At 32.4% G+C, this 115,746-nt stretch overlaps 9 protein-coding genes and 1 long non-coding RNA gene across 17 annotated transcripts; 5 read left to right on the top strand and 5 right to left on the bottom strand.

Moving 5' to 3' along the window:
• Positions 1–17,887: 17,887 nt before the first annotated feature.
• LOC107940653 (protein HGH1 homolog) lies at positions 17,888–21,868 on the top strand. 2 transcript variants are annotated; one of them, XM_016874086.2, is made up of 9 exons: positions 17,888–18,056; positions 18,425–18,547; positions 18,710–18,907; positions 19,115–19,190; positions 19,307–19,452; positions 20,262–20,375; positions 20,541–20,672; positions 21,464–21,577; positions 21,680–21,868. In XM_016874086.2, the coding sequence occupies exons 1-9, from the start codon at positions 18,003–18,005 to the stop codon at positions 21,728–21,730; spliced, it is 1,008 nt and encodes a 335-aa protein (XP_016729575.1). In that variant the 5' UTR covers positions 17,888–18,002; the 3' UTR covers positions 21,731–21,868. The 2 variants fall into 2 exon arrangements, with proteins under 2 accessions (XP_016729575.1, XP_040962936.1); XM_041107002.1 differs by lacking the exon at positions 21,680–21,868 and having other exon boundaries at positions 17,901–18,056; positions 20,541–20,682; positions 21,464–21,538.
• Positions 21,869–22,198: 330 nt separating this feature from the next.
• LOC107940654 (sphinganine C4-monooxygenase 1) lies at positions 22,199–24,798 on the top strand. The gene is made up of 2 exons (XM_016874087.2): positions 22,199–22,961; positions 24,034–24,798. Exons 1-2 carry the CDS (start codon positions 22,740–22,742, stop codon positions 24,586–24,588), a joined length of 777 nt encoding a protein of 258 aa, XP_016729576.1. The 5' UTR covers positions 22,199–22,739; the 3' UTR covers positions 24,589–24,798.
• A 669-nt stretch (positions 24,799–25,467) lies between these two features.
• LOC107940656 (60S ribosomal protein L34) lies at positions 25,468–26,686 on the bottom strand. Its single transcript, XM_016874088.2, has 4 exons — positions 26,498–26,686; positions 26,281–26,360; positions 25,811–25,920; positions 25,468–25,717 (listed from the first exon to the last, which is right to left on the bottom strand). Exons 1-4 carry the CDS (start codon positions 26,574–26,576, stop codon positions 25,627–25,629), a joined length of 360 nt encoding a protein of 119 aa, XP_016729577.1. The 5' UTR covers positions 26,577–26,686; the 3' UTR covers positions 25,468–25,626.
• A 24,973-nt stretch (positions 26,687–51,659) lies between these two features.
• LOC107940658 (uncharacterized) lies at positions 51,660–54,759 on the bottom strand. 5 transcript variants are annotated; one of them, XM_041106999.1, is made up of 8 exons: positions 54,532–54,759; positions 54,087–54,424; positions 53,755–53,826; positions 53,249–53,313; positions 52,987–53,143; positions 52,628–52,708; positions 52,330–52,419; positions 51,660–52,177 (listed from the first exon to the last, which is right to left on the bottom strand). In XM_041106999.1, the coding sequence occupies exons 2-8, from the start codon at positions 54,336–54,338 to the stop codon at positions 52,061–52,063; spliced, it is 834 nt and encodes a 277-aa protein (XP_040962933.1). In that variant the 5' UTR covers positions 54,339–54,424; positions 54,532–54,759; the 3' UTR covers positions 51,660–52,060. The 5 variants fall into 5 exon arrangements, with proteins under 5 accessions (XP_040962933.1, XP_040962935.1, XP_040962934.1 ...); XM_041107001.1 differs by having other exon boundaries at positions 54,087–54,371; XM_041107000.1 differs by having other exon boundaries at positions 54,087–54,358.
• Positions 54,760–54,916: 157 nt separating this feature from the next.
• LOC107940657 (probable apyrase 6) lies at positions 54,917–59,898 on the bottom strand. Its single transcript, XM_016874089.2, has 8 exons — positions 58,950–59,898; positions 58,300–58,412; positions 57,624–57,731; positions 57,147–57,201; positions 56,537–56,722; positions 56,354–56,451; positions 55,966–56,162; positions 54,917–55,794 (listed from the first exon to the last, which is right to left on the bottom strand). The coding sequence occupies exons 1-8, from the start codon at positions 59,554–59,556 to the stop codon at positions 55,521–55,523; spliced, it is 1,638 nt and encodes a 545-aa protein (XP_016729578.1). The 5' UTR covers positions 59,557–59,898; the 3' UTR covers positions 54,917–55,520.
• A 9,947-nt stretch (positions 59,899–69,845) lies between these two features.
• Positions 69,846–72,685, bottom strand: LOC107940652 (uncharacterized). Its single transcript, XR_001695492.2, has 4 exons — positions 72,618–72,685; positions 72,057–72,142; positions 71,432–71,508; positions 69,846–70,016 (listed from the first exon to the last, which is right to left on the bottom strand). It is a non-coding gene; the product is annotated as an uncharacterized lncRNA (long non-coding RNA).
• Positions 72,686–77,766: 5,081 nt separating this feature from the next.
• LOC107940649 (ribonuclease 1) lies at positions 77,767–79,437 on the top strand. Its single transcript, XM_016874083.2, has 4 exons — positions 77,767–78,051; positions 78,146–78,304; positions 78,785–78,983; positions 79,074–79,437. Exons 1-4 carry the CDS (start codon positions 77,950–77,952, stop codon positions 79,298–79,300), a joined length of 687 nt encoding a protein of 228 aa, XP_016729572.1. The 5' UTR covers positions 77,767–77,949; the 3' UTR covers positions 79,301–79,437.
• A 2,522-nt stretch (positions 79,438–81,959) lies between these two features.
• On the top strand, positions 81,960–84,235 carry LOC107940648 (ribonuclease 3). The gene is made up of 4 exons (XM_016874082.2): positions 81,960–82,171; positions 82,290–82,445; positions 83,595–83,793; positions 83,874–84,235. Exons 1-4 carry the CDS (start codon positions 82,064–82,066, stop codon positions 84,095–84,097), a joined length of 687 nt encoding a protein of 228 aa, XP_016729571.2. The 5' UTR covers positions 81,960–82,063; the 3' UTR covers positions 84,098–84,235.
• An 8,010-nt stretch (positions 84,236–92,245) lies between these two features.
• On the top strand, positions 92,246–98,317 carry LOC107940659 (beta-1,3-galactosyltransferase GALT1). 2 transcript variants are annotated; one of them, XM_016874095.2, is made up of 9 exons: positions 92,246–92,487; positions 93,825–93,934; positions 94,113–94,873; positions 95,344–95,573; positions 95,660–95,941; positions 96,516–96,644; positions 96,717–96,896; positions 97,378–97,485; positions 97,659–98,317. In XM_016874095.2, the coding sequence occupies exons 2-9, from the start codon at positions 93,906–93,908 to the stop codon at positions 97,869–97,871; spliced, it is 1,932 nt and encodes a 643-aa protein (XP_016729584.2). In that variant the 5' UTR covers positions 92,246–92,487; positions 93,825–93,905; the 3' UTR covers positions 97,872–98,317. The 2 variants fall into 2 exon arrangements, with proteins under 2 accessions (XP_016729584.2, XP_016729585.2); XM_016874096.2 differs by having other exon boundaries at positions 92,274–92,487; positions 93,762–93,934.
• Positions 98,318–98,603: 286 nt separating this feature from the next.
• Positions 98,604–101,051, bottom strand: LOC107940660 (50S ribosomal protein L18). Of its 2 annotated transcripts, none has more exons than XM_016874098.2 (5): positions 100,888–101,051; positions 100,165–100,337; positions 99,922–100,010; positions 99,463–99,615; positions 98,604–98,893 (listed from the first exon to the last, which is right to left on the bottom strand). In XM_016874098.2, exons 2-5 carry the CDS (start codon positions 100,259–100,261, stop codon positions 98,738–98,740), a joined length of 495 nt encoding a protein of 164 aa, XP_016729587.1. In that variant the 5' UTR covers positions 100,262–100,337; positions 100,888–101,051; the 3' UTR covers positions 98,604–98,737. The 2 variants fall into 2 exon arrangements, with proteins under 2 accessions (XP_016729587.1, XP_016729586.1); XM_016874097.2 differs by having other exon boundaries at positions 100,626–101,050.
• Between the last annotated feature and the right edge of the window lie 14,695 nt (positions 101,052–115,746).

The following is a 115,746-nucleotide window of genomic DNA, read 5'->3' as shown; positions in this document are numbered from 1 at the left end:
ACTACAGATGTAGTCTTAGATATCAGATTAGAGCGTTGAATACTTTTGTCTTTCCCATAATACCCCGTAGAAGTGGTAAAATGGTCATGATTTTTCTTTGTTTTCCTCGAGGCTGACTGGTATGGTTTTCCCATAAATCTTTTACTAGAAGTTTGGGCTTCAATTTCAGCTTGTCTTTTTTCTTCACTCAACTCTTCGGCTTTGTGAGCTCGGTTAACCAGTACCACAAATTCTTTTAATTCCAAAATCTCAACTAACAGTTTTATGTCTTTATTTAGACCCTCTTCAAACTGCTTACACATTACGATTTCAGTCAGGATACATTCTCTAGCATACTTACTCAGTTGGATAAATTCTTGTTCATATTCAGATATGGCCATATTTCCCTATTTAAGCTCTAAAAATTCCTTCCGTTTTTTATCCAAGAATCTCTTACTGATATACTTCTTTTTGAATTCAGTTTGGAAAAATTCCCATGTGACCACCCCCTTCAGTACAACAGAAATCAGAGTACTCCACCATTGGTAAGTCGAATCTTTTAATAGTGATACAACACATTTCAAACATTTGGCCAGTGTGTAAGATACTTCATCTAAAACCCTGATAGTATTTTCTAACCAAAATTCAGCCTTTTCAAGATCATCTTTAGCAGTAGCTCTGAATTCTTCTACCCTATTGTAACAACCCGATTTTAACCCTAATCAGACATAGTGGTTTCGAAACCACAAATTTGAGTAAAAAAATATTTTAATATTATATTATGTGTTTATTATGTGTGACTTTGATTGTGTGAAATTTGTGTTTAAATTTTATCGTTTGCATGACCGATTAAAGAAAATGACTTAATCACGTAAAATGAAAATTTAGGGGTCCAATATAAAAGCACCTAATTGTTGTTGTCTTTTAAAAATAGGGGTTTTATATGTCAATTAGGTCATTTAGATGATAGTCGGTAGCAATGGTCAACATTGCCCTTGTATTATATGTTTTATAATTTATTTATTTAAGGTTAAATTAGTAAACTAAAACTTATGATAATATATGCTATATTAAAAATAAATAAATGTTTTATATTTGAATGTGCATGGTTCATGGATTAAATTCTATTAAATTAAATATGTTTTAGGTTGCTTGTAATTTTGATTAGTTTAAATCATGAATTTAAGTAGCCATACGAAAATAATCCATTTTCATGTTTGCGTTCAAGTTGTTAATAATGGCACATTCATACTAGTTATATATAAACCTTATGCTTTTGTTAAAAATTTGAATAATATGATTTTTGTAATTATACTTATACGGCTTTGTACTTGATTCATTTTGAATGGTATGATATATGATTTTATATGAAATAAAATTTATAAAGTTGTATGTTTTAGGCTGTAATTTATATGCTGAGTGGTGCCTTGTATATGTATAAAATATATAAGTATTTTATATGCTGTCAAACTTGGGTTGTTTAGTCTTAAAAATTGTTATTCAAGTTGTATATTTTTGATTAATTTATGCTTAGGTTAATTATGATATTGTAATAAGATAATTCGATAATTGGGAATATAGTAATTATTATGGAGTATATTTGAATATGATCGATTTGAAGATGTACGTGACTTTGAGATTTAGGTTGGAATTTATTTTGTATTAAGAAACATGCATAATGTCTTAATTGGTATAATGGTATAATCGGCAAAAGCTTGAAATTCTTAAGGATATATATATGTGTATATGTTTTCGGTGAATGTCATGAAGATACAACCATACTATGGTTTGAGAGTTTTATAATGTCTGTATATGCATTAATTAATTTGTAATGATTTTGCTATATGGATTTGCGAATTGATTAATGGTATATATATAGATATGTGCAAATTATATATGTTATGTTTGACCTTAGTTATATGATTTTAGGTTATAATTAGTTTTAAAATGTTAACAACAAGTTTATTTTTAATTATATAGGTTGATGGTAAATTATTATGCTAGGTAATACCTTGTAACCCCAATCCGACAATGGATACGAGTTAGAGGTGTTACATTTGATTGGTATCAGAGCTAACGTTGTAATGGCCCAAATTTAATGTTATCGGAATAGTGGTTTCGGGATCACAAATCCGATAAGGAAAATTTTATTTTTCTTATATTTTTATGGTCTACGATTTCACAAAATTATTTTGTAAAAATTTTGTTCGAAAATTTTGACGTTTGGGCACTCAATTTAGTCAAAAGGACTAAATTGTAAAAAGTGCAAAAGTTGAGTTCTACATGTTAGATGTGTCCAATTGTTATGAAACTTTAAATTGAAGGTCCTTATATGGTAATTAGACCATTGGTAACTTGGTAGACAAAAATGGACATGAGATAAGTGAAATAGAAATTTTTTAAATTAGGGGCAATTTGGTAATCTAGTAATAAAAGAATTAAAAAGGGAAAAAGATGGCAAAAATCATCATCTTCTTCATTAGGCTGAATTTATCAAGGGGAGAAGCCATAGTTAGGGTTTTCAAGCTTCCAAGCTCCATAGTAAGTGATTCCGAGCCCCGTTTTTAATGTTCTTTACGTTTTTGGAGTCCCGGTAGCTTAATTTAGCTTATTCTAGCAACAATTTAACCTAGGGTTTATATTTGGAAAAATACCCATAGGTGAAATGTGTTTATTTTGATGTTTTATGGTAGAATATGAAGCTAGAATTTATGTTAAACAACTTTTGCTAAGTGATTTTAAGTGAAAACGAGTAAAACGACATAATCGGTAAAAATACCTAATGTTCATAAGTAAGTGTTAGAGTGGGAATTTGATGTTTCCATAGAAGGGGAAAATGTTCAGCATGTTATAAAACATAAGAATAAGAGATGAAGTTTAATTTTCGAGCCTTAGGGCAAAAATGTAATTATGCAAAAGTTTAGGGGTAAAATTGTAATTTTGGAAAAATTAGAGTCGAGGGTTGTTTTGATGAATGTGAGTATTAAATAAGTTAAATTTGCTATTTTAGATCAAGAAGAACGAAACTCGAGGTTAGACAAAGGAAAGAGTAAAGTTGAAGACTAAGTTGGTGAATTTGACTATATTTGGTACCGAGGTAAGTTTACGGTAAATAAATACAATATTTCAATAAGTATTATTAATATTTTTATTTTCCAGCAATTATGCATTTATTTTATGAATTTATTTAATGTTGATCCAAGCATAAAATGATAGAGAATTAAAATTAAAAAGTCCCGTTGATACATAAGGATGGTACTGGATACGAATGTCATGACATTTGGGTAAAGAGATCCCATGTAAGACCATGTCTGGGACATGGCATTGGCATCCTTGAGATCATGAGAGGTCCCATGTAAGACCATGCCTGGGACATGGCATTGGCACCGAGACGAGAGGTCCCATGTAAGACCATGTCTGGGACATGGCGTTGGCACCGAGATGAGAGGTCCCCTATAAGATCATGTTTGGGACATGGCATGGGCACCAACATGAGAAAATCCTATGTAAGACCATGTCTGGGACATGGCTTTGGCATGTTATTATCAGAAGAGACCCGAGTATCCTTGTTATTCCAATGTAGCTCAACGGGCTTGTAAACGAACCATGTTCATGAAAGTTCAGTTTAAAGCATAAATGGCAAGCTCAGGTAAGTTATAGGAGTTAAGAACTTATTATACTATCAATTAATGTTCAACGATGCAGCAAGAGATGAGTAAGTCATGCACACAAGTATTCTAAGTAAATAAGCAAGAGAACTAAAATGAGATTAACTAAAGAGTAAACTAGAGATATAGACACTTGAGTTTAATTATTTGTGTTTAATGTTGTTATTTATTTGCTAGTAAACTTACTAAGCTTTATGCTTACTTCTTTTATTTCTCTTCCTTGTATAGTATTGCAAGCTACTTCAAGGATCCTAAAGAAGTCGGAGATCGTCCACACTATCAACCACAATTGCTCGGTATTTTGTGATGAAACACGTTTGAGTTATGGCATGTATAGGAATTTAGTTATTTTGCATGTTTGTAATTATGATTTTGCTAAAGAATGATGTGTAAGTATTTGATGATGAATGGTTGCTAAAATGGTTAAGTATGAAAGTGTTTGTTGTTATAAAAAGTCTAGGTGGTAAACTATGCACGAAAATAATAAAAGGGTAAAATTTTGCAAATAAACAGAATTCCGGCAGCAACAGTGACGTGAATTTGAAAAATCACCTAGGATAGTATAAAATGAATTAGAGGTTGAATGATATATGTAATTAAATCCTGTTGAGTCTATTTTCATGGAAAAATAACGGTTTAACAAAAGGAAATTTATATTTTAAGATATGTGAATTTTAGTGAGACAAGGTCAGAACTATTTCTGGAGTCCCCTATTCTGAGTTTATAAAATCATTAAAAATTGTATAAAAATGTTTATGAGATGCAGTTTATATGTCTAGATTACTTATTGAGTCTATTTTCTGTAGAAACAAGTAATAACTTCATATGAAAATCCTACAGTGATAAAATTTATTTTTAGTGACAAGAGGTCAGGGCAGTCGATTGGTGAAACAGGGGAGACTTTAACTAATAAACTGTACTAATTGGCTGAACCAAAAATTCTAAAAATTTTATGGCAAGTATATATATGAGTCTAGTTTCAATTAAAATTTATGGAGTTAAATTTCGAGTTCCGTAGCTCAAGTTATAATTAATTTAGTGACTGCTGCACAATTGGACAGCTTTGCTGTAAATAGTGAAATTAATTTGCAAAGTAAATTTTTATGCTCCGAATTAGTAAGATAAGTTAAGTAATGCCTCGTGCTCGACTCCGGCAACGGTCTCGGGTAAGGGGTGTTACAAACGTAGTGCGTGTGAGTCTAGCTATGCATGTCATATTTTATACTGTGATAGTGTGATGACTTCTGACATCTGAAAATATATTTTCATATAGTAATGGATCCCGATCGAGCCGTAGTAATGGAGTCGCGCAAGGGACAGTGCCAGTAGATTCTGGATCGATTTCGAGTAACAAAGAGGGAGAGACTGGAGAAGCCTTTTACCAAATGATGAACGACTGGTTTACTCAAATATATCTGGACTAATCTGGTTGCATAACAACCTCCACCCTTGACTAATCCAACTTCGATACATGTTATACCTCAAGTGAGTGATCTGTTGAGATTGTTTAAGCCTATTGTTGATAAAATCTGAAAATACAGGGCTGAAGAATTCAGAGCCACTAATGATGATGATACCTAGCGAGCTAAATTCTGGCTTGATAATACTATTTGAGTGGTTGATAAGTTATCTTGCACCCCTGATGAGTGCTTGAAGTGTGTTATATCTTTACTTTAGGACACTGCATATTACTGGTGGAATACACTAGTATCGGTGGTTCCTAAAGAACGTGTGACCTAGGAATTCTTTCAGATTGAATTCCGTAAGAAATACATCAGTTAGAGATTTATCGATCAAAAACGTAAAGAATTTCTTGAACTGAAATAAGGTCAGATGACAGTGACAGAGTATGAGCGAAAATTTGTGAAACTCAGTAGGTATGCCTGAGAGTGTGTTTCGACCGAAGCTATTATGTGTAAAAGATTTGAAGATGGGTTGAATGAAGACATTAAACTGTTAGTTGGCATACTCGAGATAAAAGAGTTCGTGGTACTTGTTGAGCGAGCTTGCAAAGTTGAAGAGCTCGGAAAAGAGAAAAGAAAAGTTGACTTCGAAGCTAGAGATTTATGTAAAAGATCATTTAGTAAGTCATTTCAGTCGACCTCAAAGAAGTTTCAAGATGATACTAGCCGTTCAAAGACTACTGCGGGGTATTCACAACGGGATCGGGATAGACCACTTGTGAGCTCGAGAGCTACTTTAGTAGTGAGTGTGGGTAATTTCAGATCAAATCAACCTGAGTGTGAACATTGTGGTAAACGACATCCTTGTAGTTGTAGATTACTTGATTTAGCCTGTTTTAAATGTGGATTAAGAGATCATTATATTCGTGAGTGCCCAGAGTTAGCAAATCAAAATTCGGTACAGAATACGAGATCGGGTAACACTGCAACTAGAGGTAGACCCCTCAGAAACACGGGTAATATGAGTGGCAGTTAGAGGGGTACTAAAGATACAGTTGTTAGATTCGAGGCTCGCGCACCTGCCAGAGCCTATGTCATATGCGCACGAGAGGAGGCCTCATCCCTAGACATTATTACTGGTACTTTCACTCTCTATGATCTTAATGTTATTGCATTGATTGATCCTGGTTCGACTCATTCTTATGTATGTGAAACTTTAGCATCCAATAAGACTTTGCCTGTTGAGTCTACTGAGTTTGTAATTAAAGTATCGAACCCCCTAGGTCGGTGTGTTTTAATTGACAAAGTGTGTAAGAATTGTCCATTGATTATTCGAGATTTGTGTTTTTCGACTGATTTGATGTTGTTTCCATTTGACAAGTTCGATATAATTCTGGGTATGGACTAGTTGACTTTCCACGATGTTGTGGTTAACTGCAAAAAGAAAGACTATTGATTTAATATGTCAAAATGATGAGATTATTCGGATTGAATCTAATGATCTGAATGGTTATCGGCAGTGATATCGTCGATGTTGGCTCAGAAGTATGTAAGAAAAGGTTGCGAAGCTTACTTTACATATGTTCTTGATAGTAAAGTGACTGAAAAGAAGATTGAATCCATACCAGTTGTGTGTGAGTATTCGGATGTGTTTCCCAAAGAATTACCGGGTTTGCCACCTATTCGAGATGTAGAGTTTGGTATTGAGTTAGTACTGGGGACGACTCTGATTTCGATGGCTCCGTACCGTATGAAACCGACTGAATTAAAAGAGTTGAAAGCACAACTGTAAGAGTTGACAGATAGATGTTTCGCATGACCGAGTTTCTCTCCTTGGGGTGTGCCAGTTCTATTTGTGAAAAAGAAAGATGAAACAATGAGAATGTGCATTGATTATCGGCAGCTCAATAAGGTGACTATAAATAATAAATATCTATTGCCACATATTGACGACCTGTTAGATCAGCTAAAAGGGGCTTCAGTGTTTTCGAAGATAGATTTGAGATCGGGTTACTATCAGTTGCGAGTTAAAGATTCTGACGTGCATAAGACAACTTTTTGAACGAGGTACGGACATTACGAGTTCCTAGTTATGCCTTTTGGACTTACTAATGCAGCTGCTATTTTCATGGATTTGATGAATCGGATCTTTAGATAGTATCTGAATCGGTTTGTGGTAGTATTCATAGATGACATTCTGATATACTCTCGTTATGAAACCGAGCATGCCAAACATCTGAGACTTGTGTTACAAACTTTGCGAGATAAACAGTTGTATGCAAAGTTCAGTAAATATGAGTTCTAATTACGCGAAGTCAGTTTTCTGGGCCATGTTGTATTAGCATCGGGTATTCGAGTTGATCCGAGTAAAATTTCAACTATACTTGATGAAAACCTCTGAGAAATGTCTCTGAAGTTCAGAGTTTTCTGGTACTCGCTAGTTACTATAGACGGTTTGTGAAAGGTTTTTCTATGATTGCAACCCCGATGACGAAGTTGTTACAGAAAGATGTTAAGTTTGAGTGGTCAGAAAAGTGCCAGAAAAGCATTGACCAGTTGAAAGCCCTTTTGACCGAAGCTCCAGTACTAGTTCAGCCATAAACGGGTAAAGAATTTGTTATTTCTAGCGATGCATTTTTGAACGGTTTGGGCTGTGTTTTGATGCAGGAAGGAAAAGTTGTAGCTTATGCCTCGAGACAGTAAAAGTCACATGAAAAGAACTATCCGACGCATGATCTCGAATTGGTCGCTATTGTGTTTGCTTTGAAAATATGGTGCCACTATTTATTTGGTGAAAAATGACATGTTTATTTTGATCACAAAAGCCTGAAATATTTGATGACTCAGAAGGATCTGAATTTGAGACAACGACGGTGGTTAGAGTTGCTAAAAGATTACGAGCTTGTGATTGATTATCATCCGAGAAAGGCTAATGTTGTTACTGATGCTCTAAGTCGAAAATCATTGTTTGCTTTGCATACAATGAACGTGCATATAGCTATGTCTGATGATGGTGCGATAATAGCTAAGTTAAAAGCAAAACTGTTATTTGTTCAACAGATTTGTGAAGCTCAGAAAGCCGATGATGATTTAATTGCAAAACGGACTCAATGTGACTTGAATGTTGATTCAGAGTTTCTAGTCGATGCTGAGGATTGTTTGAGATTCAGAAATCGATTATGTGTTCTGAAAAATTCAGAGTTAATTTAGATGATAGTGAATAAAACTCATAATAGTCGATTATCTATTCATCCGGGTAGCACGTAAATGTATAATGATCTGAAACAACACTATTGGTGGCACGGTATGAAACGAGACATTTCTGACTTTGTTTCGAAATGTTTAATATGTCAGCAAGTGAAAGCCGAGCATCATGTACCTTCTGGATTGCTTCAGCCGATCATGATACGTTAATGGAAATGAGACTGAGTCACGATGGATTTTGTATCCGGTTTACCGTTGACACTGAGCAAGAAAGATGCAATCTGGGTTATTGTTGATAGATTGACAAAATCAGCTCGCTTTGTTCTAATCCGTACTGATTATTCACTTGATAAACTTGCTGAATTATATATTTCTCAGATTGTGAGATTGCACGGGGTACCTATTTCTATTTTTTCGGATAGAGATCCGAGGTTTACATCACGATTTTGGAAGAAATTGCAAGATGCACTAGTACTAAACTGCATTTTAGCACTGTTTTTCATCCCCAGACAGATGGTCAGTCTGAACGAATCATTCAGATACTTGATGATATGTTGAGATGTTGCATTCTTGAGTTTGAAGGTACATGGGAACAATACTTGCCTTTGATTGAATTTGTGTATAATAATAGCTTTCAATCTAGTATCAAAATGGCACCTTACGAGGCTTTGTACGGTCGTAAATGTCGTACACCATTGTATTGGACCGAGCTTAGTGAAAATAAGATACATGGGGTCGATTTGATTAAAGAAACTGAGCAGAAACTGAAAGTGATTCGGGATAGTCTAAAAACAACATCGGATCGTCAGAAATCATATGCAGACTTGTAAAGAAAAGATATAGAGTTTCAGATTGGAGATAAAGTCTTTCTGAAAGTCTCATCGTGGAAGAAAATACTCAGATTGGGTCGTAAAGGCAAATTGAGTCCGAGATTTATTGGACCGTATGAGATTATAGAGCTTGTTGGACCGGTTGCTTATAGATTGCTGTTGCCACCTGAGCTAGAAAAGTTTCACAATGTATTTCATGTTTCGATGCTTCGTAGATACCGATCCGATCCTACACATCTGATTAGTCCGTCAGAAATTGAGATTAGATCTGATATGTCATATGAAGAAGAACCGATTTGCATTATAGCTCGTGAGGTTAAAGAGTTACGAAACAAGAAAATTCCGTTAGTTAAAGTACTGTGGCATAAACATGGAGTTGAAGAAGTAACTTGGGAACCAGAGGATGCAATGAAAGAACGTTACCCAAATCTATTCACCGGTAAGATTTTCAAGGATGAAAATCCCTAAAGGGGGGAGAGTTGTAACAGTCCGATTTCGACCCTAATCGGACATAGTGGTTTCGAAACCACAAATTCGAGTTAAAAAATATTTTAATATTATATTGTGTGTTTATTATGTGTGAATTTGATTGTGTGAAACTTTCATGTTTAAATTTTATCGTTTGAATGACCGATTAAAGAAAATGACTTAATCGCATAAAATAAAAATTTAGGGGTCCAATATAAAATCACCTACTTGTTGTTGTCTTTTAAAAATAGGGGTTTTATATGTCAATTCAGCCATTTAGATGATAGTGGGCAGCAATGGTCAACATTGCCCTTATATTATATGTTTTATAATTTATTTATTTAAGGTTAAATTAGTAAACTAAAATTTATGATAATATATGTTATATTAAAACAAAAAAATGGCCATTTTCCATCTTTCTTGGCCGAATATAGCAAATAAAGAAATCATCCATGCTTGTTAAGGTTTCGGCACAAAACTAGCTTGATTAAAGGTATGTTTTACTTCGGTTTTTGATAATTTTTATGTTTTTGAGATCGTTGCTAATTTATCTTCAAAGCCCATGTCTTAATTTTTTAATTTGATGATGATTTTGTGCTTTGACATTGATGATAGCTTGTGATTTTTGTTGTTTGATGATGAAATATTAAAGATATGTGAAAGATTAACATGTTTTATATTTGAAATTTTGGTGAATTTGAGTAATTAGGGCTAAATTGTGAAAATAAATTTTTGAGGGACTAAAATGTGAAATAAATGAAATATATGGATTTTTATGGACTAGGGTGATATTCGGCCGAAGCATAGTATGTAAATTTTCTATATTTTGTGTTTTATGCAACAGGGACTAAATTGCAAAACTGTAAAATGTTAGGGGCAAAATAGTAATTTGCCTATTTATGTGTTTTTGGATTAAATTAAATGGTTTATTGAATAAAAGAGTTAATTTTTAATATGTTTAAATCGAGAAATGAAGAAAATAGAATTAGATCGGGGGAAGTCGAAAGTAGTCGAGTAGTCGACTGTGTCAACGATATCCGAGGTAAGTCTGTAAGCATATAAATGTTGTTAAATTTGATTATATACATAGGTTACATAATAAATGAAATTTTTTATGAATTTTATTCGATGATGGCCGAATATGATTAAGCTAGAAAGATGTATTTTTTAGTTTGATTTGATTAGGTTCAGTATCCGGAAGCCCCGTACGAGCCCTAGGAATAGATAGGATTTTTGATATGTGATTTCATGTAAGACCACGTCTGGGACGTTGGCATCGACTTGTGTTTACGTGTAAGACCCTGTCTGGGATAGTGGCATCAATTTGTAAATACATGTAATACCACGTCTGGGACGTTGGCATTGTACGAGCTTTCCGACTATTTGCATATCCTTTTCAATTCCGAACAGCTCAACAAGCAACGTTAATTTAAGAACGAATATGAAAACAAATTTAAAAGTTCAGGTATGTATTTATACCATGTTAAGAAATTAAGGTAAGTTTTATATTAAATTGATGATTCAAGATTATTTAGTAAATGTATAATGTGTAAATATGTTTGAAAATTATGAGTGATTTTGGCCTATTATCATAATTGTAAGATGTTATATGATGAATATACTTGTATTCTAGTAGTTAAATATTTGACTTACATATGCTATATGTATAAATTTATTTATTTGGTTTAGTTAGCTTGGTAAATTGGTTGTATTAATGATAGTGAGAAAAATATATATATATGCTTTTCACTTACTAAGCTTTAAATAGCTTACTGTGTGATTGTATTTGTTTACCTTTGTTTTATAGATTTTGAAGTCGTTACGAGCTCGGAGATTCGTCAGTAAAGGACACTATCGACTAATTATGGTATATTATAGTTGAATTCTTTTTTTTTTTTTGGAACTATGGCATGTAAAGGTTAGCCTTGGTTTTAACTTAAAATTTGAAAATGTATATATTAAAGCTATGCAAAAATGGCTTAAGATATTATCTATGTTAGGTTTTTGGTTGAATTATGGTTTGAGGATGTTTTGATCATCATTCAAATTTTAAATGGATAGTACTTATAAGGTAAAGTACATATATGCATTTGGTAAGGTTTTATTTATGAGTTTTCGACATTAAAGTAAATGGTGTAAGTATATTTGGTAAATGTATAAAGATAAGTAATGGTAAGTAGGGTGATGATTATAACTTAGATATATGTATATATTGTATTCGGTTAAATGTTTAGAATAAGTATCATTGTATGCATGGAGTGATGAGTTATTTTAGTTATGGAATGAATTAATGGTCGAATGCAAATTATAATGTATGTGAGGTTAGGTAATAATAAGTATGATATACATGTATGATGTGAATTGGCTTTGGTATTAAACAGGTTTGGTTGGGATAGATAGAAAATAATTTATATTCAGTACTTAAGCTTTGATTAAAATAATTTAAATTGATATTGTAGGCCATGTGTATTCGGCTATGGTAGGAGCTTGTGATAGATAATACAATGTGATACAAATGGATTTGGTTTAATGTTTTGGCTAATAAATAAATAAATAAATGTTATATATTCGAATGTGCATGGTTCATGGATTAAATGATATTAAATTAAATGTGTTTTAGGTTGCTTGTAATTTTGATTAGTTTAAATCATGAATTTAAGTAGCCATACGAAAATAATCCATTTTCATGTTTGCGTTCAAGTTGTTAATAATGGCACATTCATACTAGTTATATATAATCTTTATGCTTTTGTTAACAATTTGAATAATATGATTTTTGTAATTATACTTATACGGCTTTGTACTTGATTCATTTTGAATGGTATGATATATGATTTTATATGAAATAAAATTTATAAAGTTGTATGTTTTAGGCTGTAATTTATATGCTGAGTGGTGCCTTGTATATGTAAAATATATAAGTATTTTATATGCTGTCAAACTTGGGCTGTTTAGTCTTAAAAATTGTTATTCAAGTTGTATATGTTTGATTAATTTATGCTTAGGTTAATTATGATATTGTAATAAGATAATTCGGTAATTGGGAATATAGTAATTATTATGGAGTATATTTGAATATGATCGATTTGAAGATGTACGTGAATTTGAGATTTAGGTTGAAATTTATTTTGTATTAAGAAGCATGCATAATGTCTTAATTGGTATAATGGTATAATCGACAAAAGCTTGAAATTGTTAAGGATATATATATGTATATATTTTTGGTGAATGTCATGAAGATACAACCATACTATGGCTTAAGAGTTTTATAATGTCCGCATATACATTAATTAATTTGTAATGATTTTGATATATGGATTTGCGAATTGATTAATGGTATATATATAGATATGTGCAAATTGTATATGTTATGTTTGACCTTAGTTATATGATTTTAGGTTATAATTAGTTTTAAAATGTTAACAACAAGTTTATTTTTAATTATATAGGTTGATGGTAAATTATTATGTTAGGTAATACCTTGTAACCTCAATCCGGCAATGGATAAGTGTTAGGAGTGTTACACCTATATTTACGAATTTTACCAACAGGAGGCTTACCAGTTCTAACAAGTTCTCTACCTTGTGGCATATCAAGAACCGGTTGAGAAACAGAAGGGGGTGGAGGTTGTTGTACAGCCGAGTTTTTTCTTACAAACTCTGTAAACCACTCGTTCATCATTTGGAATAAGGCTTCTTTAGCCTCTTCTCCTTGGTCCTCAGATACGGGCCTTCTATTACTTGAGGCTGCTCTTTGTACTAAAGCTTGAGCATTGCTCTCAGCTTCTTCAGATTCAACTTAGTTGGATGACATTACTATATGAAAAACATGTTTAACATGGTCAGGAGATATTATACTTTCACAGATTATATAATGGCATGTATAGCTAGACTCGTACATGCTACGTTAGTCCTAGAATCGGATAAACTGTAGCTCTGATACCAATAAATATAACACCCTAACCTATATCCATTGTCGGAACAATGTTACGGAGTATTACTGGAATATACATATCAAATACAGACATTTCAGATTATTTAACAATCATGTAAAAAATTATTCAATAAGTCCCTTAAATGAACCCTCGAGGCCCAAAACATACATTAGAAACAAGTTGGGACTAAACTGGGTACTCAGAGAATTTTTTGCAAAATTTCAAAATTTTTCCTCGGCGTAGGGGACACACACCCGTGTGGTCAGGCTGTGTGAGCACACCCGTGTCTCAGGCCGTGTGCCCATTCAAAATAGGGCACATGGCTGTGTCTATACTTGTGTAACTCTTCAACTTGGGTCACACAGCTAAGTCACACGCCCGTATGCTAGGTTGTGTGTAGGTGCAGGGGTCACACGACCAAGCCATACGCCTGTGTGCCAGGTCTTGTGGAAAATCCTAAGCATTTTGTTTTGAAATTTTAAGATACAGGGGACACACGGCCAAGACACACACCCATGTGCTAGGCCGTGTGTCACACACGGCTGAGACACACGCCTGTGTGGATGAAAATAGGCTTTTTCCAAGGCCACATTTCTCACCCAATTTGTCTTCCACCTACATCAACACTTTAATACATTCACCAACCAATTCAAGACATTAAAACCAGGCCAAAACTAAGTCTTATGCATGACATATTATCACATATGTTCAAGTGTTCAAACTTACCAAATACACATATGTGCATATAGGCATATTTTACCAATTATGCTATCTCAAACCAATCATCAATAGGTCTATAAACTTTCCACCATTTAACCATTTCAAACACACACATCAAACATGTTTAGGCCATATATTTACATATCAAAATATACCAAACACAAGCCATACCAATGGCTAGTTTCAACTAAATATTTATATGCCATCATTTGGCCAATTTAACCTATACGTGTCATTATATCCAAAAAAAAAATTGTTATTTATACCAAAACGAGCTGAAGGATAGTGTGATGTTGCTCCGACCCGCGTCCAACCTTTACGAGCTTCCGAATACTATAAAACATAGGAAATAAACAAGGTAAGTATTTAATGCTTAGCAAGTTCGTATAATAGGAAATTAACTTACCTTTCATTTTCATTAAAATAAACATATAATATGCATTCAAGCAATTTGGCTAATATCCTAAAACACACAACTTCATCAAACATGTTAGTCATTTACTTCACATGGATTTCAAGAATCGTGTATGAGCTCATCAATACCAAATTTCCATGTAATTCATGTATATACAAGTAACAATTCACTTTGAATTCATTTATTTTCTCATAGGGTTTTACCCGTTGAGTCATTTAAAATATCGATGGATACCCGAGTAGTACACATAAAGTGTACAAGTCTATACTTCGTCAATTCATATTTGGGAATACTCATACGAGCACATAAACAAGAAGCCTTCTCTCGAGCCATATAACAGGAAGCTCATATGAGCCATGTAACGGGAAGCTTATCCGGGCTGTATTACGGGAAGCTCATAAGAGCCATAATCAGGAAGCTCATAAGAGCCAATAACGGGTAGCTCCGAAAAGTCATTAACGGGAAGCTCTGGATAGCCATATATCGGGAAGTTCAAGCAAGTCATATCGGGAAGCTCACAAAGAGCCTTTAATTGGGAAGCTCACGAAGTGCCATATAACAGGATGCTCATAAAAGTTGCGGTGTGCCCACAACACATGCAGAATCACAACTGATCGGGATTCTCCGAAGAGCTATTAACGGGAAGCTCGCAAGAACTATATAACGGGAAGCTTGAGAGGGCTAATATCGGGATTCTCTTTTGAGCTATGGTGTGTCCACAACATATGCAGGACCACAACCAATTTGGGAACCTTGTATCCATTGGATCTCATTTATTTTAAACGGGACTTAATATTTTCCAAACATTGTCGGATCTGTGATCAATTTCATATACATGACATTGACACAATTCACATATATAACATTCAATTTAAACATATAAATATACAATTTAGTTACACGAACTTATCTTGACAAGTGTTCGTTGATTTGTTGTCTACTAATCCGACACTTTCTCTTTTCCTCGATCTAATTCCGTATTTTGTCTATCCAGATCTATACGAGTAAATTTAACTCAATTTAATACAATTCATAGTCAATTCAATTCAATTCACATCCTAGAAAGAATTACCATTTTTCTCCTATACTTTTAATTAATGATGATTTCGTCCCTAGGCTCAGAAAATGAAATTCATGCAATTTAATCCTTATTCCAAGCCTAACCGATTTTTACATGTAACATTTGCAGCCCAAGTAATTCATAAAATTCAGAATTTTCCCATGAATTTTACATATTTATAATTTAGTCCTTAAATCACAATTTTATCAAAATTCACTTTACAAAAGTTGTTTATCTATCAACAACCTTTCATTTTCTACCATAAATTTCATAATTCATGCATATTCATCCATGGAAAAACCCTATTACTTTGAAAACTTTACAAATTAATCCCCGAGATAGCTAGATTAAGTTATTATGATCTCGGAAATATAAAAATTACTAAAAACGGGACTTGAATACTCACCTAATTAGGCCAAATAAGTTTTCTCTTTCTTCAATTCTCCATGGCTAGGGTTTCCATATTTTATTTGGGAAATATGATGATAAAGTGATGATATTTTCTTTATTTTATTATTTATCATCTTTATTTTTCATCTTTCCAATTTTATCCTTTTATTTTTCTAATTTTCCATGGATGAATCATCAAACTTATCTATTAACTCCTCTTAATGGTCTACTTGCCATATAAGGACCTCCAATTTTGAATTCCATAGCTATTTGATCCTTTTAGCTACTAGAATTCAACTTTTGTATTTTATGCAATTTGGTCCTTTTATCAATTAATCATGTAATTGGTAAAATTTTCTTAACAAAATTTTTATACAATATTCCTATTATATGGTAGACCATAAAATAAATTTAAAATAATTTTTCTTACGGACTCAGATTTGTGGTCCCGAAACCAATGTTCCGATTTCACTAAAAAAAGGTTGTTACAACAATTGTAGTTGTTAATGAGTTGTTTAATTATGAAAATTGTTGTCACCTCAAAGGGTGCTTCACCTTTACTCCACTCCACCGTCACAGCTGCTCCCCCATGAGAGCCTTAGTGCCTCGAATCAGTCTTGGAGGTAGAAGACACAGTGTCTTTGGTGAAGATGGGAAAAATGAATAAGCTTATTATACCAGGAAACCTCTCAATTTTTCCCTATGATTAAGCCCTTATACTTATGTATGGTATTTATAAGACATATCTTAGGGTATCCGAAGAGCTTGAACTCGTGACTGCATAACGATCGTCTACTGGCCCCCAGTTATACTCCAATTCGTGACCGCATAATGGTCGTCAATTGAGACTTCTGCTTAGACTAAATCACCGTCGCCTTGGAACCCGACTTCCATAAGATAAGTTTCTAAGGTAATGGTCCCATCTCGACTTCCATGGAATTGTTTTCCTATTATTGAAAAAGAGCACAGTTTTTCAAAAGTAAAAACAAAAACACAATGATTCACCAAAAAAGAGCTTGTTTGAATGTAAGTTTTGGCTTTAATAAATTTGGGTTTGATTTTGTCTTAATGAAAATTTGACTTTGATTTCTTAAGAAAAAAAAGATAACAAAAAATAAAATCGATAGTGGATTTTTTAAAAATAGTTTTAATACTTTTTAAAAATATTTTGACTATAAATTTTAAGATTTTTTAAATTTTTGGTAGAATTATGGTTAATTTTTTTAAAAGTATCAAAATAAAAATTTACCAATAGTTTAAGGGCTAAATTAGTAATTAACTATTTAAATTAACGTGTCATGTCATCCTTTTAAGGTAGTTAACGAACAAATGACCAAAATGTAACAATTCGATATCATTAGTGATTATTATGTAACTTTTGAAAGTTGGGTGACCCAAATGTAATTTTAAACAGAGCTTAGGGACAATTGGTATAGTTTACCCTAAATTTTTTTTATGTTTTATCCCAATTCTTTTGCAAGTTACTTTTGACAACAAATGAATGTTAGTTTAGAAAATAATGTCAATACAAACTCCACTCCATCCTTAAGTAATTAAATTGATGGCACCTACCCGGTGTAAGGGCGAGGATTAATGGTGAAAGAGAAATTTCATGAAAAAAAAAGCAGCTTAATAAAATGAGGAAGGGTAGAGGATTTTTTTTCCATGTCAATAAATATAAATAAAAGAACATGTCAAAAAACATTAGCAGCTAGACTAAAATTTTAACAAACCAAAAAGTAGAGGACCATTTTGATCAAATAAAAGTAGAAGACTAAAATTATACAAAACGTGAAATGCAGGGATGACCTGTAAAATTTAACCTAAGATATTAAAATCTGGAACGAAGTCGTTTTGAATCATATTTGGAGAACACTTATTTACGAATTGTTCGCTGCTTCGCCGTCGCGAGCATCAACAGAAGAACGATAATGGCGACTGAACTGGAAGAGCTAATAGGCTTCCTCTCTGCCCCCTCTCCTCCTGTAAGTTTCCCTGTATTCATTGTGACCATCTATTTTGCTTCTTATAATTCGCCACAAATTGATGTAAAATTCTCGAAACTGGTTTTTATCTTTTTAAAAATTGTTTTAACAAGTTTTCAACTTCTACTCTATATTTAGTTACTTATCAGCACTCGAACTAAGCTAAACAGTTTATTTTTGGGTCATTTCATCTTCATACAAAAAAACCCCATTTAATTCCCAGCTTTAGTTCTTCCTTTTACAACTTGTAGAATTCAAGTCGTTGAACCTTAAATATACTTGTATAGAAGTTTCTCCATTCAGGGTTGTTGCTGTTTCAAGCTCAGTTGAATTACTTGTATTGGTATTTATGGATGTTACATGTGTAGGTGAAGAAGGCTGCTGTTGATATTGTGCGTGATTTAACAGGCTCTGAGGACGGCTTGCACTCTCTTTCAAACTATGCCAACACCGTGCTTCCATCGTTATCTAGGCTTTTGAGTGATGATAAGGTGTTTATGTTTTTACAGAGAAACTTTCTTTTGCTAATCCTTACTGCTTTTCATTAACTGATTTTAGTGAAAATGTTTGAATCAATTAACACAAGCACCTATCTTTCGATTTCAAGCACATTTCATTTGATGGGGTGGTTCTCTCATATATAAATGTTGCAGGAAGTTTCAGAACCAGCTGCCGAAGCTCTTGTAAATCTGTCCCAAAATGCGGGACTGGCTGCTAAGATGGTTGAAATGGGGTTGATTAAAATAGCCATGGATATGTTGTATAAGCTAGGCTCTAGTATTACTCAATTGCTGGTTATGCTCCTGGTTAATCTAACACAGTTGGATGATGGTATTTCTTCCTTGCTTCAGGTGCTTTCTTTTTATTCCCTATGACTATTACTACTCTTTTTTGAAATCCATACAAATATTGGGAAAAAGGTCATTTTTTCATTTTAACTATTGCAAGATTTATATTGAATGTTGTATGTCTATATCTAGCTTCTTATTATGGCTCTTTTTCTGCCTTATCTTTGGGAAACTTCATTTACTTATCGTGCAACCTTTTGTGCTTTTTAGATTGGAGATGATAAGATGCAAGGACTTTATGTAATGAAGCTTGTAAGATCATTCTGTAGATCCAGTGAAACCAGTGGTGTGTTTTACATCTTTTTTTTTTTTTACTTCAATTCATTTATAGCCTTGTACACTTGTATTATATGTTTATCCTTCAAATGTCAGCCTCACATTCTTTTGTTACACCTTTACAAGATGACCCTTTTGATCATGTTGGTTCCATACTTGTAAACATCTCAAAGAAAGAGGAGGGGAGGAAAATGTTATTGGATCCCAAGCGTGGCTTGTTAAAGCAGATTATTAGACAGTTTGATTCTTCTAGTCTATTGAGAAAAAAAGGGGTATGTAAAATTGATTAATGAAGCAGTAAGTTTCTTCAGTATTACTCATTTTATGGAATATTCTTCTTCTTTTAGTTTTCTTCTTCTTGTCCTTTATGGCAATAACGCTTGACCCAGAAATCTTGGAAACTCTTTCTAACCTTGTGGAAAGTCTTTGAAGTTGCATTGAAATATTTATAGCCTTTTCTAGGATCCAGTGATTCGATCATTTTGCTTCATTGCATTATTGCTATAAACATGTAAGGTCCTTTAGAGAATTTGCTGCTGTTGCCAAGTTAGGACTGTCTCAGAAAAAGCTGGTTCATTAACGGCCTATTACATGTTAATGAGACAGCATCTGCTTGGTCACAGTTTTCCTTGTTGGCCAAAGCTCACCCGTGGTTGTTTATCAGCCCCAGAATGATTACTGCATTTTTTCTCGCAGATGTCTTTGATAAGAATAACCGTTTTAGGGGAGCTAACGGAAGGCTTTCCATAAGATAGCCTGCCCATAATATAACCCAAGATTAATTTGAGATTTGCATTAGAAGAGCTTAATGAGCTAGAAATTTGTTGTAAGAAGAAACTGAAAGAGCTGATACTTCATAACTGACGGATCAATATTCAATAGTAGACTTGTTCAGAGTATGGTGGGTAGATAAATTGACTAATTTGAGAGTTTGATTAAGCTTGTGAATAGTTTCTTTTCAACCATGTTTTGTAAGTAAAAGCTTACTCTAATCAAGCTTAGGGGCGAAGCTTATACAAATAAAACCAATTTGTACTTGACTAGACCTATTAAGATCAGCGGGTTGTTTTCATGGTTACAGGTTTCTGGAACTATTAGGAACTGCTGCTTTGAAGCAGAGAATCAACTACAGAATTTGCTCTTGATATCAGAGTTTATTTGGCCAGCTCTGCTTCTCCCGGCTGCTGGAACCAAGGTAACTTTGGTCAGCTCTGAAGAGAGATTTCTTAGTTTGATTTGAATGTCTTGTGGCAGCATTGCTTGGTGTGTCACATTTGTTTCATCAGTTTCTTGTTTATATATCCAGCAAAAGCTCATGGCTTGAATTTTTTTCCTCATTTATCTCTTGGCCTCTGCCCAGATATATGGTGAACAAGACACATCAAAAATGCCACTTGAGCTTGGAAGTGCACTCTCCATTGACCGTGAACCTGTTAAGGATCCTGAGATTCGTGTTCAAGCATTGGAGGCTATTTACCTGATTGCTTTACAGGTCAAAATTGGTGATATTTCTTTTGTTCCTATCTAAGTGTAGCACACTGTTAAACCCATTAAACATATTCTACTTCCTTTAAGAAATTGCAGAGCTTTCTTGTGCACCCACAAAACTATTAGCTGAAATTTTGGAAGAGGACTCTGGAAAGTTCTTAGTTTTTCTTCTAAGATTTTCTGGGGATTGTTCTTCAGTTCCCAGCTATGAAAGTTGTGACATGAGTTATTGTTTTTCATTGTGTCTATTAATGACAAGGAATGTTATTAAAGTCCTCAGAAGATATTGACTCTTATGTTTCCCTTATATATTAGCAATGCACTATTGCAGGTGGTGCTATAAAACTAGGGTATGATCGTCTCTACTACTTGGAAAAAGTATTGGAAGTTTCCACCACTTAATCCGGGAGTGATCAATACACTTTCAACTAAATCCAGTGTTAATATCTGTTCAAATCAATTTTTTCTTTCTGATTTGTTTTTATTTACCTACATACTAAATTTAAGATCATTAAAATTTCAGTCACGGATTTAGTTGAAAGTGCATCACTGACTTTTAGACTAAACTTGAGGATCATTTCTCATGGAACTAAACTAAGCTATGAAATCAACTTAGATGCTTTCGAAATGCATGGACTTTTTCATTTTCTTAAAATTCAAAACTTCGGTCCGGGTTACCTTGGTTTCCTTAATGCATCTTCTGCATTAGGATTATTCACTTTATACGAATTTGTATTCATCTCTGTGAAAGGTATTGCTTGCATGCATCACAAGATTTTTTGTTCATCTCTCCAGGAAGGGGGTCGAAGGGCGTTGTGGTCTGTCAATGGACCGAGAATATTACAAGTGGGGTATGAAGATGAAGAAGATCCAAAAGTAATGGAAGCCTACGAGCAAATCGGTTCCTTGGTATGTTTTTAACTCATCCTCTAGTAATTGTTCTGGTATATAAATAATATAATAGAAGCATTAATTATGAATCTGATATTGACTTGATTCAATCATCACCAGCTTGTTCATGGCAGCGAGAGTGAAGAACCATCAACAACTACATCAAAATAGCAATTTACTTGAATGTTTATTGGTTTCTCCATTATCTTTTTAAGCTAGTACTCTCTAGGTTTTGGAAAGGGGCCCTTGTTTTTCTAGCCAAAACGATGTCGTTATCGGTTACAGAAAGAAGTTGGTGTTCAGTATGCATTTTATGTTTTGCATTATCTTGGAGCGCTATCAATTCAGAAATCTTAATTAAAATAATATAAAAAACTTATTCAAGTAAATATCTCGGGGGTGTGACGATATTCTTTTTTCTGCCAAAACTTTGGTTACTATCATGTGTGTGTGTGTTCTTTTTATATAATATACCTATAACAGTAGAAACAAAATTCAAACTTGGACGCCGGTAAAGCTTAAAAGTAATTGAAATAAAATTGATCGGTTTTTCAAAAAAATTAAAATAATTTTTACATAATATTTCAAATTTAATCAAAAATTATATAAAAATAAAATTCAGTATTTAAATACTGAAATCGAAAACAATAATAAAGTACTCGGATCCAAAACTTTTTTAAGAAGAAGTGGGTAGGGATTCTATTTTCCCAGATCCCCGAACCAGATCAATTGCCATCACGCTATAATCGCCTGATCACTCTAAATCGATATCTTAAATATTTCTCATGATGGAGCCGCATGTATCGAATTATTATTTCAGATGATATTTTCTTTATTCGAATGCAGTCGTCGGTTCTTTTTCTTTCCCCAATTCTGGTCGATTTAGAAGTTTCACTTTCATTCCAACCCTAAATAAGATGTTTGAATTTTCTTTCTTCACTTTTTTTATTAGTAGTTGTTTCCTATACTCTTAGACTTTTCTTAATCATTGTTATTATTTTATTTATGAAAAACGTCACTTTTGACCATTATTCTCGTTTAAGCCTATAAGGGACAGACGGCAGAGTACAGACCAGAAAATTCCCAAAGTCGTCTGTGCTTTTCTTATTTTTACCAAGTTATTATTATTCCTCTTCAAAATTTGATGTGGTTTTATTTGAAGTTTGTTTAGCAAGAGGAGATGGATTTTGCTATATCCGATGAACTATTGGGGACTATCGTTCCGATTGTTGTTTACTGGATTTATTCAGGAATATATGTGTGTTTAGGGTCTTTTGAAAATTATAGATTGCATTCGAAAACGGATGAGGATGAGAAGAATTTGGTCTCCAAACAAACTGTCGTTAAAGGCGTTCTTTTGCAACAATCTGTTCAGGCTGTTGTCGCCATCCTTTTGTTCACGGTAATTCCTTCCTAAAATTAAAATTAATTAACTTTCTTTGACGATTGATTTCTTTTTCACTATATTTTCTAATTATAGCTGATTTTTTCTTCTTCTTATGGTTGCGATCTTGTTTTTCTTTTTTGATTTTAGGATTATCTTATGGTTTTTGATGCTGTGTTTCATTGAATTTTAGCTCCTTTTTAATTTCCTTTACTAGAGAAGCCTTTATGACAGTATTCATAGCTAGGGCCTTTCCCCTTCTTTTTTTTTCAATCGTACCGCTATTCGTTCTTAGAATTAGACTGTCACTTGCGTTACTCAGAAAGTAAGTTAGTCCATAAGATTTTGCCAAATTCTCTAGGCATGATTCCAAATTCTTACCCTTGATTACTTTGCAAGGATACAAGCAAGTGTTTGGAGTTAATTATTTGGATGCAATATATTTGTCCAGGCTGACTTACAAAGGTTGGATGGATACTCTAATCAGCCATGATTTCAACTTGATTTCTTTTGATCCACTCATTATTATAAATAGGACAGCAAGTACTTATTTATCTATACTCAACTGCACATGTCCTGTCCCCGTAGCCCATCTAGTAGCCTTGTTACATTGAATCTATGGTGTTCCGACTCATTTGTTTTCCCTTAGCTACACGTTTATAACACATTTTTGGACGTGTATGTAAGTATTGTCCTCCAATTATATGGAAAAACTTAGAAAGATTGAGCACACGTGTTAGTTATATGCTTGCTCCAAGTCTGAGAATCATAGCATTGAATTGTCTTTGTAATATGAATTTTCAGCTATAATCTTACCGTTTTAGTATGCACTTCTCTTTTGCGTATCTACTGACTAATCCATCTTCAATTTATTCTTTAATAGTTATGAGGTAGGCAGAATAAATGTGGAAGTATGGTTTGTTATGGCTTGTGTTTGTGATCTCTAGCTTGTTGGTTAACTGTTTTTATTTTCCTTTGTTATCTTTACTCCACTTTTGGTTTTTGTTAATTGAACCTAAGATTCCATTCCTTTTTCAGTTGCCAAATTGTCTGTATTGTATTTAATTTTACCAAACATTGCATTTTGCAGTTGTCAGGGAGCGATGCTGGGGCATCTGCACAACAGTCATCTTCCTTTATTACTCTAGTTAGACAATTTGTCACAGCAATGGTGGTTCTGGATACGTGGCAGTATTTTCTGCATAGATACATGCACGAGAACAAGTTCTTATATCGGCACGTGCACTCTCTGCATCATCGGCTTGTTGTTCCTTATGCATTTGGAGCTTTGTACAATCATCCAGTGGAGGGGCTTCTTGGTGACACAGTAGGCGGTGCCTTATCATTTCTCCTCTCTGGCATGTCTCCACGAACTTCCATCTTTTTCTTCTCTTTTGCCACCATCAAAACAGTTGATGACCATTGCGGATTGATGCTTCCTGGAAACCCCTTTCATATTTTCTTTAGAAACAATTCTGCATATCATGATATTCACCATCAGCTTTATGGGACCAAATACAATTTCTCACAACCGTTCTTCGTCATGTGGGATAGAATTCTGGGAACGTACATGCCTTATTCACTCGAGAAGAGAACAGAAGGGGGCTTCGAAGCACGGCCAACGAAAGAGTTCAAAGACGATTAATTAGTTATACCGTGAGCATTATAATTAATTAGTTATAACGTGAGCATCCCTTTCCTTTTATTACGTAAAATGTACCACCAGAATTATTCCTTCTTTTTTACTCATCAGTGAACCACACTGCTTTTGTGATTTGTATATTCCTATATTCTTAGGATCTAAACTTCAGACTTACTATTTTTATATAGAGAAGTAATAATGATCTATTAGTCACGACTCACACTCACTCAAGCCTATAAGCTTTTCAGGAACAGCTTCAGGCAGCTCTTCATCTCAATGGATAAGAGAGAAACTGGGAAGTTCATATCCACACAAAGTTGTTTAATGCTAGTAGTGGAACTTGGGGATTTTATTCTATAATTCATGTCCTTATTTTGAAAAGAGTTATATTGACTTTTAATTCGAATTTAACCATTATTATCTCAATCTGTGGTTTTCATGCGAAATTTATATGATAACATGTAGGTGTTAAAGTCGAGGATATTTTAGAGATTAAAATCCAATGAACAACGCAAATAATAGTTTTTAAGGACTAACAAAAGCAAAGAAAACCATATGTATCAAATACTCTTTTCTAATAGAGTAGTTAAACTATATTATTTAAAGATGTTTATTTATTCATTAAAGAATTGTTTAGTAAATCTAAATTTCCATATTACTTGACTCAGTAACATCAAACTCAGTCAGAGTCGTCCAGAAGCGAAATTTTAATTCAGAAACAATTGAGAACTGCTCAGCTCAGAACATCTAAAAACACTCAATGCCAGTCAGCATGGACTTTTCTCAAATGGTGAAACAAATAATGTGGGGGCAATCGCATAACCAGGCAACATTGCACATTCAGTGGAAATACCAAATTTGGAGAAGAGCAAACAAAGTGAGTGTTCCAAAAACAAAATTTTGACATGAAAGTTGATTTGTCGACAAGATGAAAAAGTAGAACATGATTCATAACAAATGTAAAAACATAAATCCAAATCTTAAATCCCCTCAAACTACTATTCCAAGATTCACTATCAATCCATTAGCAAATCCTAGCTCTCACTTGGATGATTGCTTTTCCTTTGTCTTCTGAATCTTCAGTACCTTCTTCACAATCTTTTGCTCTTCCACCAAGAAGGCCCTTATGATCCTGCAATAATCCCCAATCAACAAAACATGTCTTGAACCGCTGAATACATGAATGCAACATGACATAGAAAGTCTCAAATGTTGATGAACAAACCTTTCTCGAACAGCACTTCCAGATAGAACTCCACCATAAGCACGGTTCACAGTCCTACGGTTTCTAGGCAACCTAGACCTTTTATACTCAGCAGGCCTCAAATGAGGAATCTGCAAAATATTATAGGCTTATTTAAGCGAAACTGAGAAAACTATAGTCAAACTGAAATACCCAGTTTTCGTTCTCCGTATGCCTACATTGTACTTCAATTGAAAAGCCATGAAACAATGTAAATTGAAATAACGCTGATGATCAAAATGACCCTAAACGTACATATAAGTTAAAATTACCATAACATTTAAGTCTAAAATATCACAAGATCAAAACTTCACAGAAACCTAAAAAGAATGAATCAAAATCTCCAATGAATCACATATCAGCTCCCTAAAATCATAACCAAGAAACAACTTCCTTATAAATAATTCAACAGTCATTCAATAAATTCCATCAAAAGGGAAAAAAAGGCATACTCCTTGAATCCTCTTGCCGGTAACAGGACATTTAGGTCCACTAGCTCTTTTCTTTGTCGTTTGATAAACAAGCTTCCCTCCTATAGCAGCAAAAACAAAAGAGGAAATCACCGCCATGCCAATGCACCATCGATCATAAACAGTCGTCCCATGGATTCAAATAAACCAAAATATCTTTACGAATCTGGGTTTTGGAGAGAGAGATGGAAGAAGATACCTGGGGTTTTGACGACGCGGTGCTGGTTGGACTTGGTGGCGTAGCTGTGACGCGTGCGGTAAGTGAGCCGCTGAACCATTTTGGAGCTGCCTCTGGTGCTGGCCTAGGGTTTTGGATTGGAGGCGATTCAGTTGAGTCCCCAAGGTGTATTTATCGCCAACTAAAATGGGTTTTAAAAATCAACACTTCGGCTATTGGGCTTCTTTTTCTTAGTTTTAAACAGCAATACTGCCGCTCTATTGGGCCTTTTTTCTCAGTTTTAATTTCAAGGGTAAACTACATCAATTGTCCCTAACCTTTTATTAAAATTACATTTCAGTCACTCAACTTTTAAAAGTTACATAATTGTCATTAAAGTTATCGAAATGTTACATTATTGTCACCCATCCATCTTCCATTAAGAGGGTGATGTGGCACGTTAATTTAAAGGGTTAATAACAAATTTAGCCCCTAGCTATAACCAAATATCAATTTGATGTTTTTAATTTTTTTAATAATAATCCTAAAAATTTAAAGGGTAAACTATCCAAATAGTCACCCAAGTTTTAATACGTTCCTTTTTTGGTCACCAATTTTTTTTTTGTTAATTTAGTTACTTCCACTAGATTAATTGTCATTTTAAGTCACTCCACATTAAAATGCCTTGGTCGCTAAACGAAATGCTAACGTGGCGATCTTTTGATTGGTATAATAACAAATTTAGCCATTAACACTTTACATATTTTGTCAGTTTGGTCTTAATTCTAGAAAAACTCAAGAAATTTAACCCTCAATTTTTACACATTTTTTTCAATTTAGTCTAAATAAAAAAAATTATAATGTTAAGAACTTGAAAATATATATAATTTATTATAAAAGGACATAAAAAATATAAAACATTTAAAAAACTATAAATTTACATAAAGGCTTAATTGCTATTTGGTCTAAATTCTAAAAATTTATAAATAAAATATTCAAAAATATAAAACATTCAAAAAATAATCAATCAAAACCCAAAATCAAAATAAGTTTTCTTACTTATAATTCAAAATCATGAAGAACCCACAAAATGCTCTTACTTTTGATATGTGACACCACACAACAGTGTGATTAAAAAATTAGAAAAAAAAAAAGTTCAAACTTTTCTTTCATTTTACTAGATTTTTTGGTCAACCAAACAAAAGAGAGAAACTTTGCAAAACAACATTCATCCTTTCACCTCCTTCCCCATTCATGCTCAAGCTTCCCATTGTTCTCGTACTTCCACCAAAACCTCACAATCTCAAATACCATACTTAATCCATACCCAACTTTACTAGACTGAAACTACATCATCACTTCATCATCGAGCACTCACCATTAAACCTACACCCAAAGTCGTTTTTTTTTTCTTTTACAGACACACCCAAACTCAATTTCGCTTTTTCTTTTAATGAGAACAAAATTGATCAATGAAGTACCGCTTAGTCTTAAGCATTTAAATCCCTCAAAACCTTGCACTTTGCTGCCGAAATGGAGTCAGAGATATTTCTACAAGTAAAGGCTTTCTTATTTGAATCCCTCAACCAACTGTTGATCATGGTGCTAGTTGGATTTGGTAGTGATTGATTTGAAAAATTAATTCAAAGGACTTGTTTAGTTCAGTGGGGTTTAAAGAAAAAAATTTTGATTCAAAAAATTCAAGAGAAATTGAAGGTTAAATATTGTTGAATCTCTAAAACATTTTATTAAAATATAAGAAAGATTGATTTGAATCCCTCAACCAAATTCATATTTAAGTTTTTATGTAATTATATATATATTTTTAACAATTTATATTTTTATGTCAATATATAATAAATTTTATATATTTTTAAGTTTTTAAAATTATAATTTTTTTGAATTTGGACTAAATTGACAAAATTTGAGTGTTAAATTTGTTGAACTTTTTAGAAATTAGGAACAAACTGACAAAATGTATAAAGTTTTAAGGGCTAATTTTGTTATTATACTAATTGAAAGACTGTCATGTCAACATTTCATTTAGTGACCAAGGCATTTTAATGGTGGAGTGACTAAAAATGACAATTAATCTAACAGGGTGACTAAATTAAAAAAGAAGAAGAAGAATGGTGACCAAAATAGGAACGCGTTAAAACTTGGGTGACTATCTAAGTAGTTTACCCTTTAAATTTTCTAGAATTATTATTAAGAAAATTTTTAAAAGTATCAAATTGATATTTTAGTTATAGTTCAGGGGCTAAATTGATTATTAACCCTTTAAATTAGTGTGTCACAGCCCCTTCTTAACGAAAGTTAACAGAGAAGTGAAAAAAATGTAGCATTTCGATAACTTTAATGACAATTATGTAACTTTTGAAAGTTGAGTATCTGGAATGTAATTTTAATCAAAGGTTAGGGACAATTTATAGTTTGCCCTAATTTTAAATGAGTTAATTAATTATAAAAAATGATTGAGTAATTTAATTAATTAATACTAATTAAATAAGTTACACAATATAATTACAATTTTGTTAAAATCATGATGATTTTATCATATTATAATTTATGTGCAAGCTTATTTAATTATTTGAATAAAATTAAAGTACAATGATAGCATAATTTAATTTTCACTTTTTGACTTTATTATCTAATTTATTCATCCAATTAAATACAAATCTAAAAAAGTAAATTAATCCTAAGTCATATTTTGTTTTACGGAGAAAATGTATTTATTGTGGATAGTAATTTATGCAATCTATTACTCATTCGTTGTTCCTATCCATTCATTTACTATTTTTATTATGTGATTTATTTAAAGTTATATTAAGTTAGCAGAGAGACCAGTTGGACATAAATAATTGAGACATGAAAATTTGTGATTAAGTTCTAACTTTTCATCTATTAATTACAAAGTTATGTAACCATAGGGTTAATCCACTAAAAGTACCATGACTAATCTTCTTATTATATATCATTACAAAAGCTACTTATGTTAAACTTTTATTCAATGATCTTATCATACGTGTGTTATCCTCTTAAGATATCCATAATCTTTTAGGTTAAATATGTTCACCTAATACAATTCATATTTGTCTTATGGTTACAATTGTATCTTCATTGAGGAAAAAAATATTACTTATACTAATAATGATTAGTCATTTGTCCCAAATAAATAACTCACGATCATATTCCATTTTTATAATTCACTCAATGCCAATGTGATGATACCATTTACTCTTTTAGGTAACTATTATTCCACTAATGTCAGTGAAGCCATATTATGTCATGTACCAAATATACTAACTTTTAACCCACTATCATGAGAATACATGTTTCCAATATATTAAAGTATATGAGTTATACACATATAACCATTCACTTACTCAAGATTTAAGTAAGTCACACCATGAACATCATAAGTGAATAAAAGATAAATTCATCTTAGATCTTATTCGATTTATTGTCAGTCTAAACAATCACATCTATGCCACTATTTTTAAGATTTAATCCAACTTTGATAGTCAAGATAAGCTATCTCTCCAAATGAACTTAAAATGACATAATAGCCCTAATATTAATCATTTACTCAGGTGCTTTATTTACAAAACTATTAAGGATTAACATACAAAGAATATTAAATAATTATGAGGAAATTTTTATTTATTTAATCAATCCAAAAAGTTACAAAGAAAGGCATAAATGTTGCTCTCTGCCACTCCTTAAGTCATAAATGTTGAGGTTCACTCCGTCGAAGATGCCGAGGCACTTACAAGAGATGAAATTATCGAGGAGATTGCTCCTACTGGTGATAAGGATATAGATTCTGCTATTATTTCTTTTGTTGGTAGTTTCATTGATGTGGTGGATGTAGAATTAATCTTAGGGTGTCCCATTTTGTACTACTTGCTCTTTGAAATAATATCGTAATGTTTCCTTAGTTTCTTTTTAAGTTATTGCTGTCAAATAACCTTTCCGCGAGCCCTTATATTCGTTAGCCCTTCACACATGCAATGATTTATGAATGATCATGTGAATAAGTTAAGTATCCAATGGGATCAAGGTATTTGAAAGGTGAGTTACTTTAGGAAGTATACTACATAAGAAAATCAAATGTTTTAAAAAGTTAAATGTTTGAGAAGGAAAAGTACTCTAAGAAATACGTGATCTGAGAAAGTTAAAAGCTTTGAAAAATCTAAGAGCTTAAGAAGGCGAAGTACTTTAAGAAGTATAGAACTGAGAATGTCGAAAGCTTTGAAAAACTAAGTGCTAGAGAAGGTGAATGTGACCTAAGCAGGTCAAAAGCTTTAAAAAGCCAAGCGCTTGAGAAGACAAAGTACTTTAAGAAGTATGTGACCTGGGCAGGCCAAAAGCTTTGAAAAGCTAAGTGCATGAGAAGACGAAGTACTTGACTTGGGGAGATCGAAAGCTTCGAAAAGCTAAGTGCTTGAGAAGACGAAATGCTTTAAGAAATACATGACTTGGGGGAAGTCAAAATATTGGGAAAGTTAAGTGTCATGTTCGATTCATGCTCACCGCATCAATTATTGATACAAAGAAGGTTGTGATGATTTGTGGTGGTTCACCTAATGGGTGGAGAGCTGTAGGAAATTAATATGTTCAGAATGTGGATGCCGATAAATAAATGAATATGAGAGGAAAAAGTTGTGAATGTTAAAGGAAAGAGTGCCTTGGCCCCTTTTCATGATGCCTATAAGCCTTTACGAGATTTTTTTTATAGTCAAGGTATCACATGTTGCCCATATATTGATTTCAAACTCCCTAAAATTTTATTGAACCATTAAAGCCTTGTGCCATAAGTATGTGTTGTCATGTCTAGGAAATTGATATGTGTAACGTTTGAAGGATATATATTATGTTTGTGTCAAGTGTATAGTCACATTGGTTCAAGTTTGCAAGGTTTTTTCGTTAATAAATCACATGTATCACTATCCGCGGTGAATGCGTTTTCTTGTTAAAAATAAGAGATGACTTGATACTTAAATTATTTTCTTTGAATTATTACTTAAATAATTTGCAATTAAACAATTGAAGTCTTCATAATTTCATGACAACATGCTAATTAGATTAATTTGCTCATAGATTCTAGTACAATAAAGTCGTCATAATTTTAACGAGATTAGAATTGAGTTGAGTTAATAATTTAATTAATTAATTAAATGAATAAACAATATTGGGCATAAGAAGTATATTTATTGGTATGGATAAATTATATAAATTGATTAAAGACCTAATACATGACAAGGTCCAACTAGGCTCAGTTAAAAGGTAGGGGTGGCCATGCCCCAATCCAAGAGAGGGTGTGGTCATTACCCCTCGTATACACTCTTAATAGGAGTGTGCCTTTCCTATTAAAATATTATTATTCAAGTACACCTTGTTCTATTGACACTCTTATTATTTTCCATATAAACAGTGATGAATAGTTAAAATAAAACATATCTCTCATATCGATATTCTGTCAAAATATAATCAAGTTATTTCTTAAAATAAATTCTATATTTTGATAAAAATTCATCTTTGGTTTTCAGCTCATTTGGAAGTTCACATAGTTTTCATCAATTTACGAACATAACTCACACTCTAGCAAATCGAGATCGAGATTAGTGGAAAAGATTGAGTAGTAGAAAGTCGAGAACAAATAAATCCGCCAAATCCAAATATAAAGGTATAACTTGGATAATATACTTATTATTATAAAAATCACAGACCATAGATGTCAAAATTTTATTTAAAATTTTCAGTGTGCTTACAAGCATATTTTTCAAATTGAGTTTTTCAACATTTCCTTAGTCAAAAATATTGATCACCACTATTATTAGCATGCAAAGATGAGTGTATTCTTTTTACAAAGAAAATATGAAATATTTATTCAAAATTTTTATATATCTGAAGATCACATACCTCATAGTTGATTGACTCATTTAAGGTTAAATATAATAGCCTGTTTTCAGTGAAATCAGAACAGTGGTTTCGGGACCATAAATTCGAGTCAGTAAGAAAGATTATTTTAATATTATTTCATGGTCTACATTAAGATTTAAATATCGTATGAAAATTTCGTAAAGAAATTTTATTGGTTACATGTCTAATTGGATGAAAAGGACCAAATTGCATAAAGTGTAAAATTTGAATTCTAGTAGCTAAAGGAATCAAATAGATATGGAATTCAAAATTGGAGGTCCTTATATGGCAAATAGACCAATTAGTGGAGTTAGTAGATAAGTATGATTAGTCATCATTGGAAAATTCATTAAATAAAAGGATTAAATTGGAAAGTGAAATAATAAAAGATGATAAATGATTAAATAATAAAAATGTCATCATTTTATATCATCTTTCCTAAACAAAAATATGGAAACCCTAGCCATGGAAATTGAGTTTTGAGCAAGCTTATTTGGCTTAATTGGGTAAGCATCAATTTTCATGTTTTTAATAATGGAATGTATAGGTTAATTAGCCAATTTTGGCATGCAAATGTTTTGATTGTAAATAGCCATTGGAATGGCTTATGATGGATATGTTTTGCTGTATATATATAAGTAGACTTATCATGTTTGAAGTATGAGTTTGATTATGCATATATGCATTTGGTACCTAAAAGAGTACGAATATTAGGATGACATGATAATAAATTGTCATTTGAGGTGCCCAAGAACACATTGGTTGTATGTGGTAATATGTAATGTTTAAGACATGATTTTGGCTTGTTTTGAGTGCTTTGATAGGGTTTGTGAATGTGCAAATTGTTGTGTTAGGTTGATGCTAAATTTGGGTGAGAAATATGGCTTGGAAATGGCCTATTTTCATCCATACGGGCGTGTGTCTCAGCCGTGTGTGACACATGGCCTAGCACAGGGGCATGTGTTTTGGCCGTGTGTCCTCTGCATCATTTAAATTGCAAAACAGAATACTCAAAATTTTTTACACGGCCTAGCACACGGGTGTGTGGCTAGGCCGTGTGACCTTTGCACCTATTATATGCAAGTCAGTATGTTCACACGGCCTAGCATACGGGCGTGTGGCTTGGTCGTGTGACCCAAGTTAGTAAGCTCCTAAATTTGGACACGGGCTGGGACACTATCGTGTGCCCCTATTTCAAATGCCCACACGGCCTGAGACAAGTGATAACCTCACGGGTGTGTGTCCCCTACACCTTGGAAAAATTTTGATATTTTACAAAAAATTCTCTGAGTACTTAGTTTAGTCCCGACTTGTTTCTAATGCATATTTTGGGCCTCGATGGCTCATATAAGGAACAATATGACCGATTATGGTTAGTTTTTGATATGAAATTTAAAAGATATTAAATGTCTGTATCTGATCTATAAATTCTGGTAATGCTCCGTAACCTTGTTCCGGTGACGGATATGGGTTAGGGGTATTACATTTATTGGTATCAGATCCACTGTTTAATTGATTCTCAGACTAACATAGTATATACGAGTCTAGCTATTCATGCCATTATATAACCTGTGATAGTATGATATCTCCTAACCATTTTAAAACATGTTTTTCATATAGTAATGTCATCTAACCAAGCTGATTCTGAAGAAGCTGAAAGCAATACTCAAGCTTCTGTGAAAGAGCAACTTCAAGTAGTAGAAGGCTTGTATCTGAGGGCCGAGCAGGAGAGGCTAAAGAAGCCTTCTTCTAAATGATGAATGTTTGGTTTACAAAATTTGTAAGAACAAATCCGGCTATACAACAACCTCTACCCACTCCTATTTCTCAATCGGTTCCCGATATGCCTCAAGGTTCAGAACTTGTTAGTGCTGGTCAGTCTCCTATTGATAAAATCTGTAAATATGGGGCAGAAGAATTCAGAGCTACCGTCGAAGATGATCTTGAGAGAGATGAATCCTGGTTGGAAAACACTATCAGAGTTCTTGACGAACTATCTTGTACATCGGCAGAATGTCTTAAATGTGCAGTGTCTCTGTTAAAATATTCGACTTGCCAATGGTGGAACACACTAATTTCTGTTGTACCAAAAGATAGGGTCACTTGGGAATTTTTCCAAACTGAATTCAGAAAGAAGCATATCAGCTAGAGATTTCTTGATCAGAAACGGAAAAAAATTTTGGAGCTTAAACAGGGGCATATGACAGTATTAGAATATGAACGAAAATTTGTCCAACTGAGTAAATATGACAGAGAATGTATCCCGACTGAAATCGTAATGTGTAAGCAGTTTGAAGAGGGTTTAAATGAAGATATAAAATTGTTAGTCAAATTTTAGAATTAAAAGAATTTGTTGTATTGGTTGATCGAGCACATAAAGCTAAAGAATTGAATAAAGAAAAGAGACAAGTTGAGATGGAATCCAGAACTTCAAATAAAAGATTTACTGGAAAGTCATATCAGTCGGCATCAAAGAAATCAAAGAAATATCATGATCGTCCCACTACCTCTGTGGGATATTCAGGTAGAGATGGTATTCAACGCTCCAGTCCAAGATCGCAGGCTACATCTGTAGCAAGTGCGGGTAGCGTTAAAAACACCAAACCCAGATGCAAGTACTGTAATAAACTACATTTTAGAGAGTTCCGCATGAAAAATAGAGCTTGTTTTAGATGTGGCTCCTTTGACCACTATCTCAGAGACTGCTTGGAAAAACCTAAAAAAGATACTGTTCAAATTTCAAGGCCGAGCAACCCCACTACAAGAGGTAGACCACCTCGTAATCCTAGCAATATGAGTGGTAGTCGGGGTGCGACAAAAGATTCAACTGTCAAATCTGAAACATGAGCACTAGCTAGAACATATGTTATTCGTGCTCGTGAAGATGCTTCTACACCAAATGTCATTACTGGTACTTTCTCTCTTATTGATACTGATATAACTGTTTTAATTGATCCTGGTTCAACTCATTCATATATTTGCACGAATTTGGTATCTAATAAAAATTTGTCTGTCGAGTTTGCTGAATTCGTGGTTAAAGTATCAAATCCCCTAGGCCAGTATGTAATGGTAGATAAAATTTACAAGAATTGTCCGTTAATGATATGGGATTACTGTTTTCCGATTGTTTTGATGTTATTATCGTTTTATAAATTTGATGTAATTTTGGGTATGGATTGGTTAACTCAGCATGATGCCCTGGTAAATTCTAAATAAAAGCAGATTGTGTTGAATTGTCAAAATGGTGAAATGCTCTGTATTGAATCTGATAAATTGGACGGGTTGTCTAATGTGATATCAGCCATGTCAGCATAAAAATATGTCAGAAAAGGGTATGATGCTTATCTTGCTTATGTGTTGGATACTAAAGTGTCTAAAACAAAGATTAAATCAGTGCCAGTGGTTTATAAGTATCCTGATGTGTTTTCAAGGGAAATACCTAGATTACCACCAGTTAGAGAGGTCAAATTTGCTATAGATCTTGTACCGAGAACAACACCAATATCTATAGCACCATATAGAATGACTCCTACAGAGTTAAAAAAGTTGAAATCACAGTTGCAAGAACTAACTGACAGAGGTTTTGCTCGACCTAGTTTTCCATCTTAGGGTGCACCAGTTCTATTTGTTAAGAAAAAAGATGGATCCTTAAGATTATGCATTGACTACTGTCAGCTCAACAAAGTTACCGTCAAGAATAAGTATCCACTGCCTCGTATTGATGACTTGTTTGATCAGTAGAAAGGTGCCACCGTGTTTTCAAAGATTGATCTCCGTTCTAGTTATTACCAATTATGAGTGAAAGATTAAGATGTGCCAAAAACAACATTCAAAACCAAGTACGGGTATTATGAATTTTTTATGATGTCGTTTGGTTTAACAAATGCACCTACAGTATTTATAGATCTAATGAACATAATTTTTAGCCTGTATTTAGGCAAATTTGTGGTGGTGTTTATTGACGATATTCTGGTATATTCCCGATATGAGATTGAACATGCCAAGCATTTGAGAATTGTTTTACAAACTGTGCGTGAAAAATAACTATATGCTAAATTTAACAAATGTGAACTTTGGCTTCAGGAAGTTGGTTTTCTTGGACATATAGTATTTGTTGAAGGCATTAGAGTTTATTCGAATACAATTTCAGTTATTGTTAATTGGAAGCCACCAAAAACTGTATCTGAAGTCAGAAGTTTTTTGGGATTAGCTGGTTATTATCGGAGATTTGTAAAAGGGTTTTTAATGATAGCTACACTGATGACTCGGCTATTACAGAAAGATGTGAAATTCGAATGACAGCTACACCGATGACTCAGGAATGAAACGTGATATTTTTGAATTTGTATCTAGATGTTTGATATGTCAGCAAATTAAAGCTGAACATCAGGTACCTTCAGGATTGTTACAGCCAGTGACGATACCGGAATGGAAATTGGAAATAGTTATTTTGGATTTTGTATCGGGGTTACCCCTATCTCCGAAAAAGAAAGATGTCATTTGAGTTATCGTCAATCGTTTGACAAAGTCTGCACATTTCATTCCGGTAGATATAGATTTCTCTCTGGACAGATTAGTGAAACTATATGTTTCTGAGATTGTCAGATTGCATGGAGTTTCAATCTCCATTATTTCAGATAGAGATCTGCGTTTCACATCCCGATTCTAGAACAAGTTACAAGAATCTGGGTATGCAATTACATTTTAGTATCGCGTTTCATCCTCAGACTAATGGTCAATCTGAAAGGTGATTTAGATTCTAGAAGATATGTTTCGGTGTTGTGTTTTAGAATTCGAAGGCAATTGGGAAAAATATTTTTCGTTAGTCAAATTTGCATATAATAATAGTTTTCAGTCAAGCATTAAAATGACACTTTATGAAGCTCTGTATGGTCGAAAATGTCGAACTCCTTTGTATTGGGCTGAACTCAATGAGAAAAATATACATGGAGTTTATTTGATCCGTGAGACTGAAGAAAATGTGAAAGTGATCCGAGATAGCTTGAAAGTAGCTTCTGATCGTTAGAAATCTTATGCAGATTTTAACGTAAAGAGATAGAATTTCAAGTTGGTAACAAAGTATTTCAAAGTTTCACCTTGGAAGAAAGTTCTTCGGTTTGGCCGTAAAGGAAAACTGAGTACACGATTTATTGGGCCATATGAAATTATTGTAAGAATCAGACCTGTTGCGTACCGATTAGCTCTGCCGCCAGAACTTGACAGAATTCACAATGTTTTTCATGTGTCTATGTTACGACAGTATCGGTCAGACCCTTCACATGTTATATCTCCGATAGATATCGAGATTCAACCTAAAATGACTTACAGTGAAGAACCAATCAAAATTCTGGCACGTGAAGTGAAAAAACTGAGAACTAAAAATGTAGCTTTAGTAAAAGTCTTCTAGCAACGACACGAAGTATAAGAAGCTACCTGGGAACCAGAGGAAATTATAAGTGTAACACCCCTAACCCGTATACGTCACCGGAATAGGGTTACAAGGAATTTCCATATAAAACACGACTCAAAATAGTCATATTATACATGTTTTAAAATCCCACCATTCGAAACATATATACCTCTTACTCATATCATTCAAAAATCAAATTATAAGATGACTCATCACATTACAAATTCCATGCGCATACATTAAGACATCCAAGCATTTTTTTTTTACTTCTTAAGCAGAATATCAAACATATCAATTCATACTTCTATTCATGTGCATAAAACCAAACAATCCATATCGCTCGGCTTATTGTCCATTAGAAAATGCAGCATAATCAATTTCACCAAATAGTCAAGTTTAGCATATAAACATCTTAGCCACAAATGCATTTAACCTTATCAAATATGCACAATTTTTTTAAAAACTCAACTAATAAGACATACATGCCTAACTTCCCATTTAAGTACAAAACATGTGTATGCTTTGCCATTCATCTTATCTTCTATTCGGCTAGCAAACTAACCATACAATTTACACCCAATTCGCATGCTAATTATTAAGCCTAAAATACATATAAAACCAATTCATACTTTACTCACTTGACTAACATTATTTTACAAGTACTTTAGCTGATTCAAAATGTGCCAATTCCATATAGTATAAATCATGTCAAAATTTCATATACACACCCAAATCAATTTATTATATATATATCCGGTCATGCAAATTAACTTCTATATAACATTTAAATCACATACAACCTTTGCCATCCTATATTAAGCCTAAATAGTCAAATCATAACAATGACATAAACATTTCATAAACTTAAAAGAACACATACAATGCAAATATTTCATACTTACAATAATAAGTCAATTGCCATAATCGATCATACCACTATGTATACATATAGCACATTTTGTAATTCAAGCATTAAAACCATTAATCCTTTACATACCGAATTATCAAATAACTTATCAAAGACATATATATTTATATATATATTTGTTTACATTTCATCAACCGAATATATATAATAATATATCAATTTCCATTTTCAATCCATTTCTCCAATGTACTCATGCCATTACAAATTTACACAAATTAACCATTTCAATTTACCAAATATTCATAGCATAGCATTGTCCACACGTAATGAATACAACCAAATTCAAAATTAACATATAACTAAATACTTAACTACATGATTTGATCACCAATGCCGAATCACCAACTAGATTATGACCATCACCTATATTTACATCACATAAATCGAAATAACCATTATTTCATCTTCAATATATATCGTATTTTACCTATTTAATCAAACCAAATCTCAATACAATTCCATCACACAAATTAGACCATAATTCATACTTACAAATTAAGCTAATACATGACCGAAAATCACTATCATTAGCATCATTAACAAACCACAACCATAACACATCCATCATCCATATCAAGCTTACCAAAATAAAATAAATATAAACCATATATATATATCATTACATCTTACCAAATTCATATACCAAGCATACTCCACACCTTTACTATGACCAAAATTACTTAAATGTTGGATCATTAGCATTAGATCAAGCCATTTTCGCATGGCTAAATATATATACAAAAACTAAATTAAAACTAGCCTATACATGCCACATAACCTGTAACAGCCCGATTTTGGGCCTAGTCGGAATAGTGGTTTCGAGACCACAAATCCGACGAGGGAAAATATGGTTATTATTATATTTTTATGGTCTACAATTTCACGGAAAATTTTCGTAAAAATTTCGTTCGAAAATTTCGACGTTTGGGCACTCAATTTAGTCAAAAGGACTAAATTGTAAATAGTGCAAAAGTTGAGTTCTATATGTAGAAGTATCTAATTGATATGAAATTTTAAATTGGAGGTCTTTATGTGGTAATTAGACCATTAGTTAGTTGATGGACAAAAATAGACATAAGAAATGAGAGAAATAGATTTTTTTAAGTGGGGGCATATTAGTCATTTGGTAATAAAAATAAATAAAATGGGAAAAAGATGACAAAAATCATCATCTTCCTCATTAGTTGCTGCCGAAATTTGAAGGAAGCCATAGCTAAGGTTTCTTTGCTTTCTCAAGCTCATAGTAAGTGCATCCTAGCCCCGTTTTTAATGTTCTTCGCATTTTTGGAATCCTCGTAACTCGGTTTAGCTTATTCTAGCAATAATTCGTGTTAGGGCTCATATTTGGAAAAATACCCATAGGTGAAATGTGTTTATTTTGCTGTTTTATGGTGGAATATGAAGCTATAAATTATGTTAAACAACTTTTGCTAAGCGATGTTAAGCGAAAACGGGTAAATAGGCATAATCGGTAAAAATAATTATTGTTCATAAGTGTATGTTAGAGTGAGAATTTGATGTTGCCATAGAAGGGAAAAATGTTCAGCATGTCATAAAACCTAAGAATAAGTGATGAAGTTTAATTTCCGAGCTTGGGGACAAAAGTGTAATTATGCAAAAGTTTGGGGGCAAAATTGTAATTTTTCAAAAAGTTGGGTGGTGGATTATTTTAATGAATGTGAACATTAAATGAGTTAAATTTGCTATTATAGATCAAGAAAGACGTGAAGATTATCTCAAACGAGGAAAAGAAAAGATAGTGGAGTGAAGTGCAAAATTACGATATTTTGCACCGAGGTAAGTAAACACGTGACTTGATGTATTATTTTGACATTAATTGATATATGTTGAGATTTATTTGGAATTAAAATAAATGTTTGGCCATATCCTAAAAATGTTGTTAAATCGGGAAAGGTGGTAAAGAGTTGCAATATATGATTTATGGGTTGAACACTCGGAATAAGCCGAAATATGTTGTACATAAAGGGGTTGCTGTGTGCTGATTCCCCGATTCATTGGTGGTGCTATGTGCGATATCCACCGTATCTTTGAAATGTGAAAGGGGGTTGCTATGTGCTGATTCCCCGAGGGGTTGCTAAGTGCTGATTCCCCGGTTCATTGGTGGTGCTAAGTGCGATATCCACCGTATCTCTGAAATAAAAAGGGGGTTGCTATGTGCTGATTCCCCCAAGGGGTTGCTAAGTGCTGATTCCCTGATTAAGTGGTGGTGCTAAGTGCGAGATCCACCAATAACGGTTAACATTCCGAGTGCTCAACGAAAAAGTGTGGAAGGTGAATATTGCCATATGGTGGAAATTTTTATGGGGCAAATATTGAGTTGGATACTAAATCGATCCATGTATGAGATGGGAGAAAATATCAAAAACGAAAAAAAGAACGATTTAGTTATAAACTGTGTTGAACAACAGCAGATGGGTAACTTTGAAAAATCACCATAAATGGTGGAAAATGAATGGGAAGCTGTATAATATATGAAATTGAAGCTGAATGTGTCTATTTTCATATGAAATAAATAGAATAAGCAAAAGAGTTGTATTTTTGGAGATATCTGAATTTTTACTGAAACAGGGCTGGATTGATTTCGGGATCCCCTGTTCTAACTTTGGAAAATCACCAAAAATTGTAAAAAATAATTATGGTGTGAAATTTATATTCCTGGATTCCTTATTGACTCTATTTTTAATAGAAACAAGCGAAACCATTTTTAAAATTTTGTACAGAGAGTTAAGTGAATTTTCTTGAGGAAGGGTCAGAACCGTTGGGCAGTGAAACAGGGGAAGTTTTAATGAATAAACTGTACTAATTGGCTGGGTAAAAAATTCTGAAATTTTTATGGTGAAATGGTATATGAGTCTAGTTTCAGGGAAAATTTACGAAACTCAATTTGGAGCCCTGTAGCTCCGGATAAAAATAAATTAGCGACTATGACGCAGAAAAACAGTTTGCTGGAAATTGCCTAAACAATGAAGTTATTCATGAATAAGTTTATATTTTGGTGTAGTTATGTGAGTAATTACTTATTTATCATGTGTTTACTTACTAAGCTATATGCTTACTCGATTTTATTTTTCCCTTGATTATAGTGACTTCCGACAACTCGGAAATTTGGAACGAAGTCAGACAATCATCCACACTATCCTTCACACTTGGGGTATTTTGCTACTATCGTTCCGGAAAATTATGGCATGTATAGACGACCTATGAAATATGGAATCATCATGTAAATATATGTTATGGTTTGATTTAAAATGTGGTGTTCATTAATAGTTAAATTGTGAGTATTATTATAAATGAGTTTGGTTGATATATATATATTGGATTGTGATTTAAATTTGCAGGAGGTTTAAGCAAAATTAAGCAGAAATGCTGTCGAAATTTTTTTTAAAAAACTTAGTAATACCTCATACTCTGTTCCGAGCCGGAATACGAGTAAGGGGTATTACATAACCAAAAACTCAAAGCTTTAATTTACCGAAGCGATAACCGGATAGTGTGATGACGACTCCAATGACTTCCAACCCGAGCAAGTCTTTGGAACTCTAAAAATATAGGAAAAACACACAGAGTAAGCTATTACAGTTTAGTAAGTCATGAGCAATTAGATAACTTAACAACATTTAATTAGTTACAACAAAATCAAATAATGTTTTTAATATTCATATCCATTTCCATAATCAAAAAATACATTTATCAAATACATACTATACATCAAATCCATATTTAACCGAATACACATAAGTTTAACATTTGGCTAAATATATATATAATGTCATTCACATATGCAGCTCTCATTTTTAACCACATTATTATATATCAATTTTGACTGAATGTAAACTACATTATCAACTCATTTTTAACCAAATTAAATTATACTAGCATAATCACATTTAACCTCAAGCTTAACGTTTCATATAAAACATGTGTTTTCTTAAGTAAATCTTATCTTAACCGAATGTATATGTATATATATTCAAAGTGTCATTCAATTCAAAGACATAATATCATTATATATCGGAATATATATTTACACACATATACATATAATTTTGAATCAAAATATAACATCATATGCATATACATAACATATGGCCGAATATACTTCACCAATGTACATATGTTCACATTAGTAACTTATATAATTTGTATCACGTACCAACTGGCCAACTTACCTTATTTTTAAATAGGTAGTCAACTAACTCATACCTGATCGTTTTAGCTCGTTTTACACCTTCGATCACAACTTATCATTGCCCGTTGAACCATTCGGAATTTAATAGGATACTCGGATAATCACATATATCGAACAATACCAACATCCCAGACGTGGTCTTACATGCTATCTCATATCGATGCCACTGTCCCAGACAGGGTCTTACACGAATCAAATACGATGTCAATGTCCTAGACATGGTCTTACACGTAATCACATATATTGATGCCATCGTCCCAGACGTGGTCTTACACGAGAACACATATCGAAAATCCTATGTCATGACATATGTATCCTAGATATTCCTATGGTTTGTATGGGGCTTTCGGACATCGTAACTCGATCGAAATGAATTCATAAACATGGCTTCCAAGCTTATTTTCATTTGGTTAACACATGTATAATTTCACATATTTCCTTTCAGCATATAAAATTCATATTTAATTAAAATAAACAATAAATATTTGCTTATAGACTTACCTCGAATATCGACGGGTATATAGAACGACTATTCAACTACTATTTTTTCCCCCCGATCCAAGTCTGATTTCTTTTGTTCTTGATCTATATAATTTCAAATTAAGCTCATTTAAACAAAACTTCATTCAATTTAATCCAAAAACAAATAAATGAGTAAATTACTATTTTACCCTTGACATTTTATACTTTTTACAATTTAGTCTAATTTGCATAAAACACAAAACATACAAAATTTACACATACCAAGCTTTGGCCGAATATTCATTATGCCCATACAAGCCCATAAAATTCATTTATTTCACATTTTAGTCCCTCATTTATTATTTTTTCAATTTAGCCCTAATTACTCAAATTCATCAAAATTTCCAATACAAAACATACTAACCCAAAACATATCTTCAATAATTCATCATCAAACATCACAAAACACAATTATTCATCAATGGCATAACTCAAAATATTCATCACAATCAGAAATTGAAGCATGGGTCGGGTAGTATTCGAAGCAACGATCTCAAAAACGTAAAAATTATCAAAAATTGAAACAAAACTAACCTTGAATTAGCTCCAACAATCGCCGAATGTATGAACTTCTTCTTTTTTTCTTAGTATTTTCGGCTAGTTTATGGACAAAATGAATGACCACTTTCATTTTATTATATTATAACATATAATATATTAAATCATTTACTTAATTAACCTTTAATAATAAATATAAAACCTTTATATAAATAATTCAAAACCGTCCACTAACTTAAATCATGGCCAAATTTCAACTTAAACACTCCATGTTAAAAAGACAAATGCAATTCGACCCTTGCACATTAAACCACCAAATTTTCATTTTACACGATTAAGCCCTTTTATTAAATCGGACATATAAACGATAAAATTTTTAAACGAAATTTTAGCACATACTAATTCACACATTATAAACACCAAAAATAATTTTAAAATATTTTTTTGACTCGGATTCGTGGTCCCAAAACCACCGTTTCGATTAGGATCAAAATCGGGCTGTTACAATAAGAAAGCAATATCCGAACCTCTTTACTGGTAAGATTTTTGAGGACAAAAATTCTTTAAGGGGGAGAGTTATAACAACTTGTTTTTAGTGAAATCGGAACAGTGGTTTCGGGACCACAACTCAGAGTCCGGAAGAAAAATTATTTTAATATTATTTCATGGTCTACATTAAGATTTAAATATCGTATGAAAATTTTGTAAAGAAATTTTATTGGTTACATGTCTAATTGGATGTAAAAGACCAAATTGCTTAAAGTGCAAAAGTTGAACTCTAGTAGCTAAAGGAATCAAATAGCCATGGAATTCAAAATTGGAGGTCCTTATATGGCAAATAGACCAATTAGTGGAGTTGGTAGATACGTATGATTAGTCATCATTAGAAAATTCATTAAAGAAAATGACTAAATTGGAAAGTGAAATAATAAAAGATGATAAATGATTGAATAATAAAAATATCATCATTTTATATCATCTTTCCTAAACAAAAACATGGAAACCCTAGCCATAGAAATTGAGTTTTGAGCAAGCATATTTGGCTTAATTGGGTAAGTATTCTTGTCCCGTTTTTAATAATTTTCATGTTTCTGAGATCATAATAGCTTAATCTAGCTATCTCGGGGATTAATTTGCAAATTTATCAAAGTATTAGGGGTTTACCATGGATGAGTATGTATGAATTATGAAGTTTTATGGTAGAAAATGAAAGGTTGTTGATAGATAAACAACTTTTATAAAGGGGATTCTAATGAAATTATGATTTAGGGACTAAATTGAAAAGGTGTAAAATTTATGGAAAAATTATGAATTTTGTGAAATACATGGTCTGCTATTGTTACATGTAAAAATCGGCTAGGCTTGTAATAATGATTAAATTGCATGAATTTCATTTTCCAAGCCTAGAGACGAAATCATAATTAATTAAAAGTATATGGGGAAAATGGTAACTTTTTCGAATATGTGAATTAGATTGAATTGAATATAAATTTATGTTAAATTCATTCGTATAGATTCGAATAGATCAAATACAGATTTAGATCGTGGAAAAGAAAAAGTAACGGATTAGTAGCTTTTGTGTACACGAACATTGTCGAGGTAAGTTCATGTCGTTAAATTGTATATTTATATGTTTGAATTGAATGTTATGTATGTGAAAGGTATAAAATTTCCAAGTATAAGAATGGATCACATATTTGATAATGTCTGACAAGTGCTAAGTCCCGTTTGAACAAAAGAAATTCGATGGATACAGGGTTTCTAAATTGGTTATGGTCCTGCATATGTTGCGGACACACCACAGCTCGCAAGAGCGTCCCATTATTATCTCTCATGAGCATCTCGATATTGTCTCACTTGAGCTACTCGATATATAACTCTCACGAGCTTCCCGTTAATAGCTCTTTGGAGTATCCCGATTGGTTGTGATTTTGCATGTGTTGTGGACATACCACAGCTCTTATGAGCGTCCTGATATATGGCTCTCTGGAGTTTCCTGATTAAAGGTTCTTTCATGAACTGCCCATTATATGGCTCACATGAGCTTCCTGTTTATTTGCTCTTATGAGCATTCCTGAATGTAAATTGACGGATAATAGATGAATTGACGGATTACATTTTTGTACACTTCGTGTGTACTACCAGTGTATCCATCGATATTTTAAAGAGTTCAACGGGAAAAGTTATAATATGAGATAACATGGATTCGAAATGAACTATTACCCGAATATATCTGAAATAAATGGAAATGATTTGTACATGTTATATGGACACATGATGTGGAAAATTTATATATATGGCAATTTGATTATTATTGAGCTCATATATATTTCTTGATATTTCTATGAAATACATGACTAACATGGTTGATGAGGATATGTGTTAGGCAATTGACCAAATTAGTTTGAGTATATTTAGTTTGCTTACCTTAAATGATAAATGGTAAGTTAAATTTCAGGTTATACGAACTTACTAAGCTTTAAAACTTACTTGTTTCATTTTTCCTGTTTTATAGTAATTCGAAAGCTTGTTGGATTGGAAGCTTGGCAGAGATATCTCACACTATCCATCAGCTCATTTCGGTATAAATAGAAAATTAATTTTGGTTATAATGGCATGTATAGGTTAATTAGCCAATGTTGGCATGTAAATGTTTTGGTTGTAACTAGCCATTGGAATGGCTTATGATGGATATGTTTTGTTGTGTATATATATAAGTAGACTTATCATGTTTGAAGTATGAGTTTGATTATGCATATATGCATTTGGTACCTAGAAAAGTATGAATATTAGGATGACATGATAATAAATTGTCATTTGAGGTGCCCAAGAACACATCGGTTGTATGTGGTAATATGTCATGTTTAAGACATGATTTTGACTTGTTTTGAGTGCTTTGATATGGCTTGTGAATGTGCAAATTGTTGTGTTAGGTTGATATCGAATTTGGGTGAGAAATATGGCTTGGAAATGGTCTATTTTCGTCCACACGGGCAAAGACACCGACGTGTGTCTCAGCCGTGTGTGACACACAGCCTAGCACATGGGCGTGTGTTTTAGCCGTGTGTCCCCTGCATCATTTAAATTGCAAAACAGAATACTCAAAATTTTTCACACAACCTGGCACACAGGCGTATGGCTTGGTCATGTGACCCCTGCACCTATTATATGCAAGTCAGTATGTTCACACGGGCATGCGGCTTGGTCGTGTGACCTAAGTCAATGAGCTCCCAAATTTGGACACAGGCTAGGACACAGTCGTGTGCCTCTATTTTGAATGCTCACACGGCTTGAGACATGGGCGTGTCTCTTGGCCATGTGAGCCACACGGCCTGACCACACGGGCGTGTGTCCCCTACACCTTGGAAAAATTTTGATATTTTATGAAAAATTCTCTAAGTACCCGATTTAGTCCCGATTTGTTTCTAATGCATATTTTGGGCCTCGATGGCTCATATAAGGGACAATATGATTGGTTATGGTTAGTTTCTGATATGAAATTTTAAATATATTAAATGTTTATATCTGATTTGTAAATTTCGGTAATGCTCCGTAACCCTGTTCCGGCAACGGATATGGATTAAGGGTATTACATTAAAACTCTAATTGGTGTTCATACAAGACTTCCCATTGTTGTTGTAGTTAGCATTAAGTGTGTAGAATTTTCAAAAACCCAGGCCATAAGAATGGTGGAAATTTTGAGGTGTTTGATACTAGTGTCACGGGTCAAAGTGCAGCCCCGTGACACTAGACCAAGACACAAATTGGATTTTTCTGGAAAACCAAAACGGGTTAAGCTTTGTTTCAGCTATATTGTAAAGCTTCAACAAAGCACTAAGTCGTTTGATTTTGAGGCTTTGTCTGGTTGGTTGACGTTCAAGATCGAATTCGAGTATTTTGACGTTATTGAATGAAGCTTTAGGTAATATATGCAAATTAAATTGAACATGCTACTGATATGCAAACACGAGATAGATTTTGTCTTGAAAGAGAAGAAAAGCTGTAAAAGTTACTATCATTCTGGAAATTTTCAAACCATACTCTATACTTGGATTTCTTCATTGATCATCTATCAGGATTCAACTTAAAAGTACAAAGATGATGATGACGATGATGTCTTCTAGGACCAGCCTTCCTCTACTAACTTCACTATACACATCTTTTTATCTATGTTACTTTGACTCTTTATTTTTCTTTAACTATCCAACTTCCTAATTGTATCAGATACGGCTATGGGATATGGCTTTCTTTCAAAGGTGGTTTAGAAAAAAATTAATCAGAGTCAGAGTAACGTAGCTCTGTGACCAAAAAAGAAAGAACAAGAAAACCCGAAAACAAAGAGAAAACAAATCAGCCAACCCTCGGGTACAGTTTTGGCAGCTTCTAGTTTTATCTGCACTGTATCACTTCTCCAAGTGTTGAAACTTACTTGAGGTTTTTAATCTTCCATGTTGAAGAAATTAACCACTTGAGAAACTTTTTGTCATCAACATTCAACTCAAGACCTGTTGTGGATAGGATCTGATCCTCTTCGAACTCTTCGTTTGCTTGATCGATTCGGATCGAATTTGTTGTTTACGAAAGCTGTTTTCTTCTCAGTACTCATTCCCTTCGTATCAACAGCCTTAAGAACACGTTGACTATGCCTGAAGACAAAGTCTATATTTCTCAAACCAGACACTTCAACTGGTTGAAGTGCTAATAACCCCAAAAAGATGAGCAATATGATCACTCTTTGAGCACTGCAAACCATTTTTTTTTCACTGGACAGAACAGAACTGAATTCAACTCAAACAAACTGAACAGACACAGTGTCTTTGTTGAGTCAGTGTGTTGTTATGTTCCATTGCTGTAGATAGCCCTGTTATTTATCTCTGTTGTTGGATTTGGAAAGGACTCTAAAGGGCGTTAAAAAAGCAATGATGGGACCCAAATTTAAAAGAGGGAGTTTTGGGATTCACTAAAATCATGTCTGCAATCTAAGCAAATTAAGGCTGTTATTTGGAAGAATCTGACAACCATGAATAAAGGGTTTGGAAATTGGAATAATACCCTTGAGAAGCCAAGTATCTTTTGTTGAGCTACCTTCTATTATTATTGAAGTTACAACATGAATTTTAATAAGACAATGAATCGAATAATTTATTAATTTTAATTCATTAATTAATTCAACTAATTAATCCCCACACAATTTTTATAAGGTAAAATGAGCTTGTACCAATCTCGCTCAAAATCCTAGAACCCAAGCATGGTGACCCATCGATATTAACTCTATCATTTGCCACTGTGTTTTGTCTGCCAAAACTAGGGCCAACCAACCTGGTCTCTTCTTTGGACTCTAGCCACATCATCCGACCAGTTCCTCTGTGTACATTCAACTTGGGACCCACTTATTCCAATCTAGCATCCTACTTGAATGGATATAACTCTATTTTTTATATATATAATTAGGGTTGTAATGTAAAATACAATGATTTTGTCATTAAATCAAAAGGTTATGTAATGAGATGTTTTAAGAAAATTACAAATCTTTGTGACTTATAGAATACGACCTGTATTGCTAAAACTAACAAATATAATGATTGTTTCATAAAATGATGTGAAAATTACTTCAAATTAAGCCAAGAGTATTAAAATATAAAGCCATTCCTTTGATACTAAGAAAAGGGTGGCTTTGTTTTCTTTAATGGAAATGACTGGTCAGACAGAAGTCATAGATGGACCACTTAGAACTGCTAGATTGCTTTGCAGCAGTAGCAACCAAAGTTAATTCCATTAAAAGAACGAGATTTTTTTTTGGTTCATTAAAGAACGAGAATTTAAAGTGAAAGTATGTGTATGTATATATGTATATATGTGTGTGCAAAAAGAAGACCCACTTCAAAAATAAAAAAATAAAGAAAAAACTTGTGTTTTGTCCCTTAATATGTTTGAATGTTCTCGTTTATCCATGTAGGATTATATATATTTCTTTTACTTCATCTTTTTTTATTAAAATATGCAAAATACCACATGCAAGTTGGAACATTCTAAAGCATAAATGCTTGCACTTTAGGGTTAGTTTATGGAATGGGGATTTGATGTTGGGATGAGATGTGGGTTAAATGGTGGCTGGCTGGCTGGCTGCTCATACTCCATCCATTAGTATTTCACTCCATCTTGGCTTGAACTTGTTTTAGTTAATGTTCTGATTCTCCACTTCTTATCAGTACAATTGAACAACAAAAAAGTTTTAGAGAATGAAAATCAAATTCTGAGCTGCTTTCCTAAACTACATTGATGTAACATATCAATGAATTATTTAGGCATTTGAATTTAGAATTAAAACATTTTTCTTTTAATGATATCATAACTCAAATTTAATTCAATTAATTATCTCGTTTTTTTTTAGGTGTAAATACAATTTTCAAATTACAAGTACTACATATTTATAAGAGTAACCTATATTAATAGTCACCCAACTATTAGTAAGTATTTTTTTATCACCCAACTATAAAAATTATAAAATGATCATTCAACTATTTAATTTTGTCTTTTTTGATTAGTAGGTTAATAGTGGCAACTTTTTGAAATGTTAACCATGATGACAAAAAAGATAAAATAAATAAATAATTGAGTAACTATTTTATAACTTTTCATCTTAAGTGATAAAAAAAATTCACTAATAATTAGAAGACTGCTGATATAATTTACTCGGATCAGAAATAAATTCTTTGAACCAACTATTATTCAATTGAGGAGCAGGCCTAATTTGAATCTTTTGATTAGTCATAACAAGTATTTTAAAAGAAAAAAGGGTGAAAAAAAAGGAGGGAAATAGGGGTGATTGTAGATTGTCGACTGTCGAGGTTGGTCTAAAAGTAGGTACTTTTGAACTTTGATTTAAACCAAAGGCAAAAGGGGCCTATCCTGCTTGATGATGAGGCAGTGTAGCCACTGCCAGCCTCGATGGTCTTTGTGCAAATGAGACCCTCCACAGTCACACAGCCTGAATCCCTGACCCAACCCCCACCCAAAGTATTAAAGAAAGCTAAAGTCACTCTATTTCTTCTAATTTCTATTTCTTACATTTCCAAAATCCCAATCTTCCAATTTTCTTTTTATATCCAATTCCTTTTCGACTATATTTTGAAATCTACATCAAAATTTTCGTTTCTCCATCTAACAAGCATTGCATATGTATATGATCTACGCTTACTTCATCGTCTTAAATACATACCTGAGCAAAAGCTTTTGAACCCTTTTTTTTAGACAAATAACAGATACTTATATCTCAGAGTTCCAATCTAAGACATGCATATGTTTTCACTTGGCAGAGACCACAAAATGGAATGTTACCAAAAACACAAGTTAAAGGCAGAATCTTTAACTGGCTTTACTTTTAAGGTTGTTCCCATATAGATCATGATCAAGTCTGGTAGAGAATATATGCTCTTTTCTTTATAGAAAAAGAAAAAGAATACCACCAAGTATTGGCATCCATTGATGTGACCAACTAGTTTAGTGGCGTCTGTAGTGGGACTCGCATTTCAGATTTTAACGATTCCCAAATGGTATTCGAATTTCACCACTTTTGCTTTAATGAGGTAAATAATTTAGATTCATAAACACCATTTGTTTACTTCTTTCTTTTATTCCTCCCAACATCCCCATACAACTCAAACCATCCGGATTTCAACAAGTGTCAAATACAAATCTCTCTCAACACAGATAGAAAATTGCAGAAATTTGTTAGATGATACTAGTACAATATCTGATATATCGGATACAAATGTCAAACACGAAAATTAAAAATAAAAAATAAAAAGAATAAACAATAACATATGGCGACCAGTTTCTTGCAATCCAATCAACAGAAATTGAAAATCTAGATGGAGAGAATGTGTGAAGTTCACATACAAGACACAATGATGGGCACAAGATATGGACATGACTGAGTCACCCATAGCAATTCATTGAAACAGAAATCAGTAGAGCTCCAAAGCTTTGTCCACCAATAATTCGTGGAATAAAAAGTTCAAAGATTTTCAAGTTCAGTGATAGGGCAAATGAGCGGAAACGTCATCAGTGTTCATCAACTAGCAATATAATGGCAGTGCAGAGCTTCATGCTTCAAACGCTTCCCTGCTGGGGACTCACTGTAGTTCCTGATGCAATGGTAAAATGCATACCCCTATGTTGCCCGGATTGTAGCACAAAAGCAACCTGTGTTGCAGCCGCTGCCACTTCCTGATATGGATACGATACAATATCAACTGACGTATAAAAACCATGTCTGTGATGTAGTCTTTTGTTTAACTTGAAGCTATTCCAGGCTTCCCCGGGGAGAGAAATAAAAAAGTGGTTTTCAAATTGAAAGTAGGAAGTAATGATAAAATAACCTGTCTTTGCCTTCGTTGCTGTAATATACTGATGGCCCAGGCCATGATGTAGCATGGCAAGAGAAATACAGCAGCACGAATAAAGAAAAGCTGAAACATGAAACAAAGCAATTTAAGAAGAAATGGCCCAGGCCATGATGTAGCATGGCAAGAGAAATACAGCAGCACGAATAAAGAAAAGCTGAAACATGAAACAAAGCAGTTTAAGAAGAAATGGCTCCAATGGGATGATGACTTTAATGTGGATGATTGAGAAATGCTATGCGAAATACTTTATGCAGCTTTTGGCAAAACTTACAGAGAAGAAAGTAGACAAATCTTCGTCTGAGTCGGGATCGGGAACATTCAATGCATGGCGCAATAGCAGAAGTCCCATTAACTGATAAAAATGAAGAAAAGAAAAATATTAATCACTTTAAAAATGAAGTCTTAATTAAATGGTAAAGTACAAAACTGAAGGTCATCGAGTTAAATGCTGTAAAATCCTTTGGCCAAATTAATTCATCAATATATTTCCTTGAGGCATAGTTTATGTATTAATAAATAGAAACGATAATAGTCCAATTTTCAGGAATTAATGTTAAACTCACTTAAACAAGCATGTTAAACATGATTATAAATTAAATGTGTCGAGGAGCTTCATAACTAAAAGCTTACAATTAGTGCAGCTGAACGGCAAAAAGCAGCTCCACTGGCATTTGATGCAGCATATTCATCATATTCGGTTTCCAAAAACTGCCGTTCTGCCTCTGCAATGGCTAAGAGGCGCGGATCACGCAAGTCCAGTGGGGTGCCAGAGATTGTCCAGACTCCACTACAAGACAGATATAGAAATTAATAAGATGGTATCTTCCAAACAGATCATACAGAGTAGTTGTCAGTGTCATCTGCAAAAAACATGTGAGGCCATCAAACTTACCCAATATCGATAGAGGTTTCTTCAGTTTGGGTGCGAGGTAGAGCAGTGTAACCTGGTTCATAAGGCTGCAAGGCAAACAGAAAGGACAGACTACCTCAGCAAGGAGACATAACCAAATATGAATAGCACTAAGCATGAACTAAGAATTTAACAAGGCATCAGCAGCATTTAAATGCCTAAATGTATCTGACCCCAAGGTTGCTCAAATCCAACCACAGCTGTGATAAATTCTGAAAAACAACATACATGATAAGCCGGGGCTTAAAAGATAAGGGTTTTTCCCATAAATCAAAAGGCTAATAAAAATTCTTCATAAAAGCCATCAATTTCACCCTCTTCCACACTCACGTAACTACTTCGGAATCCTCAAACTTTCTATTCCTTGCACAAAAGGCCTTAACTTTTGCTAGTTCAAATGAAAAGGGATGAAACCAAGGTGCAGTAATCGATGAATGTTACTAAACAAAATAACGAATTTGATAAGGGATGCTAAAGCAAGTACATACCTGATGACATATCTCGCACTTTATATTGCCTTTCTCGTTGCACCAATGCTGCACGCATTTTCTATGTGCATACTGCAAATTGAAACATATAGAATTCAACAAATGATTGTCATAAATCTTGTTTAGTATTTAAGAAATACCAAAGCAATTACTGATCATAGCGAAATATGCATAATTTTATGAGGTTCATTAAACTGAAAACTAAATCGTGAAGAAAGCTTTAGATAATGCACTTTCTATTTCGGGAAAAAATGTTCTTGATCGAACTATTTTTCATGAAAAAGAAAAGAAATGCAAGTTAAACAAAAAATATATATATCTAATAATAATACCTTGAGGCTGCCACTGCAGGCACATGGAGTCTCAAGATTCTTAATGGAATCTTCATCCTGGCAAATGCGGCACTCCGCCGACTGAATCAGCGGCTCCTCCTCCTCCTCTCCGTTGACAACCTCCTTCTCCTTAGACTCCAACAAGCACGACGACCCCGGAACCTCCGTTGAGGGACCAGCATCCGACTCCTCCGGCTGTACGGCCTCCGGCTTCACCAGACGGTCGACACCCAAAACCAGGTGATCACTCATAATTTCTACAAATTTAACAACTTCGATTTCTAACTATTTAATTCAATCGGAAAAAATAAAATAATAAGAGGGAACCCGGAATCGCTCTGAGTTAGAGCAGCGAAACCGGGGGTTCCAAATAAATGAAAGAATGAGAAAGTACTGAACGAAGAAATCAAAGACAAAAAGAATTAAAAATATAAAAAAAAATTACCTTCAGCGGGAAAAAATGGGAATTTGTGTTTAATTAAGGCAACGAAGAAATAGGAGAGAAAATTTCTAATTAAGCTTGTCTTCCATTTTTCTCTTTTGTTCTTTGGCTACGCACGCGTTTTTCCTCTCTAAATTTCCGTTGATTGGGAGCTTTTTGTAAGAAATTTTGCTTTTCCTCAAATATGTAATAATAGTAAGAATATATATATATTTTTTAAACAGAGAGGAGAAAATAGGTGAGCTGGGGGAAGACTGGGATTTGAGTGGAAAGAGACATGGAGAAGTCAATCGATACGCCTCCAAAAGGGTATTTTTAGAATTTGAGATCGCCAATGCACATTAGCTGGCTCACCTCCTTTTCTCTCTTTCGGTGCCTGTCCTTGCTATTTTATATATATGAAAATTTGTTAAATTTATGAAAAATAAGAAAATCTTACATGCTAACATTATAGAACATAGTATCATATATGTACACATATGAGTGCTACACCCTATTGGAAGAGAAGAACAAAGGTAATTTCAGGGGTGTGTAAGAGAACATATGAGAAATGAACAAAATTTTCTTAAGAAAACAACAAGGCAGCCATTGTAAGGCACTTCAGGGACAATATTTGAGGAAGATGCAGTGATACAGCTCTGAAAATACCCCCTCGTCTACTTCCCACTACTACTATTTCATCAGTTTTTATCTAATCCTGTAGTGTAGGTAAAAAATGAACAGTCAAGTGGTATAATAATAAGGGTTTTGGCACTTCCGGTATATACAAGAATCAGAATCTAGTCATCTATCCTGGTTCCCCCATGAAAAGATTACACTCAATCCTACGGTAAAAGTTGATGATATACAATCTTATATTTCCCACTCACATGGTGAACCTAAGTGGAGGGCATCTTAAACCAAGGAAGCATAATCATAATATACCATCATAAGACATGCATTCTCCTCCCTTGGCTGCAAACTCGTAAACCAATCTCCTCAGGACAACAATATCATTTTCTGCCAATACGGGTCACTATATATCGTCCTTTCTCTAAATCATACACTGTCTTCAACTCGGGTTTCCTCCATTTCAATATAAACCAAGCTATGAACATCAATATTGCAGAAACGGCAATGATGGAGAATAGCGTGGGTGAATCATTGCTGATAATGGTAGTTATCCAATCAATTTGCTGCGCATCCAACTTGGCCATGTTTTGTAATATGAAAGCTCCCAAGGCCCAATCTAGTGGTATATTTTCTACCCGATTAGCAAAGCTGATCCTGTTTAAAGGCTGAATCACATTAGTAAAATTTCAATTCTGAGAAAGAATAAGAACACTATTGACAAACCCCCAATTTGATATTTCCATATGGAGGAAAGCCACAGTGCTGAAAAAGCCAATGAACAAACATGGTTTGTTTGCTTTTGAGGACACTTAGCAGGAAATATACCTTTCATCATCCAAAGCAATTCCAAGGCTATCATGAAGTAAGGCCACAATATATGCTGAAGAAAAACAATAGCGCAACAGTTCTTCCTCACCAAGTGATTGGTGCTTCTTCTTCAATTTTGACCAATCTTCTCCACAGAAATGTTGCCCCGCCATCATGAGATCAGAAAGAGAGGCCCTTTGATGCAACCTAAAGAACTAATCCAACAAGAGTAGTCAAACAAAGAAATGGAAGCAATTTAGGAAACAGAAACTCAGTGCAACCATGAAAACATCACATGGGCTAAGGTTGTGCATGCAAGGCATATGAAATGTCTGTGTGTTTTGGGGGAAGGGGGGGGGACTAAGCAAGCATAAGCCAGTAGGAGAAAGGGAGATTATAATTATACCTTTGAGGTATGGAAGAAATTTTCTGTAGCCAAAAATTTTCCTTGAAGCTTGGGCATGAAAACAGACCCCAAATAACAGCGGTAGTTGGAACATTTTTCTGCATCTCAGAATATATATCATGATTATAATCATGTGGCACAAGGTAATGCAGTAAATGTAGTGGTTCTAAGAGAGTTTGTAACCTTTTCCGTTTTGTAATAGCATTAATGCAGCAGATCTGCACCCTGAGAAGTTACCAGTAGCTTGAAGTTCGGAACTATATTTACTTTTTTCAGCCGTATAACCCAGTGAAAGATTTGATGATGGAGCCAAGTAACCTTTAGGTGTACAAGGATCCATGTACATCTCCTTATTAAGAGAGCCAGAAGCTGTATTAAGGTAAGAAAAAACATAATGAGCCATATAAACATAATAACTTAACAAACTAGTACCACACCATCTCTATCAAAGGTAACAAAGATTTTGTGAAGATATCCAATAAAAAAACTTTCGATTCTAACAAGCTTTTCCATAATGTCCAGTATGAAAAAGCCATAAATGATCAAAGGTAAAAAGAAGCCAACTTTTAGAATTAAACATTCAACTCAGCCTAAACAGTCAAAACCGCAATATACAAACAGCGCTCGTACTCAAATTTAGATATCTTCCTTAAGCTTCAACATTGCAAGACTCTAGAAGATGATTAAATTAGAATTCAGCATGAGTGAAATTCCTAACTGGAGTTCCATGCACAATTTCAAGCACTTCTAAGCCTGCAAAACTTTGGCAGAAAGAAAATACATCAAAACTTACCAGGACTGAAATCTCCTTTAATTAAGGATTCCCTCAATGATTCATGTGCAACATCCTGAAAATAAAATGATGAAAGTTAAAAGCTCCTAGGTTGAGATTGAATTTCTTAACAGAATGTCTAATAACATACCATACAAAATCACAATGCAAAGCCATATTGAAATAATAATCATACTAGTTAGAAGTTAGATATGTATTGTAGTCATTACTGTTTTTGAAGGGAAAAAAAAACTTGCAGTAGCACAGTCAATCAGTCAAATAAACATCCAGAATGTTATGGAAAAAAATGTCCTTATATATATATTCTCAGAACATTCGATTTTAACTATGCAAAACATATCAAAGATCTCCTTGGAATTTCAAGAAAGTTAAACCGTCATTCTTTATGGAATAAAATGCCTACAATTGGAACACGACAGCCTAGCAACCATAACAAACAAAAAAAGTAGATGAATAGCTATTGCATGTAAAGGTTACCTGGCCAAAATGAAGAAAGCTGTGACTATAGAGACTGTAAGTGAAATTCCCAAACTTGATGGAGCGTGAGAACTTAGAAGGCATAGGCTCACTTGAGAAAAAGGTTACCTGAAAAATAAGTATAAGCCAAGTAATGGCAATCTTATAAGCGCTTCTCAACTTATACACGCAGAGCACCAAGCCAAGAACATACGTAATGGCATCCAATGCATTTGCAATGAGTTAAATAATAGCCTCTTCTTTCTTTTAACCTTCCCCCCCCCCCCCGGGGTTCTTTTGACAATATATATAGTTTCATTGCTTTAAGCAGAAGTAATGCCATCGACAACAATAAATTTTTTCATGTTAATGCCCATTTCTTGAAATGACACCAACATGTCATTTTTAAGGACAGATAACGAAATTTAGTTCATGGCTCACACTAAAAACCTGCTTCATAGTTATAAGTTCAATAAAGAAACTTTTTACAGTGGGTTACGAAATAATCTAAGATATCATTTCTTGATACACAATAAATAGCTTCAAGGAACTCTAACATGTAGGACCTTTAATTATAAGCTCAAATGACTTGTAAAATCTAGAGTGGAAAAATCTAATCAATTCTACCAAAACATTATAGGAAAGAATTCCAAATTAAAGAATCTAGAAGCAGGGAAGACTAAAGATAACCACAAACCTGAGCAGATGCCCCACCAAGTTCAATAATTCCAGTTGTATCCAGAGGATTACCTCCAAGAGTACCAAGTGCATAGTTTGCAACAACCCAAGCATAGACCCCCTCATCAGAGCCTAAGACAGTTAGAGCATCCAAAACTTAGCCTCAAAAAAAGTGGATCAGGGATTAAAAACTAGATATAAACAAAAGGACTGAAAGATTTCCAGTCTTGACTACAAGAGCAGATCTTATTTAAGCTCATAATACATAATAAATACAGTCAGGAGAGAGAAAATGAGACGCAAATATAAAAAATATCATAAGTAGTTATCAATGAAGTTGGTTCCCTCTGTGATATGTAATTTCAGCCAAAATGGACCAAGACAAACAACCATTGTTCACGTTAGAATCAACATAAACCATTATACTAAAATGTGGACTAACCGCAGTGTACTACTCTTCCCTTTCCTACATCTCAGTTGTAAAACACCATCGAAGTTTTCCCCCATTGGCTAGCAAAATTCACTTAAAACATGGTCAAGACTCAAGTACTCTATTTCCTACCACTAAAGATGAACTTATACCTCTTACTACTCTTCTATTCCTATTCACATGTTAGATTCAAAACAGATCACATTGCATTACCACTAAAGTAACCCGCATTGTATTACCTGTAATAACTGACGCCCACTCGTCGTGAAACTTAAACCCAGACACCCTAAGCACCTTCCTGCACTCGTCCAAAATCCGCTCCTGCAACTCAACATCCAACAACCTCAGCCCAGCCGTCGCCATTAACCTAATTTCCGTCTCTGCCAACTGTTTTCTTGGAACTTTCTTCCTCCCAAACTCCAGAAGCTTTCCCAAAGAATCCGAAACAGCTTCCGGATACTCCACGTAAGCCGACAACCCCGGATTAACCTTCAAGCTATCTGACCCTTCTTTAAAATCGAAAACCAGGTTTTTGCTTCCATCAACTCTGTACCGAAACACGTGGATCCTCGTTCCCGTGCTTCCACCATCGATTATGATTCCGTACTTCGTGGACACTGGTGAGGAGAAAATGAAAATGGAACTAAAAATCAATAAAGCGAGAGATACGGATACTGAGATTGCAAAGAGAGAAGGGGTAGGCTTGGTTTGACGAAGGTTTCGCGAAAAAAGAGCGGTGGATCGGGAATTGGGTCGGGTTTGGAACTTAATTGGATCCATTTTAGGTTGGTTGGTGGTGGTCTTGAGTTCGGAATCGACCCGATGTCGAGCATTCAATCGTCGCATCAAAAGATCAACAAGTACTGCTGGGAAGAAGCATGTGATTGTTAATAATACTACTCAAGAAAAGAATTGAATTTTAATCGAAATTGAAAGGAAAAAAAAAGGATTTCTAGGGTTTTTGGCTTAGAATTGGGATTGAATTGGAGAGGGAGAGAGACTATGACTTTCAGAGGTTGCAGCTCTCTCGCTCTCTGTCTTCTATCTGATTCTTTCTGTCTTTTGGTTTTTCAGTTTAATATGTTTGAAGCCTTTACGCGAACCATAAGCGCTCTGCAATATTTCCGGGTCGGTTCGTGCTTACGAAATTGTCTTTACCAACGTTTAAAATTACCAACGTTCGAGGACGTATCACATTAGTTTAAAGGGTTAATAATTAACTTTAGCCCCTAAACTATATTTAAAATATTATTTTGATATTTTTAACATTGTTCTTAATAATAAAAACTCAAAAAAATAATTCAAATTATAAAAATAAAAATTCTAAAAATGCTCTTTTTATGGATGTAAAATTGTAAGTCATGTATGATAAGTACTCTGAAAAGAGTCACTGATTAAAACCGTGGAGGATGCAAATGCGGCAATGGAGAAATTTAGTGCAGTGTAGCCCCCTATACTTTCTATTGTTGTTATTGTATTTTCATGGTGATGATTTCCTTGTTCTTTCATGTACCGTATCAAGACTTTTTAACAATGTGGCTGATTGAAAAGAAAATAAAATAATTAAGCAGTTGTTGCACCCTTTTCCAAATATGGACCTACATGTAGATGTTGCTTATAATGTTGATATACTTTCATCTGTTTTCTTTTCCTTTGGCAATAAAGTAAATAGATATTTATGTGCAATGTTTACAACATATTTCATGTTTCATTTTTATAATATTTGATAGATTTTTTAATATATTTGGTAGATTTAGAATGAATCTAGTTCGCACCATATACTATTGGAAGCTTACTCAAGAGGTTAATTATTTAGTCATTGTAAAAGATTACGGTTCCAATACTTATCATCATTTATTGTTTTGTTTACATGAAATTATTAAATGTAATTTCGATGGACACTATAATTAGCGGAGAACATTTAAGTAGTTCTATCTAAGGCTGCACATATTGGGTAGAGCCTATACAGATGTTACATGCATAATTGTTGAAATTAGGTCAGACTGATTAGTGCACCATCTGAAATAAGATAAAAAAATCAATTAACTCGCAAATCAAAATGAATCACGGTTAAGCCATTAATTATCAACTACATAAACTAACAAAGAAACCCGATTGAATTGATTCCTACATGTTTGGGCCAAATTATTCTAGCTCAAACAAAAATATTTTGGCTCAATTCCTTTCGGCATTAGCCCAAACCCTTATCACAATCTATAATATTTAAACAAATAAAATAGGTTATAAATGAAAATGAAAATGAAAAACAAAAGGCAGCCATTTTCTTGGGTATTTTACAAAAAAATAAAAAAAATACCAAAATAGTATAACTTTTTTTATTTATCAAAATGGTACAAAAAACAGTTAAAAAAAAACTGAAAGAAGGGCCTGCCACAGGCGGCACCTTTGGTGCCTGTGGCAGAGGCGGCACCAATTGTTCGTATTTCGGCTTTTTGTTCGTATTTTTTTCCTGAATTTTATTACTTTTAAAAAATATATTATTTTCTAATTTTCTAATTTTACATTATTTTAGTGCATTATGTTTGAAATGTATTCATTTAGTGTGTTTTTTTGTCGTCTGTCATGCTTCTTTGTACCAGATTCTTCACTTTTTTTTTTTTGTGCTTGGTGCTTAGCTTCACTGGGATCTTGGGTCACTTCACAGTGATATTATTGACACCTTATTTTTGGTGAACGAATGGGAGATGCATGTGAGAGTGAATAAAAGGAGTGGATCATAGAAAATAAAAAATGATAGGGTAATGAAAGGGAGACTAGGCTAATATGTCTTTAAGGTTGTGATATAATTTAGTTTTTATTTTTCTTTCTTTTTTTAATTTTTAAAATGTTATATAAATATAAAATGAAAAAAAAAAGATAAATAAGTGTTGCACTGCTAACCTGCTTAGGTCTCTAAAAAACCGTTGGAAAAGATGGAAAAGTATGTTAAAATTTTAAAAAAGAGTGGTGCTTGGGCCTCTAAAACATTAGGAAAGATAAAGATGGGTTGTAAAGTATTGAGTTTAGGTTGGATTATTGTATTGTATGACTCATCAATTTATGTTTGAATTGGATGAATTAATTGATGGACCGAATTGGTCAAATCGAGAATCAATGGTTTGACTTGTTTTGTTGAGATTTAGTGTTGTTAGTGTAAGTTTATGTCATAATTACTTGTAATTTTTCGAAGAGATTGATTTAATAAAATTTCATCATTCATATCAGTATTTTTTGTATTTGCCCTTAATGATTTTACACGCAAAACAAAATGAACAAATAAATAGTGGCTCATTGATAACATAAAGTTAAGACAGTTGTCGTAGCGATTAGTACTGGCCACATCAACAAAGACCATTAGGATGTAACAGTCATTTAACGCTCTTAACCTGAATCAACTCAATGAATTGAAACTACCTCAAGCATAAATTTTGAAGATAAATTGTTCTTCGATAGTCAAGCTCAAATTTAGCATCCAAAATAGTTTATTTAATAATTTCAAACTAGAAAGCTCTAATAGTTGTGCAATGCAGTGTAGTTTACAAAATTATCGAAAAATTTATCAGACATTGGATTATAGCACCTCCAAATCAAGATTGCTACCGGTTTAGATAAGGGGTGTTACATGGCAACTGTTAAATCTAATGGTTATAATGCATAATTGATAAATTTTATCAGTGAGAGGTCTCAATTGAATGTAAAATACTCGAGGGGCTTATTGAGTTTTCGAGAATACCATTTTGTATAGCATTTAATCTAATATTAATTAGTAATGAACTCTTAACAACCATTCCGTTAAGTCTTAACTTATATGGAGTAGTAGTTAAAGTTTCTGTCAAACATTTGTTTGACACATAGACAATCCTATCACCCCTAATATTGCACAAAATACAATCATTTTTGTTAAACATTCAATTAAGAAAATAATAATATGAGATTTTGGATTAATGAAAATATTAAGATTTTGGAAATTTTATATTCAGGTTTGAGTTCTACTTTGTGTGAACTATATATGAATATTGTAATACCATAAAATTTAGTCTTTGAGAAAGGATAAATATTTTAAAAGTGAATTAAGGATTTGGAGAGAAAGCATGAATAATGAAATTTAGTAAGGACTAAATTGCAAATTTTTTAAAGTTAAAGGACTAAAGTACAAATTGAGCATTTTTGGAAAATTGGTGAAATTGAATTATTATTTTTTTATGAATATGATATGGATATGTATTTGTGGGGTGTGCCTCGCATTTACCGGACACATTGCAAGCATCTTAGATGAGAATTGACGAGCAACCAAAGAAGGGCCAAAATAGGCCTAACATGGCTGTTAGAATTGTGTGACCCAAATTCTTGTTAAAATAAAAGGACAAGTCTATACTACTCTTGTATTATTCGAATTCGACATAGTGAATTTTCTTCTCCTTTGCCCGTGGTTTTTTCCCTGAAAGAGTTTCCACATAAAATCATGTGTGTTCTTTTTTCTCTTTCTTTGCAATTCATTGTCATTATGGACATTCAATTTTCACATTGGCGAATGGGACGTTGTGACGTCACGACATGTTCTCCTATTTAGCAACCGCGTTTTAGACTTCAAGTAGGACTTCTTCTCCCAATTAGACTCTGATTATTCTAGGGATATTTTAGTATGATTAGAACTCTAATCTTAGCCTATTCAAAGAGGCCTTGTATTCCTATTTTGATATATCAATCAGTAAGGGCTTTTCTTGAGGGCAACAAGATGTAGTCACATATGAGTTTTGATGAGAGTTTCTTGGTAATTATGGAGAGTATTTTATACCCATTTTGTGAGTGCCCTATGAGATTTAGGGTTTTGTTTACCAGTTTGCTCTTTGGGATTTTGAGCTTTGTAATCGGGGTTTTGGGTAATGCACGTTTAGTACATTTAGGTTAATTTTCTCCATGTTGTACTCTCGTATGTTTACTCGTTTAGTGAAAAGTCAAAGCCTTTTTTGTCTGTGGTTTTCCCTCTTTGAATGTTTTCCACGTAAAATATTTGTGTTTGGTCTTTTCCATTTTTATTATCTCGTTATTTATACGAGTCGATCCCTAACAGTATTGATAAGTGGAGTTGGAAATTGAGATAGAAATTAAATTGAATCAAGTGGAAAAGTACAAGGACTAAAGTGCAATTTATCATTTTATAGAGAAGGGGCCTAAATGCAAATTTTCCATATTTGATTGATATTTAGAGACATAATGTTGGGATTAAAATTTCATAGCTAATAAGGTGGAAAGTTTGTGGAAATTTATGGAAATTAAGGTTGAAAGTGTTGAAATTTGATTGGATGATGGAATAAATGGACTAAATTGAAAAATAAAAAAAGTGTAGAATTTTCTACACAATTGAAAGGCTGAATGACAATAACTTGGGGCAGCAAAAATAAAAGGGAAAGAAAGGAAAGAAAAGAAGGAAGGAAAGAAAGAAAAAAAAAAAAGGAAAATCTCCCATGCATTTTTCTTGAATTTTTCTTTAAAACCATAGTTTAATTTCATATCCTAGAGAGCTATGGAAATATTTTCAATCATGGGAACAACTTGGATAAAGATAAGAGTGAAGGGAAAGCTTGGAAAAGTGAAGAGAAAGGTTAATTTCAAGTGAAAAAAAATAGGTAAGTACTTAATTGAATTCAAGCTAGTTTATTTTAATTTGAATATTTGAGTATTTAAATTTTAATATGAAATAATTAAATAAGATATTATTAAGATTATTGAATATGCATGTTGAATTTAGTAGTGAATATGTTATTAAAGGTATGTTAGTAATGTAAGAAATGATAAAGTGACAATTTAGTGATTAGTGAATGTAACGACCCCAAATTCTCAAGTCAACATTCGAGCGTTGACTTGGGTTGGCGATGAATAAATTTATTTTGGGATTGAGTCTTGTTGGAATTAATTTGGATGGATTTTGGACCTTTTTATAAGAAATTAAGGATGTTGGGAAGCTTGTGTGAAGTAGAGGGAAGATGGATGGCTAATATGGTGATTTTACCATTTTTGAATAAAAGTCTTCTCCCAATTAATGGGAAAAGATGGCTTGGCAGATTGAGGTATGGGATAAAGTGGATTTGTCCTCATTTTTCCCTATATTATAATCACCCTATTTTTTTCTTTTTACATTTCTTCATTTTTTTTCTTCTTTCCATCTATTTCCCTTAGCAAACCGTATAAAAGGAGAAAGATTTGAGTGAGTTCTCACCATTTTTATTCTCCAAATCTCAAAGAAGGTAAGGTCTTGATGTAACACCCCTAACCCTTATCCGTCACCGGAATAGAGTTATGGGACATTACCGGACCTTACGGAATAAATACGAACTGTAACACCTGTAATCCTTATCCGTCACTAGAACAATGTTACAGAGCATTACCAAACTTTACGAATTAAATACGGACATTTTCCAACCTTTGTTACACATATTAAGAATCAATCATATAACACTCATATTGTCCTTTAGATGGACCCTCGAAGCCCAATATTCACCTTAGAAGTGAATCGGGACTAAACCGGGTATTCAGGGAATTTTTCCCAAAATCTCAAAAATTTTCTTAAAAGCAAGGGACACACACCCGTGTGTAGGGGTGAGCATTCGATCGAATCGAATCAAAAATTTTCGAGTTAATCAAGTTTTCGAATCTCATTTTATCATCCTAACTTTATTTGAAGTTTTCTCGAATCGAGTCGAGTGAGATGGAATTCGAATCGAATCGAATATATTTGTTCGAGTTAAATTTTAAAAAATAATTTTGGATCCTTGTAACCACTGTCACCCACCTTAATCAAATTTTTTATTAACTTTCATCACCTCATAATTTATTTATTAATTTTTTATATATTGGTTAGCTTTTTTGCTTGCGTAGTTGTTTCAATTATCTTCAGATTCTTGTCATTATGTATTTTGGAATTAAAAAATATATTAAATGTAAAAATATGATTTTTTTAATAAAAGTTATTTTAAAAATAAAATGTGAAATTGATACCAATATAAAATTTTAACACGAATATTTTATGGCATAATTAATAATTCAATTTTAATATAAATATTCAATATGACTAAACAATTCAATAATATAAATAATATAAATAATATAAAATGTGAAATTTAATTTAATAATATAAATAGTAGATATAAATAAAATTATTACTATTTATGTTTAGTGAATTTTTTTTTGGATAATTTTGATTTTTTATTTGAGGGTAAAGGGTGAGAAGTAAAAGTTTAGGGGGAAAATAAAAAAGTTTTGGAGAATAAAAGTTTGAGGGAAAGTAAATAGGGGGAGTAAAATTTTGGAGGAAAAATATTTAAAAAAAAATTGAAGGGGGGAGGGTTTGGGGTAGATGGGAGGTGGGATTGGAAAGAAATAAAAGTTTTAGGGGAAAAGTGGGAAGGAGTAAAAATTTTGAGAGAAAATAAAAGGTTTTAGGGGTTTTGGGAGTAAAATTTTGAGAAAAAATAAATAGGAGAGTAAAATTTTGGTGGGAAATGGATTTTGGGTAGATTGGGGGGTTGGGAGGGGAGTAAAAGTTTTGGGGGGAAAGTGGGAAGGAGTAAAAGTTTTGAGGGAAAAGTAAAAAGGTTTAGGAGTTTGGAGTAAAAATGTAAAATATTATAATTTGATATTCGAATTATTCGAATTATTCGAGTTATTCGAGTTATTCGAATTTGAAAACTCAACTCGATTCGAACTCGAAATTCGAAAAAAAAATCGAGTTGATTCGAATAACTCGATTAACTCGAATAACTCAATTTGTTTAACTCGAAATTAGAATTTTTTTTCGATTTTTTCGAGTCAAATCGAGTTTTTCTCACCCCTACCCGTGTGGCCGGTCGTGTGAGGAGACACGTCCGTGTCTTAAGTCGTGTGGGCATTTGATATGATGCACACGGTCGTGTCCCAGCCTGTGTCCTTAACCGTGTAATTCTCTGACTTGGGTCACACGGCCAACCACACGCCCGTGTGCTAGGCCGTGTGTAAAAACCTGGGTATTCTGTTTTGAAATTCAAGGTGCAGGGGACACACGGGCAAACTATACGCCCATGTGCCAGGCCGTGCGTCACACACGGCTGAGACACACACCGGTGTGAACAAAAATAGGCTATTTTAAGGCCACTTTTCTCACCCATTTTGACATTAATCTGTACTCAACATTCACATACACCAATATATCCCAACCAAGCAATCAATACAAGCTAAAACATGTTCTCAACATAACATAACATCACAATATTTTATTTACTTATACCTACCTATTTAACTCATTTGATTTATCAAATTCTACTACTAATTACATACATTCAAACATTTAATATTCACAACCACAATTCAATCTATTCCATTGCCAAACCAACCCTATACATGACATATAAACCAAAATTTACATTGCAAAAACTACTGGAATAAACTGGATAGTGTAGCTTGATGTGTTGATCCAATCTTCCGACTACACGTTAATCTACAAGAACATTATAACACGAGTAAGCTTAATGAAGCTTAGTAAGTTTAATAGGTTAAACATTGATCTTACCGAACATAATATAATATAATAAATTAAATTGTAAATAAATCATACATTTTCCCTGTCAAATACAATATAATCAATAAACACACTTCCTTCAGATCAATATCAATAATAATATATAAATCTTTCAATTCAATCACATAAGTCTCTTACCATTTCTTATTGAATCGAAGAACGACTTACGGATATGAGTACATCGTTCTTTTTGTTTTGTGCCATAGTCCAACTATGGTCTTACACATACATTGCCATGGTCTTACATTTTTAGTGACATAACTCAGTTATGGTCTTATCATCAGAATGCTATAGTCCAGCTATGGTCTTACACATGTATTTATACTACCATGGTCCAACCATGGTCTTACGTTCAATGTGCCATAACCCAATTATGGTCTTTTCATTAAAACGCCATAGCCCAACTATGATCTTACATTTAAACATTGCCATGGTCCAACCATGGTTTTATCCTTCAATTCATTCATTGCCACGGAATGATCGTACTCAATCCTGCGTTCTACTCGTTTTAAACATTCAATTCAATTTTCATACTTTTACAATAATCTTAATTTCAACAAAAAAATATGAATAAATATATTATATCATTCCTAAATTAACAAATAATCATGAAATTTCAACCATATGAACTTACCTGGGTTGGATTGTAAAATTGGTAGTAGTTCAGAGATTACTCGGCTAATTTCTTTTTTTCTCGTTGACCTACGAGCTCTTGATCTAGAATGTAAAATTTTTCATTCATTAGCATATATTTCAATTTCAGTCCACTTCACAATTTATAACCTTCAAATTTCAAAATTACACAATTACCCCAACTTTTACAATTTTTACAATTTAGTCCTTCACCAATTAACTCATCAAATGAGCAAAATTTTCTTAAATAACACTCTATCTAAATATTATAAGCTAGTACACAGCCTTTAATAAACAAAATTTAATACCAAACCCTAATATTTAATCTTTTTCACAATTTGGTCCGAAAATAAATTTCTATCGAAATTACTTGATAAAATCTTTATATAAAAAATTAAAACTTCAAATCCATGTTAATTCATATAAACATCCAGCACTCATCAATGGTAACTTTCAAAATTACCCATAGAATAAAAAACTAATGAATTAAATATTTGGACCTAATTGTAAAAGTCTTAAAAACACAAAAATTATAAGAAAAGAGCAAGAATTGAACTCACATGATGCAAAAATATGAAAAAACAGTTTAGAGGACCTTCAATGGCGTTTTTGGACCAAAAATTAGAAGAAGAATAGCCTAGAAAAGTTTAGAATTCAATTTATTTAAGTTAATTTCACAAAATTTACAATTTTACCCTTTAATCACATGATTTTTGTTTTCTTTTCTGCTTATGCCGCCTCATGCCTTTATGTTAGGCATAATTGCTCCTTAAGTCCTCCTTTGTTCATTAATTAAGTCATTCAATCACTATTTCTTTAATTAGCAAGTTTTGCACCTTTTTCAATTTAGTTCTTTTTAGTTAATTAACTATCGAAACGTTAAAATTTTCTAACAAAACTTTAATACTACCTTAATGACACTTCGTAAATATTTATAAAAATATTTACAGCTCGATTTATAAAATCGAGGTCTCGATACCTCGTTTTCAAAACCAATTCATCTATCAAATATTTCTAAAGCATAATTCACTAATTCATAAGCCTTCCTAAATTCATAATCGACTCATAAATACTATATAATAAAATTTACGAGCTCAGTTGTCGGATTTAGTGGTCTCGAACCATTGTTTCCAACACCACTGAAAATTGGACTGTTACACGAACATTTTATAACATTTAATAAACATATCAAAACCCAATCATAAAATACGCATATTGTCTCTTGTATGAACCCTCGAGGCCCAATATATGCCTTAGAAGTGAATCGGGACTAAACCAGATACTCAGGGAATTTTTTGCAAAATCTCAAAAATTTTCTTAAGTACAAAGAACACACGCCTGTTTGGACGGCCGTGTGGGCATACGATGTGAGGCACATGGCCGTGTCCCAGCCCATGTCCATACCCGTGTAACTTTCTGACTTGGGTCACACGGTCAAGCCACACGCCCGTGTGCTAGGCCGTGTGTAAGGTGTAGGGGTCACACAGCCAAGCCGCACGCCCGTATGCTAGGCCGTGTGCAAAAACCTAGGCATTTTGTTTCGAAATTTTAAGATGCAGGGGACACATGGCCAGACCACACACCCATGTGCTAGGCCGTGTGTCACACACAACTGAGACACACGCTCGTGTCTCTACCCGAGTGGACGAAAATAGGCTCTTTTAAGGCCACATTTCTCACACAATCTTGATATTAACCTATGCACAACCATTTCCACACTCACAAATCACAACAAGACCTTCAATTCAAGCCAATATCAAGTTTTTATAACTAACATATCATCACATATATTAAAATATCTTAACTTACCAAGTTAACTTCTTACACCTATGTGCATATTTTACTAAATTCAATAGTTCAAACCATGTCTCAATATTCCTATTAATTAACCATCATCTAAACATTTCAAGGATACTTCATAGAAGATTAGTCCATACTCATATAAGTTGATTTGAAATATAAACAAAATATAACTCTTAATATTTACACAAACCAACTTTACTTAAAACCATTACAACCCTATACATGTCATATAAACCAAAATATACATTGCAAAAACTACCGGATAAAGTTGAGTAGTGAGGCTTGATGTGTTGATCCGATCTCCCGACCTCACGTTAATCTACAAGGACAATAAACAACACGAGTAAGCTTAATGAAGCTTAGTAAGTTCGATAGGTTAAACATAGATCTTATTGAACTTGATATAATAAATTTAATAGTAAATTAATTATACATTCTCCTGAATCGGAGAACGGCTTACAGATATGAGTACATCGTATTCAGAAGCCCGAAAGCTGCACTAAAGCATATAAGTGCTAACAGAAAGCATAAAGGGTTTAACGGAAGCTCATAGGAGTTGAACGAAAACCCATCAGGGTTAAACAAAAACTCATATGAGCTAATAGAAACTCGTGAGAGCTAAACGGAAAGTAAACACGAAAGTTTGCAACTAATGCTGAACCTCGATTTACTTGGGTACATTTGCCGTCAATTCATCCTTTGCATTTTACCGTCAATTCATCCTTTGCCACAAACAATTGTACTCAATCCCGCGTTCCACTCATTTTGAACATTCAATTCAATTTCTTATTTTTAACAATAATCTTATTTTCAACAATAAATATGACTAAATACATAATACCATTCATTAATTTAATAAATAAACATTAAAGTTTAACCATACGAACTGTAACACCCCTAACCCGTATCCGTCATCAGATTAGGGTTACGAAGCATTACTAAATATCAAAATCTCATACTTAACAAAATGAACCAAATACCATAGCTGTATATAAATATGTGTAATGTGTATGTATATATATATTTAAACCCTAATTTATCTCACCTAATGATCAAAACAATTTATTCGTTAAAACATAGGTCATTAACAGTCCACACCAAATATCAATCATGCTTTACTAATTAAATTACATTTCCAAATCATGTTTCGAATTTCAACCCTTTCATTACCATTTAACTAATCAAAATTTTATATCATTCAAATACTTAAAACATTTTTAAACATTTATCAGTACATATCATATACCGAGCAAATATCAAAACATCTATTTGTATACATTTATTTCATTAACAAATTACTAACTATGCAACATAATACAAACATAAGTAACCTATCCTGTTTTGGACAGCATTTATACATCAAATTGGACAACATTAATATGCTCAAAATGGACAACATTATAACATATAAAAACAACCACATTTGAATATCATAGTAATATGCGAAATAACCACATTTTAATGTCTTTGAAACACATTTGTAGCATGACTTAATATTCATATCCGAACATTAAGAAGCGAAATCGGCAAACTTATTTGGACATACTTAGTATCACACAATTATATACTATATAACATACTTAAAAAATGAGCTCAATACATGGCATAATATCCACAAACATTAACAGTATTATTAAGCCATTTTTGTATGGCTATATATACACTAATCAAAATGTACCATATTGAAATTAGCCTATACATGCCATAAGTCGAAAGTAGAAATTTATAAGGTACCGAAATAGTGATTGATAGTGTGACAATGTTCCTGAACAATTCCCGAACTCGAGCTAGCTTTCAAAATCTATATAACACTGGAAAAACAAACATGATAAGCTACAAAGCTTAGTAAGTTCGTACTAAATATACTCAACAGTTCATAAAACACAAATCAGTAATTTGAACAATTAATGTATAACTCATGATAATATCAAACCTTTCATAAGCTTATTCATATACTTATGTGCAAAATCTTACCCTTTTCTATTTGAACTTCCTACTTACTTGTATATACCTATACAAATTCATAACGAACTTAAACCTTCTCGTAACATTATCGAACACTCAATGTTTCGTACACTAATTGCCATTGTATAGCCGAAGCTATTATAATCTCGCACACTAAGTGCCTTACATAGCCGAAACTATCTCATTCTCGTACACTAAGTGCCATATATAGCCGAAGCTATTTCAAATCGCACACTAAGTGCCATAAATAGCCGAAGTTATCTCAAATTTCATACTAAGTGCTAAACATAGCCGATTTATCGTTAAACGTGATCGTATTCTCGTGTATACAATTTATGCAATAACAAAGCATTAAAAGCATAATTGTAACAATGTTTAACGCGTACGAACTTACCTGGAATGCTAAGACGGCGAATCGAGTCGTTTAGTCGATAACTTTAGTTTTTCCCCGATCTAGGTCCGAATTCCACTTTTCTTGATCTATATAATATCAAATTTAGCTTATTAAATCATTACTATGTTCAATTTAATCCAAAACACACATTTGGGCATGTTTACACTTTTGCCCCCAAAATTTCACATTTTTATAATTTAGTCCCTATTTCAAAATAACAGAAAATATACAAAATTTCAATATACTCATGCTTGGCCGAATCTTCCCTATGTCCATAGCAATCCATAAATTCTATTTAGTTCACATCTTAACTCCTCAATTTACAATTTTTACAATTTAATCCTTAATAAATATTTTTATCAAAAATCACTTAATAAAACATAATAATCTAATATCAAATATTTATTTTTCATCATCAAACATCAAAAAGCTTGAATATTCATCAATGAAATTTCACAAAATCATAAAAAAATTCGAAAATTAAAACACGGGCTAGCTAGTATACGAAGCAACGATCTCAAAAACGTAAAAATCATAAAAAAAATCAAGCTCAAAACATACCCTAATCAGGCATACAAGATTGCCGAATGCAAAAACTCCAAAAATGGCTTCCCAAGCTTTTACTTTCGGTTCAAAATGATGAAAGAAAGATGACAACCTAATTTGTTTTATTTTAATTTAACTTTAATTACCTTTTTACTATTTTAACCTTTTAAAACATTAATAATTACACAAATGCCAAGCCATTAAAATCCACTATCTCCTTTATGGTCTAATCACATAATAAGGACCTCACATTTAATTAATCATAGCAAATAAATAATTAAACAATTAGTGTGCCACTTTTACATTTTACGCGATTTAGTCCTTTTATCAAATTAACTAACCAGTTGGTAAAATTAAATCACGAAATTTTCACACATATCAAATAACATGTTGTAAATACAAAAAATAATATTAAAATAATTTTAATTCTTCAAGTTTGTGGTTTCGAAATCATTGTCCTGATTTAGCTTAAACCGGGCTGTTACACGAACTTACCTGGGTTGAATTGTAAGATTTGTAGTAGTTCATGGACTATTCTGCTAATTTTCCTTTTTCACGATTATTTACGGGCTCTTGATCTAAAATATAAATTTATCCATTAATTAGCATATATTTTAGTTTCAATTCATTTCTAAATTAATACCCCTTAATTTTTGAATTTACACAATTACCCCAACTTTCACCACTTTTGCAATTTAGTCCCTCACTAATTAGTCTACCAAATGAGCTAATTTTTCTCAATTGATAATTTGTCTAAATATTCTAGGCATTAAACATCTCTTGATATTCAAAATTTCAATATCAAATCCTAATATTTAATCTTTTCACAATTTGGTCCTAAAATCAATACCTATCAAAATCACTTGATAAAATCATCATATAACAAAATTAACGCTTGAATTCCATCTTATTTCATCAAAAAAATCCAGCACCCATCAACGGTAACTTTCAAAATTTCCAATAAAATCAAAAACTAATAAAATAGATAGTTGGACCTAATTGTAAAAGTCTTAAAAATACAAAAACTTCAAGAAAAAACAAGAATTGAACTTACATGATAAAAATAAATATAAAAATCAGCTTCAAGGTTCCCCTATGACGTTTTTGGACTGAAAATTTGGTGAAGAAATGTCTAGAATTCAATTTGGTCATTGTTTTATTTTATTAATTTTCACCAAATGACCATTTTACCTCTAACTCATCTTATTTTGTTTCTTTCCTGTGCTTATGCCGCCTCAGCCATCCTCCTTGGGCTAATTTTCTTTTTAGGTCCTCCTTATTTATCATTTAAGCCAATTACCTTTTCTTTAGTTAGCAAGTTTTGCACAATTTTCAATTTAGTCCTTTTTATTTAATTAACTATCAAAACGTTAAAATTTTCTAACGAAACTTTAATAATACCTTAATGACACTTTGTAAATATTTATAGAAATATTTACGGCTCGGTTTATAGAATCGAGGTCTCGATACCTCATTTTCGAAACCAATTAACCTAATAATTCATTCTAAAACACAATTCACTATTTCAAAAGTCTTTCTAAAATCACATTTGACTCATAAATACTAAATAATAAAATTTACGAGCTTACTCATCAAATTTGGTGGTCTCGAACCACTGTTTCCGACGCCATTAAAAATCAGGTTGTTACACTTGATCTAGCTTTTTTTAAAAGTTCCATGAAAATAAAATATCTATGTTCATTAAGGATGAAGGTGAAGGTTTTTGGGTATTTGAGAGGGTTTGAGTTTGAGGAAATCTCTACCCATATTCTCATATATTATTTATTTATTTAAAATAATTATTTTTGCATCCTATCAACTCTTTTTTTTTGTGGGAAATCTTGTGTTACATGGTTATTAGTTAAAGAGGGTGGTGAATCTTCTAAAGTTAAGGGTAAAGGCAAAGTGGAGAGCTAGGCAAGAAACTTTGTTGGTGTTCTTCCATTAAGGTGGTACCCTCTAACTCTTCTATGCTTCTTGATAAGTCATAAATATGATGCTTGAGTGATAATGCATGCATGTTATATGTCTTTGGGTGGAAATCATGTTTGGATGATTTAAAATGTCGCTAAAAACTTAGATGTGAAATCTACCATAAACAAATTATTACATGAACAGTAAGTTTAAAAATTCGCCATAAATTCTGTAAAAATAATTAAGAAGTAATCTATACATCATTGTAACCGTGAGTCAGTCTAGTTTCGTTTAGAACAAACAAAGATTAATTTTGATTTGTATTTTAAAAGATATTAATTTTTAAGTGTTGAAAGGTCATAAAAATCTAGCAGTAGAATTTTTATAAAACAGATTTAGCAATGAATTTGAAAAATTACCAACCAAAAATTTCATAAGATAAAATAGGAAGTGAGTCTTATATCTCTATAATCGTACAGAAGTCTAGTTTTGTTTAAAACAAACGATGCTCGATTTAGAATTATATATTAAGAGTTATTAATTTTTGAATGAGAAAAGGTCAGAATGTCAAGGTAGCATACTGTCACATCTCATTAGTTAATATTTTAGTTGGAATGATAAGCAAGTTGAAACGAGTATGAGACTCAAATGTCATGGTTGTATATTTGTGATTATATGTTTGATGCTTTGTTTGTGCTCAACCTTTGGGCTCTAACCTAACTAGCGGCCATGAGTGGCGTGGGACTATCCGGATACCAGATTATTTGAGTAGTATGTGCAATCTAACAAGTTTGGCAAGTTTGATATGCAAGTGATTTGGTTATGTAGATTTAGTGACTCGTGATTTAATTATTTGATACTCATGTCATGTTTCTATGTATACATTTAATTTGCATGCTTATATTTATGAATTGCTTGAAGTATGGTAGATTTGTTGTGTGCCATTGAGCCTGTAAAGCTCAGCCTTCAAATTGTCTTAATGTTCAGATTTGTAGACTTTTGTTCTTGTCCGAGGAATATCACCGATAAGAGACTCCTAGTATCACGTATTCAGAGTACAGTACCTTATCTATTAGTGGGCATTGTATTCCTAAGGCCTTACTTGTATTTTTTTGTAGGTCTGTAACTCATTTATCATTTTTGTTATTTTGACTATTTTGCTATACGATGATATTGGAGCTTCACATGTTTTGTATAACTACTTTTATTACTATTTTTAGTATAACTATGTATGGTATTTTCTCTTGTATAAAATGTATTTCAATGTTTAAAATTATTTGAAAATTTTGTTGGGTTGCTCTGGTGACCTAATGTAGCACCTTAGTATTCGAGTACTCCGTATTCGGGATTAGGGTGTTACAGTGAATCTTATGAAACTAAGGATAAAATCATAAAGAGTGAAAAATTATTTATTTATCATTGATTGATAAATGAGCATCTGTAGAATAGTTAAATTACTATAGATAGGACTAAATTATAAAGAGTGTAAAATTTGATATTTGAAATAAATATTGTGATTAAAGGTTTAAACGAAATGAAAAGTGACATTAAAGTGTTATAAAAATAAATTTTGTTTTTTTCATGAATTTAGGGATTAAATTGTAAAGTTTCCAAAAATTACTAAGCGTGCTAAAATAGTGAAATAAATATTTAAGTAAAGTGTTTTATGAAAGTGAATTAAAATTTAAAGTGTAAAGTATTGTAAATATGTGATATGTTAATGTTCACGTGAATTAATATATGAAGTGAAGATATAGTGCATGTTGTTATGTAATTCAAAATGAATAAGTAATGTGATACGAAGTGATATATGTGATATATCAAATATATTATATGAAAGTGAATATGTAAATTGAAAATATTATGTATATGCATATGTGATTTAAAATGAATGAATAAAATGTTATGTAAATAAATATCTTAGTGAGCTTAGAGGTGTTGGGGGTTCGAATGGGAACCGGGTTGGTATTGTAAGAGTTTGGAGGGAATTCAGAAGAGAAATGACTATGTGAATCAAGTTCCCAGGGTAGTAACTCATGACACGTTGGCCTTTGGTACAGCACAAGAAACAAAACATTCTTTTGTGAGACAATACTTTCGTTGAGATTCAATCAATTACTGGATGACTGTTTGAAAATTTCACCCAAATAATAATGATAAGATTGTTTGGAGGAGTTGATTAATACTAACAAACTCGACAGCAATAGTAAAGAGAAAAGAAACTTAAAATAATAATAATAAAACGTGGACTTTATATCAATTGAATTTCCAATCACCAAAGTGCAGAGATGCTCTGTATTTTTTCTGAAAACTGAAAAGACACCTGTCTACTTCACATGGGTTAGAGTGGAATTCTTAAATCCGTGAATGTGTGAAGGCATTTGCAGATACAGCTGCACATTAAATAAAAAACATCATACTTTCAACTCTCAACCAATCATTAATTGGCACTTCCGATGTACAAAAAATATGGTCGATTCCCATTACCTGCTTTGCCATCTGCTCCCAAGTGTCACCATCTCACTTTCTTAAATTTTGATTTCCGATTTGTTAAATTAATAATGTTGATTTTGCTTCTAATTTTTCATCTTGTACTTAATTTTAGAAGTGTGATTTTTGTTTATTCCTCTGTTTTATTAATCACCACTATGCTGATGGACGTGGGATAGGAGGTAACATTGAAGATGTGATGTAGAGTAAGTAAAATTTTGGGCTATCTATGATGGTATTTGAGTAGCTTGGGATGATGGGATAGAGTTATTATTGAAACGGACTGAATTCTAGCTATCAAGGGGATTCAAGGAGATATCAAAAGTCAACAGAATAGAGATTTGATTTTAAGAATTTAAGAATTATGCAAATTTGATTGGCATGTGAAAATTAAAAATATACTAAAATATGTAAATTTTGCTCTTCATATTCTAGTCGAATTGATAAATGAACTACCCGTTGAAAATTAAGCCAATACAAAAATTAAATAGACGGCTCTTGATGCCAAGTCTTACTGATATTAGTATTATTTTGTAATTAATACTCTTTTATATTTTGTCAAAAGAAAAGTTAATCTTATTCATATAATTTTAACCATTCAACTCAATAGTAAGATTGATGGATAAAAACATCCATCTCAACATTAAATGTTTGAATATTGCTGTGCTGTCCAAATCAATGAGTCAATATATATATATATATATATAGCAGAAAACAAAAAAAGGAAGTAAAATGTCTAACCGGATTCATACCATAAAATGAAAAGGCTTAGTATGAACATGAAAATGAGCGGACAAACGTTACATGATATACAGATTTTGTAACTAACAAAGGATCTGTTCAGGATATCCGCCTCCTGATTCCATACCTTAAACCTTCCATTTAACCTTATAAAACCCGTTTAATCATTCTCAACTCTTCCAACATTATCAAGTAAAACACAATGGAGTCCAAGTGTTTACTTCTTATCTATCTTCTGGTTTTGCAGTCTCTGGCACTTCTCTGTGCTTCCCAGGATTTTGATTTTTTCTACTTTGTTCAACAAGTGAGTTGTTTGATTGTTAAGAAACAAGGATTTTTCCTCCTCTTTTTTCTTTTTTGGATTCTATTGTTTTTCATTTGTTTTTATGTACTTGCAGTGGCCAGGGGCTTACTGTGACTCAGACAAGAACAGTTGTTGTTACCCTACAACAGGGAAGCCTGCTGCTGATTTTAGCATTCATGGACTTTGGCCTAATTACAATGATGGGTCATACCCTCAAAATTGTGATTCTAACAACCCCTTTGACGCATCTAAGGTATAATCTTCATCTTATTATTATTGTTCTTCCTAGTGGAAATTTAAATAGCAGTCACAATATGAAATTACAAAACAGGCTGATAAATTGATTGTAATTTTTTAAAGTAATAATATATTAACCCTTCTTGGTCTTGGGAATCTTTCCCTTGCTCATCTTCCTATATATTACCATCTTTTTCTTAATTTTTAGCAACTTCTGTTGCTACAACTTTTCAAGTATTCTTGTCTTACACATATTTGGTCATAAAAATGGAGGTATAGTGTTAAATATATAGAAAAATTGATTCATAGGCATGTTCTTGCCCTTAGCCAAATGGTATAATTCTTATTTTAGGCCTTCCAAAACGTAAAACATTAAATTTAAACATGAAAATATTCAAATTTTGGCCCTTCAAAAAATAAATAATTTAATTTAAATATTTTTAGTTTTAGCTCCCTGAAATTTTATAATTTCATCTTGGCTCCTGTTGACACGTAGATTTCAGACCTCATCAGTAACATGAGAAAGAACTGGCCATCATTGTCTTGTCCAAGCAACGATGGGGAAAGCTTTTGGTCACATGAATGGGAGAAACATGGTACCTGTTCCGAGTCTGTCTTTGATCAACATAGCTACTTCGAAACTACACTCGGCTTAAAGCAACAAGCCAATCTCCTTAGAGCTCTTAAAGCTGCTGGTAATCCATAAAAACTCAAAACTTCCTATTCATATTAGCTTTATTTGCTGCAGTATTTGTTACAATAAAAAAAAATTCTGGGTATTGCAGGAATCGAGCCAGATGGAAGTAGTTACAGTTTGGAGAACATTAAAGATGCTATAAAAGAAGGAAGTGGGTATACACCTTGGATAGAGTGCAATGAAGATTCATCAGGGAACAGCCAACTTTACCAGGTGTATCTATGCCTAGACAAATCAGGGTCCAACCTCATTGAATGCCCCGTTTTTCCTAAAGGGAAGAGATGTGGGTCTGAGATTGAATTTCCTAACTTTTAGACTCTGTTATATTTGGGTTTCCAGCATTTTTATTTCTCATGTCGTGATATAGGTTCAGGGCTTGTTGTCTTTGTATTTTATGGTTGGAATGACTCATCACCCAAATGCCAGTTCAATGAAAAGAATAGTGTTTGTTATTTATGCGTTATAAAGTGTATTACGCAATCCAGATAAGCCAAAAGTAAAGTGAAAAGCATGATTATCATTTAAATGGTTGACCAAACTGTAAGCAAAGGTTTAAGGTTTTTAGAGCTTAAATTCTGGGTAATTGTTGTTGGAGGGTTGCTTTCTCGGTCTAATTCCAAGCAATGGTTTTCTTGAACCCAAATGTTCAATTTCATCATCAAGTTTTCCAAGACGATGCATTTGCTACGAGATAAAAGTATAACATAAGCGTAAATTGTACTGTAGTTTACTCCTACTTCTAGACAAATAATTTTAATTTTTAAATGTAATTTTAAGAATTATAAAAATTCAATAATTTTTTTTACACATTTTCTTCCTTCTAAATCGATTTTCCTTCTAAATTTTAGGATATAAACTAATAAAAATGTCAGCTTCCATTATTAAGCATATATAATAAAAGACAAATTAATGTATTGTGATGTTTATTTTTGGTAGAAAATAATAGCATTAAGCAAGTATATCAAAATCAATTAAGTCCATGTAGAGAGAGCATTATTCGACAACAAAATCTTCTGAATTGATAATGGGGCTCTCGAAATAAAAATAAATTCAAGGGACTATTAGACTCATACTTGGCCATTCGATCAACAACTGTATTTTGGTTCCTTGGAGTGTGATGAATCCATATCCTCCAATCTCTGTTGATGAAGCTGTGAATTAAACATAGCTCAGCTAAGCTACTCTTTACCGTGCAGCCCACCAGTAAACACTCAACAAACAATGCATTATCGCATTCAATAATTATTATTTATACAATATTAAGTTTTGTTTTGCGTAATATTAATATTCTTCTTTTCTTTTTACGAAATATACCTCAATATAAAACTATGAATTTTAAAATTACTAATTAAGCTAAATAACTAAATTTAACGATTATATTTTATTTTTTAATGTAATTATAAAAAATAAGTTGAAAATATTAAAGATTGATTTAAAAATATATAAATTTTGGATCAATTGATACGATTCGGTATATACCGATACAATATTAATCGAAATAGATTAAAATACACTAAAATTTCAATTAGAATGAAATTTAAATTATTTGGTGCTTAAACAATACATACCAACGGGTACATACTTGTAAGGTTAAGGGCAAAGATAGAAGTAGGAAGTAGTTTTGCCCCCTCCGAGTAGAGAATTGTTATATAATTCCTTCAAATTTTATAAAATTACGAATTAATATAATAATTTAATCCTTCAAATTTAATATTAGTTTTACTCTTAAAACAAAATTTTTTTGCCTTTACTCTTGTGTATGATATCAACTACCATGAGTAAAAAACTTCCTCATATTGAATACCTTCTTTTGATTTGCCTGCCACCCTTTTTAGTCTGCTTTGAATTTTTACTTTTCCATTTTTAATAGCATGTAATCAACAACATGTATTACGAGGTATACGAGATAATGGATAATGCGTTTATTTGCGATTAATATAAAAAAATAGTGACGATTAGATTAAATACTGTAACATATCGTAATGTGAAACAAAAAAAAAATTAAACACATCACACTAGAAGTAAATGCCCATTCAAAAGGCCCTTAACATACAATCAATCTTCTTTATAATAGTCACTCAAATTTTTAATGATTTATTAATTTAATTTTTTGTAACAGTTTCAACTTATAATAACAAAGTATATGCATTATTAAATTAGTTCTCTATAATAATTTCTCGACTCAAATATCAAAGTAAAACTATACATTTATGTTAAAAAAATTAAAACTATACATATTTCATAAAAGCATGCATATTAATTACATTTTATTAAATAAAAAAATATTTTTAAGTAAAAAAAAATCATAATTTGTTTTTTAACAATTATGCTGCCATGAATTTTACACATAAAAAACTCATAAATTATTTAACATGAGAAATTTTAATTTAAAAATGTTTTATTTTAAATATTAGGAAAGAATAATTTAAAAACTGTTACTTATAAAAAGTTGGGTAAAAAATTAAGTCACTTTTACTTATGATAGTTAAATATGATTTAAATCTCCAGTATTATTATAGATGTATAACAAGTATCTCTTTGTAATAATTAAAATTTTGATAAACAAATAAAAAAATCATAAAAAAGGGATTATGTAGCATTAAATAACATTCCAAATAAAATAAGAGTAATGGTTTGGATTATTATTATTATTATTATTATTATTAATTTTTTGGATAATTTTGTCATATATAAAAACAAAAATAAAGGATCCCTTATCAAACAAACCAATCCCCTTCCAAAACGATTGGAACTTCACGTGTTAGGCCACAAGGGATGAAATTGTTGACTTGCACGCAAGAGCCCCCCCCCCCCCCCTCCACCAACATTGCTACTACTTTTTAATTATAACCCCAATTACCAGTAAGATTAAGACCTAATAATCAAAACATTGTTTTAGAAACTAAAATCCATTGAAGATGATCTTAAAACACGCCAACATTAATGTATTGACAAGAATATGCTGCCAAAAAGGTTCCATGATCCTAAAAACTTACCCCTTCTTGCCTTTATAAATATACTCATCCATCAAACACAACTTCATCATTTGTTCAAGAGAGAAAAAAAACTTCTAAAAACATGAAACTCGCCTCAGGTTCAATCTTTATCATCAACCTTTTGGCATTACAATACTTGCCTGTTCTTTGTCTCTCACAAGATTTTGATTTCTTCTACTTTGTTCTACAGGTAATGAAAACGATGAGACTCCCTTATTTATGTTATACACATATATTGTTCTTTTAGTTTGTGTTTGAAGTTTATCATTAAGCTCATGTTTTGGAGTTTGGACTATAAATTGGTACAGTGGCCTGGATCATACTGCGACACGAAACAAAGATGTTGTTATCCGAAGACGGGAAAGCCTTCCGCGGATTTTGGGATCCATGGACTTTGGCCTAATTACAACGATGGTGGCTACCCTTCCAACTGTGATCCCGACAGTCGTTTCGACAAATCTGAGGTATATATTATATTTGCGGCACTATATGTAACGTGATGGCTTTTAAGGTTTTAGAAGACCAGCAATTTTTATTTTTGCTTATAGATTAGGAATATTCGAATAGATAAATGTGAACAATGAAAACTAGAACAAAGCTATTAATGATTAAGACAATAAAGAAAATAAGATACAACTTCAACTCTCGGACATCTATCATATCTAAAACCATGTTGAAAATAATACACAAAATTATATTCGTTTTAACCTTTAACAGCATTTTAGCCTATAAAATGAAGAAACAGGTAGCAATAAACGTAAGCCCCTGAGCCCTTTGCTTTAAAGGAAGAAGAATCTTGGGTGCATATGCCCGCTGCCTACCTTGGATCACACAGATTAACTTTATGCTCACATTTGGTCATGCTTAAGATTTATATTGTTTTTATTCCAGACAAATCTATTTGTGTTTTGAAATTACATAAATTTTTTGGTTAGCTGTAATTAAGAAAAATTATTTGGTTAGCTAATAATAAAACCTTTTCTTTTTTAATTGCACTAGACATACTAAACTATGGCCTTCATTTTAAATTAGTCCTCAAACTTCAAATCATTTTAATTACATCTTCAAATTGTCGATATTTTATTAATCAAATATCCTGTTACTAAAATCGTTAAATTAACTGTTAAATTATATATTGGATCTTATATGACATAATTTAAAATGAATGTTGTAAATTTAGCTACAGAAGATTTGGTGTGTCATTTAATAGTTTTAATAACGAAAGTATCTGATTGGTATAACCTTAATAGTTTAGGGATGTAATTAGAATATTTTCAAATTTAGGACTAATTTAAAATGAGGGTCATAATTTAAGGATATTGGTGCAATTAACTTTCTTCTTTGATTAGAATACTTTATTCACATGATAACACCTCTAACTTCCGAATTTGTCACCTTACATGTTGGTGGGAGTGAGAGTTGAGGAAACCAAAGCAGACCACCCAACAGCCTGTTTATGTCTCGATTTAGTCAAATGTCTTTCGTGGCTTAAAAGAATACTAATTGCTGCTAAAATCCAAATTATTATTGATATTGTTTAATCACAGAAATACGCAAATATCATTTACCAACAGATTCCAAGGGATTAACATAATGGCTTCTCCTGTAAATAGATTTCAAGCCTGATTGGGAGTCTGGAAAAGGAATGGCCCACTCTTTCATGTCCTAGCAACGATGGAGTTAAGTTCTGGACTCATGAATGGCTCAAACATGGGACTTGCTCAGAATCTGAACTTGACCAACGTGAATACTTTGAAGCTGCTCTCCAATTGAAACAAAAGGCTAACCTCCTTCAAGCTTTAACAAGCGCAGGTAACCCCCAAATTCATAAAGATTCGGGTCAGAGCAATATACAGTTAATAGTTGTTTGACCGAGTTTGCTTGTGCTGCAGGAATAAAACCAAATGATGAATTCTATGAATTGGAGGAGATCGAGGATGCTATAAGGCAAGCAGTTGGGTTTACTCCCGGCATTGAGTGCAATGTGGATTCATCTCGTAACAGTCAGCTTTATCAAGTTTACTTGTGTGTGGATACTTCCGGTTCAGATTTCATTAAATGTCCTTTGTTACCCAGGGCTAAATGTGGTTCAAGAATCCAGTTTCCTAAGTTTTAATATCCATTTTCCAATCCATTTGTTTTAATTTAATTTATTCAGCAAATTGTTGCATATCCTATGGGAAAAAATTCTTTGTAATTTGCAATAATAGAGGGTTTGAAACTCTCACAATGTAGTTTACCCATTGATGATTCACCACCCAAAGTTTCAATTGCTTCTCAACAATGTTTAAGAATAAAATGGGATTAAAAGTTAAAGGTTGAAATATTAGGAATTTATAGCAAGTGCTTCTCAATGGGTAAATTAATTAGATGCAGCAATGGATCATGTGATGACTTGCACGAAAGGGCTACCATCATTTTAATTTGTCCCACCACTTAACACTTAAAACCTAAACCCAATAAGCTGTTAAATTCTTGTCTAATCATATTTTAATAAATTTTAATTATTTAGTGAAATAGGAATTTGAGCATGAAAGTTATCTCATACTCAAGTCAACTAGACCCACGAAGGTATGAACATGTTTATCTAAGAGTACTTTGAAGGAGTTCTCCATTTTAAGGAAAAAAATGAACCCAAAACTTATTTCGGTAACATCAATTTTTATGTAAGTCACAAACATTCTTTTTCATCAAATTGCATCATTAAGCTTCTATTTTTATTAGTTTAAGTCATTTATATTATTTATTTGGAAAGCATATTCTAGTTATGGCATTTTACATAAAATTTTATGATGAAAAAGGAAAATAAGTGTTCTGTAAGAAGTTTCAAGGAAAATGATTGATTGTAAAGACTAGATATACTTGACCAAAAAACTTTGTACTATAAATGTATTTAAGTACGGTTTTCTAAAACTTATCAATAAGTTAGACCTATAATTTAGTTATTTCATTCCTTAAATAAAATTGAATGCTCAATAAATTTGTTGGTCCAACAAATTTACATATTTTACAACCAACACAATCTTATGTTTTGGAAGCCAGAGCAATCCCATGGTATCATTTTTAACACATAGATGGGTTAGGTTCAGAGAAATTAAGTGCACCCTATACATCATGTGCCACGGTTTGTGCATAGCAATTCATATGTGTAAATTGGGCTCATTTAATTCAAAAATACTAGCCCAATTCTTAAAACATTCTAAAAGGCTCATCGACTTGAAGCTTGATGACTTGATAAACACTTTAATAGCTTGTAATTTACCAAGTTAATTTGAATTCTAAGAGACAAAGATAAATAGTGGTTAAACTCCTTAGACAGTATCATGTAGATATGTTTAAACTTTAGTTGTTGATATGATTTAATCTATACAATTGATGTTAGGGGACTCAACTATAAATAAGGCCTACCTCAGCCTCATTTATTTCATCATTTTTGAGATAATCAATACACTAAGACCATTTCCTCTATATATTCTTAAATTTTACTTTTCTTTCCTTTATCACTTTAATATCTTTTAGCTTTAGTGCCTTAGAGAATTCTTTGGGTCTCCTAACTTGAGAGCTTAGGTTGATTTATGCAATTTGGTAGTGGATATAATACCTAAGATTGTATAGATTGCTTGGTTAAATTCAAGGCCCATGGCAATAGGTATAAGCACCTATGGTTTGATCAAGATGCAGATTTTGGGATGGTATCTTAGCCTTTTAAACAGAAGGTAAGACACAAGATGTCTCAAAAACTTGTGGGAGAATTAAGAAAGATAATAATTCAAGGGATATCCTGTTGGAAATAGAAGGTAAAGTGGCTAAAATCAAGGATTCATAAGAGATGTAGAAAAACATTAAGATTGTTTAGGGGCGTATTGAAGAGTTGGACTTTGCAAGAGATGAGATCAAGGGTGAGATGTAGTGTGCCCACAATGTAACAATAGATATGGATTCACAGAAAAATGATGTTCTTAAAGCCATTATTGAGGCTTTGAGGAAAGAGATGTACTAACTTAAAGAGGAGCTTATTTGCAAATCAGTTGTAACACCCCTCGTGCTACCTGATCGTCGGGTTTGAGTTACAAGAGGCTATACCGAAATAGTTACATGGATTTAAATAAACAATTTACATCATAATTCAAGCATTTATAATCAAAACATTTCACAATTACATTATACTATCATTTCCGGCTCTTACTCGAGCTTACAAAAGCTTATTTACAAACCCAAGCTTGAGCAATGACTAAATTGCAATGTTTTCAAAATTTCCACAACAAGTATCGATACCCCTATATAGGTACCGATAACATTATTAGCTTTGATGTTTATAAAAATCTTAACAAAATTATTAGCTTCAATGTTTAGAAAAATCTTAACAAATAAAAAAAATCAATACTTTGTCATATGGTACCGATACCTCTAGTACAAAGAATTGATACAGTTTTACGACTTGATGTTTTACAAAAATCAAATAAAAATCATATGTATCGATACCCTTGTAAAATATCGACACCCTGATATAGAGTATCAGTACTTAAATCCGGTATCAATACCAATTTGGAATTCGAAGTTTGAAAATTTTAAGAAAAATTGGTAAAGTATTGATACCATTTCAAAGGTATCGATACCTTAAGGCAATAAGGTAAAAAATTTTGCATTTTAACACCTATTTCAAGACAAACCATTAGCTAAGCAAATGGTGCATAAATACATCTTAAAACATGCATACAAACCAATCCAATTCACATATATTCATTTCAACTCATCCATACATTTTATCACAACTAATATGCCACAATTTGGCACCAAATCAAGCCAAAGCAATCAACTCCAATTTAATCTACTTCACATGCCTTTAAGCCATTTGATTCAACATTTAACCATGCCATTTAAATTCTCATTCATGCAACCAAAATACCATATACCAAACTAACAAGTTACTAAACATACATATTTAAATTTTAAACCTTAATGCCATACTTCAACTTATATCAAGCTAAGCCAACTATCAATTCAAGTTTAACACTTGTATGAACACCTATATACAGGCCACATAACCAAACTAAAACGATCAAAAGATCTATTGAAAAGATGACAGGATAGTGTGAGCTTTAAGGTGATCCGACCGACATGTTTCGCAAACCGACAACTACAAGGAAAAGAAACAACGGTAAGCATAATGAATGCTTAGTAAGTTCATAATAAAAGTACTCAACTTACCTAAACTTCACAAAAAATTTACATAATAGAAATAAATTGGCACAAACAAGATAATCCATGACATCCTTATGATTCATACTCAATCTATCAACATAAAAAATAAATTAGTAATTTAACATTATATAATCATACTTCTTAAGCCAATTACATAAACATTCATACCAATTTATACCATTTTCCATTTAATCCACACTCATTTTACAAACATGAAAATCAAAACAATCATTAACCTTTCTATCCATTTCACTTTCGTTTAGTTACCATTTTTGCCTAGATAACCTTAGTAAATTGAGTTCGAATACAGGAGACAGATCTATTCACATAAACTAACATATTTGGGTTGTTCACACAAGCTTCAAATCAGGGTTACTATATAAGCTTTATTGATGCTGTTCAAACAAGCTTCCGAGAATCCGCAACACGTGCTGGATCTTAAGCCATCGATAAAGAATGATTCGATGCTGTTCACACAAGCTTCAAAGAATCCGCAACACGTGTTTGGATCTCAAGCCATCAATAAAGAATGATTTGATGCCGCTCACACAAGCTCCAAAGAATCCACAACACATGTTGGATCTCAAGCCATCTATTTACTAAGTGGTATACCATTCATATCCTAAACATTTACTAAGTTCACACGAGTATTATTACTACATTTGTATCATTTCAATCTCTGTATCATCATTATACAAATGTTCCATCCAATCATATAAACATTTCATATCTATTTGATATCTTGTATCTATTCATAATTATTCTATATCTCATATTTTACGATTTAGTCCATTCGATGCCAATAGTTATTATTTTCACATTAATTCAATCAACAAGAAAAAATAATACAAACATAACAAAAATTAACATAGTAAGTTACATATTAACTTACTTGGCAAAAACAACAACAAATAAGATGTCGAGGACTAATTCACAACATTGCATTTTCCTCAATTATCCTTCGGTTGATTCAAATCCTGATCTATATGATAATTCATTTCGATTCATCGATTCCAAATACTTTATATCATCCGATTAAATGCATATGACAATTTAATTTCTCTTTTCGAAAGCTCCTTAAAGATTTGCATTTTATTCAATTTAGCCCTTATAACGAAATTGCCATAAATTTCAAATTTGAGTCTCGATTTTGAAAATGATCTCAATTACATCCTTCTAAGGTTCTCTACTTTCCATAATTATAGAAATTTCATACCAATTTCAAAATAATTACACTTTAGTCCTCATGTTTAAAAACTAACAATTAAACTTAGAAAAGTCCTTTTTTCACTTCTAAGTTTAAAATCTAACAAAATAACACCAATTTAATTAAGTATTTAACAATGACAACTTTTTAAAACTTTAAGAGTTTTACAAAATAGTACACAAGTCAGTTAAATCAAGCTCTCGAGATCTCAAAAACAAAAAAATGACAAGAAACGAACTTGAATTACCTTAGCAATCAAGGGGCCAAAGTTGAAAAAGCTTGAAACCTTTATTTCCTTTCAAGATTCGACCAAGAGCTTGAATCCAAGTGCATTTTCTATATAAAAAAAAGAAAAGGCATATAGGAAAAGATTGTGCCAAATTTAAGGCTTGACGTGAGAAGAAAGGTAATTTGGTCGCTCTTGTTTGCTATGAATGTAATATGGCTTGAGTTACCTTAGCAATCAAGGGACCAAAGTTGAAAAAGCTTGAATCCAAGTGCTTTTTCTATAAAAAGAAAAGGCATATAGGGAATGATTGTGCCAAATTTAAGGCTTAGCTTGAGAAGAAAGGTAATTTGATTGCTTTTGTTAGCTATGAATCTAATATGGCTGATTTTTTTCATAACATTAGGGGGATTGATTTTGGTTCTACAATCCATATTTCAATTACCTTGTAGGGATTTTTAAACCAAAGGAAGCCTGTGGGCAATGAGCCGAGTATCTATTCAGGAAATAAGATGCATTCACATGTGGAAGTCATTGGAACATGCAAATTAGTTTTAGATTTTGGTTTTGTTTTGAACTTGGAAAGGACATTTTATATTCCAAGTTTTTTTATAAACTTGATCTTAGTTTCAATACTTGTGCCACTGAGTTATTCCTTTGATTTTTTTCAAATACAAGTTTTAAACTATTTTATAAATCTAATATTGTCGGGAATGGTACAATGTCTGATGATCTTTTTTGAATTTATTTGCAAAACAACACCTTTTATAAAATAATGCATGTTCATGATAATGTTAGTATTAAATGTTGTGTAATGAATGACAAACAAATCTCCTAATTTGTGGCACTAGAGATTGGAACACATCTATATTAATAGAATTAAAAAGTTAGTAAATATTGAGGTTCTTGAAACTCTTGATTTTACATATTTTGATTCATGTATTGATTGCATTAAGAGAAAGCAGATAAATAAAACCAATAATGGTGCTAAGAGGAGTATTGAATTATTAAAAATCATACACACTACTAATTGTTGTCATGATATGAGTTTACATGGTCGTAAACATTTTATCATCTTTATAGATGATTACTCATGATACATGTATCTCTACTTACTTTTACAATAAAGATGAAGCATTGGATACTTTTAAAATATTTAAAATAGAGGTGGAATACAATGTGAAAAATAAATTAAAATCGTTAGATTAGATAAGGTGGAGAACACTATGGTAGATACAATGGAATTGGACAAACACCTGGTCCATTTGCTAATTTTCTTTAAGAGCAATGTATTATAACTTAGAACACCTTGTTTGGCTCACTAGATCAAAATGGTGTAGCAGAGAGAAAAAAATCATACATTGATGGATATGGTATAAAGTATGCTTAGCAACTCCAAACTTCTTTCTTTATTGTGGATATACGCTCTTAAAACGACAATGTATATATTAAACCAAGTTCCAACTAAGGTAGTTCCTAAAACACCATTTGAAATTTGAAAAGGTTGAAAATCGAGTTTTTGACATATACGCATTTGGGAATGCCCTTTGGAAGTAAGAGTTGGAAATATTTTTCATGTTTTAATATTTTTGAGCATGTTTACAATTTATATAAAATATTTAGAGATTATGATATTGTTTATAGATTTTCTAATAGAATTTGTATGCTTAAAGAACTTCCAATAAATCACAACCACCATAAAGATGGAATTGGTTGAAGGATTGTGTCCATTGAGGGTATCTAAAAACTCTGTGAAAATTCATGTAGAACCTTTAGAGAGAATGAAAGAGATAAGGCAGAGTTTTTACTATGAGACTCTCTCATTCTATTTAATTTTCCACTAAATTCTAATAACTACCCAAGTAAAAAAATTTTACTCAATGATAATTACCCTAAATACATAAAACTATTTAATTTCATATTATAAAATTAAGGACCCAAAAAACCGTAAAATATTTATTTAATAAACAACTATTTTTAACATTCTTCTACTTGCTCCGAATTTTATAATAATGTCCTAAATAATAGTTTTATACATCGTATTATTAAGTAGAAACATAGATTCACATGAATACTTTTAAAAATTATATTTGAAATAAACTCTTTTTAAGAAAATTCAAATTATCATACTTTTTCTAAAACAAAACAAAACATTATATTAATAAACATAAATAAATAAATTTAAATTTAAGTTTTAGTTTTATCCATTCATTATTTAATATTTACTAGTTTATCAAATAATTTTTTAATATAAATTTAATACTTATAAAATTTAATTTAATAATTTAATATATTTTATAATTTATATTTGAGATTTATGATTAGTTTTTCTCTAACAATTAAATTTGTATTCTCTCTTTTTAACACCTAAAATTTACCATATACAACAACTTTGAAAAGCGTTTAAGGTGCTAATTAATAAATTCCACAACAATAGTTTTGGTATGATACAACATAGGAGAGGTGTACTATTGCTTTCACATTAATTAAGCTACGTTCTTACGCTATTGAAATCCTTAATCATTGCTTGTCGGCATATCACGCTACTTGTCTGTCTCTGCTTCCCATTAAAACCCTAACGGCCCTTTTTTTTCTCAACTCCCCCCGTTACTTTCTTATTTTTGGATTTTACCCTCCTTTTTCTGCTTTTTTAAATCTTCATAAAGAAAAGCTCTTTCTCCAATTGCCCCTCCGACTATTCCTCAATCAAAAGTCACAATGTGTTAAGCCACGTGTTCAATGTTACATTTTAATTAATAAATTAACAATATTAAATTATACTATATTTACCTTTTTATATAATAAATCTATAGATAAAATAAAATTTTAGTTGAAATAGTAAAAATATTTAAAATTATAAAAGGAAAAATTATGGGTAATTGCTTAAATGGGTTGATATTATTTTATAAGAGGAAGGATTTTCGGTAACTGTTGAGTTGAGTTGGAACTTGGAATTCAATTAAAAAATAATTTTAATTAATAAGTCAGTTAAATATAATATAGATGATTATCAATTACTTAAAATATTAACTTTAACATATTTATTTAAATTAATTAAAATTTATAAATCAGACCTTAAGTTTATTTAAAAGGGATAAAACAACATTTAATCCTTATTATAAATGTAGTAATTTATTCAATTAGATCTTTAAACTTTGGTCTATATTAATCCTGAAACTTAACAACGTTTCTCAATTTTATCCTTTAACTTGAATGTTGTTAAGTTGCCATGATATAACATTCTAAAATTATTCCACTTCACAATTTTAAAAAACTTTATATAAAATCATTAAAAATCATTTAAAAATTAAAAATTTTAATTCAAAAAATTCAAGTGATGAAATAATAAAATAATAAAATATCACTTCATTATGCCTTAAAGATAAAACTAAGGGAAGTTGTCAAATCCAGGAATTAATATGAAAAGAAAAGTTGAGCGGACCAAAATGTGAAAAATTACAAAGTTCGAAAAAGAAAGAAAAGAAAATCAGCCGACAGTATGCCACGTGTGGATACTTCATAAGGTATTCTAGTCAATGTCGAATCAGCTGGTGCTAGTGAAAGCGAAGGCAAAATAAAATATAAAAAAGTAAAAGTAAAAAAAGAAAAAGGTTTTGTGTTATTTATGTATTGTAGGGAGATAAAAAGAACAAATAAAAAAAAAACTCTAAAAAAAAAAAAAGATACAACCTGTTCAAGTCAGTCAACAACACAAATCTCTGTTTTTTATTTTGGAAGACCGGAAAACGGTTTTATTTCCCACCGTTGAGCTTTAAACGACTTGAAAGTTCAAAAAACAAAGTCCAAAACGACAGAGATCCAAACGCTGTTTCCATTTTCTTCAATTTCTCTTCGATTTCTCTCTTCACCGGTAAGCTTCAGTCTTTGATTTTCTTGGAAATAATTTTTCTTCTTTTTCGCCTATAGCATTCATTTTAGTTTCGTTCAGTTCATTTTTTTAAAATTTTTTAATTCAGAAATGCTTTTTCTTTAGTTATGTTACTCAATTTCTGCTTTCAAATTTCGTGTTTTCATTGTATTTTTTGAAGGGTTTTCATTGTTAAGTTCAACGCGTTTGGATCTGTCTCGAAACTTTTTTTTCTTTTTTTCTTTGGGTGCAATTCTCGTTTTAGCTTGGTTTCAGGGAAAACCTGACGTAATTAGAAGATGATGGAAACTTAAACCTTGATTTTTTTTTTCTTTATGGAAAATTTGGAGTTTTAAACTTGTATCAATTAAGGTAAGGTAGTAATGGAGCTAAGTTAGAGTAGGAAAAGACCATGCCCTCGGATCCTAGATTTAACTGACGCAAAATTTGAAAATTTATTTCTATTCAACCTTTTCTTTCTTCTCCTATATTTTCTCGCCTACCAATCGTAGCCGTGATGAGTAATAACTGTTAATTTTCATTACAAAAAAAGTCCGCAGCCAAAGCGAAGCGAATTCTGAATTTCTTATATGGAAATGTTATTTTTGTGGAATATAAAGAAAAATATTTATGACTTTTGATGCAAAATGAGAATAAAAATCAATATATAATTTCAATTAAAAGCAAATATAATTTGTTTATTCTCTGGGGCAGAGTTATAATTTTGTAAACAAAATAATAATTTATTGTTTGAAGCTGTAAGTGCTTCCTCTTTGCTATGGGTGTCACTAGTTTCATTTAGTCATATTACATAATTTATATAGCGAAAGTTTCTTGTTTGCTTCCGTCAACATGAATAGGATATACCCATTGAAAGAGTAAACTCAACCACTCCCTCCATAAGAGCAATTGGAGTGAGACAGCTTTATACATTTGACTTGTACATCTTGGTTGTCTATGGCAACTGTTGTGAATTGATTATTGTTTGCTTGGAGAAAATGTTAGTTTAGTATTTTATAAATTATAATGGTGATACTGATGTTTATGAAATGCATGGCTCTTGTCTTGGATGAATTTGGTGTAGCTTATCAATATCAATTAGGTTAGTTGTAAGCATTAAAGAGTAGATGCCTGGGTCTTCGGTTTGATTTGCTTTATCTTTTTGGAGTTGTGGACTTTTGTTGTTGGAATGTCTCTTTTTGTTGATGTGTTGCTTATTTTTGGTGGCAAGTTTTGATACCTTCTCCAATGGACTGATTGGTTTCATGTTCTGTCAGTGTGGCAATCTTATGCTCGAAGTGTGACAATGAATATTTCATAAAGTTGCTTCCTGGTTGCAGAAATCTTGAGTTTTTATACATGAAGCCTGAAGGTGATGCTTGTAACTTTTGGTAGTTGCTCAGCTGGACAGCAGGTTGAAAATGAAGGCTGAAACACCCCATTTGACAAGGTGAAATGATCCTTCAGCATTTAATAGACTGTTGACTGTCTGTCCAAAGTGCTCCCATATTTTAACTCTTCATTTGCTACTTTACTTACTGTCTACAGATTATAATTTTATAAGTCGACTTGAATGCTTATTTCCTAGTTGTTGGCAAAACATTTTGATGTGATTTTATAATTGGCAGAATGAAGAAATGGTACGGTGGTGCTCTAGTTTCATCTTTGTTTATGTTGTTGCTGCTGAGATATGGTTTTATGAAAAATCCTGTTGAAGAAAGCTACTTGATGAATCCCTTCTCTTCTAATGGAACAAATCCACTTGAATGGGTGCGTTTTACAGCTCCACCTGCACTTCAGAATCCAGGAAATGCTTCTCAAGTAATTTCTATTGATGCCATAGCCTTCAGTCTCTTTGCTCAAAGGAACCTCTCCAAGGGAGAGCAACAGTCTTTGCTGACCTGGAATTTATTGAAGAACTTAATTAACCATTCTCATGCTTTACCAAATGGAGTAGAGGCTATCAAGGAAGCTGGAAGTGCATGGAATAGCTTGATGGATTCAATTGAAGAGGAAAAACTTGGTTATGTGAATGATAATTCATCTAGGAAAGCAAAAGAGAAGCAGTGTCCCCATTTTCTTAATAAAATGAATGCTACAGAACCTGAGAGTCACTACAAGTTGCGAGTTCCTTGTGGCCTCACTCAAGGTTCTTCCATTACAATCATTGGCATTCCAAATGGTCTTCTTGGAGATTTTCGCATTGATTTAACAGGGGAAGCACTTCCAGGGGAGCCAGACCCACCAATAATTTTGCATTACAATGTTAGGCTTCATGGGGATAAGATAACTGAGGACCCAGTAATTGTCCAAAACACCTGGACTATAGCTCATGATTGGGGTGAAGAGGTGCGTTGTCCACCTCCAACTCCTGAAGAGAATGAAAAAGGTAGAAAGACTTGTTACATCATTTTGGTCCTTTATGCATACGCAAAAAGAACTAGAATTTTCTTCTTGTTTTACCTTAAATAGGTCCATATACCACCTGTACATTTTACAGTCCTTAGGTTGAGATTGCTCTTTTTTCATATACATTTTTATCTTTTTTAATTCTATTGAATCCCAAACATGCTCTTTTTCATCTTTTGGATAAGACATTAAAGGTGTCCGAAAATTCCATCAACATAGAAGGTGTCATTAGGCTTTGTCTAGCATGAAACACTATTCTTAATGAAGACAATTAACAGTGAGCTACAAAAATGCTTTACCTTAAGTATGTGCGTTGGGATAGAGTATTCCCACCTCATGTCAAATTCTAATTGCTCCCTCTTCTTTCATCTCTTCCCTTTTATTTGTTTGCAGACATGAGAAATGTGTATTTTTTTCTGAGGTAACTCTCTACTTAGTTTATTGTTTCAGTGGATGAGTTGGAACAGTGCAATAAGTTGGTTGGTAAAGATGATAACCGGACAATTAGAGTGCACTCCCATGGTTTAAGATTGCCTTTACTGGGGCTGCAAGGGGTTAAACCCAGAAGATATTTTCCTTTCAAGCAAGGTTCTCTTTTTGTTGCAACACTTAGAGTAGGACCGGAGGGAGTACAAATGACAGTTGATGGGAAGCATGTAACATCCTTTGCTTATCGAGAAGTAATTTCTAAATCCTCTTGTGGAATTTGTTTAATAATTAATAGTTCCGTTAAGCTTAATGACTTATTGGCTGCTTTTATATTCAGACATTGGAGCCATGGCTTGTTAGTGAGGTTAGAATTTCTGGTGATGTGAAATTAATCTCTGTGCTGGCTAGTGGTTTACCTACTTCAGAGGATTCAGACCATACGGTTGATTTAGAAGCACTTAAATCAGTTCCTCTTTCTCTTCAAAGACCAGTGGATCTCTTTATTGGTGTTTTCTCTACTGCCAATAATTTTAAAAGAAGAATGGCTGTGAGAAGAACATGGATGCAGTATCCTGAAGTCCGATCTGGGACAGTTGTAGTGCGCTTTTTTGTTGGTTTGGTAAGGTTTCCTTGTGAATTTCTCTCACTCAAAATAGCTAGAATTTGGATGTTTGGGTAGTTCTAGTTCTATCATAATAAAGGAGAACCATTCTCTTGAAGCAATACATGGTTGAGATGTTCTTGCCACAAATGCTACATGGTTCTTGAATCTTGATCGTGTTTGCCAACCATTGTTGCACCACTAGATCACTTATGATTTTGTGCCAGAAGCATTAGATGCTGTTAGATGTCTCGAGCTGGGGGCAATATTCAGTATTTTCTCTGTTTTTAGACAATAGCTGTACCCAATAGGTGGCTTAGGATGCTTTACCGTAATAAGTTGTTACCCCACTAGTTCAGCATATTTATTCTACTCCTATAGTCACCTAAGCACTCATGTACTCTTTGTTTTGCTGAAATGGGCAATGATCTTCTCTTTTTAAATATGATAAAATAGTTAGACAGTTGACAGTTTTGGTGCCAAAATCTGGTGTTGTATCTCTCTTGAAACCATCATCGAGTTTGTGGTTTTAAGTTTTACAATTTTCTAAGCCTCTTATATAATCGCTTACCAAGTTTGAGTTGTTCTGCAGCATAAAAACCATATAGTGAATGATGAACTCTGGAATGAAGCACGGACATATGGAGACATACAGCTGATGCCTTTTGTTGATTACTACAGCCTGATCACCTGGAAAACCTTGGCTATTTGCACCTTTGGGGTAAAGTCTTACGCCCCTTCATTTGAATAGGCAAAAATTTTCATTCCCTTATAGAGCTTATCTCTTCTACAGACAGAAGTCGTTTCTGCAAAGTTTGTCATGAAGACAGATGATGATGCGTTTGTTCGTTTGGATGAAGTCATGGCTTCATTAAGCAGGATAAATGTAACTCATGGATTGCTTTATGGACTCATTAACTCAGATTCCCAACCTCATCGCAGTACAGATAGCAAGTGGTTTATCAGCCCTGAGGTAATTCTTCACTCAATTCCCTCAAATGGTTTCAACTATTCTGACTTGGCACAATGTCAGGAGATAGTTAATCATAAACTCTAAATTTTTGCTTGATATAAGCAAAGATTGGAAGGATGAACTACATTCTCTGTTAATTTTGATTAGCTCCATGTTTAGCTTTTTTAAATTGAACACCATATTATGTTGTGTGATTATGTTCATAAAAGCAACATCTATTGGGATCACTGAAAAGAAAGAGAAAACAAGATCAGCTTTTTTTCAGAGTAGTTCACACATGGCTCACGTTTACGTGCATTACAATTCCTCTAGCTCAAGCTAAAGTAACTCAAAGCTTTAGTTTGTTTTTAATATTATTGTAGGCTGCATAGGCATTCATTAATTGTATTTGTTGGTGCCAAACCACCATTATTTAACTGTAATGGGATAAAAATCGTTTTCTGGTGCTTATTATCTTCTTGTCATGATGTGTTCAATGAAGGAATGGTCTGAAGAGAAGTACCCACCTTGGGCGCATGGTCCTGGTTACGTGGTGTCCCATGACATAGCAAAGGCTGTTTACAAGAGGTTCAATGAAGTGCGCTTAAAGGTAAGATGAAAATTTTAACTCTTCCTTTATTCTACTTTTGTTGTTCTGGATTATGGAAACATATATTCATTATATATGTAAGCATGAAAGTTTATTGGAATAGGATTTCATCATTAACTCCTTTTGTGGATAATAATTCTCAATGTTAAACAAATGTCATGTGTAAATAACAGATGTTTAAACTCGAAGATGTGGCAATGGGCATTTGGATCGCGGATATGCAAAAAGATGGTTTAGAAGTCCATTATGAGAAGGAAGAGAGGATCTTTAACGAGGGTTGTAAGGATGGTTATGTTATTGCTCACTATCAAGGTCCAAGAGAGATGATGTGTTTGTGGCAGAAACTCCAGGAGACCAAAAGAGCTAGATGCTGTGGTGATCCATAAGCATAGGCAGACTACTTAAGGTATGCAATGGATTTTTAGGTTATTCGGCAAACAATAATGGCAACTACATTTCATAACGAGCACTTTCCTAGTGCTAACTTTAACTTGACCAGAAATAGATGAGGGAACCAATCAGTCATTGCCGGTTTGATTGATATGGGTCAAGAAAATTCGGAGTAAGAGAAGGATGTCTTGGTGGGTTTTTGTTTCTTTTATTCTTTTAAAGTTTTTTTTGATATTAGGTAGATGGGGTTGGTGATTAAATTGGTGTATAATTAGCAATATTTTTGTAGGGGATACATAGTAATCAACATGACCGATTAGAAAATGGTAGATTGGTGCCTTTGTATAGAGAAGCCCATAGCCAACATAAATATGCAGGTTTTACTCAAGTTCAATCTCATGTACGCCTATGTTGTTATTATTATTATTATTATTATTTTGAAGTATTTGTGTCTGACATCTTTGTTTGGCGCCTGTTAAGATATAAGAGTATAATCTTAGAAAGGAATGAAGGAATTAAAAAAAAAAAATTCAGCATAGACGTCCCCAGATCAAGGTATTGCCATCTATCATATGTGAGCATTGGTTCGACCCAAGAGAGACACTTTTGAATGAGAAATCAGCAAAATAGGTTGGATGTCAGCAGATGCTTGGGAAACAAGACATCGCAGAATCTGATTGTTACATTGAATCATAAAAACACGACAAAAGTTGTAGACAGTTGAAGAATGCATCAAACTAATAAAGGGCTTTTACATTCGATAAATCTTGCAAATTGTTATCTCAGATCCTACGCTGGCAAATTACATGATTGATTACTTAATACTAAAAACCGAGGGTTTAAAAGGTCATTGGATTAAGTTCTATGTAGGCAGGAAACAATAGTTTGATATTGCAATCTCAAAGGCTTGCATTCTCTCACCGCGTGCAAATCCATTGCGATCATAATATGATATTTCGTTTATGTTAAGATCAATACAAGCCTTTACAAGCTCTTCACCAACACGTTTAGCAGCATCCTGAAAATACCAACGCAACAGAAACCATGCAAACATAAAAACTCACGCACAAATTATTAAATGTGTCAAAACCATGTTTAAACATAGGGATAAATCTTCTTGGAAACCTAGCAATCTGAGTATGCATGTCGTGCTTGTATTTTATTTTATTTTTCTCATGTCAAACACATTATAAACGAGTCAAAATCCTAAATATGAACATATACGTGTAGTGCTATCTATGTTGATTGTGTTTAAACATAGGGTGATATCTTCTTGTTGACCTAGCAATCTGTGCATGTCAGCAGTGTAAGCATAAATTACAACACAAATTACTAAATGCCACAAAATCCAAAAGATAAATGTATAGTGTAGTGTCAACTATGCTAGTCATGTTTAGGCATTTATATCCTGTTGTACTTACTACACTGTTGTGTCTACGAAATATGTCGTGTTTGTATCATATTTTCAACTTGTCTCTAAACTCATTATTCTATATTGTTATATGCCCTAGACAGTTATCTAAACCCAAAATTTCTCTCCACAAGCAAGAAATATTCAAAGGCTTCCAAAGACCCTATGATACTTACAATGGTGGTGCAAGTGGGATCGTCACGAATAGATTTCTGCAAAGTACTTCCATAAAATAAACACTTCTTGTTTTTGTCATCGACCAACATAGCATACAACTGCTTCTCTGAACAGAATACCGACAGTCTTGGTCTTCTTGGGGTGCCATTAAACTGGAAATAACATTGAAAACATCCGACTCATAAACACGTAAAAACTCATGAAATTTATTTCACCAACTCTAGAAAATGATTCAACAATCTTCGTTGGGCCTTGAATGCTATGTTACTCAGGTGTATATGTGTAGGCTCAATTTTTAAAATTTGAAGATTTTCGGAAGATCATATTCCATATCTATATCCAAATAAATTTCGTACACAAACTTCGACCATAAATATTTCAAAAAGAATAATAAAAATAACATACATGTGTCCTAGCCATTGTATTGCACATTTTCTTAACAGGAAAAGAAAGCATACCTTCTTTAGCATTCTTCTGTTCCTAATTTTAGCGCTTTCTGTTCTGGTATTTGCCTTTGCTTCAACTACTAATGTCTTAACAAAAAGATCTGTGGAAAATCACTTGATTTTACATTCAACACAGAGCTAAAAATATATGGAAAAAAAATAGAATTTAGAATTGAATAACTAGACATGTCCCAAGTCATTAGAACCAGATGAAGAAAAAGTAGGAACAGTAAGTGGAATATTGTTTAAACTTACTTGTCTTTTGTAAGGGGAGCAATTTGAAACATTTTGGAGTGGAACGAAAAATATCGCAAGTTTTAAACTGAAATGCAGGGAAATTTGCCACTGCCATGGCTTGTAGTTACTGAAACCTGTCGGTTCCCCCAGCAGCAAATAAGAAACTGATTGATTTATGTCACCCTTCTCTCCTGCAAATATAAAGCAGAGGATAAAAGAAAGCCAAAAAGGAACCCTGTTGGAGAAATGTTGACTAACACGATATTGCAGGTTCTGTTACATTTTAGACTTCAGCTAGACATTTCGACAAACATATAGAGTCCATGATATTTTGCTATATTATCATTCTTAGTTTATAAAGCTTCTTAGATATAATCTACAAAGTTTTATCCAATCCAAAACATTTGCTCCAAATACTACTCTACCACAAACAAATGTGACTTTGGTTTTGTTTTGGCTAAAAGTGAAGTTACTCTTACCTTAAGCAAGTTTAATGAAAATTTGGGCTAAAATCTAGCATTCCATTAACTAAAAATCTGGTAATTCAAGAACAATCTATACAACCACAACAAAAATCAAACCCTTTTTTTTGCATGCTTTTATTATTTTAGGTTGAAATAAAAGTGCTTATCAAACCGTTTGAAAAGGTTTGGTTATAGAAAACAATTTTATGTCCACCACGCGGATAAAAAATTTTATGTAAAAAAACAATAAAGAAGGATTCAATAGTTTTGATTCCACCTCCTAATGGTGGTTCCTCACCAAACCCAAAGATTAGCACATTACAGCCTCCAACAATAAAGAAAAAAATATAACCTCCCATTATTGCCCTTTACCACTCTCCCTCACCAAGCACCTCAAGTCACCACACCCCCAGCCCTGTCTCCTTGTTCCCATTCGATTTTAGATATTTTTTTTTCTTTTTTCTTTTCTTTTTCCTTTTTATATCGTTCATTTTTCTTCTTTATTTTTTCCATCAGATATTTGATCTTTGCCATTTTCTTTCAAAATGAAGTTCTGGGTATTTTCTTTTTACTTTCTTTTGCTTCTGAGTATTGTTTTTTTAGCCATTTTTATTGTATTTGAATTTGTTTTGAGGAAAAAGTTGTAGTTTTTGAGGGACTGTTTAAGCTTGAAAATATCTTTTTGTTTTTGGCACTTTAGTTTTAGTAAAATAAAAATAGGAATTTATATCTACTTGTTTGTGTAGATTTTTTTTCCTTTTTAATCTATTTTTAGTAAAATAAAATGGGAGTTTACTTGTTTTTTCCCCTTCTGATTTAGGCTTCCCAGTTTGTTTCTTTGGTGACAAATTAGTCTCTTTTTTTTTTTTGAAAAGGAAAAGAAAAGCTTGAAAATGTTGAAATCAACATTAGTTGAGCCTTCGTTTCAATTTATGATCTGGGTTTTGCTTAGTTCTTTCATTTTGGGTGATTAATTGGAAAATTCCCTTTTTTTGATCTTTTTAATGATCTCTTGTAGAATCTGAGTTGTTTAACTCAGCTTCATTCAATATTGTTTTAGATCTTTACTTCTATTGTAAGTGCTTTTGTGGATGGTGATATGAGATTCTGTTGCTCCAAATCTTCATTTTCTTTTTAAGTACTTATGTTTGACAGTCATTTTCGTATTGGATATTTATCTGTGTTAAACATTCACACTCCAGTCTAAGTAATATAGATAATTTATAGGTTCAAGCACGTGTAGATAGTTTATTTACGAGAATATACGAACAAAGCAATCTTGAGGAAAATAGTTAGCTTCATTGGTTTTAGTTACAAGGCGACGATCATAACCAAAGGTTAAGGCTAATGGAGTCTTTCTTTTGGATCAAGAAAGATAAAGGAAAGATCTCCTAGTGAAACCGTGGCATTTTTGAATACCTCAGGCTTAGGACAGGATAGTAAGGGAGTCCCTCACTAGCGCTCCTGTCCCATGGCAGGATGTGTGCTATTCTCGCCCGTGCAAGACAACGAAGTTCTTGAGCTTAGTTGTAGGACATCACAGAATTTCATAAAATATTAAGCAGCACAAGATACAGTTCAAGTACTTTTAGTTCGTTTTTTGGGATCGTTTTGGGAAATTGTGACTGTTAGTATGGATGTATTCTGTGTTTTAAGTACAATTACTGCAAACTAAGAACATATTAAAATAAAAATAAACTGCAGGACAATATTCTGAACTTATTTATAGAGATTTTTTTACATGCAATAGATAGAGCACAAATATAACTTATTTATAGAAATTTATCATGTTATAAATTATATAAATAACATGGGCAATATTATTTAAAAAAAAAAGGAAATTCCCTCCATAATCAATCTTAGAACGAATATTTTAAATTTATGCATCATATTCTTCTGTTGCTTAATTCTCATTCTTTATTCATAATGTAAATTTATGCATTACATTCTGTTTTGAGATTAATTTATATTATGATTTGAATATATGCAACACTTTAATATCTTGCAATAATAGCTTGTTTGCCTTTAATAGTACAAAGTGAGGCGAAAAAGAATTGGTCTTGCATTGACAGTATGGCTGCAAATGTGTACAGTTGCAAGTTGGTTCTTAGTTATGTTGGGTGTCGTCTCTAGCCTACAAACTTATAGACCAAGAATTAGATCATACATTTTAGATTTTTGTGCTCAAAGAGATTATGTGAAGCGACTTTTACATGCTAGTGACGAGACTTGTATTGAACAAGTTAGAATGAATAGATCTGTCTTTTTTGAAGAATTACGTGCTGAGAATGTAGCTAATGAAATGAATCTTGAAGAAGGAAGCAATGACAATGGATGCGAAATTGATGCTTTCTTAGATGAGATGGATGATGACTTGGCTACACAATCGCAATTGTCTAATCCAAACAAAGTTGATTCTACATTTTTAAAGAAGAAGAGAAAGAGTTCTGAGGCTAGTGAATCAGATTCTTCTACTTCACTTATCGATGCTGTCACGTTATTGGGGGATAATATAAGGATAGTTGGCCTTGAATTAAGTAGGAGCATTGCCTCTGAAATGCTCATTCAAAAGAAGTCAGAAATGATCATTTAAGAAAATGTACAAACTCTCTATGTGTCTTTAGGTGAAATAAAAGGTTTATAAGATGATGAGCAAATTGATGCATTGATCAAAATTCCTTATCATCCAATGCAAATACTCGTTTTCCTAAGTCTACCACCTTTTATGCAATTAGCACGGGTGAGAAAATTTATTTCTACCTATTAAAGATGTGGTTGTGGTGGTGGATGAATATAACTTTTTGTAAGTTGCCACTTTGTGTATGTGTAAATGGGTGAGGAGTAATATAACTTTTTGCATGTAATTATAGGATGATATAGTGACATGGAAGTATGTCATACTAATATTGTCATTTTTTGTATATGTTGAGATGATGGCTATGTTATGTGGATGTTGATATGATGGTTGGATTATGTTATTATTTTTTAACAATATTTTTATTTTAGTAGTAGCACTCTTTAACAATACTAGTAAACAAAATAACCAAAAAAAAGAAGAAGAAATTTTGATACAAAAGCTTTGTAGATCTAGTCTTTTGGAAAACCAAAAATGGAAAATATGAAAAAGGAGATCAAGAAAAGTTCTTGGTAAAATTTAGGTAAATTCATGTTGGTGGCTGACAATGATGGAAGGTAGCAGCAATGATAGTGGCCTATTGGATTATAGAAAAATGTTGGAGAGGAATATGAAGATGAATTTGAGGAGAGAGAGGGGACCAATGAAGATAAAAAAGATGGAGAAAATAAAAAAAATCTCTTAATATAATTTAATATAAAATATTTTAATATAATTAAAATAAAATATTTTAAATAATTTAATATAAAAATAAAAATATTTTAATATAATTTATTCATAATTATTGAAAATACCTTCAATGTTTATGAGTTTTTGAGTTTGAGCTCTTAACTTTTTTTTTTTGAATTGATACCCTTATGTTACGATTTTTCTAGAAGTCAGCTCAATTTTAACTATAAACATGAGTTAACTGTTAATCAAACCAAAGGTCAACGAAGCAGCTTATGTGGCATGCCACATAAGCATGAGATCATAGATGAAAACACAGTTGTTTAACAATTTTTTTTTCAGTTTGTTTGTTTTCTCCTCTCTCTAGTTGCAATTGTTGTTGTGTCCAACCCCCACCGTCGCTGCCTTCTCTCTTACTCCTCACCATCCCAATCCCCACCACCACTGCCCTCTTCCCTCTCACTCTTAACTGTCGATCTTATATGTTATTGTGTCAAACACTTTTATCAAAATCGAAAGATATTAAAGGAAGAATTGTTTGAAATTGAATGATCAAAGTTAATGTTTTTTAAAAAATAAAATATATTTAATATAAATATATATAATATATATAATTTCATTATATAATTAAATATATTATTTTTTATGTAAATAAAGAGTAATGATTAAGACTCTTTGTTGACAATTTCATTATTAATCTTTAAAAAAAACACTTGTCAAATTTAAGAGCAAATATAGAAATGATTAGGTACGTCCTTACCACGTAGGATATGGTCATTGTTCACATGAGCTATATTTTACACATCCGAAAACAAGGGTGAGAATGAGAAGAAGGTGGTTGTATAAAAAATAGTTTATGTGGAAAATAATTGTTGGGAGGGACCATATCCCATATGATATGAGGGGTTTACTTAATAATTTCTATTGTATTCCAGCCATTATAAAAGGGAAGTTAGACAACAAAAAATGTGGCACTAAAAAATGGTTGGAGAAAATCTTGTGCTACTGAATCAATGAGAAACCATAAAACCTTTTATCCAACAGCAAGAGATTGCCATAAAGTGATCCACCTGGTTGGATCACTGTCACTCAGAATTTTCTCAACAAAGGTTGGACCTCAACCTCTTTTCACATTCTATTGTCATGTAAGGAAGCTCTCGACTCTTACAATAACTAAAGGTTAATAATTTTAGTGTAATCAATGTTTAGGGTTTCCAAATGCTAGAAGAAGAAACAGCATGGGCAAGACAGGATTCAAAAGTTTTGGGTTTTCGTACCAATCTCGGCCTCAGTCAGTAGTTGATATGAATATAGTTTATGAACAAAAGATTAATCATAAAAGGAGTTAGCTCTCTCTCAAAATACTTTTAGCAATACCCAAACTAATAAAAAAATTCATTTTAAATTATTGTGAATTGATTTGGAATTTAAAAGATAATACAAAAAAAAAAACAAAATTGACTAAATGCATTCTTCATTAAGTGATCAATTATCTACTTATCTATTTTAATGGTTTTTTTATTGAATTTTTTTATTTATTATCAAACATGTTTAAAAAATTAAATTGTATTAATTTTTAATAAATTTATTTTTTTAATGATTATCAAACAATTTTAAGAGGATTAATAAGATTAAGTTTAAAGATTCATATTCCAGTATATCTTGAGAAATGATGATATTTTGTAGAGGATGGATATTTTTTTTTTATAAAAGAATAATTTCGAATGACATAATATTCTTAATTCCTTTTATTTTAATTTAATAGTTTAATTTTTTTTTTATACTTCTATCAACCGAGTATAAATGTGTGTATGATGCAAAGTTGTTACATGTGAAAACATGATGGAGGATAAGAAACTTCTAAAGCATCTTCCAGTAAATGGAATGAGCATATAAGTAGATAAAATTTGGGAGCAAATTACCCATTGTCAAATTTATTAGGTTAAGACAAGATGAGCTTTTTAAATGCAAGTAAGTGTTGGAGATAAAATAGAAGAAAAGACGGAATGGGATTGGGATATATGGTAAGCAAAAGTGAATGCAAAGTGACTAACAACTCATCTTCCCCCACCACTTTCTTCATTCCACTAATAATGTCTTTTCTCTATGATTTTGATTTTAACCCACCATTTCTATTTTAAGCTTTCTTTTAAAATTTTTTTTTTAGACAACCACAACTTTATACGAACTAAAGAGAGTAAGATTATGTTAATATCAAACTAATTTAGGTATGCCTACATTAATATATATAACTCATGCAAAGTATCCCCAAAAAAAAATGAAAAGTCGTCCAATCCATAAAATTTTTTTGTCTTATTATGTTTAAAAAATATATAAAAATAAAAAAATTACAAACTTCCAACATGATTAATAAAATACACATAAATGATATAAAAATAGAATCTAAATTAATGGGGTGTCATTTAAAAGAATATTGCATCAATCAGTTAAACTAAACTCCGTTCAACCTAAAGAATGAATAAAAATAATATTATTTTATGTATTTAATATTAACATAATTTTTTAGTACTAAATGTTGTTATTAAAATATTTAAAGTATTTATTTACCCATAAAATATAATAATTATTTATTAAAAATTAATAATGATATTTTATTTATCTTAACTCAGTTGACATTATTGTTGTTGTAACAATTCTAAGGACGTTGGTATGGATGCACTTAAATGCGTGATATTTTTCACTTCAGAGATTTGGTAAGTTATGGATAGTTTAGATTAGAGATGTTCATGGGTCGGGTCGGGTCAAGCCTAAGCATGATATTAACATTCTTTATGCTTGCCCAAGCTCAGCTCGACCCAAAATACAAGCTTAAAATTTTACCCAAATTTCTAAAAGACTAACCCAAGCCTATTTTAAGCTCACCCATATTATTTTTTAAAATATATTTATATTACATTATTTTAATATTTAATAATGTTATACATTTTTTTATCGAAAACTTTTATATAGTCATCTTAACATCATTTTAATGTTTACATTAGAGTAGTATTATAGATATTTAGTATAGGTTTATTTTTTTAATGTGTTTTAAATTACATACTATACAAAAATAACATAATATAAAATATTATAAACTTTAAAAAGGGGTTAGGCTGGGTTTAGGCTGTAGAAGCCCAAATTTTCCCGGGCCCTACCAGCAAAACAAATTTCAGCCCAAATGGCCCAGTTACATTACAAAATTAATTGGACCAGCCCAAATACAAACCATAGGCCCAAATACAGCCCAAACCCAATGAAAAACTAGGGTTTCAGAACCCTAGTTTCCCCCATGTGCGCCGTACACCTCTGCAGTACCCACTCTTCTGCCACCGTCGTTCGCTACGTCCCATCCGCACCTGCCTCTGACGTCGCGCCGCTCGTCCATCACCCTGCAAACACGCAACACAAGCAGAAGCAGAAGGAGACAAGACCAAAATTTTATTTTTCTTTTGGCTATAAAGCCGATTTGTAAGAAACGAATTTTGGGGGGGAATCGGTTTTAATAAACCGATCTTTGCATCTGTAAAAGGTCTCTTTTTCACAAATATTCAGCAAATAAAATACAACATTTTCAAGAAGATATATTTTCTGTTTAGGTATTTACTTAGGTTGTTTACTCCTATTTTTATTTATTTTCTATTTTCATATACGAAAACAAAAAGAAAAGGGAAAAAGGAACTCACCGGGAGTCGCTCCGTCTTCTCGCCATCGGAGACTCCTTCTCCGGTGACGGAACCGATTGAAGAGAGGCATAACGGCCTTTTCCCCTTTATTTTCGGTTGTTTTGAGGCTAGATCCGGACTCAGGGGGTCGAGATCTAAAAAATAGGTATTTTTTGCCTTTGCCGGCCACCGTGAACCGCGGCGCCGACAACGGCGACCGGAATCCGACACGGTGGCCATCGGTCGGGGTTATAGACGAAAGGGGAAGGTGTTTGAGAGGATTTTAGTTGTTTTTTTTAAGAGAAGTGAAAAATGAAGTTTTTTGGTAAAAAAATTGATTTTTATAGCACCTGGAAACAGCACCGTTTTGGCTTGTTTCAGAAAGCCTCAAAACGACGTCGTTTTGACATGGATCGGACCGACCCGACCCGAATGTGGTCAGGATCCGCGTGTTATGCTTGGAGGGGCTATTTGCGCTTTTAGCCCCTCCGCTTTTTAATGCCTCCGCAATTAGTTTTTTTTATGTCTTTAAATTTATCCCTTTAGTTTATTTTAGATTTCAATTTAATCCCCTTTGAAGCTATGCGTTTTAGAGGAGAAGGGAAAATTTCCCTTCCAGCCCCTCTATGTTATTCACGTGTTCAATGTGGTCCCTTCCCTTTGATTTTATTTGCGATTTAACCCCGAATTTTAATATTTTATTTAATTAGGTCCATTTCTTTATTATTTTGGTTGCTTTTTTATTAAGATTAATCAATACCGTTATCAACATTATTAATTATTGTTGTTATTATTTATTCCTATTTACCTTTTAAATTTCACTTTTATATATATACATGATTATATTTTATGTATTTTATAATTTATATACTTATGTATTTATACACACATATTCATACATATCTTTTAATATACATATGTACATACTTACACTGCTTTATTTTATAATATACATACTTATATCTTTTATCTTTATGTAATATATATGTATACACATGCGAATTTTTATTTATATATATACACTTATGTTTATGCTTTATAATATATATACATATACATATCTACTTTTTTATTTATATATATGTACATATTTATATTTTTATATTGTTGTATTTCATATATACATACGTGTTTTTTTATTTACATATAAACATACTTATACATACTTTTTATGTTTTAAAAATCTTTTTTTTCTTATGTATATTTTTCTATATTTTAACTTACATATACATATTTTTTATATATTGTACAAAATGTATTTATGCATATAATATATATATATATATCTTTTATTTTTTATATAGTTCTATTCATTTTCTTTGTTCATCTCTTTATTTACATTTTCATTATTATTTTGAAAGAATGTATTGATTTTATTTGCTTATATGCATTGTATGTCATTGACTTGTTCTTTTCATCTAATTTATTTTCATTGCTATTGTTCATATTTCTATTACACCATCATATCTAATATTGTTGTATGCATATTAACATCGGTTTCATTTCTACCATTTTGAGTTAGATTAATTCGATGAATCATGATTTTTGAATAAAGCCTCGTGTTTAGATTCGAGAAGGTCGTACCCTAACTTACTGGGTTTCGATTTTCACAATAAATCTAAATACGTGAATCTTTTCAAACTCAAAATTTCAATGATCTCGGGATTTATAAAAGATCGTATCCTAACTTACTGGTTGTGATCTCATTCTTAAACCTGAGATGACTAAAATATCTTTTAAATAAGCATTTTCCATTTGTGTATCGGGAATTTGAGACATTGTTTTCTAACTTATTGAATATGATTCTCTTACTCGATTAACGTGAAATATGTTTCATTTTCCTGAAAATTTTCAACGTTTTAATACAAAGATCGTATTTTTTTAAAATTCTTCAAAATTTTCAATTTTTTGACACTAAGACATTAAGTAATCAACTAGGTACCAATTTTGGGCGTATCGAGGGTGCTAATCCTTCCTCGTGCATAACTGACTCCCGAACCCGTTTTTCTGAATTTCGTGGACCAAACTTGTTGTTTTAATAAAATCAAATTGTTTATTAAAAACAACCACTTTTCGAGGTGATCCGATCACACCCCATCAAAAAGGATCGGTGGCGACTCCCATTTTTGTTTTCATTTTCAAAAACCCAAGTTGACCCCGTTTTCATCCAAAAAAATGGTGTCAACATAGGCCTTGAGTGTTCAAGCCCGAGCTCAACTCATATTTTAAATGGACCTAATAATTTTTTTACCCAAGTCCATTTTTCGGCTTAATATTTTTACCTAGACCCTCTCAAATTTCAGGAGGGCTTTCAGGCCTGGACGGATAGCACGACCCATGAACAGGTCTACTTTAGGCATTGTATCAAATAATAATATTTTTATTATTAAAATAGTAATATAAAATATGTTAAATAGAGTATTAAAAATACTATTTATTACTAAAATATGAAAATTGTATAATATTAAAATATATGTGTATGTTTGCTAGGATTAAAAGTATAATTTTACATTAACATTTTAAAATAAAAAATAAAAAGATTATCAATATAATGTATTTAATTAAATTCTAAGTTAAATTTTGATCTAAAAATCATGTTAGTTATAAGGAGGTATTTTCTAAAATATATTTGCACATTTGAAAATGAGAAGAGAAATTAAAGAAAATGATTTTATTTTTTATTAATCAATAAATGGTGTTAGATATAACTCATTACGATTGTGTCTATTTGTTGACCTTTGGACATTATACGTAATGTTAATCAACTTTTACTTTCCAAGCCAAATAAGAAAATCTAGTTTTTGGGTTTTAGAAATGCATGTTTGGGTGGAAAATTATGTCTTTATAGTTTTTTTTAGCTTACACCTAATTTTAGTATTAAGGAACAAATAATAATGCTTCACATTCGAGTTAATTATTTTATTAATTTGTAAGTGTTATATTTGTATGTAATTTTAATATCTAAAATATGGTTTAGATATTCAAATTAATTAAATCTTATAAATATTTTATATTCTTTTCTTAAAAAACATTTAAAAATGATATTTCATATATCACAATATTAATGAATTTGAATATGATTTAAATTTAATTAGCTTTTAATTTCCAACCTCATGTTTAAAATAAATATTTTAATTTTTCTCTATTTTTTTACAATAATATTAAACACTTAAAAACTGTGTTGTTAAAAAAAAAACACTTTGTCAAGATACTTTTTCATAGAAATTTTCGAACCAAATACCCCCAACGTTGATCTCATTTTGCTAAATTTACACAAAATTAGGTTTGAAGTTGATTTTTATGAATAGTTCATGTGCTCATATCAGATAAGTTTATAGTTTTTGAAAGTACTTCATCCGGGCCACGCCTCAGGTCCTTTTTTCCTTCTTTTGTGGGGTGTTCCCTTCACCCAGCCGCAAATGACACGATTTCTTCATGCCATTGGTTTCACATTCACTATTTTTAGAGGAGACTGCTCCACCCTAAGTTCATGAATAATCTGAGCATTTTGTTGTATAGTCTCATGTTGCTGATTGTATTTCTCCAATAAGAGCCTAAACTGCTCTTAAATCTCTGTGTACTGCTGCATCGTCGGGGTATGATTTTGCGTATTTGGATTCTCAACCCCTTGGTGTCATGATTGATGATTACCTTTTAGGGGGCTTGGTTGGTTCGGGTGCTCCTGATAGCGTCTCGACAATCTGTTCATGCTGATGTCCCGAATGGTAGCTCCTTCGGTGATTCGGTTGACCATTCTGATCGTGACCTAGATGCTCGAGATGTTCTATCCCTAGTTGTTGATAATTTTATTATTGGTTGTAGTCATGCTGGTAATAGTCGTTTTTGTTCAAAAGGATTGATCTACAATTGTTCAAGTTAAAATTGAGTGTAAAAAGGCAAATTGTTGGGCAGATGCCTTGGCCAAATCAGGCATTGATGGATGTTGGTGGCATAAATTTTGTGTTTTATCGTTTTATCAGCTATATTGTCTGCTTCTATTTGGTGATTTTATCAGGGTAAAGAATATTGGCAGCTTAGTTTTATTGCGCTATTAGCTATGTTGTGTGCTTTTTATTTGGTGTGTATCTGCCAATTTTTATGTCTTGATAAATTGAGAAAAAAAAAGTTGTTTTTGTCATACTAATCGTTTCCGTATTCCCATTGATCCTAATAGTGTTGATCCTCTTGCCCATAGTCTATCTCATCTGTTTGTACTTTAGGGCGTCCTAAGCTGGTTGAGCTATCTTCCCATAGACAACGTAAATTTTCACAACACAAAATATAAGAGTAGTTCATTACAGTAGTTCATACTATTGGAGGTGCAAAGAATTGCTAGGAAAAAGGTGGTTCACATCGTGGAAGTGCGCATGGCCACTATTTATGATGGTGAAAGTATGTCATGTAGTTATGGGGAGAGAGTTTTTGCACAATTTGTTTGCCTCTCTCTCTTATTGGAGGAGGAGGTTTTATAGATGGAGAAGGGTTGAGAATGGCCCCTCCTTTAATGATGACCTCCTTGTAGAGTCCTGATCTAAGCCTTGTTCTAAGCTTGGTTTAGGGTGTGAAATGTATTAGATGAAATTATTATAGGTAGATGGGTCTAGCTAGTTGGGATTATTAAATGAGATTTGTAACACTCTTAACCTGAATTCGTCGCCGGAACAGAGTTACGGAGCATTATCGGAATTTATAAATCAAACAGACAAAAAAATGTAAACATTTCATATCATATATCATTCATGTCAAGAACCAATCAAAATCATACATATTGTCCCTTATATGAGCTATCGAGGCTCAAATTACGCATCAGAAATAAATTGGGGCTAAATCAGAAACTCAGAAAATTTTTCAAAAACATTTAATATTTTCAACACTGCAAGGGTCACACGCTCGTGTAGTCAAGCCGTGTGACTCACACGGTCAAGGGACACACCTGTGTTTCAGACCGTGTCCAACATTATGGGTTTACTGACTTGGATCACACGGCCGAGCCACACGCCCGTGTGCTAGGCCGTGTGAGCATACTGACTAGCAATATTAAGGTGCAGGGGTCACACGGTCAAGCCACTCGCCTGTATGAAAAATTTAAGAATACTAACTTATGCAAATTAAAAGATACGGGGGACACACGACCATGTCACCTGGTCGTGCGTCACATACGGTTGAGACACACGCTCGTGTCTCTGCTCGTGTGGATGAAAATAGGTCATTTTATAAGCCATTTTTCTCACCCAATTTTTTTTGTGTAAACCTACAATCAACTTTGTGCATATCTACAAGCCATAATTAGACATAAAAAACTAGTCAAAATCAAGCTTTAAACATATAATATTGTCACTTACAATCAATAAGCTTTTAGGCACCTCAGATATCAGATTATAATAGGTATATTCATATTTTCAATATATTCATATGTATAACTAACTTATATGTATATTTGTACCTAAAGTTTACCAAGCTAATTTGTTGGATCGCCGGCACCCCTTTGGTGCAGCGAAAAATAAAAATCCGGCGATCCTAACCAGGGATCCATGTGTGAGGAACGAATCGGGGTGAAAGAGGTTGCGAAATTACCTAATGTTTATTCAAAGTAGACAGCAACACCTCAACAACGAGTAGTCTGATCTGCTGTCGAACCAAACCGCAATCTATCGTGATTCCGGCCTCTACGTAATCCACCCAGTTGACTACGAACGGAAGGAATCCCCAAAACAGTTTTGAGAGTTATTTTTCTTTGACGGCTGCTAGACTCAAACAAAGAAAAACGGGATTATATATATCCTTTTGTTTTAGGGTTTTTTTTAAGAATTAAATAAATATAATAATATTTTAATCTGAAAATTATAATTACATTAATTATAATATAAGTTCGGTAAACCATATATTTATTTGAATTCTTATGCTAACCAAATTCATGTCCTCACTATACGTACAACAACCTTGTACATAATTTGTCCAGTAAGAATTGTTTTACACAAGCGACCCCAAAAACAATACCAACTATGGTTTATTCCGTTCATTTCAACTATAGGGTGTGACCCTGTAGGTTCTTGTAACGTTAGCAGTAACACTAGAACGATTCTAATGCTACGAACAATGAGTGGCATCTAGCAATGCATCATTGCTACCTAAGTCACAAGAGATCATGATTCGACATAACATTTTTATGATTAACCTTTTATGCAATAATCCTTAAGTCCTTTATCTCTGGATTGGACACAAGTCATGGAATAGTCACACTTGCATTGTCCATTCCATGTTCCTTGATATCTTAAGCAGACTACGATATACAAATAAGTATGACATCTAATATCAACTTATTTGAGCATGGCCATGCATTTCTAGTCTCACTTAATCAAGTGGCCTAAGATATTACTCCCATTATGTAGGAGGGACTTATCCTATATCGACCAACCATATCCCTCTACATAGATTGTGGTATATCCAACATCAGTCTTTATAGAACAACCAGTTAAGGTGTACGTTTGACTGTATCAAAATATACAACTCACGATGTTGGGATTATGATGATCTCAAGTCTGAGGATCATATAAATATTAATCATTATGAGTAATGTCGTGACAATTACATAATAATCCAAGAAACATACTCATAACGGGTCAGTCCAATATGTTGTTCTCTAAGACACATATTCATGTAATGATTCTGACATTCCATATCAATGACAACTCTTTATCATCAATCAACTACACGTTAGTCTTAATGCATTATCGTTGTCCTATCCAACAATAATACTTGACTAAGGAACTTTTAAGAATAATCATATTATTCTCAGGACATTATTATAAAACAGTTTATTTATATACACAGAAAAGAAACTGAAATAATAATGGTAACGCCTTATATTAATAAACATGATAAATCAAGTATGTTATTACAACCATCTCATGATTGATCTTTGGGCATACTCTAACATAATTTGCATCATTTCTAACCAAGTCATTTACCCACCAAAACTTACCATTTTATACCAAAATGTATTTCAAATACTAACATATTTAGTTATATATATACCTTACATATCATGGTACTGATTCATGATCAATTCATTGCATCCCAAAACACAAATATATAAATGCACTTTTATCTAACATTTTACCTTTCACCATACAACCATAAACCAAATCACACATCAAACATTTAAAACAAATATGCACCAAACCAATATGTGCCAAAACACAAGCCAAATAAGTGGCTAATATTAACAAAACTCATATAGACCAACATTAACCAGAATACCTATACATGCCACAATAACCAAATCAAAACATTTAAAAGTACTGATAGAACCGATAGATAGTGTGATATAACTCCGACAAAACTCCAACCCGATCGAGCTTCTGATAATCTAAAAAGTAAAGGAAAACAACTACGTAAGCAACAAATTCTTAGTAAGCTCGTATAAACTTTAATCATATTAATTCATTTCAAATATGAAATCTATACGTATCAAGAATAACCCAATATTGATACCACAATACTCATGAAGCTATATTCATCAATTGACAAGGTGAATAAATCCACAGTATCACTTATACAGATTATCCCAAGCTTAGTAGGATTTTATATAACTTTAACTCTTCCAAATTTCTTTATTTTCATTTGCATTTCTTTACTTTCCACACTTATTCCATATGCATGACACACAAGTCATAAACATATCATTCAACCATGGTCACAAGCTAGTGCATTTAACCAAAGCCTTTTTCAAATTGATCACATGATAAGTCACTTCATAAGAAATTGCATAATTTAAACCTTACCACTTTTTCATAAGCACTAGCATAGTTTCACTTAAATACTTACCAATTCAATACATCTTACAATTAATCATATTATCATTCAACCAATAGCTTGACACTTGCCTAAGCATCAAGCAACAACACTGGTTAGCGTACTTGCATATATTACATATAAATTCAACATTGATAAACTTATTTTCTCGACATGTCACACTTGAGTTTATTACTCATCTCAACATACATAATTTCCTTGTATCAAAATATCAAAAATAGTCACATATTTACATGTCATGATACATATCATTCTCTTGTCGTTTCTTCATAAACATAAATCATTCATTTCATTATATCAATATTTTATGTATCATCATTTTCATAAATTTTATGTATATTTATTCCAGTAACAG

The sequence above is a fragment of the Gossypium hirsutum genome, chromosome D12 (assembly GCF_007990345.1).
Source record: "Gossypium hirsutum isolate 1008001.06 chromosome D12, Gossypium_hirsutum_v2.1, whole genome shotgun sequence".
Lineage (NCBI taxonomy): Eukaryota > Viridiplantae > Streptophyta > Magnoliopsida > Malvales > Malvaceae > Gossypium > Gossypium hirsutum.
This window is presented reverse-complemented; position numbering and strand designations above follow the sequence as displayed.

Coding starts and splice junctions, on each gene's coding strand:
- LOC107940656 (XM_016874088.2), bottom strand. CDS start 26,576: ATGGTTCAGCGGCTCACTTACCGCACGCGTCACAGCTACGCCACCAAG. Junction 26,361..26,497: donor CCGCGTCGTCAAAACCCCAG/GTATCTTCTTCC, acceptor TTGCTGCTATAG/GAGGGAAGCTTGTTTATCAA. Junction 25,921..26,280: donor CCGGCAAGAGGATTCAAGGA/GTATGCCTTTTT, acceptor AATATTTTGCAG/ATTCCTCATTTGAGGCCTGC.
- LOC107940657 (XM_016874089.2), bottom strand. CDS start 59,556: ATGCGACGATTGAATGCTCGACATCGGGTCGATTCCGAACTCAAGACC. Junction 57,732..58,299: donor TTGGTGGGGCATCTGCTCAG/GTTTGTGGTTAT, acceptor CTTATTTTTCAG/GTAACCTTTTTCTCAAGTGA. Junction 55,795..55,965: donor ATTGCTTTGGATGATGAAAG/GTATATTTCCTG, acceptor GCCTTTAAACAG/GATCAGCTTTGCTAATCGGG.
- LOC107940649 (XM_016874083.2), top strand. CDS start 77,950: ATGGAGTCCAAGTGTTTACTTCTTATCTATCTTCTGGTTTTGCAGTCT. Junction 78,052..78,145: donor TTTTCTACTTTGTTCAACAA/GTGAGTTGTTTG, acceptor ATGTACTTGCAG/TGGCCAGGGGCTTACTGTGA. Junction 78,305..78,784: donor ACCCCTTTGACGCATCTAAG/GTATAATCTTCA, acceptor GTTGACACGTAG/ATTTCAGACCTCATCAGTAA.
- LOC107940658 (XM_041106999.1), bottom strand. CDS start 54,338: ATGAGTGATCACCTGGTTTTGGGTGTCGACCGTCTGGTGAAGCCGGAG. Junction 53,144..53,248: donor GAAACCTCTATCGATATTGG/GTAAGTTTGATG, acceptor TCTGTCTTGTAG/TGGAGTCTGGACAATCTCTG. Junction 52,178..52,329: donor AGCAACGAAGGCAAAGACAG/GTTATTTTATCA, acceptor TATCCATATCAG/GAAGTGGCAGCGGCTGCAAC.
- LOC107940659 (XM_016874095.2), top strand. CDS start 93,906: ATGAAGGCTGAAACACCCCATTTGACAAG. Junction 94,874..95,343: donor TCCTGAAGAGAATGAAAAAG/GTAGAAAGACTT, acceptor TTATTGTTTCAG/TGGATGAGTTGGAACAGTGC. Junction 95,942..96,515: donor TGCGCTTTTTTGTTGGTTTG/GTAAGGTTTCCT, acceptor GTTGTTCTGCAG/CATAAAAACCATATAGTGAA.
- LOC107940653 (XM_016874086.2), top strand. CDS start 18,003: ATGGCGACTGAACTGGAAGAGCTAATAGGCTTCCTCTCTGCCCCCTCT. Junction 18,057..18,424: donor TCTCTGCCCCCTCTCCTCCT/GTAAGTTTCCCT, acceptor TTACATGTGTAG/GTGAAGAAGGCTGCTGTTGA. Junction 18,548..18,709: donor GGCTTTTGAGTGATGATAAG/GTGTTTATGTTT, acceptor TAAATGTTGCAG/GAAGTTTCAGAACCAGCTGC.
- LOC107940648 (XM_016874082.2), top strand. CDS start 82,064: ATGAAACTCGCCTCAGGTTCAATCTTTATCATCAACCTTTTGGCATTA. Junction 82,446..83,594: donor GTCGTTTCGACAAATCTGAG/GTATATATTATA, acceptor TCCTGTAAATAG/ATTTCAAGCCTGATTGGGAG. Junction 83,794..83,873: donor TCAAGCTTTAACAAGCGCAG/GTAACCCCCAAA, acceptor CTTGTGCTGCAG/GAATAAAACCAAATGATGAA.
- LOC107940654 (XM_016874087.2), top strand. CDS start 22,740: ATGGATTTTGCTATATCCGATGAACTATTGGGGACTATCGTTCCGATT. Junction 22,962..24,033: donor TCGCCATCCTTTTGTTCACG/GTAATTCCTTCC, acceptor TGCATTTTGCAG/TTGTCAGGGAGCGATGCTGG.
- LOC107940660 (XM_016874098.2), bottom strand. CDS start 100,261: ATGGCAGTGGCAAATTTCCCTGCATTTCAGTTTAAAACTTGCGATATT. Junction 100,011..100,164: donor GCTCCCCTTACAAAAGACAA/GTAAGTTTAAAC, acceptor GATTTTCCACAG/ATCTTTTTGTTAAGACATTA. Junction 98,894..99,462: donor ATCCCACTTGCACCACCATT/GTAAGTATCATA, acceptor TGGTATTTTCAG/GATGCTGCTAAACGTGTTGG.